This window comes from Pelmatolapia mariae, linkage group LG7, assembly GCF_036321145.2.
Source record: "Pelmatolapia mariae isolate MD_Pm_ZW linkage group LG7, Pm_UMD_F_2, whole genome shotgun sequence".
NCBI lineage: Eukaryota > Metazoa > Chordata > Actinopteri > Cichliformes > Cichlidae > Pelmatolapia > Pelmatolapia mariae.
The window spans coordinates 34,868,116-34,990,384 of NC_086233.1; the positions used below are offsets into that span (position 1 = coordinate 34,868,116).

Below are 122,269 nucleotides of genomic sequence, written 5' to 3' on the forward strand. Positions count from 1 at the left end.
ATCGGGCATTCTAGCATTGCCAAAAAAAACTGTACTTAAGTGCAATTGTCTAAATCTGGGGTACATGTGGGTATTCCCAGATCCGGTCCTTTTTGGACCCCTGATATAGTCATATATGTCATGCATATCTTATTCTTTTCCCTTCCTTTTTGGTACTCTTCCCATGTATGTGTTTTTCTTGTTGTTGTTGTTGTTGTTGTTTTGCACTGTTGTTTTCGAGAACTTAAAAGTAAAAATTTCAAAACAAGACAAAAACCAAATCTCCAATGCCAATATGTTTGAGGCTTTTATTTGAAAGGACTTTCTTAAAGGAAATTTGGTCTGTTTTGCATGTGGCTACAAATCGCTCATAACACTGCAGATGCAGGATCCGGGAGACAAAACATGAACTCAAAAACTCATTGCTGGAAACCCACAGGAGAAACAAAAACATCCAGAGCAGAAGAAAAACAAATTGCAGAGGAGCACACGCCATAGGGGGAGGACACGACAAAGGGCAACTTTTTAAAATATATTTTATATGTTTCTCCAGAAAAGAAAGAAACAACGAAAATGTTCATAAAACAACTTTCTAAATAAAGTGAAAAACAAACAAACAAACAAAAATATATCTTCTATCCTCATTATCTGCGCAGGCGCAACGCTGACGAGTAACTGCACGTAACGTGGACCGTTTACCGTGTCCGGAAGTGCCGTGGCAACACGGGCAGCTCTGGTGTTTGATTTTCTTTATCCTGTCATTGCGGATTTTCTCGGTTATTACAACCACTTCAGACTCATAACTTTTCAGTATCTTTTTCTGACCACGCGTCCACAAGCTTCTGGGTCAAGTAAACTGTACACCGAGGACGTGACGCCACTGGAAACTTTGGGGGGGAAAGTGGCTAGCTAGCCAGCTAATACGCTAACAAGGCTACCAGCTGATTGTAGTTTACACGTCAGACACTGACGGGAGGATGAATAGAACGCAGAAGAAGCCAGTTTATTTTCTCCGGCGGTGAACAGACCGTAGTTTAAGCTGACTCTCCCGCCAGCAGCGATGTAAAGGATGCACAAGTAACAGAAGTAACTCTCGGTGGAGTGGAGCTGGTGGGTTTGGGGAGCTTGAAAATGGAAGAAAAATACAGCAGCAACGTGCTCTCAGGGGGTCAGCTGGGGATGGTCGAAGTGCCCGATTCCAGGTATGTTCTCCTTCCTTCATCAAAAACTCTCAGTTTAAACTGATGTAACTGTTTTCATGTCAAGAATCATTCAAGTCTCATCCATGCGTCTGTAGTCCATACGTTAGCGTTTGTGTAGAATTGATTACTCTGTAAATTGTCCACAGCAGTGGAAAAACCACCCATTATTATTTCCCATTGCTTGTTGTGTCCGATATTTGCAACCAGACACCATATGTAAGAACACTATAACAAAAAGCCGTCAGATTTGCTTATAAACTAATAGTCATTACATTATTATTAAGCATTATACCTGTATATTTTACTTTATTTTATATATATGTATACACACACACACACACACACACACACGTATATACATATTTGGTATACATATTCAGTAATGCATACATTGTTATATTTGTACATATATTTATTCTTATAAATCTCAGATTCCCATTCTTATATTTTGCTTTGTTCGTATGTTATGGTATTTTCGCACACCTCTGTTGCTTGTGAAGCTTGCACACAAGAATTTCACTCGCATGTGCTGTACCAGTCTACCTGCATATGTGATGTGACAATAAAAGTGATTTGATTTGATTTATTAATAAATTAGTATTAATTATGCCCTTAGTCTGAGCTGTATGTTGGTATAAAAACCTTCAGGATTGATTCCAGCCTGCTATGTGTTAGTGGGCATCTAAAAATTATCAGGGGTTGTCTAAGAATCGGTTTATCCAGTCTATTGTGTCAAGGGCTGTGATGCTGAATCCCCAGCAGACCACAGCACAGTACACTCCATTCACCACAACTAACTGAGAAAATCTTCAAACTCTTCCTTAGGAAATGGAGCCCTATTGTTTCCTTCTTCTATACAGCCTCTGTGTTTGACTTCCAGTTCATGTTGTTGTAGATGTGGACACATGGTTACTTGTACTCCTCCACCACATCAACATCCTGTCCCAGGATAGGCACAACTTCAGTTGTTCACCATCTGTCTGGTCTTATTCCCATTCAGAAGCTGATCATTCCTCCTCCTAGATCACTCCACAAAAGCATTCAGCTAGCGCTTAGTACTCCTTCTCCTGCCCATGACTAATGAATCCAATCATTGCATAATCTTCAGAGTGTTTCTGTAGGTGGCATGACCTGTTGTTATGCTGAAAGTCTGAGGTGCAAAAAAGGAACACACACAGACTCTCTTTAAACCCTCAGTGAATTGAAGTTAAATATTTCTGTCCTGGGAGAAGAGGGAAACCTGATGGAAAATGGTAGAAAACAATAGACTAAACTGGAAATATAACACAGAGGTTTTCTATAAGAACGAACAGTTCAGATTTTGTTTCTTGGGGAAGATTATGCCTGTTACTGTATGAAGTTTGCCCATAGCTAGAATCAGTGTAGATGACAGTTGTTTTTGCTCTTATCACACACAGCCTGTACTAATGTGTAGCGTGTTCTTTCCTTGTGCAGGTTAACCAGGTACATTGTTCTACTGGTCATCTCGAAGGTCCTCAAAGCTCTTGGGATCTTTGAGTCATATGATATCCTAAAAGTGGTTCACATAGTTCAGTTCATCTTCATACTGAAATTAGGGTAAGTACTCTTTGTGTTTTTATGTATTATTGTTAGTTAGGGCTGCTCTGTAGTGACAAAAATCTTAATTACAGTTATTCTGGCCAATTTTTGTTGACTTTGCAAACTTCACACACTTGCTCGATAAGAGCGATGAATAGATATTTAATGTCCATCATCTCAGCTGAATGTGTTACCGGCTGCAGTGAGTGTGTTTGAGGTTTTTCAGGTGGAGTTAAAGACAAAATGTGATTATTCACCAAGACCTTTTGCTCATTTTGTATATATAGATGGTGAAAACATGCTGATTCTTTTTTATTGTTTTGATTTTAGGAGTGCAGTGTTTCTGCTTTTTTTCCAAAAACCTTTTTCATCTGGAAAAGTCATCTCAAAAAGACAGGTTTGTTGGACTTTAACTTTTAAATTTGTCCGCTTTAAAACCTCTAATCTTCCTGTTCTTTTTACTGTTGTTCAATAGCTTGAACAACTTATATATGTCGTGCTTAAGATGATTCAAGTCTAGCTTTGCAAAAAGAAAAAAAAAACACCTTATGCATTGTATTCATTTCTGTTGATGAATCTATTTTCTTTGCAGTGGATAAAGTTGTTAAAGCATGCTGTTTTCAGCTGTGTCATATCCCTCCTGGGCTTCTTCGGCCTAACTCTTTGTGGACCTCTTAGGTAAGAAGTAGTTAAGCAGTAGTTAAATAAAACCAAATGCAGCATTAGAGTTGGAGGAGGACAGTTTAAATCCCTCCCTGAGAGTCCCATTGTGTTTCTTTGGACTAAAAATGGTTGTTTGGTGGTCTCCTAAAAGAAACAAGAAAGTCAGGTTAGCTACAGGTGCACAAGGACACAACCTTCAGGGAATAGTTGATCAATTTAAATCAGTTAGGGCTGTGGATTTTTAACTGGGAACTATCCAGCGATACTTCAAAGATCATCCCACAGTCTCCAACCTAAACTGCTGCATATAGTTATGGCAGACATGATTGCTTTGCCTGGCAGAATTTTCACTAGAATAATTTGACACCTGTCTTTATTTCTTTATATTTGCATGTTTCTTCAGTTAGTACAGTAGCATCTCATTTCACACACACGCTGTATTTGTTCAACATCTGGCAGTATGTTCCTCTGGTTTTGCTGTTTAATAGTAATTGAGAGCTTCTGGGGCTCATACGGCATTACAGCCCACCAGGTGCGGGTAAAACCCACAAATACATATTTTAAGACCAGAGAAAGTCACATGCACTGTTCCTGCAGTGAGCTACTTTAAAGTGGTATGTTAATGTAGTAGGCAAGTATTTCACTTTACAGACTTATGTTCTTGCATTATATTCAGCTTGTTACATGGCATTTTATTGGCTTTGTACGCTATCCCTACCTCCTACAAGTGTTTATGAGAATATCTGCAGACTAACAATGCAGGAACTCCAGCAACACTTAAGGTAAATGTGGCTTTCATCAGGGTCATGACCCTAATGAAGGCCACATGCCGAAACATGTTGGTCAGTTAATAGAGCTGTTCCTCTTTACCTGTAAGTGTTGCTGGAGTTCCTGCGTTGTTAGTTTCTTATCCTCTTCATGCACCTTGGAAGTAGGTGAAGTTGTGCCAGAAATTTTAGTATCTGCAGACTCACAGCTGTATTCAGGTATATAATTAAAATTGTGTCTTTCACAGAACGTTGTTGCTGTTTGAGCACAGTGACGTTGTGGTCATTGCTCTTCTTGGGGTCCTCTTCACAAACTCAGGAGGAGGGCCATCAAAGGTAGGAGGCCATAAATTCACATGGCTGAAACTGCTTTTAGTGTCGGTGTGATCGTGGTTATATGACATGAGCGCTTTATCTCTGTAACATGTTTTTTGTTTCATTTCCTGATGTTTGAAAAGTACAGGTAATGTTTGTATTTATTTGTGCGAAGGAAACAAATCTTCATTATAAATATAAACTTAAATTATAAACTGAAACATAACTGACCAATTACAAGCCGCCTCTCTCCTCCATATGCAGTTTAAGAACTGGTATTATAGAGCAGGCAAAGAGGCACAAAATTGGGGAATAATAATAGCTAAAACACTCATTATTTTGAAAAAGGTAACTGATTGAACTCTGTGTGTTAAATGTTTATAATGTGCATTTCTGTTTACTTTGCTGTGACTTTGTGCAGACTAGAGGTGCTGCTTTCTTCATCATCGCTGTGATCTGCCTGCTCCTCTTTGACAACGATGATCTCATGGCAAAGATGGCCGAGCACCGTATCCTTTGAGCCGACACTTTAGTCTATTGTCAGTGTTTGTTAGTTTATGTGTATGTGTTGCGTTGTTACGCCTCTGTCCTTTACTGCATTTGCCTTGATTCCCCCTCATAACCAGCTGAGGGACACCATGACAGTGCTCTCACTCACTTCCTGTATACTGTGATTTCATTTTTAGGGGTAGCAGATCACAAAGTGAGTATTCCCTACCTTCTTGTTTTTTCTTTCTAAATATTGGCTTTCCAATAATTTAATTCAGTTTATATACAACAGAAGAAAGGGAGTCTGTGCTCTTTCTGTCTGATTCAGTTCCTTATTGATATATATATTTATGTTTATCGTAATGTGTACTTGTACTTCCTGTCAGGGTGGTGTTGTGCTGCTGGTGGCATCCCTGTGTCTGAAGGTCGGATTCCACACGGCCTCCAGGAAGTTGTCAGTGGAGATCGGCGGTGCCAAACGTCTCTATGCCCTCGACAACCTGGTTTCTGCCATGGTGCTGCTGCCCTGGGTTATAGTACTTTCTGCGACCACAGAAGTACGTGCACCAGATCACATGATAAAACGTGTTTGTTGTTTAGCTAGCTGTGTTGTAAACCGATGAATCTCATCTTAACCCCAGAGCAAAGTGGAGTCGTGGTCCTCTCTCGTCCTGCCTTTCGGGATGATCATCTTCTCCGTCACGATCCTGGAGTTTTACGTCGAGGCCATCTGCAGCACCAAGATGGAGACGCCGAGGTGCGCCCGTTATGGCGCCTTGGCCCTCTTCTTCAGCGCGTTGCTGCTGGCAAACTTCTGGACTCACCCGCTGACTGACCAGCTGCGCTCCATGAGCAAACCAGCGCACCACGGCAGCACAGAGCACGTGCTCTCTGGTGGAGTGCTGGTTAGCGCCATCTTCTTCATTATGTGTGAGTAACGGCTCTGGGATACCTAGCTAATTTGTTTTACCTGCCTTTTTAATCATATTTTGCATTTAACAGTTAAAGTTAAATGGGGAGAAAGACTTAAAACACCAAAACAAGAATTAATTAAAAATTAAGGGAAACTGCCTACAGAAAACAGACATTTTAGGAAATGCATGATGGGATTTGAAAAAGTGGAGTGAACACCTCTCAGGAAGTGCTACACAAAAATGAAGACCTATTGTGGGAATGTGTTGCATGGCAACATTTAGTAAAATGTAGCAACATCTGAGAAAACGCAGTCACAAAACCAGAAATGCCACATCGACATTTAATAAAACGCAGCTCCGACTTTTCAGAATCCATTACATCCTTTAAAACTCAGGCAGGGACTAACCTGAAATTGATATAGAAACAAAACATTACATCTGTCTTACTCGAGGAATTTTTGTTCTGTCTGTTCAAATACAAAAAAACATTGCGCCTGCCTTTTACTTAAAGTGAAAGGGTTTCTGAAACACCGAGTTCTAATTATTTATTTTTTGGTCAAAACCTGGTCTTTAAACTGGGTTTACACCAAAGTTGTTATAGTTAACTAAACCTAAACAAAAGAAGCAAATGTGAAAACATATTTTAATTAACTAAAATAAATGAATAAAATTAACTGACACAATTTTGTGGACTTGGGAAAACTAACTAAAATTTAAAACATAGCCTTAGTGTATTTTTTTTCTTTTGATAAAGATTTTGTTATCAAAACTTGCCGGATGAGGTCTCAATAAAGTCAATAAACAAGATTGTGAGTCAATAAACAAGATTATGAGTCAACTGTTTTCAAAAAGTTTTTTTATTTTTATTGTAATTACTGCACTGATACATGTCCTTAATACAATAATACTTAAAATAAAGACTAAAACTAACACTGAAATGAATTAAAAACTAGCCAGAAGTAAGCAAACCCGTCCTGGACACTAACTAGAACTGAACTGAAACTGAAAAAATTAATAAAAACTAATTTAAAATGGATAATAATAACAAAAACCCTTGTTTACACCTCTCTCCCTGCCGTCCTCTCTCCCTGCAGCGTCCAATATTCTCTCATCTCCTTCAAAGAAAGGCCAGAAGGGCACCTTGGTGGGTTACTCCCCTGAAGGGACACCTCTCTACAATTTCATGGGTGACGCCCTGCAGCACACATCCCAGTCCCTTCCACGATTCATCAAAGACTCCCTGAAACAGATCCTGGAGGAGTATGACTCCAGACAGATCTTCTACTTCCTGTGTCTCAACCTGGTGCGTAGGAAGTTGCTTCTTTTTGTTCTGATCTTTCACATTTTAGACCGTCTAATTTCAAAGTAAGAGCTCCGTACCCGAACCCCAATAGTAACAGAAAGCAGAACGCCGATTCTTAGAGGTCCAAAAACGGATCAGCATATACAGGAGAAATGAAGGGAAAAACACACGTCTGAGCTTACAGTCTTTTAATATCAGCTGTTTAATAGGATCCGATCTACATCTCACTGACATTTGTGCCTGGAAATGAGGTTTCCTGCTAAAATGAATCTTAGTAATAAAGATCATAGCTGCCATTGAGGATAGAAAATATGTCATAAAGGGTTCAATGACCTGAGGAGCAGTCTAACACTATACAGTTGCGGGCTTCTAAAAGCTAATATTTTACATATTTTACTTTTACAAACCTATTCAAAGAAACACTTATGCCAACATTAATGAAATTCCACATTTCTTAACCTTTAATGATCCTGATTCTTATACTCTTATATTTTGAATGGATAGTCTTTTAATGAGGGATGGGTGTGTATGAATATTTGATTTGTGCCTGTTTCTTAAAAAAATATAAAATAAAACTAAACTAAGTATAACAGGTGGAATAAATGAAATGCACAAGTTAATAAGTAAACAATAAAATCTACACCCCAGTGAGAACAAAGGATTGCCTCTGACTGAACAGAATGTAAAAAAAAAGTAATTTCCAGTTGTCAATTAAATAAAAGAATTAGATAATCACATCTGGAGATCATCTTAAATAATTTAATCTAATACATTAAAGCATTTCAAGCTGTTGAAAGACTCGCCTGCTGTGTTTAGGCGCACACACTCTGCGGGTATTTTGTAAGACTTTTGTTGCTCTGCATTGTTTCAGGCTTTCACCTTTGTGGAACTGTTTTATGGCGTTTGGACCAACAGCCTGGGACTCATCTCTGATGGTTTCCACATGCTGTTCGACTGCTCTGCTTTAGTTCTGGGCCTGTTTGCCGCCCTCATGACCCGCTGGAAAGCCACCAGGATCTTCTCCTACGGGTAAAATCCATCAAGAACTCGTGATCGTAAAATTGAAGAACATCACCTCCAGCTGGATTCTTAATGAACTGAGTGTTTTGTGGTTTTGCAGGTACGGTCGTGTTGAAATTCTTTCTGGATTCATCAACGGCCTGTTCCTGATGGTCATCGCTTTCTTTGTCTTTGTGGAGTCGGTCACCCGTTTGTTGGATCCTCCCAACATAAACACAGACATGCTGACGGTGAGTAAAAGGATTCCACCACACCATTTGAATATCTTTTTTACCTTTGGTCACTAAAATCACGCCTTTTAATATTTCCTGATTGCATCTTGTCAGTTTTGGAGTGATCTTATACTGATTAGTACAGCTGGATATCATAGAGACAATATGAAAGCGTTCGTCTGGTTTGAACTCTGTTCATCCTTCTCTGCAGCCCGTGTCTGTTGGAGGCTTACTCGTCAACCTAGTGGGCATCTGCGCTTTCAGTCACGCCCATTCCCATGGCGGCAAAAGCTGCTCGTCACACGAACACGGGCACTCACATCATGGCCACTCCCACAGTGAGCACAGCCACGGAGGTCATGGGCACTCGCACGGAGGCCACGGGCACTCGCACGGAGGCCACGGGCATGGCGGCCACGGGGGACACGGGCACTCCCATGGCTCTGGAGGCATGAATGCCAACATGAGAGGTGTGTGTTTGAGAACGTGGTCTGTGGTGAGAAACATAAAGCTAGATAAAGTCATGATTTATTGATTTATTTTTCTCCAGGTGTCTTTCTCCATGTCTTGGCCGACACTTTGGGCAGCGTTGGCGTGATCATCTCCACCATCCTCATCCGGCAGTTCGGCTGGTTGATCGCTGACCCCATATGTTCGCTCTTCATTGCCACTCTCATTTTCCTCAGTGTCATCCCTCTGTTGAAGGACGCCTGCGAGGTTCTGCTTCTGCGAACTCCCCCAGAGCACGAGAAGGACCTGAACAATGCGCTGGAAAAGGTGAGGAGATCTAGATGGGGTTGCTTAGCAGACTGTCGTGAAATTTTTTTCTTCGTGCATGAAGGAAGAGAATCTGTATTGAGAACTGCTTATCTGTTTGCAGGAGCAATGAAATTTGGAAAGCTAGTACATAAATAGAGAAAATAATTTACCAGGTTACACTACTTCCTACCTATTTTAACTTTTTAGTTCCTGATTACGGCTTGGACCCTGCCGTGGCTGCGGATTCTGTATATATATATATATATATATATATATATATATATATAACATTTTTTAACATAAGCGACAGGATAGGAACTTTCAAAAAACATTTTCTGATTTTAATTTTCTTCATGTTTCAGATTGAGAAAATTGAAGGAGTTTTATCGTACAGAGACCCTCATTTCTGGAGGCATTCAGCCAACATGATCGCCGGAACCATCCACCTCCAGGTCATGTCTGACGTGGTGGAGCAGAGGATCATTCAGCAGGTTGGCACAAACTCTAGAATTAGAATTAATACTAATGTTTTACTTTACAGCAATGAATCCTATTGTTTGGCGAATGAATACCAAACATTGTCTTGGCTGTTTGTAATGGCACACCTGGTTTATTACTGGGTAGTTACATAATCTATATTAATAAAGCATAAATAAGAAGTACAGTTATATATTTATCCTGTAAAACCTGAACCGTGAAATAATAGCCAGAAAATTCCATTTTAAAGAAACTGTAGTTTTTATTGAACCTTCTGACAAATTAAAAACAAAAAAAAGGCTAAATTAAATGTCAGTTTGCATATAGGAGTTTTAATTTGTATAATTATTCCTACACTAGGCATTTTTGTACAGTTCATTGCTCAAATTCACTGCATGTGTCAGATTGTAAACATCAGGTTATTACAGGGGGAAAAAAATCACACTGTCTCAAATAGTGATGGGATTTCCGGCTCTTTTTAGAGATCCGGCTCTTTCGGCTCGGCTCACTAAAAAGAGCCGGCTATTTCGGCTCCGAACCGACTCTTCAGGTTGTTTTGTTGCTTTAATTAAGTTATTATTAACAATAATATAAAATTATGCACAAAAGGAATTACTAATGTAAAAAAAAAAGTGGTTTTATTTATGTATGTTTATATATATAAATATATGCAGTGGCCCCTAGAGACAAAATGCATACAAACTGCAAAAAGCACGTACAAACTCCAAAACACATTCCTAGCGTTAACTGAACTTCCAAAACAGAGCTACCTAGATCACTTAAATTACACACCAAATCCGGTCGTTGGTACTAGCTGGCTTGTGTAGCCACTAGGTAACAAAAGCTCAACACTGCGCCTAGCATCCTGGAGCACTTCTGTTGTGTTTTGTACGTGCTTCAGGGATTGTACGTGTTTTGAAGTTTGTACGTGCTTTGTCTCTAGGGGCCACCGTAAATATACTTTTATTTATTCACGCCACATAAAATGTAATAAATAAATCATATAATACAAAAACCAACTATTCACATTTCAACTTTTAACTATTTAAATTTTCAGCTTTTTCCTTTTAAAAAAATTTAAAGTGAAACAACACAAAACACTGCAAACCACAACACAATTAAATATAAATTAAAATATGAAAACAAAAACAACATGCATATTCTCTGTCATATGGGCCTGCATGAATAAACTTTCTGAATTCTTTATCATCCGCAACTGAAAATAGTTGTGGATGATTACTATACCTTTCTGATGTGACGTTGTTGTCCCTGGCTCTCTTTCTCTGTCTCTTCCTCCCGCTCCGTTCCTGTGCTACTGCGAGCGTAACTACCGCCCCTCCCCCCTCTGCCCAGCGCAAAGCACAAGGCTCGCGTGCGGAGTGAAGCGGAAAAAGGTGCGAGAGAGAGGGTGAGAGAAAGGGGGGAAAAAAAACAAAAAAACAAAAACCCACGGCTCGCGTCGTTCACGTCAAAGATCCGGCTCTAAGAGCCATTTCGTTCGTGACCGACACATCACTAGTCTCAAAACCTCAAGCATCAAATCTGATAAACTTGGTGTTATAGGGTTAAAACGTTCAGTTTGGACAATATTTAGTAACTAAAAAGTAAAAAAATAAATGTAGTGGAGGAAAAAAGAATCTGTCTTCTTTGCTTCTGGTTTTGATTTCTCCTCCTATACCAGCACTGGTATACTGCAAGAACAAAAGAAAAAAACATCTAAACATTAATTTAAGAATTTATATTCCATTAGAGCATCTAAAGCTTCAAAAAGCATTCATACGGGGGCATTAATACTATATTTTCTCTCACTCACATGCTGCTCTTTTTTTTTGTGTTGTGTTCAGTTAATTTCTTAGAATATCTTTATGCACATTTATTTACTATTAAATATTTAAATGTAAAAAAAAAAAAAAAAGGTTTTACAGGTACATTTAGGCTAGATTGTTGGCGCTGAGGATTTTTATGGTGGACTGTAATTCTGGTTTCAACAGGTGACCGCCATTTTGAAAGAAGCTGGGGTGAACAATTTGTCGGTGCAGGTGGAGAAGGAGGCGTACTTCCAGCACATGTCAGGACTCAGCACCGGGTTTCACGAAGTTCTGGCGATGACGCAGCAGATGGAGTCCATGAAGTACCTGAACGACGGGACGTGCATCATGTAGACCAAAGGAAACGTTAAGAAGTCTGTTTTCATTGATATGTACAGTGTACGTATGTGGTTTAAATAAATCTGAATATATTGGTTTTATTTTGCTGTCGTCTTTATTTACCCAGTGTCACAATTCAGGTTTCTTGTACTAAAGACTCACAGCACACCAGAGAGGCTATGGGATTGGTTTATCATGTCAAACTACAATTCTAACCATATGAATGATGGCAGACACTCTGTCTTCAAGTAAACTGACATTTTAACTTTATTCTAAAAGGAAAAAAATGAAACCCAATCAGACTCTAAAGATAATCTAGGTTTGTTAGTCCGATTGGCTTGAAAGTGATGTAGGCTTTTATATTCATACCCTAGATGCAGCTACTAAAAGTCTGAGACAAATTAGAATTTCCGTGACCTTGAAGTCAAGGTCAGAGGTCAAGCTTTCTAACTATCTTCTGAATCGATAACTCAAGAAGGAAAAATTGATACCGTAGATGTTTGGCTCGATTGGCTTTGAAAAGACTAAAAAACTGGAATTTTGGGAAGGATTCTTGCAAGATTGGGTGAACATTATGTGCACACGTCAGGTTAACATGGAAAAACTGGGCAACATTGTCTCGATCTTATCAAAAACTAAACTACTCTGGAGAGGTATATGAACAAGATAAATCTTCCCTTTGTTTCCATTTTTTTTGTTACAGTTACTGATGCGTAAACATGACGTCTTCTGTTATATTTAATTTACTCGCAGGTTACTCTGACATTTCCAGGCTTAAAGCTGGAGCGATCCAAGATTAGCGAAGAACCAGATCTCTGTTACCATGACATTAGATGGGCGACTTCATACAAGTACAGTATCCATGTTAGGGCGCTTACCTACGCATGCATGTGACCGGTGTGTGTATGAGAATACATCAGCATACCTGGAGTCAGGAATATTCTGGTAGTGCTAATATAATGTCCATATTCCACTGTAGAATCACCAGTCAATCTGGTTAAAACTGGGGGAAATGGTCATGAGAACAGCCACACTTTAATCCAAAAAACATTTCTATGGTCCACTGTTTGGACCACAGGATTTTAGCTGATTTGCTTTCAGACCCTTCATAAGAATATCTGTGGTAACCATTCATCTGTTCCTCTGTCAGTTAAGGTGATTAATGAACAGGTTGTGTAGGAAAAACAAGTGTGGAGCCTCTGATGTAACTTCTTTTTTTCTTTTTTTAAATTAAATTTATGAGGTTGGTTCTTACTGCAGACTTAAGGGTTTAAGTTGAAGGCAGCTAAACTTTTATTTAGCTTGTTGAAAAGAGGCTTCTTCAGTTTAGAGCTAATGGGGAGTCTCCGGTATTTAACCTGTAATGTGGTTGTCACCTTGGAAGAGGTCCGTAGAGTCATTTACCCACCATAAGAATTATTCAGGCGACATGGTTCAAGGTGTGACTGGGGGTTGAATCACTTGAGAAGGAATCTCAATTCCCTCACACTGTTCCTTTATAAATGGCCCTGTATGCTATGCTGTATTCCCACTAGGTGACAGTAAAATACAGTATTTCTTGTATCCAACTCCAGGCATCAACAGAGAGAACCTAAAGCAACTCATGTTAAAGAACGTCCTCGCTTTATTTGAGCAATGAGCATTAATCTAATGCAATACAAATGTGAAGAAAAACACTTTAACATGCTCACTGCTGCTACAGTGCAGAGGAACGCTGACTGTGACATGACTGATATGTGTCGCTCCAAGAAGAGAGAAACTACATGAGAAGTTTCCTTTGTCCACATGTTTAGACTGACATGCAGGAGTCAGGACTCAACAACATTTTGAGTTGTCTGTAATGTGCAAAAAACAGGAAGGGGAGGGGGGGTAAGCATTATACGCTGTTTGCACTCCTTGCACCCTTTACTCGATCTCATTGGAGGTTCCCACAGTGGTGCTGATCCCCATTTCTGCAGGAAAAAAATAAAGAAAGCAGGAAGTTGTGACAAATCTGAAATCCTTTCTTGCATCTTTTCTTTTTTTGTAGGACGTTTCAGTTTGTTTACCTGGGCAAGGTCCACCTTCCAAAATAACATCATCAATGGCAATGTCACTCCTTATTGAAGAACCCCTGATCGCTTCAAACACAATCTGGGACAAAAGGACAAATAAAGTGTTTAGATTAAGAAAGTTCAGGTCAGCAGTGGAACCCCCCCTCCCCCTTCAGTTTTATTTATGCCATGCTAAATGACAACAACAGCTGCCTCAAGGTGCTTCATATTGTAAAGTAAAGACCCAAGAATAATAATACAGAGAGCTATGCATCCATGTTTCAAAATTCAAGAAACTTTCTGTAAGAAAAATGACTTTTTTGTGTCATTAGTGTTATTAATAATTTATTAATGGGTTTTTTTTGTGCATGTATTAATTTGGTGACACATGAATGTATTAGACTTATACTGATCTGCTGTTGAGTCTCTTTTACACTGCTGGAACTGCAGCTAATAAAACAAATAGACTCAGGCGGTTTAAAGCTTCAGTACTACTTTAGTAGTGCGCAGCACTGAGAACACACTCAATAAAATACTTAACTTGAATTAAAATGCTTATTTCACTGCTCTGTGTGCTAAATCACCAGGTTAACAATTTTCTGCAGCACTAATCTCTTGTCTTATTAACAGCAGTAATGAATTTTACTGTTACTATTTTTAATGTTCTTTATAGATTTTTAATCACAATTCCTACTCCACTGAATATTTTCATATCTAACCTATGAGAATGAGTTTTTTTTTTTAAATTTTCAGTTCTATTTATAACTCCTCGTCTCAATGTGTTTATATTGTAAGATAAAGACCTTACAATATTAGAGTGAGACCTGCAACACTGAGTAAGCGCTTGGTGAATGTGGGGAGGAAGAAATCCCTTTTAAGATAAAGGGAAGTCCAACAGAGGCTGGCTCATGAAGGAGCAGTCATCTGCCCCGACTGGGTGGGGGAGTGGTGGGAAGAAAGAAGAGAGAGCAAAGGGGAGCGAGCGAAATTTAAAAGTGTTCCTTTAATTATTGAAACTTTCATTTAGCCAAATAAAAACAGCCGAGATGTTGAAATACCCAGCACAGAGGACAAATGAGATCAAATGTGCTAAAGTTTGTTTGCAGATAAGATCCATTCACCTCGAGAGTCATTCACTCAACGTTGTAATTTCTTGATTTTAGGTTCTCAGTATATTCTGGCACACCCACTTGTGCATGCAGTCTACACAGTGATGAGTCCAGACAGGACCAATTATACTGAACCTGCAGGCTGACAGGGGCAAAGCTGATGCTGAAGGCAGAATAGTTCAAGAGAGGATGTTGAACTGAGTTCATCTTACCGAGACTAAAGCGAGGCCCATATTTCCATGACGCAGTCTCATATAGGCTACTTTGTTTCCTGGGCAATGACTCTATACCACTGGTTGTGTGTGGTTTCAAAATGACAGTCTTCAGAAAGCCGTCGAACTGAAAAGAAGCCTGAAGCTATGTAAAAAAACCAAAACATCTTCATCTGTGCCAAATCTCAAAGAGATCGAGCCGTGGAGGCGAGTTTCATCACAGTGGAGTCAGAAAGACCACACTGGGGTGATTTTCTTTCCCCTGTTATCAAAAGGAAAATACATGTTCTGCTTTTGCCTTTTTAAATTTCTCACAGAAACACTGAGCTGTTATTTTCATGCCTGTCAGATACTGAAAATAATGTTAAAGAATAAAATTAAAGACGCATCATTTCACTTTTACATCAGGAATTAGTTTGTTATGCTGCTTAACAGCTTATGAAACATGTTATTGATTTAAGTGGTATAATGAAGAGGTAAAGTTTTTTTGTTAGCATGTTGAGCCCACTTTGATCTTTCTATCAATGTAAATATGTTTAACTACACATTTACTCCCTGAGATATCTCAATATAAGAAAAAGAAGTGCAGTTTCAACAGCATCAGTTCTTCAGTTTTTCTACATGGTAAATATGTAAAATTACAGAAAAAGTTCTTGTAGCTCATTGCCCAGACTGTCCTGGATTTATTAAGCGGTTACTTTTCTGTCATGTAATTGTTTATCTATTACTTAACTACTTTAGTTAAAATTCTAGAAATGCATAGCCTCCTTCATTTTTTCTAAAGCAGTCTAGTGGGCCACACTGGAGTCTTTGCAGGGCCAATTCTGGCCTCGGGGACTTATGTTTGACATTTGTATTTTTAAAGGTTAAATGAAAGCATTAAAGCATCTCAGTGACATTAAAGTGATCCTCATTTCTCAGCATGGCTTCTTAGAGAAACTGAGATCAGCGCCCCTCCTCTACAGTTCTGTCCTCACGTGTTCCACAAGTGAGTTGTTTGCCAGTCAGCATCCACCATCATCTTCATCTAAACTGTTTAAAATAAATTTTTCTGCATTAAGGAGAAAGTTATTTCCACTCTTGCCTGATGCTGGCTGTGACACTGGTACTCGACTTGGGCCTTCAGCCACGCGATGCTCTGCTCGCCGCTCCTCTGCCACAGCAGCTCTTCCTTTCCATATTTGTTGATGCGAACATTAAGCTGGCCTGTGCCCGACCCATACATGTGGTAGAAAAAGCTAATACAGTGCTGTCCCCTGGTTCCTCTCACAGGGCGGGACAGCAGTCGGGCGTTCTGGCTGGGCAGCACTGGTGACGCCTCCAGGTGGAGGTAGTATCCTACGGAGCACACAGTGTAGGTCAGGGGCTTATAATAACTGAAAGGATCAATTTATACAAAAGGAGAGGCGACTCACCAAGTCCCATCGTGTGGTCCCCTCTGGGTCCGGTGTATGAGGTCGGTGTGGGGCCCCTCCTCCTCTCCCAGTCAGCAGCGTCGCTCTTCTTGTCCTGAGTGTAACCACACAACCCTGCTTCAAAATCACAGCGTCCAGGGAGAAGAGACGACAGCAGGCCTACAAGAGGAAAATCAATATGCAGAATAAGAGAAGAAGCAGGGTTCCTGCTTCTTGTTTTTAGGCTAGTAGGGTTTTTTCTTTGAAAGCAGGGTTATATAATAAAAACCGTCTCTTTCTCTCTCTGTGCTTTTTTTGTAGCTGTTACCTGCCACCAGCTCGCAGTCTCCAAGGCTCATGCTGATGTCATCCAAAGCCACAGAGCCACAGTCCCAGAAACTCCTGCAGGTGCTCACGAAGACCACCTGAACAACACAGGACAAACCGGTGAGCCACGAGGTGTTTACAGATTTAAAGATCGATCCCAACCAAAGACACTTTAACCAAAACCCTTTGTTTGGGTTGGTGCTGGTGTGTGCGCGAGCCTCAGTTAGTCTGTGAGGATAAGAATGAATCATGAGTGAAATACTGAGCCAGTGTGGAGAAATCCTTTGAGCACTTTATGACTTTATTTTCATCACGCAGCACATGTGATGATGATGTCCTACAGCAGCAGTAAATTAAAAAAATCCAATTTCTCCTTTTTATCTTTCCCTCTCTGAAGCATTTTTTTCATTTCTCAGTGTATTTCTTATTTATTTCTCACATTCTTCACTCTGTTGTTCATTTTTCTTTCTTCCCCCGTATTTACTCTGTTCCTTACTCCCATTATTTGTATATTTTTCCATCATAATTAATGGATTCATTCCTTGTTTCTTGTTCCCACTTTTTCTTTTCAGTTCTGTCAGTTGCACATTTTCCCTCCTGCTCCCTCTTGTACTGATGCTTGTGCATTACAATTCTCCCTTCCTTTCATTTCTTTCTTTTCCTTTTTCCCATTTTTCTATTGGTTCTTTCCTTCTCTCCTTCCTGTCTTGTTCACTCCTTTCTAATCTTCAGCCCTCCATTTTTTTCTTTTCCTCCAGCAAAACGGTCAACCAGGGTATACACACACACACATATATGTATATATGTATATATATGTGTGTGTGTGTGTGTGTGTGTGTGTGTGTGTGTGTGTGTGTGTGTGTATATATATATACACATATATATATATACACACACACACACACACACACACACACACACACACACATATCCACCTCCTTGTTTATTCTTTCACACATGTGTGCTTTTTCCCCCACTTCCTCATAGCTGACCTTGGCAGGCTGTGACGTCTGGAAGGTGACATCCGCTGCGATCCAGATTCCCCTCGACCTCTCTGCCTGAGTCCAGATCTTCTCCTGGCTGCCGTTCACGTGCAGCAGATAAACAGCCAGAGCCTGGTCCGTCTGATTGAAACCTGCAGTTGCCAGAGTTATTTCTGGTTGGTGAATCATTCAGATCAGCTCCAGCAGAAGATTCACACATTTCAAATAAATGCCAACATGCAGGGAAAATATATGAATCTGTCGAGTTTCAGGGTGCAGCTCACCCCTCAAAGAGAAGTAAAATGTCAGACAGTACTTCATGTTCCCGGCCAGAGTTGGACCGATGAGGCGGCTAACGTAGCCGGAGCGTGGGCCCAGTCGGGAGTGAGCCAACAGGAAAGATCCTGGAGGGAGAAGACAGCATTTTATTTTCTTGCTAACTCTCTCTTCCTCGGAATCTGCTTGCTGTGATCATTCCCATCACCACTCACACCTGGTAATGATCTGCTGCTAGACTGTTTTTCAGTGGCAAACTGTGCTTTGTTTGCATGCATGGATGCTGTCGCCACGTGAAGGCAAAGAAATGTCTAAAAAGCCGACAGACACGCAGCCACCAAAACGCTGGCCTAAATTTCACAGCTTTGATGTTTGTTCACATCCACCATCTAATGAGAACAATACCAGGCTCTTAATGCTCTGTGGTTCACTTGGTTTACCAGCTACAGTTCTGTGTAAAAGCCTTCATTTCTTTATGAAGGAGCCAGACTTTTTTGTATTTTTAAAAGTGGTCTTGAACGGCTTTCTGGGGGTATTTCAAAGTTTTTCTTTGACCATTGGCTGCTTTTTCACGCATTTTTTAGTCCAATCTTTGTACCTGACAAAAGGAATATTTTGGGGTTTTTTTGTTTAAGCCACTTAACACTGAGATGAACCAGTGCTGTGTCTAAACATAACGAACAACTTTGCCAAAAGTGCCAAAGATATCACACTTCGACAGGCATACAATAATATTTTTCAGACCAAAAGTGGAGAAAAGTAGTAGTAGGAGGAAACTATCTACAGGTGATAAACAGCTAAAAGTCATGTCCTAGGAAATACAAAAAAAATAAATCCACCAAACACCTGTCACGGCACCTAAGAAATTCATCTGGCCTTTCAGTTGATCCACACTGTTCTCTTAAGAAATGAAAAACACACAATGGAGCACTATAGACCATGGATTGGCCTTCCCAGGACCTCAACATTATTGTAGCAATGGGGGATCATCTTTGCAGATAATGAAACAAAAGGCAGCCAACATCCAAAGGAAAACTCGATGCCCTCGATGTCACAAAGCTTGGAGAACTATTATCGAAGACTACTTAAAGAAATTTCAAGAAAACTCAACTAAACAAACGTGCCCTCTTGGGGCCTGTATGAGGCCGCTGTGGGCAAACCCACAGTACTGGCATGAAATGTAGAGCACATCTGGGCCCACTGCGAGTAGGTGTGGATAAACTGTGGAACTAGGCAAGACAAACCCACATTTTTCCACATGTGTGTTCCCATCCAGGGCACATTCCAGTTTTGCTCTTTGGGGCCCCTATGTGGGTTTTCTATGGTCAAGCCAATTATGTGTTGCCCATAGGAAACCTGGGTGATAAGATAGAATAAAAGATGTTTTACAAGTACTGGTCTGCTAGATGTTTTTTTCTAACAAAAAGGATTCTTTGGTGGTGGAAAAAAATCAGGAGTTTCCCTCTGAGGCAGCCTCACAGTTGACCTATTCTGCTTGTATTGTTATTTTCGGACTCTAAAAGCGTTGCATGATTCATGCATAATTACGTGCATAATTACGTGCACATCAGCTTACCCTATTATTTGAAACTTGGGTCATTTTTAACAGTATTGTCACATTTTATATATGACAGGAAATACGGAAAAGTGTAATAAGTCCCCTTGAAACAGTGGAAGTTTTACAAAGTCCACGGTCAGATGTTGTTTTCCCACCTGCTCCTGTGGTGTGGTCTCCATTCCTGAATATGTTGGGCTTCACGGAGACTCTTCTCCACGGTGACTCCTTCGCCTGCTCCTGGGTGTAGAGGCAGAAACCAGACTCAAAATCACAGTTGGCGATAGAGGGATCAAAAGTTGGCTCTGTAGAATAAATGCACAGAAACCGCAGGTTAATGTAGGATAAACACTTTTGTGGCTCCTGTTCAGTCCTTTAAACATTTGTATTCGATTTCATGTTAACATCTGTAGACCCTGTAGGATCAAACCTATATTAATCATGGTTATTTTCATCTTCTTAATCTACATGCAAACTCCCAAATTTTGATATATGAAAGACTTTATGACTTTGCTGCTACTTGGATTTGGTGCTTTAAGATATTAATTAAAATCTGAATATTTTAGAGGTTTAAGATTTACCCAGTTTGACTATTTTACTGGTGACATTAGCGGTGAAAGAATAAGGGGCTTTATTTGCAGCTCACCAGTGTCTGTGGTGCAGAACTGTGAAGAAAAGGAAATATCATCAAGTGCAACACGTCCGCCACGTGGACTGTTAAACGCCACTTCAAAGACCACCTAAAGGGACATAAACAAAGCTGTAGGTCTTTATGTGTTCACACAGTTTCGTTCACATTTACCTGTTAATGCACAGTAGTCATAGTAGTAGTATTAAGTCAAACCCCAAAAACTTTTTAAAACCAAATAAGGAACAAAAACATTTGTCAGACGAATGATGGAAGCACAAGAAGTTAAAGATAACCTGACATAGAGTCACTGCGTTTAACCCTGCCCAGTTTACTACCTACCAGAACATCTGTGTTATAGGTCATCATGCATACCTATGAGACCGCAAGCAGTTTATCAATGAATCTATCAATTAAGACTACCTTAACATAGATTACTCGTATTATTCCCTTTGTAGATACACTGGCGACTATATTACGTACACATGGAAAGAAATTCAAGTTACAGTTTAAAACAGTCACTCATTGATTGTTTTTTTTGTTTTGTTTTTTTTACATTGTCAGAAACTTGCACTTTCAATTAATACTACACGACTAAAGCTACGGAACAATTAAAGATTTTAAAAGTTAAAATCCTGACCATTATATGAATAAAGGAGACGTTCAGTGAAATCCAACTCAATCATCTCTTGCATGTGGCCATAGAGAGAGAGAAATATACATAAAAGATATGTAACATTTGTCAAACAATTGATAGCACAATTAATGTTTTTATATTTCCCCAATGACACTAGAGATATGCTCTCCATTGTATTTTTGTTTGGATGGATGGATGGATGGATGGATAGAAAAAGTGCAATGCAAACCAGAAATGGAGGACTTTCACCTTCAAAGTAAAGTCAGTAAAGTACTAGGGTTTGCTTTGTTTCAAGTTCGATACATTTTGCCACACAGTGAGCATGAGGCTCCATGTGAATGTCCACGTGCCTGCCTTTTTTTGTGACTGCGTATACTTGTCTGCTGAGAATTAACATTTCAATGCGCCAGCTACACATGTGCTCCCGGCAGCGATCTTCAAGGGTCTTCAAAGAAGTATAAGAGCAATGACTGCTCAACCGTTTGGTCTCCAGCTGTCTGCGTTTGCAATGGACCATATCGAGGCCTAAAAGTTGGGCCTCACCACTGCAACCAACACGTTTTAAAATGTGCAACTTTCCCTTTGAAGGCAAAGGTTCTCTGTTTTTTGGTTTGCAAGTTCACAATTTCCCTTCTGCTCAGTGTTTACAGGCAAGTTGTTTTCTTCCATGCAAACTATGGGTGACCGTGGCAATCTGCTAAGGTTCAAAGAGGTTTTTGTTGTATACCTCAATAGCAAACTTTTTTTTAAAAATTCAATCAGTTTTATTTATCTTGTTAAAACCCACAGCAACAGTTGTCTCCAGGCACTTTATACTGTAAGTCACATATATTACGTACATTGTTAGAGAGAGCATCTGGTGATTGTGGGGTCTCTTTTAACAGGAAGAGACTTTTGTTTTGGGGTTAGGGGAAAGACAAGACAGAAATAGGAGCACAGCACATAAGATAAGATAATTTTGAGCTCAAGAAATACATCATTGGAATTTATCTAAAAGTATCCAGCTTTAAAATTAGGCTCACAGCAGCAAAAGTATATCTTTAATTACCATTTAATTTATTTTTGCTTTTATAAGAAAAAAGCTGCCTCCTTTAAAAGTAGCGGTCTTGCTTTGTTCATTAAGTCATCACATAAGACTTCATAAGAGGTCTTGAACTGACCTGTACCGAGTAGGGTGCCTTCATGTCCACCTGCACAGGTATCCACTCTCCAGGAATTTCTGTCCAGTCGTTTTGATTCTCCAACCCTGCCCTCCACAACTCCTGGTACTGACCCAGCTGGTCCCGGGTGAAAACAGAGAAGAGGTTTCCTATCTCACTGCGCTGATACTGAAAACTCAGACAGCCGGACATTGGCACCTGCGTCATTGGAGACACCAGTTTGGCCACTTCTTTGAAGGTCTTGCCGTAGATGGAGTCGACATACATGAAGTGACCTGAAAGGAATTCAGTGGGAGAGTTTTCTGGGTTTATTTAGACCATGTAAGCACTGATTTGGTGATTTCTAGATGTCTAAACACCTACGTCAAAGTCTTTAAAGCTTTAACAACTTTAAAAGTTACGATAATGTGTTGCTTTGACGCTGTCAGTCTGAAAGATAGGACCATTCTGGGTACATTTTGAATTATGTTTATCACTCTTGTCAAGTTAGAGCCAAGCACATAGGACAAGTCATTACAGACCTTTGTAATGTTTGTAAAAGGTGAGCTGAGTCGAACTGGTGACCGTTCTATAGACCATTGAGGAAAGCATAATAGTCTATACCAGGATCAGGGGTATCAAATGTGAAGCTTGGGGCCCAGAATTAACCTTCCCGAGGATCCAGTCTGGATTGACTGAATTGCTTTGCAATTGAAGGCATAGTTCGGCGCCCTGCAATGGACTATGGGTCGGTCCATCTGTTAGGATAGGCTCCAGACCCACCATGACACTGAACTTGTGGGCTTTTCTTGTTTTTCCCTTTATTGGATGAACAAAATGGAAACAGACTGGAAGGATAGACATTAGAGTTATTGTAGAGAACCGGTTCCCAGTAGTTAAATTCCTTGGAGTTGTTAGTTTCCTTGCTTATTGATCCCACTTGTGGGTTCCACTTGAACTTGCACTCAACTGACTTCAGTTCGGAGGAAAATAGTGGCGCGGTCTTTAGAGTGCATATGAACATTACTTTTATTTTAATTGCACAAAAAGACAAGAGTGTAATTGTCTACTCTACTGCTAACACAAGTTTGACTCTTTGCAAGCATCTGCACAGACAAGCTAAGCCAAGAACCCTGAGTGACGTTAAAGCTGACCCCAGCCCAGCAGCCAGACCCTGAACCTCAATGGATAACAAACTGATGAGCAGTCAGGCTGCAGCCTCCATTTCTACCTGTTCATGTTTCTAAAGTAGAATCACTGTGGCGATTGCTTTAAACTCTCTTTGTGCTGGTTTTGATCCTTGCTTCACGTTGTCGGTTTTGTGTTCATTCCTAAATACTAAGGGAAAGATCATATGTGTATTCTCATTAGCCCAGGGTTATGTGTTGGTGTATGGGGCTGTAGCCTCGGGTTTATATTGGTAAATGGTATTCATGAGACAGTGCATTTACTTTTTTCTGGAAGTGATTAAGCAGCGTACTACATTATTATTAAGAACAGTGTTCTGTGTAATATGTGTAATAATTACTACCCAACACATATCACAATGAAGAAGGGAAATACTGACAACATTTGCATGAATGTAATGTCTTTCATATCCTGCTTACTGATGGTGGTTAGTCCCAAAGCAGAGCCAGTGAGAAATCGAATCATAAGTGATATCGATAATGGAATCAGAATCGTTAAATAATTAGTACATCCCATCCCTAGAGGCCATTATAAAGAATGCAGATTTGAAGCACTACCTAAAAACCTAGAAACTACATACCATATTTTAAACTGTCTGACATATAATGATGAAATTTCACTTTTTAAAGTATCCCAGGCAGTTCATTATTTGTATTTGTATGAGTGTACCTGTACTTTGACCCTTTGTAGCCCTCGTTAACTTTGTGGTAGTTAGCTTATGAACTAAAACCAGTTTGACCCTTCACGAGTCATTAATAGTACACCCAGTAATTATATGTACAAATCACTCTTGCTCACCTGACCTGTTGTTGTATGTGTGATCATTTGGCATATCATTGTGGAGAACCTGGACCCCGCCTCCTCCCACATACCAGTTTACATTGGCATTCCACTGGTTATTGTATCCACACAGGTGAGACTCCTCAAAATCACATTCTAGGGGCAGACAAATGAACAACAGACCCGCTGTTATGGGTGCACATGTGAAAGCGTTTTCATGCTGTCGGAGCTTTGTAATGTGTGAGGATCAGGGTGCAGATGGTCTTCATCAAGGCGTACATATGTGGGTGATGTTTTTCTTTCAGTTTAAAGTAAGATGTGTGAGTGACATAAGTGTGAAGTCACCGACCCAGGCAGTATCCGGGGCTGATGTGGATCTCAAAGATGGCCACGCTGCTCCCTTTGCTCGACCCAGGTTTACCTTCGATGACGACCTAATCAACGACACATGCTCAGTAATCCCCCGAAGTGAGGTCTGACATCACAAAGGCATCACATGAGGTTAAAAACAGTTCATTCATGAACTATGCTGACAGCTAGTCTAGTTTTCCTAACTCTGATTTGCTTTAAAGTGGCGTGCAGAAGAGGGAATGACACACAGGATGATGGATAAGATACGTCATGCCTTTTAAGGTGTTAAGATGGTTTTTGGGGAAAACACTGAGACTGTTTTGCAGCAAATGTGCAATAAAGTCAAAACTACAAGCTAAAAGTGGCTAAAAACCTCTAAAGTGAGAACAGCTTGATAATACTTTGTGGGTTTATTGGAGCATGCTCAAAAAGCGTTAATGTCAAGCATCATCATCATGGTTCCTGTGGTGAACTACTATTTTCTTCTCCTGCCTGCTGTGCTGCCCTGTCTCTGTCATCATCTTTACTGCTGGACTTCATCACTTAATCTTAGTTATTTCCTGTTTTACTCTGAGATTTTCTTTTCTCACGTATCTTGTTTTTGTGTCTACGTCCTCTCTTTGTCTTCTCCCGTTTGAGATTGTCTGCCCTGCCCTCATTATTTTAACCTGCTTTTGATAGTTTCTACTTGTTCCCTGATATTCATTAATTTTTCTGTCTAGTACATTCTTTGTTTCCTGAAATCTTTTGTCTTTCCCTCTGTAACCTACACTTGGGTCCTCTCGTCATATCCTGACATAAATGGAATATGTCCATTTGACAAGCAGATCAGTATAGTATGACCCCTATGAGCAAGCACTTTGGCAACAGTGGGAAGGAAAAAACTCAATTTTACAGGAAGAACCAGACCAGACCCAGGCTCAGGGAGGGCCAGCCATCTTCCGTGACTGGTTGGGGGTGAAGGGAGGAAGACAGCAATAATCAGAAATACAAAAACGTACTCATCTGGTGAACTGCCGTGGCAATATAGATTAGTAAAACAATGCATCTTTCACCTTTTCAATTAAAACGTATTTTAATTTTTACTGGTTATTTTCTCAACCTCTAAGACAGAAATATACACTCTATTGCACTTTACATGAAAAATCTAAAAAGTTTTATTCCTGCCTATAATCCTAAAGAGGTTATAAAGGAGTTTGTTTATATCATTCATGGATTCTGCTGTTTTATTACTATGATTACGTTTTTTCTGACTTATGAAGTGATAAAAAGAGATATCAGAAAACAAAATTTAAAAAAGAAATTTAGCTTGGCTTTGTCCAGGTTTCTGTTCTTGATACAATGTGTATTCAAATTAGTGTAGCCTATTACGATGAAGAGTGCCTCAGCTGGATGGTGTCTATTTATACTAGAAGTTTTGGTTTTTTGTCTTATTTATTTATTTTTTGCTTTAATTTATGGAAGCATGAACATTTCTGGCACAGCAAGGTGGCAAGAAATGCCAGAAATAGGGTTACTCCTTCAAAATTAGTTATTAGAAGTCACTGGCAGAAACAAGTCTTCATATTTAAAGGTGGGAAGGACAGTCCTACCAATGCATCTAAATCTCAAAAATAATTGGAATATTTTGGCTGCAGCTTTGAAGTTGAACATTTTAAATTTAAGGTGAAGCATCAAAAACTGCAGTTCCTTGAGCGGCCACTTGAGTCTGATCTAAAAGTGAGGCAGCCTCCACAGATTCCCATGTTAAAACGCCCAACTTTACAGAAAAAATAAGCATATTTTAGATGTAGACTGGTACAATGATATGTTTTTATTTCAATAGCCAGTTTATCTCTTACAACAAGTAGGTTTGCTTTTGTTATTTGGTTATTCGCAGGTATCCGTTTCCCTGCACAACCCCCGTACTGTCCACAGATGCAGCTTGCCATCATTAACTAATAACCCCTCACTCTCTCATCCAGTGCCTCTAAAAAACAATACAACAGGCGCCAAAGCACTTAAACTTAGCCAAGTATGTCCCATCTTTAGCAAACTAACACTACCTCCATCCCTAAGTCAAGCTAGCTTTTGTTTCCAATAACAAAAGTTAATGCTGGGTGAATTTATTTCATTGAGTGGGAGTAAATAGCACAATGCTTCAGCAGTTGGTGTGAAATCTAAACTTCTGGCACATGAATTTTCTTCACCCAGGTCTGGACTGAAATGTGTTTATGCACTGAGGGGCCTGCACATAGCACAGGTCTGGAATAGCCTGATGTAGGTCACAGACCCTGTCAGACTCAGCTCTGCCTCTGCATATAGTGTAAACATGTGCTGTACTATTCCCAGAGTGTTTGGATAATTACAAGCATGTTTCATACTCGCTTCAATTTAGGTCTGCATGCGTCATTTTAACCTGCATGTGTCGTTTCAATGAGAGATTGAGAGGTTTTCTGCACATATGCAGTAGGTTAGAAAATCGGCTGTCCGACTGCTTCTTCAGTCTTTGAAAATAAAAACAGGAAATTGTGAGTAAATATTTAGTATTTTTTAGTTTTACCTTTCTTTGCACTCATTTTCTCTCATTAGTTGGTAATCTGTGAGAAAGTTGAACTGAAGTGCAGTGGGATTTCTTGTAAGATCACACCTTTATTCTTATATTATTGCAAGTTTTGTTTATCAGCCAAGTCCCAGGATGAACATTTTCCATTTTATACCTTTTGTTCTGGCTGTAATCTACCCAACCATTCCCCTTTTAGTACCTAAGAATAGCTTAGCTGTTGTACCTTTTATATTTTAAAAAGAGATATAAACAGCCCTGAGCCTCTGGTGGAACTTCAGCCATGTTTTGGTACATTTTAATCTGATCTCTTTCTTAAACAAAGATTAGATACTATTTGAAAAGTGTTTTACCCTGTAAGGCTCTGTATTGTTCTGCAGGTCGATGCTTGAGACCACCCAGCTGTCGGAGGGCAACCGGCTGCTCCACAGCGGCCTGTCAAAGCTGTTCCCCTCGGTGCGCTGCAGGACCTCCAGGCTTCCTGACTCTGTGATCTGATAGACAAGCCTCAGGCAGCTCCACTCACCATGCTCCAAACGGGGACTCAGCAGCACCCCTATGATCTCTCGCTGAGGGTCGGCACCACTGCCTATGTAGTCCTCCTGATCCTCATTCACGGCTGCTTCCACTGTGACAAAACGGCCTGAACAGATGGATTAGAAATACAGCATTTCATTCATTATAAACAAAGCATGATCAAGAGCATATTTATGGCAGCTGCTGCCTGATCTTTCACCCCCTGCTGCTGTACAAACCTTTAATATTTGTGCCACAAATAAGGTTCTTAAGTTAAGTATATGTAGTCTCCTCATTTCCAGCTCCATATTTTTTATTTTTGGACTCTACCAGAGTAAATTTTGCATGGTTCACAGTGTAAATTATCACTGTTTGTCTGTTAGTGGGCCTTCAGTTTATCCTGTCTGAAACAGACTGTTTTAGCTCCAGCTGCTTTAAGCTAGCTTCTTTCTGATTGGTTCCCCAACAAAAACAACTTTTGAAAACTTGCATAAGAAAAACCTCTTTCTGACATCATACAGAGCCAAGAATGGTAAAAAATGTCTGAAACTGGGTGTTTAGGGCAGTCAGAAGCTGATCTTTTGGCCCAGAGTGGCTAATATTACATAAGCTAACCTTGTTATTGGAAACTTTGGCTGCCTTTGATATCAGCAGCCACCACTCTAATATTACATATGTCAGTAAATAAGGAAAAGCTTGGTGACGTCTTGCTTTAAAGCAAACATTTCAATGTTTGGAATAAGACTTTGAAAACTTTCAGCGCTTTGGAGGTACATTTCTTATTGTTCATTCCTCCATAAAAATGCCATGGAGGTAGATTTTTAGCAGCACACTCAATACCAGCTATAAGTATCTGTCAGCTGTAAAACTAATTGGAAATATAGACCCTTCATGAGAAGGGCCAGGCATAAAAAGATGCACAACAACATGATAATAGATAATAAAATGCAGATGGATCATCAGAAAAGCAGCTTCAAGGTTAAAACATTATGATAGCTCATAATGGGAATTTAACCCAAATGTAGCCACTCTCATGGTGAATGTACATCTCTTTTCCTGGATTTTCCAAGAATCTGACAAAGAAAAGGTCTTGGATCAAAAAGGAACAAGAAATGTGGAAAATTATTACCACTTCTTCCTTTCATGTGTCTCTCTCATGATTGCACAAACAATCAACAACACAACTGCATGACACAAAAAGTCAGCAATTTATAAAGCTGGCCAAATAAGCAGGATGCTGCACTTCTGCAGACTGTTATTATACGTTTAGTCAGTATTCAGACATCTAACACATTTTAGATCTGTCTCCCATTAATTTCTGCATTTTGGCAGTAATTTCAGTTCAATACTTACTAGAGAAAAGTTACTAAAAGGGTGTGCACTGTTAAGAAAACACATGTAGAAAAGGTTGCGCTGTGGACCTAAGTCTGTACAGAAATGTGACTAAAAACCTAAAGTACTGCAAACCCATGTTTCACTGTAATACAAGAGAGACCCTTACAGTCCAGTTTTCGGTTTTCACAGGACTCTATGCAGTCCTTACTGCTTCCATAGGAATTAAGGGGGCACACAGCAGGCAGGTGCTGCTAATCAAATGCACTTAATTAAGCGATCATCAGTAGATCTCAGCAAATTCACTAAGGTCAAACTGTGCAAGGCTCAGAGAAAACCCAAGAGCTATATTTCAGATTCTACAAACCTCACTTAGCATGCTAAATGTTGACAGTACAATGAGAAAAACATCTGATCAAACAAATCTACAACAGAAAGACTGAAAAAAAGGTCAAGGTGTTTCAGTATCCCAGTGAAAGTCTGTGTGCAAAATCAAATTCTTGGAAACCTCAATGAACTGATACAACATTGTACAGAAAGATGGGTCGAAATTCCTCCGCAAAGTGAGAAACTGATGAATTCATACACAAAACAATTACTTTAGGTTATTTCTAATAAAAAGTGGTTTTATAGCCAGATAAATCATGGGGTGCACTTAGTGTTTTCACAGGACTGCACATGCATTAGTAAATCTGGCCTAAAGTCACAAATTTTAATTTCTGGTAGAAATCAAGGTACATACTGTACCTTTTATACCGTTTGTGGCTTACTAATAAGCAAGCTATTTGCTAGCTTGTGAGAGTACAAACTGAAAGGCACTAGCAAATTAACAGAGTTGGGTGTTGTTGTTGCTGGACTGGAAATCATATTAGCTGATCCACACAGTGCAGCCACACTAATTAACTGAGTTAAACATGAACACAGAGGCAGCTAACAGGCTAACTGATCGATGTGCAGGTTTGGACATTCTGACATCTCTGTTTGATAATGGGACTAAAATGAAGGCCGGAATCAACTGATCTATCCAGTTGTCTGGGATTTCATTTTAGATTGATGCCTAGCAAACCAACATGAGCTTGGCTGTACTAAAAGCGGACTTGATGACTGAACTTGATCTGTCAAATTTTTTTTTTTTATTTAGGCACAAGGAGAGGAGAAATAAGCTTTAAATCCCAGCATCAGTTTGTGTTTAAATGCTTGGAATTATAAAATGTGTCTGAGCCAGCTCCAGATAATATGCAAAAATCAATCATTTTCTTTACACTTTCTGTTTAAGGACTGGAACCTGTTAAAAATCAGATGTAGTTTTACTGGACATTTTTATCTGAAAAAAGTTATAGAAAGCCCAGATTTACGGGATGTGACATTTTGCATCAGGATTCATGGCCAAAGTCAAGACACTTTGAGTCAGAGCATCATAAAATCCACCTCAGTAACTCTTTTCTGCTCCAGGGTCCTCTGAGCTCTTCTTAGTGGTCTGTCATTTATTATTTGTCCCTGTGGAATGCCCTGCTGCCCCGGGGCTCCTAAACACACTCACACACGGAGGACTGAGATGATTTCAGTTTGGAAAATTCAATGTTTCTTTTCTTCCCCCAGTAAACTGCAATTGTTTATATTTAAAAACTGAATCAACAGATGTTAAAACCTCAAACTGATGCAATGTCTTGATTAGATCATCCCAATGCCTGATTTGGTTTCAAGCAGAGTAAAAAGGGTACATAAAAACTGCTTTATACATACATTTGACATGACTTCACTGCTCCTGTTCTGGCTGCGCAGAGCAATGAAAGGGATAAAGAGCAGTGGAGGAAAGGAAAAGAAATGAGCAGGAACTAAGCACACTATTACTGCACCAAATACACCGACTTTTCTGGCACGCCAGCGGCATTAGCAACAAAGATGGAAACAGGAAAACACAGAGTATCCCAGACAGAAGCAAAGCAATTTTCGGACAAAGTGGGCTGTGAGCAAACATCGTAGTGGGGAAAAAGTGGTAATTAGAGGTTTTCTTCAGCAGGGTTTAGAGCAGCAGGATAGAGCCGTCATAGAAATTCTGCCTCACCAGTTACATGGCTCAAGATTAGAGATAAAGAGTTTATTTTTTTTTATGACTGATATCATCTAACATCTTATCACCCACCAGATCATAGGTGAGTAAGGGTTAGTCTTAGGGACTGATTTAACCACGAGCTAAATAGACTCATTTTCAGAAACTAGAAAATTTTGCCTCTAAAATGAAGCTTCTTTTATTTTTTTGCAGGATGTTAACCTACTTCTAACCTTAACCATATCCTTGAATAGATGGCAAGAAGTCGTGTGAGTGTGTTCTCAGTCATCCAGGTCATGGTTGCCTTCTCATTCAAAAGGCTTCTTCAGTTCTAAAAACTGATGAGGAGTCCCAGGTATTCATATTTTAGCTCATGTGAGTCTAACCGCTCATTTGATGACAGGTCGGTATCAAGGACTTTCAGGACCACCTCCAAGGTGAAAGCCCCACTAGCAGTTAAATATCTGGGACTCCACATCAGCTGTTAGAACTGAAGAAACCTTCTGAATGACAAGTAAAACATCTTAAAGAACTTAAATAAGAAGTCCAGTTGCCTTCAACTCAAACACTTAATTTATTAACCTCTTACCATCTACACATAGGACCAAAAAGTGGTTTTGATTGTCAGGATCTCCATTTTGAATTAAAAACAGGTGTTATACAGTGTAAGTCACGGCACAGGCTCAAGAGGACTTCTAAAACCTAATATCAGTGAACACAGCTTGTTAGTAAATGCTTGAATCGGAGTTAATGCCACGGTCCTTGGGTTTGAGGTTGTTTTTGGATTGGGAATCCTCAGTCAATATATTTGGGCGTGGGTTTCTGTTCAGGTTCTTCTGTTTGAAGTTTTGATTCTTACTGTTTGTAGGTTGAGTTTTTGATCTCTGTTGTCATGTCCTTTCAATACAGTAATATATTCATAATGTAGTTTGTTGATTGTATTTATCGCTCTAGATAAGTTTTCTTGGACTTTTCAATGCCTTTCTAGATGGTTTACTGTTCCAGTATTAGTTCTACTTTCTTGATTTGTATTTACCTTCAGTTCCTAATTTGAGTTTATTTGTGTGTTGTGTTAGGTTTTCTGGTGTTCCCCCTGAATTAGTGAAACAAGAATGACAGACTAAACAGCTTTTGTTCATTTCCTGTTGTAGTATGACTGTTTTTCTATTTTTCTCTGGCTGTTTGAGTTTTGCTTCCTCTCTGATTGTCTTCATCACATGCAGCTGTGTCTTATCCCCAAATTAGCCCTGAGTGTATAGTCCTGTAACCTTTGTCACAGTGTATTGTGTGGTTAAGTGTATGTGGCATTCTTGTTTCTGTCTATATAGATCTGTCCAGTTTTTCCCCTCACCTTCTCTGTTCTTTGGATTACTGCTCCTGGTGTTTACTGTCATCAGGAGCAGTGTGAAAAATATGTGGATTTTTTTGGCTAGTCTCGCTTTGGCTGTTGCCGTTCCTTCAGCTGGCCGTGAAGAAAATTGTCACAATTACAGGATGCAAAGAGCTGAAGTGACACTGAGTGTTTGAAAACAATGAAAGGTGTCCACTGTCTGTGCTTCTCTGCGGTCCTTTCCTTTCCTGTTCAGGCCAACTTTTCAACCAATCAGCATTTTACCACCACACAGTTCCCTATTCAGCTATGCGCTGGTGGTTTTGGAGGACTGCACACAAACACCTCTGCATAGGCTGTATACCCATAATCCTTCACTCTGCAAAGCCAAAGACACTCAGGCAAACTACTGGCGTATCCTCTTAACCCTCTGACACAAACACATTACCATGAATTCTGCATAATTTATGCTTCTGCGTCGACTCTAAGTAGAGCCTATGCAAGTGGTCGATACCATCACCAGCATTTATACTTGTGCTGGCGGCGGGTGTTTTCTTCCAGTCAATTTGAAAAATGGCGGCAGAAGATGTAGCCAAAAATACATAAGCGGAAACGATGGTATGAACAGGCCAGTCACAATCATGTGACATGTACTTTCATTCTCCAGTTACAAGCATACATCCCACTTCAGTCATGATCAGTGGCGCCCCCTAACCGTAAGTCAAGGCAATCAAAATATTGAGTTTGGGGGATTTTTAAAATATTATTATTGGAGTATTTTTTAAATTACTCTCCCAAATTTGTTTCCTTTCTCCAAAATACAAGGTTAAAGTTATCACCAGTGATCCACATTTATATATACTAAATAAAAGATTATTGGACTTGATCAGTTTCATAGAAACTACTGATGATAATTCTGCCCCCAATCCTTTTTTTAGAGAAAAGCAAAATTGGCTTTTCTGGAAAAATGTGAACAGGATTTAATCTATCAGAACGAGTAATTTCTTTAATCTCGGATTGCCAAGAGCCTGGAAAAAAAATCTGATACGATTCTGATCATATTTGGGTTAATGTGATTACCGGTGATCACTTAGACCTCAAAGGCTTAAAGTGGGCTCCACCTCATGTCACTATTTACATGACGAAACCTTGTCACTGGTTCACCAGGATAAATACAGCTCAAGACTTCTCAGTATTTTGTTCATGGACCACACAGGAGTGTACAATTTTACACATGCTTGTTTAGCAATGGTTAAGAAGTTGTGTAGTTTCTGCCATGGCGACCAAAGCATGCACAAACGTTAACCTTCATTCATCCATCTGTTGGCTTTGATCATTTTGCATGAACAGACGGTGATATCACACAGATACTAAGATAAGGGCGTGTGCAGCATTCATTCATATCAGCTGCAGCGGTACCAACCCGACGAGAATAACTAAATGTGTTATTTCACTGACTCCAGATGTTCAGAGATGCTGCAATCAATGCAGACCAGATGGGCTTCTTTTCACCGTACTGCTTTAGTGGCACAGCCAAAACCAGCACCAAAACTGTCATTAAAACATCTTTAACTCTACACTCATTATAAGCGCCTACGTTAAATTCTTTTTAAACCCTGAAAGTGCAGGGTGCCGTCGTTTTAAGTACCATCTTTTTGCAGGGTCCAGCTCATAAAGTCTGCATCTGACGTGTATCCGCAGGTGTTGGACTCAAAGTTGCAAGAGCCTGGCAACAGCTGGCTGTGGGCTTGGATGGTGACTGAGAGAGAAACGAAGAGGAGGAAGACGTTAGAGAGAGAGGGAATGGTAAGTATGAATCATTGCAACTGGCATTAATAGAAGCATGCCCTCATCCACCAGCGCTGGCCAAAACCGTTAAGATGTACTCACCAGCAAAAGTTAGGAGGTAGAATGGAAGCATTGCTGCTTTCTGTGGAAAACATACAAAGAAAACTCTTGGAGGATGTAGGAAAAGAACAAGGAGCAGTCCTCTTTCATCCACGGTCGGGGAAAATGCAAGATGGCTCTGCAAAGTTTGTTTTTGAAGACTTCTCTCTTGTGTGTCGTCTGAGTGTCTCTCCAGCTCACAGACCGGCAGCACACTGTCTGTGGGGAGAGTGGGGAGGAAAAACAGAGAGGAGGAGGAGGAGAAAGAAGGTGACTGATGGGCTGATGTTAGGCGAGAGAGGGAGCTGGGGGAAGGAGAAAATGAAGAGGCTGGAAGGGGGGGCACCTCACACACCATCAGAAACTGACTTAAAACAGCAACGACTGTGCAGCTCTCCTCTTCTGATCTGTTGGCCTCAGAGCAAAACCAGAGTTAGGGGTTAAATGTCTTGTGCAGCTCAGTTACTCAGTTCACCCCCCACCCTGAGCATTAGGCCCGTGTCTTCCAGTTAAGACATGACCCTAATGAGCGAAACTGTCCTTATCAGAGAAAAACGACAGAGTCGGTACATTTTTAAAATGCTTAAAATCTCCAGAGTTTGCAGTTTCCTTGCAAACAACCTAATTATGGTGTGAACAATATGACTGTGCAGTAAACCTATGTATACTTGGTGTACACTAACCTCCCCTATCAGTGTGCTGTGATAAACTGTCAGACAAAACTGCGCTATGAAAGATTGTCCTGATATGAACTTCAGATGAATTTGTAAAGGGTTGTCTCCTCTCTGTAGGTGTTTTAGTGTTGAGTGATCAGCAGTAACTTGCAGCGGTGTAGAAAAACTACACATTTTTGAGGAGGGCCTGTTGTTACAACCTTTGAATGCATTAAATTATATTATGTCACACACTCCTGGTATCAGTGCTTTTACCAGCTTCATATAGAGAAATCCTTTGAGACAGAAGGGCAACGTTTATTCAAAAAATGTGCACAATTGAATATTTTTGGCCATCGGACTCTCACGAGAAGCGGCATCATTGATCAGTAGGTTCAGATGGAGGTGGAAGATGGTAAATGGACCCAAAGGAAATAATAGAGCTAATTTTACCATGACATGAAAACTCAGGCTGCTATGAAAACGTTACAGCTACATGAATCAGGCTGGAAGGAGAGAAGTGAGAGGCTTTTGTCAGCTAGATGATGAACTTACGGAAAACAAGAAGCACTCCTCCGTCAAGGCAGCTCTCTCTCTCTCTGGGCTGTATTTACATTTAAGGGAACAGTAATGTGTTTCGTATTTATTCATTTTGTTTTCTGTGTTCTTTTTGAGCAAACTTTAAGAAGTTTGCAGTGCAGATTATTACTTTGACTACGCAAACATGATGTAGGAGTAGGTAATGGATAATTTGAGTAACTGCACATGAATAGCTTGAGTTTACAGTTTATTTCTGACTAACTACACATTCTCTTTCTGTAGAGTCAGAATCCTCATATATTGGTATAATTGCCTAAATGTTGCCAATAGCAACAAAGGCAGTAGCATTTTAAACATAGTTTTAAAGAAAAAAGACATTTGATGAAGGTTCGACCTTGTAAGAATTATAGAAGTTTTATAGGTTATAAGAGTTTTTGTTCATTTTTGACCAATAAATCGTTAAGATGACAAATTTTAATGGACTGTTAACATGACCCCACTCTACACCCCCACATAGTTCATTCAAAACTTTTCAAGCTATCGTGTTTACAGACAGAATGACACACACACATATAAACACTACAAAAATGTCTTGGCAGTGAAAAAAAAAACATAATAAAAGAAGATTTGGGGGACATTTACTGTTCACTCAGTGTATCATATATCTTTGATTTCTTGCTTATTAACTAGTAAAGCAATTGGGCACCTCTAACCTGATGGGGATGCAAAACATCTAAAACCAGCCAAGAGTACTCCTGCTCTTGCTGAACCTGTTTGTGTGGTGACACTTTTATCATTTTTTAATAATCATGTGGGTCTTTTTGAGACACAGACTTTATTGTGTTGCTGAAAATCTTTTCCAGATGCTCCAATTTAACTCCAGTGCAGATTTCCTTTTGTAATAAAGTGCATAAGGTAGTCAAAAATATATGGACAATACTTCTTTTTTCATTTGAGCCACTTTTTCTGATCAAGAGAAGAGATTTTTTTTCACACAATGATTCCTTTAATTTAGAAACTATACTTTTAATTTCGGGACATCCCTTTTCAATATTACAGCATTTCCCACATGCACAAAGCCAGGACCCGTAGAAGTTTTCCTCTACACCCTCTGGAGTAAATATCTGCAGCAGAGCTCTAAAATAGTGCACGTTAAAAGACACTGCTGTATAATGACACCTTCAGCTATAACACAAGCATGTTAGGTGGTCAAATACTGTTGGCATAGAGTTCGTATTCGTAGCATAACAGCTAGAATTTAATGAGAAGACATATTTGAGAGCCTGTCTGGAAGCGGTATGATGATGTTTCCTGGGGTCTACAAATGATCTGAACTGTGTTTTACAGACTTGTGGAGCGTCAAAACATTTTTCAATGATCTAAAATATTTGAACAGCTTGTATTAGGAAATCCTGCACTGATCCTGCAGTTCACACTAGTTCATCTAAATACAAAGCAGCCATGTGGAAATGTGAAAAATCCAACCTAAATTCAGGAAAAATGGGTAAAAAATTAAATTGTTGGAGCACTGAATGTCAGCACAGATACTCTGAGTCCAACTGCAGAAGGAAAATGAATTTGAATGGTGGAAAAAAAAATGGAGCATGCTGGGTATGGAAGACCAGACTTTGCTGTACTTTTCAGAGGGAGAGCTCTCCTCCACATTTGTGTTCCATCTGTCAGCCTTGCTTTCTCTGCCTCTGTTTTTTCCCCTCCTCATTTTCTGCAGTTCTGCACTCTTATCTCTTGTGTTCACCAGAATTTTAACAAGAAATCTGAAACAATTATAGACCACATGGGGAGGTGGATATTTGTGAAACCTGTTAATTGCGTGGCAAGAAGGCCTGACTGAAGCCATCAATATTATCTTGCTAGAAAATGCAGAGCTAAAAAAAAAGGGGGAATACAAATACTGATTCTTTGTTTGAGAACACAGAGGGAAGATTGAAAACAGCGTCCAGAGATTTCTGCTTTCCCTCGGCTTCACAGATTATAATTAAAAGTTCGTTTTTTCTGTGTATTTTCTGGTCTGGTCTGTCTCTGTAAACAACAAAGTGAAGCTTCAATAAAGAACTGAAGGGTGCTGTCAGGGTTCTGTCATGTGCGGTGCATGCAAACGTCATTGTTTGCTCGATGATTCAGTTATGAAACGTTCTCCTCAGTGTGTGATTTACTGCCAAAGAGAACACCAAACAATGTAGTCTCTGGACCCCCACCCTTCTTCTGGGAACACCCCAGCCCACCACTTCTGCTCGTGGTGGTTGACCCTACAACAGCTGTTATAACATTTGTTTAAATGAAAAGGTTTGATCTTTGCTGTGTACAAAGTGATGTGTCTGCGAGGGAAAACATGGTCACAAATCTGTTTTGTGCAAAAACAGAAAACTCCACTTTTACTTAGTCTGTTGGGATTTTTTAACAACAGTTTATACAGTTAGGCCCAGACGTTTTCAGACAATACACCGCCGCAGTGGATTTTAAAGCAAGATGTGACTGAAGGGCAGGCTTTCTTTTTTAATCCAAGAAGCAATTTTTAGAAATGTCCCCCAGAAGCTCAAAATTAACTGGAAAAAGGGACGCAAAAATAAGGATTGTTTTTAGCACTTGGATAAAACCATGAACATCACCAAATGCTGTTTTTCCTCCCTTTACAACAGACGGCTTCAGTTGCTACTTATCTTTGTGCCTTTGGATCTTTTTGCATGCGGCTGTGTGTGTAATAACTGAAAAGCTGCTCTGTTGGGTTGCTGCTCATGTAACTGAATTGGCCATTGAGGATTATCGCATCTCTTTACTGTAAGAAGCTCTTAAGGAAGTATGTTTTGGGTCATTATCTGTTATCCATTTGCACGGTGAAGCACCATCTATCAGTTTAGCATTTGGGTGAATCTGAGCAGAGAGTATAGCCCTGTATGCTCCACAGTCCATCCATGTGCTTCTATCACCAGTCACATCATCAATAAGCATTGGTGACCCAGTTCCACTGACAGCATGCATGCGGTGCCATAACATTTTTTAGATGTTTTCTGACTAATTCTAATCTGCCCTCTTTTCTCTGTATCTACATTCATGTAGATGTCTCCTAGTTGTAGACTTTGACAGTGATGCGCCTGCCTCCTCGAGAGTCTTCACAGCTAAATGTCATGAAGCTGTTTTTCTTAACTGTGGAAATAATTCGGTCATTGTGCACTTTAGTTGTCTTCTGCGGTCCCTCAGGCCTTTTGATGTTGCTGAGCTGGATAGTTATTTTGGGTTTTCAGCCTAATGATGGTCTGCTTGCGTCCTCAGTGTTTTTGAATCTTATATTGAGAGTTCCAGCATCCAGTGAAAGGGTTACCAAATATAAGCTCAACACTTGGAATGGACTCATGATTTTATATCTGCTTCAGTTGGTACAGAAATGTGTTTGATTATCACTTGTCAAATTACTTGTAAGTCTCTGAAAACGTGACACTATGTATAAAAATCACTATAATTCCTATACCTGAAAGTCTGCACTTTGATCACATATTGATTTAAAATCAGCTGTGGTGGTGTACAGAGGCAAAACTACAAAAAAAAGCTCTGTAAGTCAAATAATTATGGACCTAACTATAATAATGGTTACTTAGAAGAAATGCTCAATATGATGAAATGCAGAGTACTGTGCAAAGGTCATGAGCCACCCCTCATTTTGCTTGGAAAACTGCAAACAGGTACAGAGATTTACTGAAAATTGTGCAAACATGCATGGTAATAATGGCAAAAACAGAGATTCAATTCTACAATTGTGCAATTCTAAAGAGCTTGAAAGTCAATATTTGGAAGACTTATAACACAGTATTATAATTTTATATGTGTTTTATTTAAACAGCAAAATTATTTAATAATAGGAAAAATTCTTTATATCACTGAGGTTAATGTAACATTTAATTGCAAAGTTGAACAATTTATGTGCATATTGAGAATTTAAACCTCCATCAGATGAACAGTACGAAAACCTGAGGCATGACCCTGCTATATTTCATACACAACTGAGATAACAGCTGATTTTATGGATTACTCTTAAGGATTACGCCCTTCATGGCCTTACCTAACCTTTTAGTATCACATGCAGCAGTGCGTACCTTAAGATCTTTGGGCAGAGGTCTTTTGTGTCTTGCTGCGAACTCTAAAGGGGCCTGGAGGCTCAGGAATGAGCTGCCTGAGTAAATCAGGTCAGCTGAGTCAGTGACTTGAAATGTGCTTTAATAGGAAATCCTTTCCCAAGGTTACTTGAGTCTTAATTTCCTTTAAACCGTTTTTTCTTTCCAAAACACTTTCTAGAGTATTGGCCTTTATGTGCTTTCCCCATTCGGCGTTTGCTTTATTTTGTGACTCCTTGTTGAAAAGCGCTACATAATTAGATTTTTATTGTTATATTACCACTTCCATCCTGCTGAAGGGCTCCACCTGCAGCTGGGCTCAAACAAGCACAGGCCCTGTGGCTTGTAGTTTAAACATGGATCCTAACCATCTTCTGAACATAATGGAAACTGGAGCATGTAAAGTGAGGCCACTGGTTTTCTGCGTGATAAGAGATGACTCCCTAATGAAACATTGATGTGAGTTAATTCCACTAATGGGTTCAGCCTGTGCCGACTGCATGCCATCTAACTACAGAAGGAACATGTACAGTACAGCTGCATTGATGTATGCAGAGAGAGATGCAGAAATTATTGGTGTTTTCTCTGTAAATAGAACAGCAGCGAGCTGGACACAGAACATGAACTATAGGCTACGTGACATTACCCCAGACCCACTCCACTGACCCGATTCTCCATGTTGGCCCTATTATGGAGCTTTTCAGTTCACAGCCGGTATTTCATAAAAAGTGTGCCGGTTGTTTGTGTGGGATCAAAGACGTGTGCCTGCTGAGATGCTAATAACAGATTTGATGCCATGGTTACTATACTCCACTCCATCGCCATCCTTCATCAAGTATTGTTGTCAAGGTAACACGTGCAGTTGCAGAAAGGTGCATGTGACAATGCTCGATCAGTAATGAAGACACAGCCTCTTTATTATCTTGGATCATTGGAAACAGGAGCTTAAGATAGCTTATTCCATCACCTCTTAAAAGTTACTAGATTTTATATCATACATGTCAGCCTACAACACGAAAGGTCTGCAGTTAACATCGTGTGAATTTTCCACAAAAAGCTGGGGAAAAAAAGCAAGTAAGAAGGCCCCGGGGAAGGGTGGCATCAGTAGGAACATCTGACATAAAGTCTTTGCCAAATCAAATCAGAATAATTCCACGGATTGAGGAAGATTGACCCCTAAACGGAGTAGCTGAAAAAAAGAATAAGAATAAGAAATCAATTTTGATTGCAATAACTGATTCTATTAAAGCAGCTCCTACCTATTAAATAACCGCCTTTGACTGGCTATAAAAGATGGATGTAACTGGATCAATACACAAAAATCAGCCCAGGGATTTTTTTTGCCCGCCATGATCTGTGAGAACAGTGCAGACGGTCCAGTTAAATGCGTGCACATATTTGTGCAGTTCCTCAGAGTAATGGTAATGATGAGTAGTACATACAACAAAAAGGGGGAAAGGATAAACAGGTCAAAGTAGCCAATCATTGTACAGGGTGGGCCATTTATATGGATACACCGTAATAACATGGGAATGGTTGGTGATATTAAAGTCCTGTTTGTGGCACATTAGTATATGTGAGGGGGCAAACTCCTCAAGATGGGTGGTGACCATGGTGGCCATTTAGAAGTCGGCCATCTTGGATACAACTTTTGTTTTTTCAATAGGAAGAGGGCCATGTGACACATCAAACTTATTGGTAATGTCACAAGAAAAACAATGGTATGCTTGGTTTCAACGTAACTTTATTCTCTCATTATTATTATTTACAAGTTTCTGACCACTTATAAAATGTGTTCAATGAGCTTGTGTTGGATTGTCAATGCAACCCTCTTCTCCCACTCTTCACACACTGATAGCAACACCGCAGGAGAAATGCCAGCACAGGCATCCAGTATCCGTAGTTTCAGATGTTGCACATCTCGTATCTTCACACCATAGACAATTGCCTTCAGATGACCCCAAAGATAAAAGTCTAAGGGGGTCAGATCGGGAGACCTTGGGGGGCATTCAACTGGCCCACGACGACCAATCCACTTTCCAGGAAACTGTTCATCTAGGAATGCTCGAGATGGTGCACCCATAATGTGGTGGTGCACCATCTTGCTGGAAAAACTCAGGGAACGTGCCAGCTTCAGTGCATAAAGAGGGAAACACATCATCATGTAGCAATTTCAAATATCCAGTGGCCTTGAGGTTACCATTGATGAAGAATGGACCCACTATCGTTGTACCCCATATACCACACCAAACCATCACTTTTGTTGTTCCAACAGTCTTGGAGGGATCCATCCAATGTGGGTTAGTGTCAGACCAATAGCGGTGGTTTTGTTTGTTAACTTCACCATTCACATAAAAGTTTGCCTCATCACTGAACAAAATCTTCTGCGTGAACTGAGGGTCCTGTTCCAATTTTTGTTTTGCCCATTCTGCAAATTTTTGAGATGCTGCAGTAGCTGGAGTTTGTAAGGGTGCCATTTGTGAGTAGCTAATATTCGCCGAAGGGATGTTCGACTAATGCCACTCTCCAATGACATGCGGCGAGTGCTATGCTGTGGGCTCTTGCTGAATGAAGCTAAGACAGCCACTGATGTTTCTTCATTAGTGACAGTTTTCTTGCGTCCACATTTTGGCAAATCCAACACTGAACCAGTTTCACGAAACTTAGCAAGCAGTTTGCTGACTGTAGCATGGGAGATGGGTGGTCTCGTAGGGTGTCTTGCATTGAAATCTGCTGCAATGACCCGGTTACTGCTTTCACCAGATATCAACACAATTTCGATCCGCTCCTCACACAAACCAAGCACACCATTGTTTTTCTTGTGACATTACCAATAAGTTTGATGTGTCACATGGCCCTCTTCCTATTGAAAAAACAAAAGTTGTATCCAAGATGGCCGACTTCTAAATGGTCACCATGGTCACCACCCATCTTGAGGAGTTTGCCCCCTCACATATACTAATGTGCCACAAACAGGACTTTAATATCACCAACTATTCCCATGTTATTACGGTGTATCCATATAAATGGCCCACCCTGTACTTCAGTCACTGGATCTTTCTCTTGCTAATTCCGTCCCTCCATCTATTTTCTTACCACATCAATTACATCTTCTTCCGTCTCTTCTTCACTCTGTTTTTGGTACTGCTGTCCCTAATTATGCCCTTTGCCACGGCTGGTGCTAGCGAGACCATTGACTTGTAACTACTTATTGCTGGCACTATTGTCTCCTGTAGTAACCCAGACAGCTAACATCAGTTGATTTTTACAAATTTTGCTGCATCTGTTTCTAGATTATTTTTATTTTACACTCACAGCTTTTCTGTTCCACTTTTTTCCTTTTATTTTGTCCATCTTTATTAATCATTTCTTTCAAACTAAACTCTGTTTTACATGTTGCATGAGCACACAGGGAAGGTAGAGGAAGAGCTGGCTGCATTAAGAGTTTTGATTGGGCAATCCAGTAATCCATAATTATATCAACAAAGAAAAGATATGTATTATGTTGACCCATCAGCCCACAAGTTTGCTGGTCCACTGGACAAATGCCTGGTGTGGCAGATTCCCAGTCCAGTCCTGGATGTAGCCACCATGACGTAGCTCATTTGGTATTTAAATTGTAAAAGCCTCCTTGTTGTTTAAAAGTCAGACAGATCTGATGAGGCACACTGCTCACTCACAGCCTAGCGATCTGTCAGTCACATGGTGAAACATACCTGGCTTTCTTCTCCTATTTAACTCTAATGGGAACTATTACTTCCTAAACTGATGATGGGTTGTGGCCCAAGACTTGACACTAGCAGTGTAGACTGTGAACATATGTTGAAAGTGTTTATTGAGGCTGTGTATCAGGGGAGCTGAAGGATGATTTTCTTATACACTTGTATACAACTGGATGTCATTTGCAACCAGAAGAGTCGCCCCCTCCTGGCCATTAAAGAAAATGCAGGTTTAAAGCACTTCTGCACTGGCTTCTTTTTCACATCCAAAAGCTAGAGTCATGTTTTACACAATCTGGGAAAACCACACATGTATTAGACAAAGACAGACATGCTCATATATTAATCTTAAGTGTCAGAGACAAAAATGATTACAGCTGTTGAGACTGGAAGTCATTAACCACTTAAAGGGATGCAGTAAGAGAGGAAAGAACACTGGTTCCTGCAGCAATTACACATTTTCCTGGACACGTGTTTAACATACTCAGGGTATATTTCAAATATCTAGATTTACTTGCCCCTACAATGATAATCAGGAGTCAGTGAAACAGTCACATGAAGCTAATCTAGGGTTTCCCCTGCAAGTTCACATGAAAGGGGTGGCACTGGCTGTTTCTAACCAGTCACAATGATTTATAAGTGTATGTCAGCAGACTTTACACAGGAAGATAAAATAATACTACCAGCAACTGTGACTGAAGCAACACACCACTGTGTGAGAGGGAAAGCACTGTAGAGTGATGTAGTATTACAAGTGTGCACTTTAAGTGTTTTAGTCAGTAAGTCTGGAAAAGAGCACCAAAAATTAATTAGGTTAAGCCTTTTTGAAGTCAGCCTCTAGCAATGATGGCACTATTTCCTGGAGAACTGATTGGTCGGTTTATGTCATACCTATTGATCTCAGATTTGGATTATAACCTACTCCAGAGCAGGCTACGTTTGCAGCTATCATGATAGCTAGTTATCATGATAATTTATGTCGGTAAATAGTTAGCCACCTTTGTATACAGAAAATCCAGAGTTAGGGCTGAAGTTACCTGGTTGAGGTGAACTTCTGTGTCGTAGCACAGGACACTGGTGGAGATTATATTTGTACTTGACTACTTGAGTAGTTGACTTGGTCTGATCGCCTAAGATCACAGACAGCATAAAGGATCCGCGTATCTACTGTGACACCACCCACTGGCCTCGAGCTGAGTGGTTTTTTCCATCTTGATGTTTTTTAGCAAAGTGTGGATGTAACTGGGAAAGTACATGATCATTGGCTGACAATTTGTGTTTGGCAAGCTGTTAGCTAATAACCAAAATTTGAATGTTCCCCCTTTCTGACGCTTAGAAAGACAATCATTTACAAGATTAATTTCATGGGGGTTTTTTTCAGTATGGCCTGAAGACAGTCACTGAGCCCATAAGTGTTTACCGAGGTCACAGAGTGAAGGAGCCAAGGGCCGTTTGCTCCCAAACTTCTGTACAACCGGATTTCCTTTTTACAACCAGAGGCGTCGCCCCCTGCTGGCCATTCAAAAGAATGTAGACTCTATGCTCACTTCACTTTTTTAGGCTAAGAACTGTGTAAACAGAGCCTGTAAGTCTATAAGACTTTCTGTACACCTGAAACAAATAGTGGTCCATCTACTGCTCAATAATTGAGCCTTTTTCAGTTGAACAAACAAAATTTGTTGGCAGAGTTTATGCCTTTGCTGAGGATGGGGTTTTTAGTTTTCTTTTTAAGCCGGCGTTTTCAAGTCTAGTTTCTTTATACATCACAATCCAAACAGCAGAAACTGACCAAAGCGCTGTGCAAAACTTTGTGAACACAATAACAAGTCAAATGAAAAGCCTTTTCTCAGTTTGGATTATATGCTAGGTCAAAGTCAATTTAATCTTAATTGAAGGGGGAATCTGCCCCAAAGCTTAGTGGGAGCAACTGGTTGATCCTTCTTTGTCATTTTCACATGTTATGGTAGTAAAAGCACAGGTCTTACAAATAAATATAACAATGGCTTTTTTCTGTTTAAGTAGCCTTGATTGTGTGACAGGGATTTGACATTCATAACACCTGGGTCGTGGTTGAATCGTCTCTTTTCTGACTGAATGACATAAGCTGGACCTATCTACGTGGCAGCAATGATAAGAGCTTGGAAAATATGCTTCTGTGACTGTTTACAAAAACATACAACTGACACAGTTTGAAAATTATTCTCACTTATTCCATTTTATGCTGTAGCAGTCAGCAATACATTAAACCAGCAAGAAAACTAAGGATGTAAAATCTGCCCTTTGTCTATAAAACTGAGGAAAAATGTCAGTGTTTAAAAGTTAGGGTTACACTTTGTCAGCGTTTATAAATATCAATAATTAATTTTACTTCAGACACATCTATTGCAAAAAAAAACAAGGAAGTAAATCATTCTCAAGATAAGGTGTTCAGAAAATATGCAACTGCAACTAAGGACTATTGGTATATAATATTTATATGCATATGAAGAAAACCTTTCACAAACCCCTTTTAAATAATTCATAAAGATTATCAAGTACATGGAGGTGTGTCAGGGTATCTTGTGAAAAATATAATATATATATATATATCACTTGTACTAGAATACCCAATCAGAGTGTTTCAGGGGGCAAGAATAAGGAAAATTTGAATATTTAATCAGGAATAAATGTAGCGTAGAAAACATTGTGCACTATTTACAGGCTAATAGAGCCCTGTACTGTGACACAGATGAAAGCTGGCACTTAAACAAGGCTTTGATTCTTTGTTTTCTACTCAATCTTAGCATTACTCACCCACACATACACATTCGTACGGTGCTTTTATCAATGCCTAAGCTTTTTATCTAACAGTCACACTCACATGGATGCATCACAGGCAACTCAGAGTTCAGCATCTTGCCCAAGATGGAAGAGCCAGGGGTCGATCCACTGACCTTTCGACTGGCACGTGACCTGCTCAGTCACAGCTGGCCTGCGTGGACTGAAGCAGTTGCAAGAGTAGACACACTTGGTCGGTGTTGAGGATGGTCCCGTTATTAAAGGTGGGGTCATCCTGTCATTTATTACAAACTACCTCTGCTGCTTTGGCAGCACTGAAAGCTCTCCTCGCTGCTGCTGTTGAATATCTGTTTGTCAAAGCGGTGAAACACTTATTCAGACTGTTTGCATTAAAAAAAATCATAAATCTCTGTAAGTAATAGCACAAATGTTTTAGCGTTAAAATAAAGTAGCTGAAGTGAAAGCACTCTGCGTGAAGAAGCCTGTATGTATTACGCGACTGAATCATAACTATTGATTGGTTAATGTGTATTTACTTTTAATGCTGCAGTTTAATGCTGCATCGGTTACTTACATAGTGCTGGGTAGTGATGCGTCGTCGTGAACGAAACGGCTCTTAGAGCCGCATCTTTGAAGTGAACGACGCGAGCCGACTCCTTATTGGGAGCCGTGGGTTTTTTCTTCTTTCTCTCACCCTCTCTCTCGCACTTTTTTCCGCTTCACTCCGCACGTGAGCCTTGTGCTTGCGCTGAGCAGAGAGGGGAGGGGCGGTAGTTACACTCGCAGTAGCACAGGAACAGAGCGGGAGGAAAAGAGAGAGAAAAAGAGCCAGGGACAACAAGAGACAACATCGTCACATTAGAAAGGTATAGTAATCATCCACAACTATTTTCAATTGCGGATGATTAAGGATTCAGAACGTTTATTCATGCAGTGAATCCTATGTATGCAATTCCAAGCAGGAAAACACTCTCCCAAAAAATCATCCCAGGCCTATATGAAAGAGAACGTGTATCTTCTTTTTGTTTTGCATATTTTAATTTATATTTTATTGTGTTGTGGTTTGCAGTGTTTTGTGTAGTTTCACTTTAAATTTGTTTCAAAGGAAAAAGTTGAAAATGTAAATAGTTGTTTTTTGTATTTTATAATTTATTTATCACATTTTATGTGGAGTGAATAAATAAGAGTATATTTATGGTGGCCACTAGAGACAAAGCATGTACAAACTCCAAAACACATGCAAATTTGAAAACACGTACAAATTCCGAAGCACATAAAAATTCCGAAGCACGTACAAATTCCAAAACACGTACAAATTCCAAAGCACATGAAACCTCCAAAACATGTACAAACTACAAAACACAACGGAAGTGCTCCAAGATGCTAGGGGCAGTGTTGAGCTTTTGTTACCTAGTGGCTACGCAAGCCAGGAAGTACCAACAACCGGATTTGGTAAATGAACATTTTTTTAAATTATTTGAATATATATGAGTGTTTGTGTATAAATACACAAACAATACACATATGCTTTCAATTGTGTAATTTAAGTGATCTAGGTAGCTCTGGTTTGGAAGTTCAGTTAATGCTAGCAACGTGTTTTGGAGTTTGTACGTGCTTTGTCTCTAGGGGCCACCGTATATATTTATATCTAAACATATATAAATAAAACCACGGTTTTTTTACATTAGTAATTCCTTTTGTGCATAATTTTATATTGTTGTTAATAATAAATTAAGTAAAGCAACAAAACAACCTGAAGAGCCGGTTGGGAGCCGAAAGAGCCGGTTCTCTAAAAAGAGCCGGACTTCCCATCACTACTGCTGGGTACCTTCATTTATTTTAACATCTGCAAAATCGCACATTACCAAAGCTTTAAACGAAATTTCATGGAGTACACAATAGAACATTTGGATCCAAAATATATTAGTGTAGAAGTACAAAGCAGCATAACTTGGAAATGCTTAAATAAAGGACAGTAAATCTATGGGACTATCTATCAATACTGATGAGTACATGTACTAGTTACATGCACAGTGGCTCATAAATCCATAAATTTCCTTTGTTTTCCCTCTCTTTTATTGTTTTATCATTTCTTCCTAGTACATTTGCTAGTTTATTTTTCCTAATATTTTCACTTTTTTAAGGGCTGCAGATATTTTTCTCAAAGTATTTTGTCTCTTTTTCTTATTGATTTCAAAAGTATTTCTTTAAAATCTGTGAGGTTTTGTTTTTCAACACATGAATTTGTGTTTTTTGTGTGAATTTGCCGATTTGTCTTTCATAATTTTTTAAAATTGTTGCCCTAGATTTGCCAGTATTTTTATTTTATTTTATTTTTTTCCTAAAGCTTTGTGAATACTTTTCTTTCTTTCTTTTCCTTCTCGACCTGCCATTTCTTTCTTAAAAAAAATGCTGTTTTCTTGCTGGTAAATTTGCCAGTTTATTATTTTTTAAATAAAATTTCCATTATTTAACATGTGAATTTGCCAAGATTTTTTTCCTTAAATTTGCTATTTTTTCCTATTTTTTCTTATTAATTTGCAATTTCTTTCTAGAAAATTTGCTGTTCTTTTAGGCAAATTTGCCAATTTATTTCTGAAAAAATGTCCATATTGTTGCGCTAAATGTGTCAGTATTTTATTGTATTTTATTTTATTTCGGATTTTAGTCTTCAAAATTCAGATTTTTTTCTATTTCTTTTTTGTTATTATTTTACTTTATTTTTTTATTTTTGTTTATGCACCGTGGAAAATCTGAAAACACTCTATTAAAAAGAAGTTGGCCTTCAAATATATATATGATATATATATGGGTCATTCTTACTATTCGGTGCCATTTGAGTCCTAATGACATAATATGGTATATTTAGTGTAAAACTTGTCTAATGCTTATTTCTAAACCATTTTCTTGTATGTTTAACCCCCCTCTACCATAGAACACGTTGATATATACACAGGATAAATACATTAAAAGTAAATTACTTTTATTTTAGCACAAGTCACTAAAGTACTATGTCCCCAGTCATGCTTGCTCGACTTCAGTTACAAATATAACTTAAAAAAAAAAAAAAAATCTAGATTTTTCATCATTTCTGGATTGGCTTATTTCTAATGTTCCTCATCAAATGTTCTTTTTTATTATTAATGCATGTTTAACACTTAAAATCTTTAAAAAATGTTGTGTCCCTGAATCAACTGTCACGCCTGTTACTCTGATAAGAATTCCATAGAACACATCACCTGATTATTCTTTTAGTCACATGACACTCCCGGATGTAACATATTTTGGAGGGAAAACTTTCAAGAAGAAGACGAGTAAGTACCACTCTTTAATCAACCCTTTTTTCAATGTTTTAGCAAGATTTTGTAATGTGGCAAAGCATAACACGTCCAACCTGTTACGCTTATTAATAGTGGAAACAATTTTTTTTTTGTAATTTTTATAATATGGCTAATAAACATGTTAAAAATGGTTCTTAGTGGTCACCATGTACTAGCTTGTTGTTCATCATACTAGTAGTAATGGCTAAGTTTAGCATAAAATCTCCCCCCTGTTACCGTCACCCCTGTTATTGCTATGCTTTGAAATTTGAAATTTCCTTGCAGATTTTAAAAAGGGACATTGTAGCTTTTAGAAAATGTAAATATTACTATAACTGTGTATTCAAAACAGTTATTAATAGAAAATTGAATGTCCTGTAACAGGGTGGACATTTGGCACGTCATGGGTAAAGACTTTGATTTTAAAAAATATTATAATATAATATCCTTAGCTGGACCAATACATTTTTCTTATAGGTTGAAAATCCCTCTTTTAGATGAAATGTTAAAATAATTCAAAATTTTGTATTTTTTGATGAAGAGTGATCACACTGAAATGGCACCGAATAGTAGGAATGACCCATATGTATACCTCTTTGTGTACCTGCGCAGGTTTCACAGGTGTTTTCTTTCTAACGATGACACCGGAGAGATCAACAGAAGGATAACAGCGACCCCTCCGACAGCCCGTGAGAGTGTGACGGTGCTGCAGAGCTGCAGGCTGCTGTCTGCTGATGGAGGAGGTGGGATGAGGCTGACTGAGCTCACGGCCGTAAAGAGCTGCTTGTGTCTGCACCACCGACATCAGCAGTGTTCATAAAGGCGCTTTGTGCATCGCTAATCCGCTCTGATGTCACGGTGCAGAAGGAGGGGCTGAGCTCTCTCTGTAATCCGAGCAAGTTGTGTCTGGAGGGACAAACCGAGCCGATCCGGGCGAGAACGCGCAGACACAGGGGCGATGTACACTACGGCAGCCGAAGCCGGGCCTCTCCTCCACTGACATGCAGGTAAATGAGTAAATGTCACCTCCCGGAGCTGGTGTGATAGACGAAGAATCGTGGATTTCTGGTGGTTTTAGTGGGAATGTGAACGGGTCGTTTCAGCTGATGGCGGATCTGACACCTGCGGAGGATGAATGCGCGAGAGGGCAGAGAGGGAGGCTTTTAGACAGGTGACAGTTCGCTAAACGGTTTTATCTCCTCTCCACGAGCACGTCAGGAAATGTTTTAGAGATCGGGATGCAGTGAACGACTATAAAATATCCAAAAAAAAGAAAAACAAAACCCCACCAATGACAGTTTAGGAAATGGGAACTATAACATTTCAACGATTCGAAGAAGCGGGCTGTAAGACTGGCTGATCATTTATAATGATAGTAGCAATCACAAAAGCAAAGATGCTTTTGGTATTTTAACATCAAGGCCATGGGAGGGTATTTAAGAAACCGAGCGCGCCTTCAGAATAAAAGCTCATGCCAGCTTTATGGGTTAATCGTCTCCCAGAGGCTACATGTAACACAGTGCACGTAATGTCACGATTGATGCATCCCTGCATGGGCCATATGCTTGCTGAGTGGGTGTCTGTTTCTGTGTGTGTGTGTGTGTGTGTGTGTGTGTGTGTGTGTGTGTGTGTGTGTGTGTGTGGGAGAGGATGAATCATACTTGGATACAGAAAGATGAGGATTGGTGTACTTACGTTTTCATCTGCCCATTGCTTTCTTTTTTAAATTTACTTAAAGCATAATGTGAGAAAAAAATATTAAAATTCTGTATTAAAACCCTAAACTAGCTTAGGGTACTTCGATTTACTGTTATGTAAGGCAGCTAATCATGACAAAAAGATGGAACTGGGTTATGTTGGGCATTTTTTTCTTTGAAATATGCAAATCAAATTTGTTTTTGGTTAGCTGCCAATGAACTAATCATAACTGAACAAAAATAACTAAATTTGCTTTAAGTGTTACTGCAGTATTGAGTGTGCAGGCTTAAAAACCAATACAAGAAAGCCTGTAATTCCTGTAGTGGCCACTTGAGGCCGAGTGAGTCATTTCCCATCGACTCCGATGTTAAAATGCTCAACTTTACACCATTAAAAGCATTTTTTAAAGCCTGGTATGAAAACAGTTTTAGCTTCTATAAATGACGACTCTCCCAGGTGTATTCTGCAGTTAGGGGGGTAGGCCAGTTTGTTTGAAAGCTTCAGTTTTGATTAATGACATTGTTTGTTAACCTTGTACTAATTAGTAGATATGTATCTGTGCATTGCACCCTTACAGTTTATGAATACTAGCTTCGCCTGATAACTACCTAGCTAGCTGATAACCAACAAAACACTTTCGTGTCTTTGTCTTGTCTTCCTTCCCTCGCTCCCAACCAGTCACAGCAGATGGCACCTCCCTGAGCCTGCTTTTGCCAGAGGTTTCTTCCTGTTAAAAGGGAGTTTTCCCCTCCCAGTGTCACTTTCCTACAGAGCCCCACAAGGGACACTGGAGAAACAAAAAATGAAGATGAACTTTTACGAGATCCTGCAAAACTTTTGCAAGATCTCGCAAAACCTTAGTAACTCAGGAGTGAGAACGTGGCCACATACTTCAAATGACCCGGCCTTCGCGGTCTACGTGGGTCAGGTCCTTTTGAGATCCCGAGTTACTTTTGCGATCTCGCAAAAGTAACTCGGGATCTCAAAAGATCATCTTCATTTTTTTTCCTCCAATGTCCCTTGCGGGGTTCCGTACCTTCCCAAATGCCTGCTAATATAATATAATATAATATAATATAAATTGATTTTTGCTTTCTTTTTAGTTTTTTATTACTTAATCAATTACTTATCTTTTCCATTTTGAGTGAATTTTTTTTCACTGTGGGACTAATTAGCTGAGGTTAGCTTTGCTTAGCTTAGCTGTTAAAGGACTAAAAATCCATGATCAGACATAAGATCCACATTGAAATGTGAGTATAGTAGAACAACGCACAGATATTTCTTTTATGTGACGTTCTCCCTGATGGCGTTAAGCAGGTGTTGACGGTCCACCTCAAGTTTGTAAACGTGGCCAGGATTGTCCAAGTTTGTGCCAATAGTTGGATGTGTGAAATGTGATGCTAGTGTTTGTCACAGTTTCCTGATAGTTCATAGACTAAATGTTTAATCATGTAACATAATGACAGCAGCATTGATACTAAAATCAATTATTTGTTGGTTTAATTCTGCCTTTTAGCCCTGATGCATGCATAGAGTGTTAAATAGATTTAATCATTCAGGGCTTTGCTGGTATGTATAGTGTATGTGGCTGATTGTCAGTGAAAGGTCAGCGAGTTAATGGGTTAGTAAATCCCCCACCCGGCAGCTTTCACTTCAGCCTGACAGATGGAGGCGCGGCGCTCGCCTCTCAGCTTTGCATGCCCGGCCTGACTAACAGCAGTGCTGCCAGGGCCATCTGTGACCCAAGTCACCCCTTTCTCCCTGGACTCACCCAGCCGCTGCTATCCAGTTGTAAACTCCAGTCAGAGTGGGACATTAGCCATGCTGGAGGTCCATCCTTGATCTTCCTGCTTCCACTCCTGACAGTTGTGTTCTGTCCTCATGTTTCATCATCACCATTAACCTTTGCCCTCACCATCCAGCATATTCACATATTCACTTTTGTGCCTTTAATTTACTTAACACCTTTACAGAGGTGGTGGTGTTATGAGACAGCTGTAATCCTTGTACCACCTTTTCACAGTTTATTATGACTGCTGCAAAGCCACTGGCATTCATCAAAAGAGATGCAAATGTCATGAAGATGAGAGGGGAAAAAAAATGAGGATGCTTCAGAGGTTTTCCTGCATGTGAAAAATGTTGGCACCCACCAAAGACCTTGGCCTTTCACCAAAGAAAAATCACCAGGAATATGATTAAAAAATATAAATATACATTTTCTGTTTATTAAATAGATAAAAAATAACAGGAATATCCACAGACTTTCATTAAGTATGGTCACATACTCTTTGCTTTAAGCATATGCAGACCAGTCTTTGTTAAATAAGTAGCTGAATGCTCCAGATTCCTGGTTTTCTAAAGCTGTATACAAATCAGTTTTTTCCTCAGTAGGTCTTTTGAAATCGCCTTAACAAAAAAAAAAAAAAAATAGCAGTAAGCATTCTCGACACTGCAAAATCCATTTATACTTTTTTGTTTCTGCCTTGGTTTGTTGTAATACACATTAAGACGTTTACTGAGGTTTTGCTTTCACACAGGAAGGTTCATCCATTCATGAGGGAAGCAAAACAGTTTTCTGACTGTAGCGTCGTCAGCAGATTTATTAGCAGTAACGTGTTAGGTTAGACTGGATAACTGAAATGGGATCAAGAGCTTCCTGTGTCTGTTTTTTAGGAATAAACGAAAAAATTAAGTCAAAGATGTTTGTGGGACACTTAACTAGCGAGCTGTGGGAAAGCTTCCAAAAACACCATGCATAAATAGACTTCCTGGATCCAGATGAAGTTGCGATTCTTTCTTTGGCATCAAGATGATGTCTCCCAGTTTTTCTGTGAAGATGCATTGCAAAATGTCCCATTTTTCTAAATGTCACATTCATAAAGAATCCAACCAAAAAGTTCTGGATCGAGATCTAGATCTGGAAAGACTCCTCAAGTTAACGTCCTTAATTAGCTCCGCAAATGCGTCCAAACCTTTTTGAGCCATCATGCTTACAAGTGAACAGAGAAAGCAGTCGTGTGGTGTCTGCAGCTGTCTGCATTTAGGTTTGCAACCCCACATTAACTATTTCCTCCATAAAGACGACCGCCCCAGTAGCCTTAATGACGTGTTTTGGCACCCCAGTTTATCAGTCAAAGCACAATTTGACAGCCGTTAGAATTTTTGGGTTTTTCCAAGCATAGCCGTAGTAAGCTGTACAGGAAGAGATCACCCTCACTAACTTCTTATGTACACCCAGTTATTTTGTTCTAGAAGCAGGCCCAAAATATCACAGAAACCACTCAGTTCAGAAAAAGAGAAACAAGGGTTACGCCTAGTAGGTGTCCAAGGTGGAGAAGATACACACATACATAGCCAGTTCTGCAGAAGCGGGACTAATTTCCACAATATGAAAACCATCGAGGACATGATGTGTATCTGCAGATCATCTCTAGTACTGCAATAGCCCCTCCTGCTTGGCTCCTCAGTACAGCCGTGTCTCCCTTTTCTCAGATGTTTTTTCCTGACATTTTTGAGTAAATATAGTAAAAAAAATAGTCATTTGGTTCAGATTACTGTCGTAATCTCCTATTTTAAGTTCTTCCTTGCATTGCTAAAGCCACGAGCCTTTATCCTGAGGTTTTTGTGCTTACGTTCAGAATAAATAAGAAAAAGGTTTTGAGGTGTTTATCTGCGTTCTTTAGCAATGAATGCAAAAATGGAAGTCTTGGTTCACATATGCACGGCCAGCATTGGAAGCCCTGAAAAAGTCCATAACCCCCGGAGGCCAAGTCAGCAAACAAGTGCGCCGATGGACTCTCTGATTGACCATTAGCTGCAGAGCTGTAAGAAGAAGCTAAAAAAGTTGTAATGTAACTCTAATGTATTTATAGATTCTTGTAATAACTGAGGACAGATCAGATACGAAATTGAGTAGCACTAATGGGAAATGCTTTTCTGCGCTGACCTTTATAAACTACACTGCAGTGTTTTCTCCACTGTCCAAAACCAGTTTAATATTCTGAAACATGCTGCGAGGTGACGTTCGGGTGTCCTCTCTCAGCTTATTGACCTCAGAAGCCTGCGATACAAGATAAATGAGTGATTCCCCGATAGCCTCGTCACATTAAATACATATCAAAAAGGGGCTTCTCCTTCACAGAGGGCATTTATTATTTAGATCACTCCCTTATCCATTCTTCTCTGTCAGATCTTATCACGTAGCAAGATAGAAGCCCCTCCTTGTCCTCCTGCCCTGCCCTGCCTCCTCCTCTCCCTCTTCCTTCTCGTGTTTTCCACCCTGTGCCATCTGCCAGCTGCTGGCGGACGGACGAGTGAACGGGGTGCAGATTAAATTGCTCTGCATCCCAGAGGATTTGGATTTTGTTTTGGTTTTTTTGCTATTAGCAGTATAGTCCCTGCTTAGTGTGATATGCAATATTGCTGTTTTTTAAAGAGATGTTCGTTAGTCAATGGCATATAAACCTTCAAAACAAAAGACCTGGAAAATGTAAAGTAGCAGTCTACAATAATTTTAACTTAATGCTTTTGTAGTAAATAAAGACAGGTAATTAAGATATTGATTTGTGATGAAGCGCGTCGGCAGCTGGCACAGATCACAGTGGGAAATCAATCTAGATTCACGGTGACTGGCCTCCAGTTACTAGCAGCCTTATTTATTTTGGTACAGACAAGGTGTACCCGTGTCTGAAAAAGAGGTGATTGTTATCTGTGCTTGGCGATCTCGGGAGACGTCATAGTTTTCATCTCAAGCTCATAAATCCTTCTGTAGCTTTTATTCCGGTTTAAACAATCAGACAAATGGGGTGAGTGGGACGTAGGTGTGTAAGTAATAAATAAACAGAGCTGCAGACTTATTTTCACACCTCTGCTACTGCACCATTGGATAAGGCAAAGTATAGCTTTCAAAAAGAGGTGGACATGACTGAGGACACGGGTTCATCCGGCACTGAGAATGAGCCCCAGGCGGCAGAGACCTGCAGTGCAAACTAGAGGTGATCACCAAAGCCACCATTATTTTATTTTAGATGTTAGGCAAACATGTTAATGGCATCTGTGAGTCCTTATATCAACACAATGATTATTATTCTCTCACTTATCCGTTAGCAAAAGTAGTTAAAAAAATTTATTTTAATATAGTTTTTACCCCGTTTGTCTCAGGCTTCAAAGCCTTCATGTTTTATCCTTACCCTTTAATAATTTTCCTGCTTATGTCGTGTCTCCATCTCTCCCAGGTTGTGCCCTGAGCTGGCTTTTCTTGGCAGTAAGAGGAGCATGTTCTGAAAATTGGACTCGAATCATACCCCAGCCATGAGCCACAAGTATCAGGGAGAGGCAACGGGGGAAGGCAGCGAGGAACACAAGGAGGTCTCGGGGCCTCAGAGGAGCAGGCAGCCCAATGGGACCACTGGAGACCCTCCTGTACGCCGGTCCTGGAGACCATGTCAGATGCTCAACCAGGATGGGGAACTGAATCCCCATCATCACCATCACCCTCCTCCTCACCATCACCACCACCACCACCACCCACCTGGAGGTCGTGGACCGCCTCGGCACCGCCGCCGGCCTCCATCAGGACAAGGGCAAGGGCAAAGTCAGCCTCTGAGTCCGGTCTCTGCCCCAGCTGCAGTTAGTCAGGATGCTGACCCACGTCCTGTCCAGCAACCCCGCGCTGCCGTCACTCGCTACCGCCGTCACGGTGACCCTAACCCCAGACTGAGAAGTCACAGACAGCGGCAGCCATTCAGAGAGGTTCAGGACTCCTCACCAGGTGTGGAAGAGAGAGAAGGTCCACGGCAGGTGCAGGTGCAGGAATCATCCACAGCTGATCCTGTAATGGACCAATCACAGGACAGGGAATCTTCTCACCAGACTCCCATTGCTGTTGTTACACCCACCCACCTTGCATCTGGTGCTGCACCCCGTGAAGTACAGCTTGACACTCACAATGCTCCTCCTGATGATGCTGAAGAAGATCTCCAGGAGAGTAAAATGGAGTGTGAGCAGGAATCAGATCTTAAAGAGGATCATCGAAAGCAGGAGAAGGTAGGGGATGAAGATGGAGACCACCGCCCAGGAGAAGGTCACTCTGGCTGCGGGCATGATGAGAAAGCTGAGGAGTATGCTGAGAGGTTGGAGGAGGATGAAGAGAGAGTGATGGACAATCTGGAGGAGGATCCTTCAGCTCAGGGAAGTGAAATCACAGATCTCTGCTCTGACACGGAGAGTGCTGCCTCACTCAGTATGGATGGACCTCTCCACAGCCCGCCTCCACTTCACTCACCTACTCCTCCTTCCTCCCCTGATGTTCCAGCTTTCCCCCAGCTGGACCATTTCGGTGAGGACGCCAGTATGAGCCCTCTACCCGATAATGACCTGCCACCAGAAGAAGAGGAGGATGAGGATTGCTCTGAGTCATGCTCGTTGTCCCACTCCACTTCTTGCTCTGAATCTTATCCAAAAACCTATGCAGACTTTTATACAGAGTCCCACCAAAAGTCTTACTCAGAGCCGGTCTATGAGTCATACTCGGAGTCAAAACCCCATCCCAACTCTTTTCCCGAGCCGCTTAAGACCTCCTACCCTGAGCCAAACAGGGAACCTCGCAGGCAGGCCAGTCAGAGGACCGAGGCTAACAGGGGCCACCAAGAGTCCCGCCAAGAGCCCTTTACCCCCCACAGACAGGAGAATGTACAAAAAGGAGCTCTGCCCTCCCCCATCGAGGGCTCCCATCATGTCCCGAGGCAGGCCAGAGACCGGCGCTCACAGCGCTCCCCTCTGGATCGCTCTGTTGGCTGCCGGCTGCACCACTATGATGGTCAGTCTGATGGCGAGGGAGGCAGTGCCGATCAAAGCCCTGTCACTAAAAACCGCAGGCAGCCACCCAGACAGCCAGAAACCCAAGCCAAGACCCCTCCATCTGGGCTGAGCAGCTCAGGCGAGGCCCAGGATGAGCAGAATGCAGAAGGTGCAAAGGGCTCAGGCGACGCCATTAGCCTAGCGATTAAAGACATCAAAGAGGCGATTGAGGGGGTGAAGACGAAGACGATGCGTTCCCCGTACACACCTGACCAACCTGTGGAGCCGATCTGGGTGATGAGACAGGAGGTCAGCCCCACGGAGGATATGTACCCCCTGCAGACTACAGCTGGCCATGTTAGTATCCCTTCAGTTACTTTATTAATTTCGCAACAGACTGAAGTTTGCAGTTTGATTGACTCAGGGGAGTAGATCAGTTTAGCCTTTTTATTTTCGTGTTCCTGTTGTTTTGTTTTTCCACAGTGAGCAGGTTTCTCTCATTATGGCAGCAGATAAATATAGAAGTCATTAAACAGAAACAGAACAGAAAGCTGAATCTTTTTAGGGATCAGCATTTTAAGCAAAAATACAGGAAGCCATCCAGCCGCACTATCACATGACAGTGCAGAGATATAGAAGACCTGCAGCTTCTTGGTTTTTGCCTCATTTTCTGTGATTTTTCAGGACTTTTTAACATCTCTACCGATTTTTTTATTTATTTTCATGCTTCTTCTGTTTCTACAGTAGCATCTAATTTCATGTTCCACACATATTTTATCAGCTTAATACACATTTGATGCATTTTCTTGTCGTTATATGGTAGTCTTCAAATAGTTTGTGAGCTACATACTACCAGGTGCACATAAAAAAAGCAATAGTTGCAGAAACAATTTTATTTTCTTATTAATTTGATTACTATTTAAATATTTGAGAAACTTGAGCATCAGTAAATATTATCTCACACTGCTATAGAGCCGCCAGTATCCATCATAGTCACCAGAGTTGAAATCATACAATATTTTGTCCAAGTCTCTTTGATTTCTTTAATATTAATCTTATATATACCCCTACCAGAAAGCACATCAAATCCATGATGCACTACTACTCATGTGCCCTCAAATTATTTATGCCAAAATTCTGAATTTAAGTAATGTGATTACATGTAATTTTGTTACATAAATAGATTGTAACAATGTTATTTAATAGAATCTGGTCAAATGAAATACGATTGATTGGTATCCATTCGGTTATTCCAAGGATATTTCCCTCAATGATTAATTATTTGAATAAATAAACTTTTAATTTTGTGTATTTCAGTTGCATTTTACTAAAAACAATTAATCCTTCATGTTCACGTTAGCAAAGAATCGTCTTTTTGAGTGTGCCTCAAAGTGTTAATTATCGCACCTGGTGGTAAGGTGGTATGGCACAGAGTAAAATATTAATTCATGATTTTGGCGCGACTTACATATTTGCCTTAGCTGAGATAGGAGTTTTGTCTAGCCTAGCATGTCAACAGGGGGCAGGGGGCAGAGCAGAATTAGGCTGGTGCTGAACAAAGATGGAGAAACATATAAAGATCATTTTAAAGCAGTGATAGGTATTTGAAAAATATATTTTAAAATATTATTATGTATTACTGCTGTTTATTTCCAGTATTAAAGGGGATCTGTTGAGCTCAGTTCCACCTCTGTATTCTTGGACTCTGCTAGGGCAGCTTTGCATGATTCACAGTGCAAAATAATCCATATTTATCTCATAGGGAGACTTGGTCCAGCCCCTCAGTTCATCTGCTGTCTCAGTCCAGTCATTATAGACAACTTTCTTCTGATTGGCTGCCCCTGATAAACAGAAAGTTTGAATAGTGCGTGGGTGGGGCTTTGTGCCTGAGATCACTATATAAAGCAGGGATTTCAGACTCCTTTTAAATTACATAATTCATGCTACATACAGCAACACTTTGATGTTAAGTGGGCTGGACCAGTGAAACTACATGATTAATGTGTAAAATTATAGTAGTAGTTCTGGTAGTTTGTTGCCCAGACTGTCCTCTAAGTTTTTGTTAATTCTCAGAAAATGTTACAGTTTAAAAGTTTTAAATTTTGCCAGGCCAATATTGGCCCCTGGGCCTTACTTTTGACACCCCTGATATAAGGGATATCTACTCCCACTAAATAGAACATTTGGTACTTACAGTATATAGGACTTTTAAACTCTTATCTGCTGAGCCACAATCGCACTGCACTCATTTTAACAACGTATTCCATAAATAAGAAAAACCATAGTAGACTGTCTTTAGGGCTTGACTGATGTCATCAAGTGATTTTTCTGTGGAGCGCTGCACTGATAAAGTGTTTTTTTATCCTTTCCAGTTAGCTTACATTGCTAGCTCTCATTTGATTTTATGGTACTCGTATTAATGCTTCATCTTGACCCTTGTATCGACAGAATACAGAGAAAGAGTTGCAGTTTCACAGGAGTTTTTCCTGTTTCTCTTTTTCCCCTCCCACAGTCTTCTCCTCACTCACCCTCTGAGTCAGCTTCTGAGTCTCCGAGCTGCTACACCTCAGCTCCAGTTCGGGATCCGGTCAGTCCCCTGAGGGTTGATCACTCTTCTAGAGCACCCAATCCCCAAAGTTATCACACTGGACAGTCCCAGCACAACCATCACCACCACCTGCACCAACAAGGCCACCAGTCACAGCAGAGGGATGCCGCTAGGTCACCGCAGACATACACCCAGCCACAGCCGTACCCACATATGCCGCCTAATCAGCATCAACAGTGTCAACATCAGCAGCAGCAGCTCCCCTCTCAACAGCCACAGACTCAAGCTCAGCCACAGTCTCCTCCTCAGAAGCCGTCTGTGCAGGAGGTGAGAGTTTAACTTCCCAAAACGCAGCTTTTTGTCTTACCCAGTATTACGTTTCTGTAGATAACAACCGACTGATATTTGGGATAAATGTCACATGAGAGTTTTTTAAATGTGGGTCATAATAAGGCTAAGAAAGATCTTTGGGTGTTTGAAAAAGTGTTACAGCCTGTGCAGGTTTGTGGAAAAGGAGGGATAATATTCTGAGAAAAGGTAATATTAAAGTCATAAAAGTTATGAGAAAGGAAACTCAGTAATGCAGATAAAATGCAGATTTACAAGAAATAATCTCAGATTCATGGGGGAAAATTTGCCAGTGTATGAGGTATAAAACTAAATGTATAAAATTGACATAAAGTAAACTTACAGATCTATTAGAAAAAAGTTGCAAATTTATGAGAATAATTTACAAATGTAGGAGAAAAAAAAACATCCCACAAATTTACTTAAAAGAAACTCCAAAATCTAAGAGATTTAAAAAGTCACAAATTTATAAGAAATAAAGTAATTAACTAAAAAAAACTTACACATTTGAGAGAAAAAAAATATTTTAAAAAAACCCTCACAAATCAAATAGATTAAAAAGTCACATATTTAAGACATAAACACACAAATTTGCTATAAGAAAGTTTGCAAATTTACGGATAAAAATTTACCAATAAGGAAAAAAAGGTTAAAAAATCTTCCACCATATTTATAGCATATTGCTCTTATCTCTAGTTCTTTCCAGTAACATTCCTGCAACCCCTTAAAAGAACCTAAAATGCCATCGTAGAAACACGGTAAGACTCTAGGGTGATGATACATTTGCAAAGGCCTGCATCTCTTATAAGGTGTTCACCTGAATGTGAATGAGTCAGTGGAGACCTGCAGTGTGTGAGGAGAAATAATAAATGTTTTTTTAATTTCCTGCACCTTCTCAGATTCGCAGATCTCTTCCACAGTTTCCCACGTTTGTAGACGGTGAGTGATAATCATATTTTTATTCTCAGCTGAACCTCTGTCTCATATTTAGTATTTCTCATATATCAGATATTTATTTGAAAGCATGTTAATGTACATATGCAGCATTTATGTGTGTTTTTCTAACAAGTCCATCTTGTTAAATGCAGTCCCAGGACCGTGTGACCCTGAAGACCTTATTGATGGCATCATCTTTGCAGCGACCTACATGGGCTGCACCCACCTGCTGTCAGAGAGGACTCCCACAAAGAGCGCCCGCATGCAGCAGGCCCAAGAGGCCATGAGCAGAGTCCGGGTAAGAGCACGTTTCATTCTGTGTTCACATCACAGTGAAAGGATATGAACAGGAAAAAAATGTGGCTTTGCCAAAAATCCCTCTGTAACTATTCTTTATGTAACAGACACCTGTTATTAAGGCCACTCTAGGTTAAATAAGACTTATAGAGGGGTTTATATTTAAAATAAAACCAGAAATGTCAAGATGTGAGTGAAAAACTCACAGATGCTGCAGTGGGTAACCACATATTTATTTGGTAATGGACTAACAATCAGGGAACACTTGTGATTTTTGCACACGATCACCAGATCTTTTCCAGCTTCATAGAAATTGGACATGACCCTAAGGTGTCACACTAATCCCACATAGCAAAATTGGTATGGCCCGGATGTGGCCCACACAATGGGCTTACACATGGCCCACATACCGCAAAGAATGACGGCCCTTTGGTGGCCCAGATCAGGTTTGCCGGATGTGGCCCACACATGGGCCAGCACAAGGTCAGTTGCAGACACACTGGTGGTCCTGTCCTGGCCGATGTGAGGACTGACAAACCTGATCTGGGCCACCAAAGGGCTGTCATTCTTTGTGGTTTGTGGGCCATGTGTAAGTTGTGTGCAGCCACAGGCCAGTTATAGACACACTGCTGGCCCTGTGCTGGCCCAGAGCAGTCTCAGCACTGGCCCCAGATGTCAGCCTAATTTGTACCATAATCAAGCCATGTAATAACAACATGTGCCAGAACATGCAAAAAAGTGCAAAAGTAACATGACAAGACTCAGACAGTGAATGGACTGATTCTTATATAATGCTTTGCTACTCTCCTGGATTACTCAAAGTGCTCTATACAACATGCCACATTCACCCAATCACACACTTTCTCTACACTGAGTGCTTCCTAAGTACATTCATACACATTCACACTCTTGAGATGCAGACTGGAGGAGACAGGGATCAAACCACTAACCTTCCGATCAGTAGGTGACCTGCTCTACCTCCTGAGCTACAGCCACTCACTGGCAAAGATGAGTAAACCGTCACTAGATTTTGGATAAAGTGTACACTCACAAACCTGTCAAACCTGCATTTGAAACGTTGGCTACCATAGCAGTATAGTATTGCAACATGGCATTTGGGTCTTCTAACTAAAATAGGAAAATAGGAACATAAATAGTGCCATCATTGCCAGACCTGGCCCACATTTGGTTGACATACACTCTGCCATGACACCAGTCAGTCAGAAGTGCCAGCTTGATGCCGGATCCGGGCCAGACCTGTTTTCTATGGGCCTGGGCCACATAAACCAAACCACAATCGAGCCAGATATGGCATGCCATTGCATAGACAGTACCATCTATGCCAGGCCTGGCCCATATCTGGATGACATGTCTTTACATACCAGAAGTCAGCCAGCAGTGCCGGCTTGATACCAGATCCGGGCCAGACCTGCTTGCTATGTGGGAACCTCACAGACACTCCCAACCTCTAATGTGTTGATTCGTGGCCCTGAACACAACGTGTGTTCGGTCTCATGTACGCAAAATTAAAAAAGCTCAATTTTAAAGGGTGCCGGGGTGAAACAAGAGGGTTGGTAGAGTGATGAGAGACCAGTTCGAGTCCTAAACATCAGCTGGTTTATTTTGAATATGTTATTAATTAAAATGGGTTAATTATGACTAAAAACAGCTCAGTTAGATTTAGAGAAGGATCATGGTTTACCTTTCCTTTAAAGTCATGTTTTCTTGGTTGCCATGGTGACACATCCCAGCTTCGCCTGGACTTCAGAGTGCGTATACCGCAGACACAAAACAGCCTGTTATTGCAGTATATTACTCACGACGTCGCACTGACTGCCATTTCAAAAATGTTTTGTTTCACATTTGATAACTTGGATGAGTCAAGACTTTTTGTGTATCTGGTATCTAACTGGTAACTCTAAATTGCCCGTCGGAATCTTTGTATGTCTCTGTATTTTAGCCCTGTAACAGGTTGGCAACCTGTCCAGTGTGTGCCCTGCCTCTTGCCTTAAGACAGCTGGGATAGGCTCCAGCCTCTATGAGATGAGCAGAGCTTTGTAACATGGTGCTTTAGCCTGCTGGAAGCATCCATCAGACGGGTACCCTGTGATGATGAAGGTACTGACGTGGTTAGGTAGCCTGTGGCTCTAAACTTATCCTCCGGTATCCTCCACAGTTTTATACCACCGTTGCAGGCCTGGAGCACCGATACATTATGCTTAACTCTATTTGAGTTAAGCATTTGCCTTCATATTGACTTGAAGCACTTCACCGATTCTCCTCTGATCTCTGATGTCAACAAGGGATTTCCAGCCAGAGAACTGCCACTCACTGGATATTTTCTCTTTTGTGGACCATTCTCTGTAAACCCTGGAGATGCTCGTGTGGAAAAATTATCCACGCCACGTTCAAAGTCACTTAATCCAACTTTCCTCCCCATTCTGATGCTCAGTTTGACCTTTAGCGGTCCGTCTCGTTGCTGCCATGTGATTAGCTACTTAGACATTTGTGTTAATGGCCAATGTATCTAATAAAGTGGCCACTGAGTGTTTTTAAGTTATGGAGTGTGTGTTATCTTACTTAACAGACATCTGTGCATTCTCCTGTGTTTATCCGGTGACTGATGAACAAAAATGTGTCTTGAGTAAATTAATCCCCACTTAGGGTTAGGGTGATATTTCCTTTGAGGTAAGGTCAACATGTCTTTGGGCGCCAAAATGTTTTACATGCTGGAAAAATAGACATCAAAGATTTCAGATATTAAAGCCACAGTGCCCTGATTCAGAGCTGCATTTTCTAATGCGCCTTGACGCATCATTGGAGATGGAACTGAGCTTTGCTTTGTATTTGGGTCTTTAAAGTCAGAAGCCCTCAGTGGGCAACACAGCAAAAAGTCCCTGTGTGTGTGTGTGTGTGTGTGTGTGTGTGTGTGTGTGTGTGTGTGTGTGTGTGTGTGCAGTGAATCAACCACAGATCACTGCTTCTGATCCAGAGCCGTACAGGCTTCCCCCCTCAGCAGTACTGGATGTTATATAAACTGTGCTATGAGGCTAGGAGACCTCTCTTTATTCTTCAGTCACAGTATATGATGTCAAATAGGGATCACGCAAATGGGGACGTAATAAAAAAGGAGGATGTTAATTTAAATGTGACTTTTTGGTGTTACTGTAAACATGAGAAAAAAAACAGATTAGCCCTTTCTTTCTAATGCAGTCAGTTAAATGGAGGTGGTGTCGGGGAGGGAGGGAGTGAGATGGCTCCCAGTGACAGCGTGGCATTCAAACGTAGAGCTATCTGAGTGTGAGAGATGAGCAGTGAGACGTGAGCTTTGTGAAGAAGTAAGTTGGAGGCAGGAGGAGGAAGCCAGGAGCTGAGCCCGGCTCTGCGCTCCTCTCTGGATGGTTGACTGATAGTTTGGGGACGTCGCCTCTGTTAATGTCTGAGAAACCTACAGAGAGGGAGAAGGTCAGAGACTGTGAGCTGATGATGGGGATGTATGAGTCATTTTATTTGTTAGAATGGGAAAGAAAAAGAGAGACAGGCTTCTGTCTAGTAAGTTGGATGAGCTGACTGTAAGGATGCTAAATCTGATGCTGTGGCTTTTTTAAAACCTGTACAGCTCTCTGTGTAAAACTAATTTTGTTTTCAGTCGTGTGTGTGTGTGTGTGTGTGTGTGTGTGTGTGTGTGTGTGTGTGTGTGTGTGTGTGTGCACCTCTTCCACACACATTTTCAATAAAATTGCATTTCATGCAAAGTGAGTACAGTAAGCGTTGATTCTACGGTGGCTTTATGCATTTAAGCTGCTCCAGTTACTGAAGAAAATGAACAGATCAGATATGAAAACTGATACTAGATCAACTTAATAGGTTCAGTGTCTGTAACATAAATTAACAGGTTTTTTTGTGCTGTACATAATAATCTATAATATAATGTCTGATTAAAGAAGGCTTGAAAAATAAAATATCAAGTCCATAGAGTGTGTACTAAAAAATGGAAATAACCTCACTGACATCACCCATGTGGCGTAGAAACTAAATATCTTGTCAACTATATGGTTGAAGTATTCAACTATGCAAAAAGGAGTCTATTAAATTAGGTATTGCTATATTTATTATTTATCAAAAACATAAAGAAATTTTTCATTTTTTTTAAAACACCTTCTTTCAAAGGGAGCCTTTCAAATTGTATGTTCCTGTTGTTGTTATTATTAATTTTATTTATTTATTTATTTTAATTATAGTAAAAGTTAAGCATAGAATCAAAAATTAAATAGCTCAAGGATAACTTTACTAGTACATGCCCACACCACAGCACTGTTTAGCATCTTTGTGCTGCTGTTGCTGTTCATGATGAAATGAAAATGATCATAAAAATGCTTTCATATGTTGTTATGGCTACATAAATGCTAAAAATGAGTAGATTCAGCCTGTTGCTTGGTAGTTGCCAGGCAGCGTGATCGGGCCATCATGTACCGTGCATCATTAAACATTTGTGGATCAAAATTAGATCCTCTTGTTATGACGATGCTTTTTTTAAGGTGTCATTACAAACATTACAATTTTAGCCTGTTGGTAGGTGGTTACTAGGCAACACAATGGTGTCATAATATCTGATATTGATAGGAACCTTCAAGAAGCCTAAGAAGTGCCCATTTGCAGAGTTAGGTTTTGTACAAGGTGCTGGTAGACAAACAGACCGAGATTGTGTGTGTTATAGTAGAATAATAGAGTTATCAGTAAATAGAGTTTTTAATTCAGAAATATTGGTATATTGGTGTGTGTCGTATTTAATGGAGGGCTGGTTTGCAGCAGACAAAAAGAGGTTAAAGCTGCAGCAGCGCTTGTAGTGTGAAGTTTAACTTTATTACTTAATCAGCATTTCATCAGGGTGAGGATGACTCCTGGTTTTGTAATGACGCTCTTCTTCATGCTGCATGTGTTGCTGGAGCTGTAACCTCTTCAGGCTTTATGTTCTTGTCTATACTCCTTGAAAGTGAAGTTAAGCCAGAAAGCTCTACTCTGCTTCTAGTGACCAAAGCTGACCAAGGATGCTTTATGTGGTGAATGGTAAAAAAAACAAAAACACTTTTTAAAATGTAGTTATTTCACATGAAACATAAGACTCTAGATTTTATTTTCAGTCATCAATTTTTTTGCTGTAACCACAGTGCTAGTGCCAGTTACCTAACCTCTCATCCATTTGTGTCTAACATTTGAACAGTGCAATCACTTGAAATCTCTAGAAATAAACCGCTGTTGTTTCTGTGTGAGGCTGTCGTCCACATGCATGCTTAGTGTCTCCTAATTTAATGTGGGCAGAGGGATTTGTGGAAAATATCCCGTACCAACTGTTGTGACTGTAACTGTGATTTGGCAGCACAGTGGCTCATGCACCAATTCTGGAGCACAAACAAGCCATGATATCAGTCATAATATTCCATTAAAAATGATCAGAAATGGCACAAGAATCGACACATGAGCTGCAGTTTTCAGATTCAGAAACATTTTTCTACTGTGAAATTTTAGTTTATAGATGCAGCTTTGCTAACAACACTTTTCATGGCACTCTCCTGTACAAATATGGTTTCCCATGGCTACAAATAATCAACACGGTGGCAAAATGTGGAGTCCACAAAGTAATGGCTGATGTCAGGGTGGCTATGTTTACTTTCACATCTTTTTCAGAGTTAAATAGATGAATGGTCTGTTTGAGTGTTGAGTGAAGTTCTTCAGAGTTCACCATAGCACTGCAACAGCAGCAACTGGAGGTTGTAAATGATTTTATGTTCTCACTGTGGAGTCATCTCTATGCTCGTCCTGTTAGAACTCAGTGCAGCATTTAACATTGTTAATGACAATATTTTACTACAGAGAGTAGAACACACATTGGTATTAAAGGAAGTGCACTGCAATTGTTTGACTCATATCTGTCTGATTGGTTTCAATTTGTTTAGGTAAGTGGGAAGTCTTCTTCATATACAACAGTTAATAATGGAGTTCCACAGGGTTATGTGCTGGGACCAGTACTTTTTTAGATTATACATGCGTCCCTTTGGTAATATTAAGAGAAAAACATGCATACATTTTCACTGCACCCAGCTTTATTAATAATGAAACCAAATGACACAAATCAGTTAGTTAAACTATAACCATCTCTTAAAAACATAAACACCTGGATGACCTCTAACTTCCCGCTTCTAAATTCAGACAAAGCTGAGGTTATTGTACTTGGCCCTAAAAAACATTCCTTTTTGATAAAGGATATTGTTAGGGCTAGATCAGGTGACCCTGAACCTTCCTTTAGTTATGCTGCTATAGGCCACTTTTTTAGTGGCCTATAGCCTTCTTCTATATTGTATTTAATCATTAGCAATCAATGAACTCTGACTCTCTCTCCCACAGTGTGTCTTTTGTCCTGTCTCCTTTTGTCCTGAACTCACCCCCAGCTGCTCACGGCAGCAGGGCACCCCTCCCTGAGTCTGGTTCTGCTGGAGGTTTCTTCCTGTTAAAACAGTTTTCCCTTCCCACTGAGGCAACTGTTGGTGTAAATTGATGCTATATAATTGAATTGGACGGAAATAAAGGTTACACAAACTGGATAACATATCAGAGCCACCTTTATTTTTGTTTAAGCTAAATCAACTGTAGTCTGAGTCCACATAAACACAATGAGCCTTCTGATTTCACAGACTAAATCCTTTTTAATCATCTCTAAAGGGGATCAGACAGGTTTGGATTTTTTAGTTTTTGTTTTTTTTTAAAGAGCAAATGGTGGACACAGCAGCATTTGGAAACCTCGAGTTGTGATGAGGCATCTGCTGCAAACACATGAGGTCGCTTGTCTTTCTTCAGGGTCGTTTGTGTCACACTGATGCAGAGAACACTTTTGATAATGTTTGCTGCAAACGCCTCTGGCATCCCACTGTTGTCAAATGTGATAGACAGTAACATCACTGTCCTCTCTCACACACACACAAGCACACGCAACATACCCCTTTAAGGTTCTTGTGTCCCTTGATTTGGCATTTGGAATAGAGGCAGTCTACAGTGCATGATCCGGTTAGTTTTTGTGTTTGTCCACCTTTTCCTCAAATCACCGCTGCCTTGATTTGTATTCTGAATTGCTGTTCTTTCTGATCACTGCAGGCAGCTCAGAAACAGGCGAAGAACAGGAAGAAGGTGAGTTTGTTTTTCATTCTGCTTATCTGTGATTGCAATGCATTATGCAAAATTTGTGGCCAAGGATGACGACAGAGGAGAATGGCCATGCACACTCCAATTGTCTCTGTCTTATTCGTTTGTTGAGTGCAGATTAGACCAGACGTGACTGTTTGCTTTTGTCAATCTCATGAGCAGCTGTTAGATTTGGAGGTTCTGGACAATCGTGACGCCCGCTCTACTCACCTCTTTGCTGCTCTCTATCAACCTGTTGCCTCCTCTGTTCACTTCTTTCCTTGTTGTTTCTTCTCGGCTATGCAGAGCCCCGACGACGAGGCTCCATCCACTGCTGAGGTTGATCTATTCATGTCCACACAAAGGATCAAGGTCCTCAATGCTGACACTCAGGTATAAACATAACATTTATTATTTTGTTTTATATCAACACCACAAAATTACAGATTTCCCTTGCAACACTTTCCATACTTCTATTAAAACCTTTAGTGTATTAGCAGATACCACATCATATTCATCATTTAAAGCTCACGTTATCTGTGGTGTACCGCAAGGTTCAATTTTAGGTCCTATGTTTTTTATTTATTTACTTAAACTAGATTTGATTTATTATTCATTTTATTTTTATTATGCAGGGCCTGTATTTACAAGTGACTCATGTATTTGTCGTTACCAGGAGTGTTTAATGGACCTGCCCCTGAGGACAATCTCCTACATAGCTGACATTGGTAACATGGTGGTCCTGATGGCCCGAGGGAAGATGGTCCGGTCCCGCAGCGCACAGGAAAACCTGGACAGCACAGCAGAGCAAACCACCATAACCCAAGATGACAGAAGACTGTACAGAATGATCTGCCACGTCTTCGAGTCTGAGGATGTGAGTTACTGGTTGTTTTTGTCAATGATTAAAACAGTGGTCCTCAAAATCTGATTTTATTTAACTTCAAATTCAACTTGGATCACCTTTTTATTTTTAGGGTGTAGGGTCTTTTTCGCTTTTGATGTAGGGCAGGCCATAAAAGTTATCTAAGTAATCTACTGCAGGATATCTGCCTCTTAAATCTGAAAACATTTTAGATTAAATTTCCCCTAAAACAGCTGTAAAGAGTGTTAAATAGCTGTAAAAGTCTTTAAAATGTCATTTAGTATATCAATGGGTCATCGCAGATGTTCTTTTGCCTTAAATTTGGTCTGTTTCTGCATTGTCTTCTTGCTGTACAATGGTATTTGTCTCTCCATTAGGAGCTCCAATATGAACTTTTATTGAGAACAATTTAATCCTCATCTTATGTGTTTCTGGTGCTTTTGTGTTAAGTTAGCCTAACCATAGCTCTGCAGCTAACCATCATGTAGCAGATCACTATATGTCAACTAACCCTCCAAGTGTCGCTGTTCAATTTACCTTCAGAGTTTTTCTCTTTCTTTTTTAAGAAATCAACTTTAGCCAAAATATGGTATTATAACCCTTAGACATCTACTAGCTAGGTAACCTACTGCTAACTCATAAATCCTCCAGGCTTGGACACCTTGAGGAACTTCCATACTGATTATTTCAGCAGAATTTCATAAACTCTCAGTGGCAGGTCAAATCTGGCTTGCCTTTATGAGCTGAAGGAGCATTTAAGGGAAACCCAGGGTTCAACACCAAACCACTGATCTTCCGATTGGTAGAAAGCCCACTTTACCTCCTGAGCCACAGCTATACTCAGAAATAGAAAGAAACAGAAATCTGATTGGATAAATAACACTAAAATAGCTCTAAAGGGGAGAGTTATTTATAGTTTGCAGTTTAAATCTGCTTCCATTGTTTCTAAAAGCACAACTGATGTCAGCCTTAACCTGAGAAGAAAGAAAATATTTGTATTTCATAAAGGACCGATCCAATATTAATTATGGACAAAATTAAAAACTAAAAAATGGGAGAGCTTAAAAATTCTATACGTTCTTTTAGGATTTGGTTTTAGAATAAAATGTTATTTTTAGGGTGGGGAATGTCTTTAAAGGTACAGCTGTAGTGAAATGTTCTTGTTTCTTATTATCCGTGATTGATCTCTTTCTCTCAGGCTCAGCTCATCGCTCAGTCCATCGGTCAGTCCTTCAGCGTCGCCTACCAGGAGTTCCTCAGGGCCAACGGCATCGACCCCGAGGACCTGAGCCAGAGGGAGTACAGTGACCTGCTCAACACTCAGGACATGTACAACGACGACCTCATCCACTTCTCCAAGTCGGAGAACTGCAGAGACGTAAGTCAGCCAGCAGGTGGCGGCACAGTCGGGAGGTTTTAATCATCATCGACAGGGACACGTCTGCATTCGCAAGATAAAAATATTCCACTCTGCATATGGATGAATCTTTCAGATAAAAATAGCAACACATCTCTTTAATTCAGGTCAGGCTATTAATGTTTTTGCTGCTCATTGTGTTGTTAGTTTGCCTCGCAGTGTTTTTACATGAGCATCTGGTTTAGGAGTTACAGCTGCATGACAGTTGTACTGAGAGATGACATTTTATTAAAAAGAGCAAACTCCTAACCTCAGTATAAAGGTGAATTTGTGATGCTCGACCTGTTCTGACCTTGGAGCCTCCTCCCTGCTCTCGCTGCCTGCTGTCATCTCACATTTTTCAGAGTTGTGTGGTTGGCGGCGAGAAGCCCGAACTGGGAGGACCGTGGTAGATTTGGATTGGTGAAGGTGACTGTCGATATGTGTCCAAAGTGTCTCTGTAAAGTTCTTTTTCTTTGGTGCAATTCACATCTTAGTTTGATATGAAGTCTACAAAAAAGACAGAGGGGACGCCTTTAATCAAAATAAGGAAGTTTTATGCGACTGTATCTGCCCCTCCATGCACATATGTGGAAAGGATAACGGTTGAGAGCAACTGCAAATTTCCCAGCATCAGTGAAAACAGACGTATCTGTTTATGGTGTTGTTGTGAGGCACTTTGGTATACCCTTGGTTTTAAATGTGCTATACAAATAAACTTGTATTGTATTGTATTGTATTGCATCATTAGTTAAGTCAGAAACAGCATGAGGAGTACGAAATGGATGACATGAATTGAAGGTGGGCTGCAAAGTGGCTTGCAGAAGCAGCAGATTAAATGTTACATCCTGTTTGAGATTATCCAATCCAGTGTTCAGGTGGATGTCAGCTGAGCTCACAGACTGAAGCCAGTGCTGAAGTGCCATAAACCTGCATTCATATCTAGTGGCCAGCAGGGGCGGCCGGTTATAGGGAGGTCTATGGGATAATGGCCTTTTGGCTCCCTTAAGTCTTTCTTTAAGCACTTTCTTGAGAATTTTGTGGTCTCAGTTGCACATTCAGGTCTTACTGAACACAACGGGATGTTAATTTTGTAATTTATGGCACACACTAGGGTAAAAATTAGGATAAAGCACGGTATGTTTTACTGTGTGATTGAGAAATTGGTGTGCTCCTTCACTTTTCAGACACACCTCACATTTGGATTTAAAGCACTAAGACGTCCATCTTGAGGCTTCATTAACACATACAGCTATGCACATATATGTTCTATATCTGAGTTTGATGCCACAGCTACTTGCTGCTAAACTGCCTAAAAACACTGTAGTCCAGGCTTCATTATCCATGTCATCTGGCTGTTTGTTTGGCACAATCTCAGACTAACAAAGATCCGCTACCTTATGTGGCTGAGAGCTCTCAGAAGCCTGAGCCCCTCCTCACAGAGTTATAGCAGATATCCGACTCCACTGAGAGCAAATTGGGGGTTTTAGTTTTTTTTAAATTATTTTAGGGGCCAACAGAATCTAAAAGAGCGTTTCACAGAGAGAGTGACAAGATTTGTTCTACTAGAATCCGCAAAATGCAACTTTGAAGCTGTAAATGAGCATTATTTGGTATCTTTAAAGAAACTAAGGTCATATTCATGTTCAGGTTTACATCGAGAAGCAAAAAGGCGAGATCCTCGGTGTGGTGATCGTGGAGTCTGGCTGGGGGTCAATCCTCCCCACAGTGATCATTGCTAGCATGATGCACGCCGGCCCAGCGGAAAAGTCTGGCCGACTCAACATCGGAGATCAGATCATGACCATAAATGGTACAAGCTTGGTGGGTTTACCTCTCAGCACCTGCCAGAGCATCATCAAGGTACGCTGCTACTCTCTCTTTTCAACCTTTCATCTTTTTTTAAACCCCTTACAAGCAGAAGGGGTTCTTAAATGTTTGCTGGATCTGTCTCATATGTCTGCTTGCTGTTTCCCCAGGGTCTCAAGTCTCAGTCCAGGATCAAGATGAACATTGTCAGGTGCCCTCCTGTCACCATGGTGCTCATTCGCAGGCCGGATCTCCGATACCAGCTGGGCTTCAGCGTCCAGAATGGCATAGTGAGTATCTGATGCTACTGAAACTCACTCGCAGCTGCAGGGAACAAATTAAATGAATTGTCCTTCTTGTCAAATTCTTAGATTTGGTATCGGCTGTGTCCCCACTAAGCCAAATCCCTCTGTGTTTCCTTCCTGTGCAGATCTGCAGTCTGATGAGAGGCGGTATTGCTGAGAGAGGTGGCGTCCGCGTCGGTCACCGCATCATCGAGATCAACAGCCAGAGCGTCGTGGCGACTCCTCACGAGAAGATTGTTCAGATCCTGTCCAATGCGATGGGAGAGGTAAATACTCAAAATGGCCACATGTGTTCTTTTATTTACCTCAGCAGCAAAAAACATGTTTGTATCCTAAAATATCTCTAACATGTAAATTCCCTTCTCGATTTATTATTGAAACCGTCTCAAAATCATCCTCAGTTCCATCAGGAAAACAGCTGCAGCTGAAAGACCTGCTTCAGTGAATGCCTTCCCTCCTGCATCAATATTTCACATTAAAAGCCTTTTTATGGCTTTAAAGCTGTAATCCCAGGGTTCTTTGTGCAGCGCAGCACCATTTCACTTTAAATATGGAGCTGAAAATGACAATAAAGCTTCTCCTTTAAAGTCTTGGACTTTACTAGGGCAGCTTTGCATGACTTACAGTTGAAAATAATCCTTCCGTTATATTATATGGGTGTGTCACGCCATGAAAAATCAATCAGTCCATTCCACCTGGTCCTCTCGGCATAAACCGATTTATCTCGCACAATAACTTTAAAGTTTTGCCTCCTCACTATGAATATGAGATCATTCCAGATTTCCTCACCCTGTCCCTAACACTGAGCCCAGACATCCTACGGGTGAGACTTATTTCAGCCCCTTGAATTCTCAACCTTACTCTTTCAGTCATTACCCAGATCTTCATAGGTGGCTATAACTGAGGGTCAAAACCTAGATGGACAGCTCAGCTCTCTGTTCAGCACAACAGTCCAGTACAGTAGGTGCACAACCAAGGTTCTGCCTTCCCATCATTCATGTATAAGACATGAGTGGTGTATTCATGAGCTTTAAGTGTTTGGCGGCCAGGCCTGGAGGAGGTGGTCCCAGAGCCCACTTCCACGAGTGGTTATGCAGTGCCAAGACTTAAGTTTCATTAGGACTTCCTTAGTCTAGCCCCTCCCCAGGGACCAGTTTACCGTAGGAGACCCTATCAGACGCCAAGACCAGAAGTACACTTAAACCCCTCCACCACAATAGGGTAGTTATTCAACAGGGTAGCCTTCTGTAATAAAATATTTTTCAAATGTATCAATTTTATTGCCTTCCAGTGGAGAAAATTCACACTGATTAATCAACTCTGGGCCCTGAAGAAGGTAAATGTTTGCATTCACTGAAACAAAGTACATCCCTGGTTGATACTGGCCTAAACTGTGTCATGTGTCACAGTTTAACACAAACAAATGATGTGACAACATCTTTAAAAAAGAAACTATTGTAATTTTCTACAAAAAGTTATTCTTGCATGGAAAAGGTTCATTTAAGGAGAGTTTAGTTTGCTCATTGCACTTTTTCCTTTCTGCTCCAGATCCACATGAAGACGATGCCTGCAGCCATGTACCGTCTGCTGACAGCACAGGAACAACCTGTCTACATCTGAACACACGTCTCGCTCGACACATCACTCCCGCCTGTCTCGGTTTTAAATCCCTTTTATCCCTCCTCTCCCCTCCCTGTTTGATATCACTTGACTTGCCTTAATCTGTACAGTTGACTGTCATGTAAACATGTACATCTCCAGTGTGACAGCAGAAGGCAGATTATCTCACTAGGCCGAGTGTTAATGTGACGTTTTATGTTTGACCAAAGAGAAATTTGGGATTTTCTTGTGTATATTTAGGTGGAGAACAGAGCCAATATTAGCTTTGGTTTAAATAGCTGTATAATCTCTGAATGTACTCTAATCATGTTGGACCTATAAATTGTCAGGGTGACACAAGTGATAAAGAGCTTAAAGCTGAAGTTGTAAAGGTTGCATGTATAATTCTGCAGAATAAACTAAAGTAAAAGGCAGCAGTCTGTGATGTTTGGTTTATTTTTGTTTGAAAAGTAGTTAAAACTGGACCATTGGTGGAGTCAACCTTTACTCAAGTATAAATTTAGAACAGTTTTTTCACTTGACTGATTGAAATACACCCTTACTTGCTTCCATAGGAATAAAGAGGGCAGGTAGTAGTCACGTGCTGCTAACTGACAAACAGCAAGTGTGACCACCTCTATATTAGCTGTGTTTTAACACAATGTCACAATCTTGCCAGTGGATTCACCCCAAGGTCAGCGAGTGCAGCGCTCACTGCACTGCCAAGAGCTTCCTCTGAGACTCCATGGGCCTCGTTTAGCACATTAAATTTTAGTGTTCATGACAGTTCAATTAGAAAAAGGTTGAACAAGTATGGCTTGTTTAGAAGGGTTGCCAGTAGGAAGAATAGTCGTCTCTCTAAAAGAACATGACAGCACAACTCAGGTTTGAAAAGCTTCATCTGAACAAACTGCAAGCCTTCTGGACCAATGATAAGATCAAAGTGATCCATAATGCACACAGCCAGATTACGAAAGCCAAACATAGCCTCATACAAACTGTCAAGCACGGTGGTGGAGGGGGGATGATTTGGGCTTGTTTTTCAGCCACAGGCCTGGGCACCTTGCAGTCCCCGAGCTGACCTTGAAGTCCTCTCTGTACTAAAGTATCATAGAGCCAAATGTGAGGCCATCTGACATCTGAAGCTTGGCCCACATTGGGTCATGGAACAAGACAATGAGCCCAACACAGCAGCATTTCTAAAACAAAAGCAACCCAAAAGCAAAGGTGGAACATGACACTCTGAATATTACTCTGTGTAAAAAAACAAAACAAAAAAACATTTATTTATTAGATTTTCCCAAGAGACTGTTGTGTAACACTCAGGAGACAAAACAAAACAAGCAAAAAAAAAAATCAAAAAAAAAAACATAAAATAACATTTAAGAGAGACTGATAAACCAACATGATTGTCACCACATTCCCCAAACAGTAGTGCACAAACACTGAACTGAATCAAGTGTATGAATATATATTCAATATTTTCAACAACAAAAAAAAAAAAGCATCAGCAATAAAAAAAAATGTGATTGTCTCTGGTTGCCAGCAGCTAATAAAGAAACATAGCTCCATCACAAGTTGTCTGAACGCCTCGCTCGTGATACACTTTTTAATGAAATCTGTGACATCATTTACACGCTGGTCTAACACAGAAATGCTAAACAGGCAGCTGCACAGCTTTCCCATCTTATCCAAGAGCCCTGCATTCGCCAAAGTCCTAAATTAAAAAAAAAAAAAAAAAAAAAAAAAGAAAGAAAAGGAAAAAAAAAAAAAAAAGGGGGGGAGCAATTTTTTGGTAATTATTACTTCCATGTCATGCAATGATGAGATACAGATGCTGCATTCATGCAATCCATCTGTATCTCCTATTTCTGACTTCGCATCTCTTCAGTGACTGCAATGCTCTTCTAAAGCAAAAGCAAAGAACAAAGGAAAGATGTTTCCAGTTTAAATCTACTCGTGTATTTTGACAGTGTGCAGTAACTGTACTGAAAATACTTTTCAACCTCTGCTTGGTTCAGTTTACAACAGCAGTTAAAACCAAACAAGTGCTTTTTAGGTAGAAGTCTTTATCTCCCGAGCTGAAATCAGAGCTGCAAGGCACTTGAGAATAAGCTGCTTCCCAGACTGCACAGCTCACACAGCGGCGTGCTGCAGATGCAGGCGTCCACTTTGGAATGTGTAGTTCAGCAGGGGAGGTGCGATTAGAGGACAATTAACACCAGAGGAGCGTGCCCGAAGCATGTGGCGCCTCACAAAAATGCACAAAATTGGTGAAAAAGCTGAGGTGCAGTCCACAGAACTGTAACAGTGATTTGGGTGTTTGCTCGCTTCAGTTTCAGCCTCTTGTGTATTCACCATCACAATGTAAAAAACTGCACGGTGTATTAATACCAGGCATTAGTTGTATTTTTACAGTGTTTTTAGCTGGTTTTAATTTTACATTTGTTACATTTTTATTGTGTCCAAAAGGTTTGCACCTGCTCCACGCGCAGCACTGATGATATTCGGCAACTCAGTGGGATCAACAGATATTTCTGTTGTTTCACATTAATTTTGTTCAATTATGAAAACTTGAAAAACGTTTTTATTACGATTTCTTGAAACTATCCCATCCATCACTCGAGGACCGGCAGGTATACCCTGGACTGGTGGCCGGCCAGACAACACAGTCAACCCCTGGAACCGGAGCTTTCCAAGAGAGTCTACACCCACCTGAAGGTCCCAGCCAGGAAGTTCAAAACGGGGACTTTCATATTGTGATACAACAATCTTTCTACAGTCATGGTCAAAAGTTTAGGTAGTAGCAGAAATTTTGTGCTTCTCACACTTTGCCGCTCCAGTATTTATTGAAGTTTGAAGTTGCTGGGCATTGACTCCTGGTCCAAATCCTGAATTCTGCCTGTTTGTCCACTCACTTTTTAAGGATCGACCATACTACAAAAAAACAAACAAAAAACAAACAACAAACAGCTCATACAGCAGCAATTTGGTGACGATTGCTGCTGTATGTATATACCATGTCATGGTGAAAATAACATGGTGCATTTTCACCATGTCACAAGGCAAAAGTGATGTCAACCCATCAAGACTCAAAGGTCAACAGAAACGGATCACCATCCATCAGGATTTGGCCCAGAAGGAGCACATCACATAAATAATCTAAATGAAACAAAATTTGTGCCACTGCCAAACTTTTGGCCTCGACTGTTCTTCATCAAGTTTCACTTCATGTATTCATACTATATTCATACTTTTGTGTCCCACCTGCAGAGGACCTAAGCAGCAGTGCAGGAACCTTAAATTTAGGACACCGAATTGTGCCATTATAGTTAATTTGCATTGCAGTGTTTTACGTTTATGAATTTTTCTTCTGTCCAAAAAGGGAGTATAAAAATGTGACATCTCCAGCTGTTTGAAATGGCTTAAAGTGACGTGTTTACATCTCTTTTATGCTTCTTATCCTTCCAAACATTGGGCGTTTTACTGTGTGATGGTGACACACGGTAGGCACAAACTGAGCCCCGGAATAAGGGCGGGAAAATAAAATATAGATCACAGATACCAACAGAATATATACATTGAAACATCAGCTGTGCACAGTTTCTGTAACGGCGAGTGGCAAAGGTAGACCAGAGATATCTGTGTGTTTGTGTGCGTGGGGGCACCACGCTTTCTGCACAACAAGGGACGTGAAAAGTGTCTGAAACTGACGACACGACAAAAAGTTTGAAGAGTTTTGATCGGTGATGATGTCACTTCCTGCTTTCCCAGCCTTACAGCTCAGTGTCTTTGTATTTCTGGGGGTTGTAATATCCTCTCTTGGTCTGGTCGGCCAGCTGGCGGCGGTAGTTGGCCTCGTCGTCCTCGTGTCCTCTCGACTCAGAGTACGGCGGCCTGGAGGGAGTCTGAGGCTCGGGGATGGAGCTTGAACTGGACACACACAAACACACACCACGGGTCATAAACTTGCATCTTTATAAAAATAGAACATTTTTTATGATGTCAGAGATGAGGCTCTGCTCTCACCCTATTGGCTGAGGACGGCTGAGGTTGGGTTTTGGCAGCTTCACTGGGACAGCGTAGAGATCTGGATGCTTCTGGGCGATTTCCAACTGCATAAAGAGAGGGACAGACCCAGATATGTCAGATCTAATACAAAAAAGTAAAGAACAGAAATAAAATATCCTACTATACCCAGACAGGCTGCGAGTGTATCTTTCTTTACTTGAAGGATTTTTAGTTCTACCTTAAAACAACACTCTTAAACCCTGGTGAACATTAAACCAGGTGTCTCTTCCTCCCATCTGGAGTGCTGCTTTTTTAGAGTAAATAGTAGGAGGACAGACGCTGCAGTCCAAAGTTCAACTACTGTGAGGGGTACTGTAATAATTTTAATACATCTTACTAGTCAGAATCTACCTTGCCTTGATTTACAATATAAAAATTGATGTTGAAACATGCAAACATCAAAGGAAATACAGAGCTTGTACAATACTGATGAGCTTGGAAGTGACTGTTTTCACTGAGAATATTATTGATGAAACTTCAGTGAACAGTAGGCTGATCAACTGAAAGATCAGATGCATCTCTCAGGTCCTGCTTCAGGTCTTTGCTGGATTTTTTTTCCTATTTCTTAACAAAATGTCTTTATATGACAGATGCTGTTTTCTCATTTATTTTTTGGTTCATCCTGACCAATGGCAGGTTTTTAGGAATCATCTTGTTGGTGCAAAAATATTGGATTCCTGTCAAAACTCTTATCTTTGGGATTTTTTGTAAATTCAGACCAAGAAACAGGAACAAAGTGCCTATTGGTACAATTAAAAACTTGTTCTTTGCAAAGATTGCCAAGTTTTACATGGATGGTACAATGGACTGGTTCTTATATAAAGACTTTTTACTCAGGCAATCAAAGCAAGTCGGGGTTCAGTATCTTCTGGAGCAGCCACAGATCGAAACAGCAACATTAGTAGACGTGCTCCATCTCCTGAACCACAGCCACCTCTTATGTCTTAAGTGTAGACACATGATGATTCATAGGTAAGACTTAAGTGGACTAAAAAAAGAAAAGAAAAGTTTCAAAACAGCAAGATGGTGACAGACAAAATGCTCAAGGCTTCAAAATGAGTCCACAAACCAATTTATGTTGGACACAGCCACCTTTATGTACATTTCATGGATCTGACTGAACATCAGAAAATGTTTTTAGACACTGGACTTGGATATGGGAATGTCAGGATTGTTTTAGGACAGACGGGGAAGTAAGAGGAACTTTAAAAGCAGCTTTCTATAAATCCGACAGGATTCAACTGCCAAAAGTCAACTGAAAGCTCCCTGCTGTGTCTGTTCCTGCTCTGAAGTTTACAGCTGTACCATGAAGAAAGACAGCACTACTGACTCGAGCGTTTTCTGCCTCCTGTAGCTCCAGGATCCTCTGAGCTCTTGCCAGATGGTCCATCTTCTCAAACGCTTTAATCTGGAAGAAAATAAAAGTGAAACTTCAATTTTTGATTAAAAACCCCCCAAAACAGCATAGATGCCACACGTCCACTCACATGGTGTAACTCACAAGGAAGTGATTGTCAGATGAAACATTTACAGACAAGAGTGTCTGTAAATACGCAAATACATAATGAGATTTATTAATGGGAACATTTGTGATGTATGACGAGCTGGATTTGAAGGGAGGGTTGGAAACACATGTTGGTAAATTTGTAGTTACCTGGTCACCCATTTTCTATTTCACATTAGATGCAGAGAAAGTAAAAAAAAAAAAAAAAAAAAAAAAAAAAAAAGGAGGAGAAGGGAATAAGTGTGATATAATAACAGAGTGAAATCTTCTAAAACAAGGGAAGAAAGAAACATAAAAAAGTCTGACTTTTTGCCCCAGATAGCTGCCTTGTTGGTATAAGAATAAAATAAAAAATAATTAATTCATTTAAATCAATAAATGAGTCTAACCTTGCCCAGGAAGGATTTGTTGGCAGGGTCCTCCTCTTCCTCGTCTTTCCCCGGACTCTGATCTTCTGACGACTGGTTCACTGGTTGGCGGGCGATAGTGGGCTTCACAGGCTTCACGGGAGGGGGAGGCGGCTTGTTTCCGCCCACTGCGTCGCTGCTGATGGTGCTGCTGGAGTGTGACTCGTAGCTCCGTGTGGAGTCAGTTCGAGTCTGAGCACGAACCTGAAACAAACAAAAAAAGAAAGAACCATTTGTGATCATTTGCTCAACTACAGGATGTGGTTTGTTGTTTTCAGGGAGAGCCACTTCCAAATATAAAGCAGGCAGGAGTTTTGAACATTTTATTGATTGATTTATTTGAACACACGGCTTAGTGTGAGAAAGTTTATTTCAGTCACAGCTGCTTTAGGCAACAAAAGGTGTTTTTTCCCCCCTCATCTTCAGTCCCTTATATTTGCAGGTACATATGTGCATATGTGGAAAGAAACATCAATTAGAGGACGAGTACAGGGTGCAGGTGGGTTGCAAAGCGGCTTGCAGAGGAAGTACCAAATGAAGCAATTTAATTAGATCCTCCTATATTGGATGCACTCTTAACTGATGTATAGAAGGGCAACTTTATTCATCTAGATTAGAGTTTTTGTTATTTATCAAGAAAAAGCTCTGAAAATGGACACAGGCACTAAATGAAGTCCAAAGAAGACAGTTCTACCCTCAGACATTTCCAGCTTGGTTTGAAGCGGATCTGATGGTACTTCGAGTCTTGCCAAGAACTGAAAGGTCTAAAGACTTTTAATTGAGATGCAGCTTGAGAGACCACAAAAAAGTGTAGCGATAATGATGTCTGACGGGAGAAAAACAGGGAGAGGTTCTCACCTTTGGGGGTTCAGGGACGAAAGAAGGGGGAGGGCTTGGCTCTCTGCTCACCTCTCTTCTCATACGTACACGGGGTTCAGGGTGAGGCCTCTACACAAACACACGGCACACAGAGAAGGGTCACAGGGGTTGGAGTAGATATTTTAACAGTGATGATGATGGATTAACAACGTTGGGGAAAAGAAGGGTATCAGAGTGTCTATCGGCAGACACGCCCACCTCGTCGGGCAGTACAGGTTCTGATGATCGACTGATGGCCGACACGGGCTGGGGTTCATCCAGTGTCTCGTCCAGCTCATTGTCAGTGTACGCCCCGCCCTCGTCCGCTGTGTCATCGTAGTCGCTGGTCATCCGGCTGTCCATGCTGAGGTAGTCACTCATTGCCGACAGGTAGGACATGCGGTCGTCTTGGAGATCTAGGTCCTCCTCTGAACCGTCCACCTGAGGAGAGAAAGTAACAGCAAAGGGAAGGGGTGTAAGAAACAGTCAAATTCACACAAAAACACATGGTCTGCAGAAGTTCACTGACACTCACCTTGCCCTCGCACACCCACACAGCTTTATCTTGCTGCTCCCGAATTGAATCTTTCACACTGCCATACCATGCGTCATTGGCCGAGTTCAAGTCGATGGTGTCTAACAGACAAAAAACAAAAACAAACAATTTTTTTTTTAAAAGAAAAAAATATATGAAGAAAAAGATTTCATAATACTTAGTACTGTCAAAGTTAACATGACAATACCATGTCAACGCAAATTCCTTTTAACGCCTCTATTGTTTTTTTGACGCACGATCAATGCATGTGGGCTCTGTGACCTTTGGCCTGGCCTTGTAGATCAGGTTGTCTGGAAGTGGTTTCATCAGTTACATTGTGGATGGTGAGCAGAAATGGAGAAAGAAGAATTTTTGCGTACATCTGGTGTATTTTATGAGCATGCAGTACCTCCGGGGGTTTTCTCAGTAGTAGTTGTCATTTGGATTGTTGCAATAATTATAAACATAAATGTGAATAAAGTATGTATATTTTCCACCCCCATGCCTTAACTATCCTGTTAAGGGTACAGTTACAGTTGATTAAAAAAAATTTGATTAATCACAAGTTAACTACGGACAACCATGCCATAAATCACATAAAACTCACTCGTGAAAAGGTGTGAACAGCTCTTTTTCAGCCTAAGGGCCTGCTCGTACAGTTTGCGTGCGCTGCGGTTGGATCCGGGTATGAGGCGGTTTCTCATGGTCTTCACACCTTGTTTGCTGTCAGGGTTCAGGAAAAGGACGATGGGGTACCACTGAGTGTAATTCAGGGTGTCCACAGCTTTGGGAGTCACATCCAGCAGAGCGTGACGGTCCTGCAGGAGAATAATAAAAAAAGAAAAACATGGTTATATGTTGGATGATGAGTAATAATTGCACAGAAATCTCTGTTTTGTCACTCTCGACAGCTGTTCATCTGAGCCACTTCAAACTCTGCAGGTGAATTTGAACTATGACATTTCTATATCTAGAAATATTTTTTTGTGGTTTGTTGTCTGTTTTAGCAGTTTATTTGGTTACTATGGACTTTGGGATATAAAGGTTGTATTGATGTATAGGAAGTTAAAATTCTGCACAAAACGGCACTAAAGCATGTAAAGAAGCGCTCTATGATGACTTGTTTTATGGTAGGTAATAAAGGGTAATAGCTGGAAAGCAAAATCTCTTTAAAATTAAATTTTGATTAGCTGACCAGAACAGACTAACAACCCTACCCTATTTTAATTCTTAGCCCTCAAACAGGTGGATGAAACTATGAGGTCAAGCAAAACTGCTTTATCTTATATAAAAAAGATCACTTAGTCTAAAATTCAAATGGGTTCCCACAAACATGGCTGCACAAGTTGTTCTTTAACTCTTTCTTGTTAGATGCTCCTCTATTGGCAGATTTTTATGCTTCTGATGCAACAAATCCCTTTGGAGTTTTGATGCAACTCCAAAAGGATCTGTGTATCCACCCAAAATTACCCTGGGGATCTCTGGCTTGTTATCTGAAGCTTTATATCGCTACAATTATGGAGCCACTATTATTCATCTCTGGTTTAATGGTGTTTAGGGGACATAAAAATTAAAAATAGGGGAAATAATAAATTGTAACAAGATAAAATGGGTCTTGCGCACTCCCATAACAGGCACTGCACTAGTGTTCATACAGCGTCATTATCTTCTAATGATTATACCATACCTGTTCAATGATTTGCCGGATAGAGTTCAATCTCACCACCCCCGAGGACTTCTCACTTCCTGCATCCTTGGGCTCAGTTTCTGAAAGAGGAGATAAAAACCACTCACAAACAAGAACAGAGTAAAGAAAGCCTACAGAAACCTTTTTCTGTTAGTGCTAATGTTTATTTACAGGCGGTCGTGATACTTACTAGCAATGACAAACTGATCAGGAAGTTCAGTAGCCAGTTTTTCGTTAACTACGTCAGAAATGGGCCCAAATATCACCACCGGTCTCCTGAAACCAGCTAAATGAAACAAAAAGAATTGATTCAGAAGTCCTGGCACAGCGAGGACCTCTGCAAAATGCCTCAAGTGAAATTGCAGGGTGAAAGGGTTTCCTGGATACCTTCACGTAATACCACTCTCTCATAGGCGGGGAAGCGTGTAACCGGAACGTTGCCCTGGTCGTCTCGACTCTTGCGCAGATCTTTCTTCTTTGCAGCTCTTTGGCCCCTCATCCTCCAGAAGTCTCCTCTGTCATTGCCCGATGCAGCCCGTGCAGCATTCTGGACGTTAGCCATTTGCTCTGCTCTGATATCGAAAACAAGAAAATATATGACTTTGTCTAGTTAGATTGATCACACGATGATATGCAGATTTCTTACCAGCGAAAGAACATGTTGTGCTGTATAGATAACACTATTGTTACATGTGCTATACTACTAACAATGTTTCTATAAATTTTCATTAATCCAATCTTGATCTTTAGATTTGAAAGACGCTACAAGAAAGGCAGTGTCTTCTGCTGAGAAAGATAAAATATCCAGCCAAATCCTTAATACAAAAAAATTAAAAACTTGAAATATATATATTTAAAATAAAAAACAACAAAAAACAGACTTCACTTTCAGACTTCCAACGTCTGAAAGTGAATTTTTCTAATAGCCAGCAGGGGGCAGAAAGGCTGTCTGCACAAAGATGATCATCATTGCATACCTGCTCTTGTTGGGGATGATTCCCTTTTCTAACAGCTGGTTGTTTTTGTCACTACGGATTGCCAGCCAGTTGCCGAGTTTGCCATCATAGAGTGTGTCCGTCACTTTGAAGATCTCCCCCCTGGAGAAAGGAAGGCTCTGCGGGGCCTCCTTCTCATATTCAAAGTGGGTTCTAATGAAGAAGGAGTCGCCTCTGCCAGATGCTAAAACGTCTTTATACACTGGCAAAAATAGAAGAAAACAGAAGCTAAAACCCCCCCACCATTATTTGGCATCCCACATGGCTCAAATTTGGGCCTCTTGTTTTTCCTCATTCATCTATTATCATAAAAATAAATAAATTACAGGAAATAGAAAAGCAAGCAAGCCACTGACTCTTCATACAAGACTACTAAGACTTTTATCATATTCTGTGTGTGTCTATGTGATATACTTTAACACAGGAAGGTTTTGGCATTAGTACTGTTTGTGCAGCTGTTCTTTATCCAGTCCAGTACCTTCAGGCTTGCTCTGCGCAAGAATGGTAACTTCCTCTCCTTTAGGAATCTCCAGGAGGTAGAGAACAGCATCTTCACGCACCATGCCTCTGAAGTCTCTGTTGTTCACCTGAAGCACACAATAGGAAATAAAATGAGAAATCTGGCCTGATATATGTCTCAAAGACGAAGCTTCTGTCTTTTTTCTCCAAGCTAACTTCAGACACAGCACTCTTGTGTGTGCAGGGTTTAAATGTGGAACTAAAACGTGCCGTACCCTCATGATCTGATCTCCTGTCCGGAGACCCTCCTGCTCTGCTGCACTGTCTTCCTGAACACCGGCGATAAAGATGCCGACATCATTTCCTCCCGCCAGCCGCAGACCCACACTGTCACCTTTCTGGAAACGCACCATCACCGTGTTCGGCCTGCATTATGGAAACAACAGTTGACAAAGGGAGAGTCTATTTATGACGGAGACAACCAAGCTGGCTTCTTGTTTTTGAGTAAATTTGAGTTTGAGCAACTCAATTTAAAAAAACAAAAAAAACCCTAACTAATACTGACCCGTATATTTCCAGGTCTTCTGCACTTGGCTTTAGTGGCACTTTAGGGGGAGCGTGAACCTTTGGGGCGACACTGGCAGCTGGTACTGCAGAAACAAAATCATTTGCAGTCACAGTATTCAATTCAACTGTCTGATTTGACTTTTATTTTATTTATTTATTTTTTTACAGTCTTGTATATTCTGGACGGAATCATGTTTACCTGGTGGTGTCTCGGAGCGTGGCTCCTCCCTCTCTGCGTGCAAAGGAGCCTTATCTTCAACGTCTCTGTCGGCACCTCTGAATGGGGTTGGCATGGCACCCATTTTTGCCAGCCTGTTAGGCGGGTCCTCTCTGGTAATATCCCAAATTTTTTGGAAAGTTTAAAAGAAGCATTTTACACATTTAATTCGGTTGATATAATTATGACTCCTTTTCCGGTTTGGTTTAATAACACGGTGGTTTTTCCGATATTTGATGTGACGGACTGCCTGAGCTTCATGAAGCATAAAACCAGCATAATCCTACATTATCCTGATTTGTTTCTGGTGTATTTAATGCATTCGTAATAAATGACTGACCAAAGCAGAGCTCAATGCTTTTGTGGTATCTAGAATTAAGAAAAGCACAAAACAAAGCAACACTTAAAATCATTTTTAGATGTATTATGTGGTTTTTGTTTGTTTGTTTTTAGAGCAGGCAGACAAATCTTTTGTTGTGAGGAAATGTTAATTATAATTCTTTCCTATGAATGAAAATGAGACATGAGGTCACAAGCAGTTGCCAAAACAACACAGACCCAGCTCTTCAAGGCTTAAACTTTGTGTTTGCGCTTTTTGTCACACTCAGAAACATTTGAAATGATCTGTATAAAATTCCAGTTGATTTGGAAAGCTTTGGAATCGTTGCCCAACCCAGTTCAGTTCATCTTCCACAAATCTTTGGAGCAGAGGTGTGTAGTGCAAACTGGCATAACCTGTGGAGCCACAAAATCTTCTAACTCAGTCAGGACCACGAAAGTAAAAGAACTTTATTTCTGCAGGAAGATTTGGGAGTACAGCTCTGTTCTTAGACTTTCCTGTCCTTCCGTATGCATGTGTGTAGTGGAAATCCTGAGATGGGAAAAGCAGCAGTTGCAAGACCAACCAGTCCAAAACAGAGCAGGCATGGATGGCAGATATGACATGAATAAGCATGAAGAGGAGGAGCACGGGTGGATGGGGGTTGCAGCTTTCAGATGCAGCAACGGTAGCAGGCTAAAGCAAGTTAAACAGGATTCTCTACAAGACTGAAAAACAGGATGTTCAGGAAGATATCGGTTGAACCATCAGTTTATGTGGGCTAGCACTGAGATCAGCTGATATCATAGGAATGTGACTGAGTTCAACTTGGTGAACCGAATGAACACTGTGCTCGATTTCATGAAAAATAAAAAGGGTCAAACAATAAAGGAGGGGCTAGGATTCATACTAGGATTGGTGTCGTAGACACCAATATCCTTGGAAAGGTCAAACAGCCAAATAAATAGGTACAGTTTGTGTTGTGTTCCTAATTGTGCATTCCTGGTGATGGCTGCCCCTCCCTGAGCCGATTCTGCCGGAAATCTTTTCCTGTTAAATTTCCTTCCCGTGATCACCCAGTGCTTGTTCATAGAGTATTATCTGATTGTTGTATTCTTTTTCTATTTTTTCCCCCTATATAAATAAAACTGAAATTGCATTTTCTGATTTCACAGGAAAGCAGATTCCCAGACCTCCCTCTCCCAAGCCACCACCTCCAGCACTGACTGGAGGACGCAAAGGAGTTCCCAAGCAAGCAAAGACACAGTCTCAGCATGTCCCGGGTCTGCTCTGGGGTCTCCTCCGCCCTGATAAGACATGCCCAAAACACCTCAGCTACATGCCATCTGGGTCAGAGCATCGTAGTCAGATGTAGTCTCTGAGCCCCTAACCCTGAGGCTGAGGGGAAAAGCTCATTAAAAGCTTTTACAGCTTGAAATATACCAGAATTGGCCTTTAATGACAGTGTACCTGGGCTTGTCTCGAAGTCTCTCATTGGAGGAATGGGAGGAGAGGTCAGAGTGGTGGGCCCGTCTGTCATCCTGTGGAGAATAGGAGCGGTACGACTCGATCTCAGAGATATCTGAAACACACAAGGATGATGAAAAATATCACAACCCCTGTGAAACCACACAAGAGTCAAGCAGCTATGGGGGTGGGGGGTGGGGTCCTCTGTGTTCAGGTAGTAAAGCCTATAAACTTTATCAGAAAGAGTAAAATGCTGCATCTCTCCTTGGTGCTTCTTTGTTTTGTAAATTACATAACATGGCCCTTGCTCGGCTCAAATGGCCTGTGGGTCATGAAAGCGGGGGGGGGGGGGGCAACACAGCTCTCAGACAAATGAAGGTCAGAGCACTGTTCACAGATGAGTAGCCACACCAATTAGATATGCAATACCAGTTTCTGGGGTTACAATGATGACGAGGAGCACTAAAACTCAACAGGATGTTTCAATGTTAGCATTCAGGGTGTGGAAGCTAGACTGCACTTCTATGTTATACTGCAGGGCAGGGAGGAATAAGCACAGTAATACCATTACAAAGTAAAATTACACATGTGCACTTAAGGTGATTTGTACCCGTCAGACCTCAAAATCCTAATTTTTCAGTCAGTCGGTCCCTATTGTCCTCAAACAGAATTACAAAGAAGGGTGCTGGATGGTAGAAACCAGAGGCTGCAGCGGTGCGAACCTTAACATAATGAAATTCTGTCATATCCAGTAGCAGGATTATGATAGGGGATTAGATCACGCCGCTAGAGGCGAATGAGCACTTTCACACACGCACGCGCGCGCGCACACACACACACACACACACACACACACACACACACACGCACTCCCCAAACCAGTCAAACTGGGTCACAAGTCTTCGTGCTATTCCCCCCCCCCTCCTCCCTGCAAACATTTGGTCAGTGAACAATCCACTCACACCACTTATCTCTATCCTTCCCGACCAATAACAGCATGCCATCTGGTCATGTGACAATAAAAACAGGTATAAAGGGGTGAGCAATAAGAGGGTGGAGGGATGGTGATGATGTGCTGAATATGGTTAGCTCATAGTGCTTTGTGGAATATGTGTATGTGAAATAATATTTAAATAAAACTAAAAGTTGATGTAAGTAAAGCCTTTATTTTAAGAATTAAGAACAAATTTGATTGACAGGTACAGAAACATTAATGGCATTAAGGTTTCCACAATTGATTCATTAGAAGTTCATAATGCAATGAGGTTTATATTTCTAGATATATATATAAAATGATGAAGATGATGATGATCATGGAGATGATGATGGCCACTCGCCAGGTGTGCCTTTACACGGCATAGGACCTGCTGCTTTTCAGTTTCGAGTTTCTCTCACCGTCGAGCTCCGAGTCGCTGTCGACCATCGGCGGGATTCGGACCAGGATCTTCTTCCTGTCTCGCTGCACCACCAGCTGCAGCTTCCCGCGGGACTTCTCAATCAGCTTCCCGGCATCGCTGAGAGACAGGTTTTCTGTCACAGTCCCGTTAATCTGACAGAGACAGAGGGGATTAGGAGATGTGCAGACGCTTCTCACTGCACAAATCACACAAACAAAGCATGCAATGTTTTACAGTTTTTAAATATTTGGTACACTTAAAAAGGAATTATGCTTTTCCTAATGTTATATACAAACATCTACTATCACAACTACAAATGTTGATATTACACATGGTCAAAGGTTTAATGAGGTAAGCACATAACTAAGTAGTCTCCGTGAGCCAAAAGCTCACTCACGCTTCAGGTTGCTTTAAACAGTCAGTTTCAGATACTTTTTTTCTGTTCTTGACTCTGTATAATGTCATTGAGATGGGTGATCTTTAAACTGAACCTATTCGGCATATGTCCAGCTCCAGATTTTTGTTAAAGCTTAAAATAATCCTTATTTATCTTACACTGTAAAGATACAACAAGTCAAAAGAGGCAGAGATAGAGGAGACAAAAGCAGCCAAAAAGTAACAAAAACATAACAACAAAAATGGCTAGCTAAAGTAGAACAAAGCAATAAGGTAAAAAAACAAAAAAAAAAAAAATGAAATGAGCTCAATTAAATAGGGTAAAGAAATAAAACTGATATACAACAGTCCACATAAAAGATAAAAAATATGACAGTAAGAAGCTAAAATAAAAAATGTAAATATAAACAAAGAGCAAAAACAAAACACATTTTTTAAAAAACATTAAAACACTATTCAGAAATACTCCATGGAATAAAATAGCTCAAATTCAATAATGGCTTACTAAATGCTAAAGTTAAATAGAAAAGCAGTCCCTAAGTTCATCCTTTTAGCTTCTTCCACCCTCATTTTAAGCCGACTGCCATTCACACAAATACCATTTAAAAACAGCAGGTTGTTGGGGCTTCTGTGCCCAACATGACCACACTTGGGACACCCCCCTCTCACTGATATCATACAGAGCAAACAGTAGGGAAAAAAAAACAAAAAAACAAAAAACAGTTTAAAACTGAGCTTTTAAAGCAGTGTGAATCCTGAGCGTTGGTTCACTGAGATTACCTTTACACACGCTGCCTTCGTTATTTGAAACTTTCAGAAAATCTTGTTTAATATGAGACAAATGTAAAAGTGACCACTCCGCCCTGCCTCTGTGTGGCAGCTGCTTCTCCCAGGTACTGATAGTAATGTGGGCGACTTGTTGACTAAATGTTTAATCGCTGCTGCCCTTTCTAGTACGAAATACTAGTCTGTTAAACGCATGTTTCTTATTTTACACAACGGTAGCTGTCTGCTAAAAGATGTTACACTTCCGCTACCCAATGTTGCAGCTCTGACTCTCTCTCAGTGGAAGACATAAACAAAAGAGATTGAAAGCAAACAGATGACAGCTGTGTTACAGCACGGTTTTGCAGCACTTTAACATAAAAGAAAGAAATTAGAGGCTGGATACGGAATACAACCAAGCAACTGAAGCGGCAGAAACCAAGGTTACAATATACTAGCACTGACCTTGGTCAGAGACCCATCTACCCCTGGCAACCACTGGTCACTAGGGAAATAATTTATTTCTCAGCCTGCTCTTGATTGCTTGCCGAGCTGTAACTTAAGAAAGTGTAATGCAAACCAGAAATGGAGAACACTCATCTTCAAACTAAATTTCGCACCATATCACTGAAACCAACAATTTTTACAGAGTGTCTGTGTTGCCAGCAACCTACTAGTGAACAAGGCAACTGTAAAGTTTCAGTGCAGAGGTATATACAGCTCTTTGCAATCTTACTGAGCAAATACCAGCAAGCTTTAGCAACCAGCTGAGGAATACTCATTTTTCCATAGCGACAGCTGGGCCATGGGGTCACAAACTAGTCATTAGTCTTGCGTGACTGCGATGTAGCCATCGATTTCACATTGACTGCCAACAACTGGTCAGGAAATACTCATTTTCCCTAGCGATCTGTAGTTGCTACGCAGTGTCTTTAACCCTGTGTGACCGGATCGTTTCATCCAAAGCGTGACCCAAGATGCTGAGCGAAAGCCCAGTAAAATATAAATAAGGATTCATTTGAACTGTCAGAGATGGACGGTTAATGAGCAAAAAATGACAAATAAGGAATATACACCACCCTACCTTCAGAATAATGTCCCCTTCCTGCAGGTTTCCATCCTTGCTGGCAAGTCCTGTGCTGGTCATCTCTTTGATGAAGAGCTGGCTGCCCAGACGAAGGCCATATTCTGCAAAAACACAAATCACACACATATTTTATGTATAAATAATCAAACAAATATTTTACCTTATTTTACCCAACTCCACTTTAATTATATCTGACATTCACAGTCTAGATAACCTGGCATGACCGAACAAATGGAAAAATTAATCAGGTCACTTTTCGACCTGATTTATTAATGGTCACTGACCAAAATGCCTCTGGACACATCTGTATAAATGATGCACTGAAATACTAGGCTGATGTTTAAATTAAGAATTTACCTATAAGCACTGTGATCACTTTTCCAATTGTTCATTTTGTTTTATGCATTTCTGTGCCAAGTGAAGAAATTCACCTCAATTTAAAAATAAAGCCAGTAAACAGCGAGCGCCAAACTAATGAATGGTACAAGCCATTTTATCTGCTGATATGCTGTAATCAGCTGGTGGTGATGTATGCTGACATGGCCGTGCCTCCGTTAACTCTCTCCCTCTCTCTCTCTCTATAGAGCTAGAATTGCTTGAGTAAACAATTAAATGTACAATTAGGACATTTCCATTTTGCATCCATTTAATAAAACCTTCAAATAAAGTGCATCCTTTCCTCTGCTTACCATTTATCAAATTTGTTGCCAATTGTTTTTCTTGTGGCAGACGCCACTTGTTTTTGTGCTAAATGTAGGAGGGGGTTTCTTTCCCAAAAAGCTGTCCATGTTTTATTTACTTCTTTATGATATCAATCAAAGATACTTAGAAATGGGTAACAAAACTCTAGTCAGGACCACTTAAACCCTTGTTTTGGGATCACCATGCCCTTCCCTGTGCATATGAAGGAAGCCCCCACTACAGAATAGAGCAGATATAAATGGCAACAGATATGAAATTAAAATAGAAACAGAAAAAGGAAGAGCTGGGGCAGGAGTCAGGTTTCCAACAGGCCTGAATTTTAGTAAAGGTTAGCTTTCCGTGCCACCCACAAAGACTGTAACCCTTTTCATTTAAGGTGAAGAGAACCATTCACATGTTTTGTTTATCTGACAGCCTTTTAGCATCTCACCTTCGTTGGGATGGTTTTTCAGCAGTAGCACATTCACAGGTTTCTCCAGCGGCTCCAGGTCCCGGGCAGGGCGAGGCAGAGGGAGGGGCACGGCAGCAGGTGACGGTGTGCGTTCAAGGCGGTCCCTGCTTGCACTTCGCTTTATCGGCTCGTCATATTTCCGCGGCTCACTTGCGATGCGGTCAAGTCCTCGATCGTAGCTTTGATCACGGCCGCGGCCTCGTCCTGGACTGTCGCGCCTGTAGCGCAGATCGGGGCTCTCGTTGCGGTCCAGGGCTCGGTCGCTTCGGTAGCGTCGGTCGGGGCTGTGGTCCCGGTCGAGGGCTCGATCACTGCGGAAACGCCGATCAGGACTGTAATCTCGGTCTAATGCGCGGTCACTGCGGTACCTTCTGTCTGGGCTGTAGTCACGGTCAAGCGCATGCTCGCTCTTGTAGCGGCGATCTGGGCTGTACTCTCTATCCAAAGTGCGCCCTCTGCTGCCATCTCGCCGGTACTGGCGGTCCGGGCTGAGGTCTCTCTCTGTGCTCCTGCCACGTTCCCGACGGTCATAGTCACGATCACGTGTGTGGTAGCCGGAGTCCATGTAGCCGCCTCGCTCCCTCTCCAGGCTTTGGTCCCGGCCTCCGCCACTCCTAGCGCTGTACACACTACGTCGGTCCTGATCATAGTTGTAGTCATCATTGTAGTCGTTGTTGAAGACTCTGTCATCAGGTGATGGCTGACGATTGAGCACATTGACTGGAACCTTTCTGGGCCTCTTGACTGTCTAAATTTTTCCATAAAAGCACAAACAGATCCATTTAAGAAAAATCCTAATTCCTAATGTGAAGAGTACATTCTTTTTTAAAAGAGAGATTGACGCTTTACTTACAATTTTTGCTACTTTGCCACACTTCCTGAGGGTCTGGACAGCGAACGAGTGGATGGCTCCATCCATGGGGATGGCGTTCACCTGCACTACTCTGTCATTTTCACTAAACAAAAATAAACACACAAGTTAATCCAACTGAACTCAAATACATTTTTATTTATTTTATCAAGCTGTTACATGTGTTTTGTGAGTAGATTTATTTTGGAGTTTGTTTCTTTGGAGTAAAACCATAAAATAACAAATGGTACATACAACAACAATCCATCAGCCGGCCCTCCCTGCAGGACATCAGATACCACGATGGACGTCTCGCCAGTGTCCTCGTTTGGGTTATCCCGCCCTCCTGATACAGCAATGCCAAAGCCCATCTTTGAATCCTGAAAAGAGAGGAAAGATTTGTGAACTCAAAAACGCTCCAGCTACTCTCTATACAACTGGACATTGTGCAAAAATCACAGCGTGCAATCCTAAGCAAGGCTAACAGTAAAACACCTGCAGAAATATCTACACGTGACCATAAACTGTGTTTGTGTAAAGTTGTCATGACACTAGAATTTCAAACTCAGCACAGACATAGTGAATACTTAATACCATTTATTTTCATTACATTGAGAGGGGTAGCGCTGAAGTAGGTTTGGTAGTGCTCTGCTTCTGATGCCTTTGCGCCACAATTAACCTTAAGAGGTTAATATGTTCTCATTTTCGAACATATTACTTTTTAAACACAGATAATTTAACATGAAAACACAGTTTATATTGCACTAACATTACAGAAGGGCAGGACTTTTACTGTCATGCATCAGTTTACTGAAGCACAAAATATACTTGTTTATCCAATGGCCAGAAATAACAGGAAAATACCATTTAAAAAAACAGATTAGGCAACGCTGACTTACTGCCTTAATAAAATGAAGACCAAAGTCAACCCCCACAGGCCTGTTTTAAACCAGGAAAGACCCAATTTAATCCAATTGAGATGCTGTGGTATGATGAAATGAAAATGTTCTATTGGATGCAGGGTCAACAATTTTTCCTGGATGTTGTTTATATCTCATAAGCAGCTGAGGGAAATGTCTGATGGAGTTTGTTTCTGCTAAAGGAGGTTCTATGAATTCCTAAATCCCTGCTCTGTGTGACAGCATGCTCAATAAATACATCAAAAGTATCTATTTGTACATTATTAGTTTAGTTGGATTTTATGTGGCATTATTTGCGATTTAGTTTAAGAATAAAAAAAGAAAAAGAAAAAATCCAGGTAATGAATTCATAAACCTTTTTCCTCCAACGGTACATCATGAGGGCTCGCTTCATTGTCCCTTTGTGTTTTTAAGCTTTTGCGTGCGTGTGTGAGGTCCAATAATCCCAACGGTGTGTTTCAGCTCACACTGCATTATCATGGCTGTATGTGTATTGTACATGGTGATTAAAGGGATTTTGACTGACTGTGATTACAGCTCTGCCTGCTAAGAGCATGTAGGACTATCCAGCGGCTGAGCACCTGTACTTCAATACTATGTAGCTTTCTGAAATACTACACTGATGTTTCATAAGTAACAAGTGTCAGATTTTAAGCCAATTTAACATGTGCGCACTAACAGAAAGTTTAATTTAAATACTCTGTTTTTAAAGGCTGCTTAATTCTTCATGTTTCTGGGTTTCTCAGATTCTACCTGCCACTGCTCCAGCTTGCCCTGATGAGATTAGGTCAGAGATTTGCTGACCCTGTCTCTCTTTATCCCCTCCCTTCCATCTGTACTTCAAATACGAAATAAATAAATAAATGAATAACAACCCCCCCCCCCCAAAAAAAACCCCACTCTCTGGCAGATGGCTGTCAAGACAGAGGAAGGGTAAGAGTAAGAGCAGCAGTGAGGGGGGGAAAAAAAAAAGAAAAAAGAAAATAGAGGGCTGCATCAACAAACTCTATGGCTAAAATATATTTATCTTAAAAAAAAAAGAAGTTAAAATATAAAGTGTAATACAATTATTACATATATAAAAATTATAATGTAATAATTTTAACCCTAACCCTTCAGATCTCACATAAATGTCAACTCTCCTGGCTCGAGGTTGCCTTCATCCTGACATGAAAACGCTCGACATTGTCTGATTTTTCCTCAGGTTTCATGACTCACAGAATTTCTTCTACTCAAAAAACAAAAGCACGTGCAGTTTGTAACATGAAACCAGGAATAATCCCCTGACTGAAACAAGAAGAAAGCCTGTTGCTGATTTGCATCGTTTCCACCAGTGGTTGAAGCAAGAGGGGAGATCTGTGGAGCCTGATTAAAGAGAGACAATCACTTAAGAATACCCCCCAGAAAGTTGTTACCTGCTCTACTTTCATCAACCTGATGGCGAAAAATAATCAGCCCATATCACATTGTAAATATGCCTTAATAATTATAAAATTGGTTTAAGATTTCTTATTTAGTTTGGCATCTGCAGGAGCAGCTGGTGGCTTTTTTTTTTTTTTTTTAAATACTCAGAACATGCTTTATTTTCTGATGCATCAGATCAACCATATTATACCCATCTTTGCCCAAAACCAAGTTAATAAACGGCGTGTGGCCTGTTCTGCCTTTTCTTCTTCTTTCAGCTGCTCCCTCTAGGTGTAGCTCCATCTCCACCTCTAACATCCTCCTGTCACACCAACCCACTGCATGTCCTCCTTCATTATAACCATGAATCTCCTCTGAGGTCTTCCCCTTTTTCCTCTTTGCCATCTTGTAAATCTTGCCTCCGTCTGAGGACGTTTACAGATATTTATTTAAATTGGATATGATAAATGCATATTGATTGCCTGGCAGATGAGCAAAAATAAAGCAATAAATCCAGAATTCAGTTTGGGAATGTTTGATGACATCCCATTCATATGAAACACATGTGAATCCTGCTTTTTCATTATTAAGTGCATGCTACAGAGATGGAAAACAACGCGAGCAACTAAAGATTAACTGCGTGATCAGGATCACCACCACCAATTCCAGTTGCTGAACTGAACCTCTGGACTGTGTTTGTTCTTTTTGGAGCTTTTTAAATGCAATAATCTGACAAATGATATAAACTACTGGGCAGATATTGTACTACACTGTGAATTCAGTTTGCACTTTGTGCTGTATATACATGTCTGTGGATCTAGACTCCAGAAGTCATTTCTTTTTGGAGAAAAGGGTGGACGACTAAGTTACGAGCTGCAACCTACCTGAAAATGGAAATGTGGCTGAATGTTGCATACTGTAATAAAGACTGTTTTAATCCCTTACAAGCAAAGTATGGGCTCTACCTTAGACCAAAAATCAAATAAATATCATATATTTAGACTCGGTGTTCCTTAAATGACGTTAGAAATGCTCTGAATATTTAAAGAGAGAAAATTCAGTTAAATAGTGGAAGGGACCAAAAAGTATAAGCACAAAGCAGAGTGTGACAGCTGGCTGTGGTGGGGTTGGGTGGGGGGCCTCGTGCCTACAGCAAAGGACCTTTTTGCACAAAATCTGCTTTTCTGGCCTAAGTGAGCCACAGCACGCGACAATGAGCTCATCATGATGATTACTTAAGCTCAAATGACTTCCTGCGCTTACACAGTCACACACGTGATTAACATAACAGCAGCCTGAACCCTGGTCACTGGATGATGGTTAAACAAGTTGAACAAATAGACGATTAAAGATGCGATAGCTGGGAAGAATCAAGAAGTGGAACTGAAGTATAGCTTCATTTTTTAATAGTCACTGGATCATATGGTTTAGGATTTCTGGACTAAATTTTTCAATTGATAAATAATTTAACCTGGTATATTTATGTAAATGTATTTCTAATAAACTTAAGTTATTAATGATCAGAACATTGTTGAAAAATAATCTAACTATGACCACATGTTAAACACTGAAATCTATTTCAAAAGGAGCCCATTACGCTAATTTCTGTTTTATACTTTTTTATTCTTGGACTCAGACCCTAAACTCAAGATGTTTTAGCTCCTGCCCCTTTGAGACCAACCTCTTTTTAAATAAACTTTCTTCTAATTGGCTGCCCCTTGGCTCCCACCTCTTGAACAGCTGGTAGGTGGGACTCACTCTCAGTGACATCATACAGAACCAGGGGGGGAAAAAAATATTGGCAAACGCCAATTTGCAAATCCCACATTGCTGCATTGGAGTAATGTAGATGTGTTCAAGACAACCTGCTAAAGTTAAAACCGAGCATCAGAATGGGGATAATAGGTGATTTAAGTGACTTTGAACGTGGCATGGTTGTTGGTGCCAAATGGTCTGGTTTGAGTATTTTAGAAACTGCTTATTTACTGGGATTTTCCTGCAGAGTTAACTCTACGGTTTACAGAGAATGGGCCCACAAAAGGGAAAACATCCAGTGAGCATCAATTCTCTGAGCAAAAATGCCTTATTCATGCCAGAGGAGAATAGTCCGCCACTTGGTACCAGCTGAGCATTGTTTAAACACCATAGCCTGAGTATTATTGCTGAACCTGTCCATCTCTTTATAACCACAGTGTACCCATTATCTGTTGTTACTTTCAGCAGGATAACACCCCATGTCACAAAATCATCTCAGGACACAGATTCCCATGTCTTGACCACCTCTTTAAGGTAGACTATAGACAGTATAAAAGATGAACGTTAGTTTTACTTTTCAGATATAAGTAACTTGGATGTGCTTTACACCTGCAGTCTTTTCAATGGCCACACGAAGCCAACAACTTTGGTTTCAAGTAAGACTTTGTGTTATATGCAAGTCTGTGGAAAACCAGAACTCAGCTCCTTCACTTTGTTTCCTTTCTAAACAATTTCTTGATGTCGTCAGTCTCAAGTAGCACTGAATAAAATATTTAGTTGTAAATTATGGTCATTTTCAAAATCAGCAAGGACAGTTAAAGCAGTCATTAAGAAGCCTTGAGTTGAGCAATTGCCATCGCCATCTTGGTGTTTGACGTGATAATACTTGTTTCTGATTCTTAGAATGAAAACTTACAGACTGGACTTCATATTGTATTCAGTAAGACTGGAAACTATGAGCTGAGCCCCTAAACTCATCAGGAAACTGTTTATTGAGGGCGCAGAGCAAAACAGCCAAGCTGTGTTTTCCCAGGTAGCCTTCTCTACAACCACAGGTCACCAGCAGATCGCCATCTGCTGGCTATTAAAAAGAGTGCAGATTAAAGACACTTATGACTTGGTTGTAAAAGCTAAATCCATCTTCTCTACAATAAGTGGGTTTGAATTATACTCCCTCTTAGCTGCTAAAAGCTCCATGATCCATTACTCTATAAAGTTACTTAACCCTGAGTCACCTCAAAGTATCATAAGCAGAAACATAAACATAACTGTTCTTGATGGTTTAAAACATAACAGCTCTGCTTGAATTTGGTCATTCAGAGTTCAAGGGAATGTCACTGACATCATTTTCCCTTCACTATTGGTTCACTGCAAAATATCAAAGCAATCAATTAAATGCATTTCCTGTGATCCACCGGGGTCAACAGCTCGGGCTTATGGAAAACATGTGCACGCTGTAAATGAGATGAGGTTGGGAGTGTCTTTAGGTGCAGATGGACTCACCCTATGCAGGGTCACGGTGTATTGCTCCCACACGGTCTCCTCCATGACCGGGTTCTGAGGAGAGGAAAGAAAAGATTACCACGGATGGGTTTATTTCACCGGACAGATTAATAATGTATTTTGTGATGTAACAACAAAGCCAGTTCATTAGCCCATGCTGCCTGTTGTTACACAACCACAAGAACAATGACAGCCCTCCACTGGGCTGTTTAGTGCAAGCTGTGAAAAGTAACTTCTGGCTTTTGTTGATTAGAAATGGATTTGGAACACTTGAGCATCAGTTTGCACTCTTTAAATAAAACAAAACAAAAAACTGTATGAAACAGGCTGTATGAGGAAGCCACCAACAGGTTACACTAAGAAATACACCTGCTAAATGCAGTTAATTAGAAGACAGACTCAAACTGACAGAGTGAGGAAAAAACTGAAATAAAGTGAAATTGTTTAAAAGATGTTTCCTTTTTAAATAGATGCTGCCACTTTATTTATATCTGTTAGGAGACTAAAAACTCATTCAGTCCAAAGAAAATCGCAAAGTTTGTCAAAAACATGCCCTTATTTTCAACAATGACAAAGGCGATTTCAAAATATAAAAACACGAATGACACATCAATTTCTTTACACAACAAACATGGAGAGAGAAAACTACTTTATATCCGTTCACGTAAACTACCCGGAATTTTTTCACCCGTTAGTGCTACTTTTCTGCACTTCTGACATCCTCATTTCAAAATAAAACACGACCCAAACCATTAAAGAAACTCTCAGATCATGCTGGCTGGCCAGACATCTGATCAAATTTAAGCTGCAATCAGAATAGCACTCACGAGCCCCTGCAGGATACGTATGGTCTTCACCGCGTGGGCCCATTTCCTGTGCAAGCTGAGGACCGTCTTCATCATTGGTGCTCAGTCTATTTCCTCTCTGTGTCTCTCCCTGCTCACCGCCAGCGGTGCTCTGGCAGACTGATGTGCGCCACAGCCTCCTCCATGGCCACAGCTGCACAACCACCAGCAGCTCTCTCCCTGCATCTGCCCGCCCGCCCGCCTGCCTTTGACGTAAGAGGGATTCTGCTGGCCTACATTCAGCACAAATCCCACCGTCTGCAGAAAGTGTAAACACACAGGCACACCAGCTCCTGTGCAAGCGCGCGGCGATCCCAACAACCTGAGAGTTCACCCACAAACGCGACAGCAGATCACTCGACGTATTCCGGCTTCGCCACACGCTCGCACATCGAGATATATCGGGCACTTCCCAAAGTTTCAGAGCCGATTCTCACTTCACAGAGACAAACCCACAGTGAACGTTCGAGGAGTTCAAATCTGAGTTAGTACAATGGTTAGGATTTTACATCGTGGAAAGTGAAAAATCTCTGTGCTGCTGCCATTTCAGGCTCAGGCTTAGCGAAATGGGGGCATGACTCGAGCTGGCAGCACACCCATCATAACCCACTTTTTTGATCTTCTGGCCAGCACAGGAATACTTTAGGACCAGTGGCAGAAGCAGAGAGACTGCACAGTGGGGGGGAAAGGGAAACAAACTCTTGGAGAGGGAGATTTTTTTGTTTTGTTTTTTTGGATCTGGAAATGACCTTTGAAATGCCCATCTGGAACTTTATCTTAAACCGTTTTTCGCAAGCCAGGCTCGTGTGTGTGGAGAGCAAAGGATTGGAAACATACTGAGCCCAGCCTCAATAAAAAGGGGGAACATTTATATTGGAGAGGGGGGGGGATATCACTTGACATCCATTTGCACCACAAAGGGCAACAAACTGCCATGTGTGAAGAGAGGAGACATATGAATGACTTAGAAATATGAGCGTGCTTCAGGCAAAGCCAAACCAATTTAAGTCAGAGTGTCTTTTTGTACTATGTGATTTGAACGTGATGGGTCCTCGCAGGCAGGCCCGCTGGATAAGTCACAGTCCCTAGTGCAAGCGATTACATAACAAAACACAAACACATTTCCACTAATGAGGAGGGGGAATGAAATACTGGGTTATATACACAGGATGTGACTTGGAAAACAAATTATTTAGAGACACAGCTCATCACTTATCACAAAGAAAATACAAAATAAATGTGTAGCTGAAACACATACCATTTTTACTGTTACCGTAAGACAGTAATGTCTCTTGCAGAATTATTTAAGTATCCATCTATTCTTATATCAATCACGTTTGTCCAAAGAAAAATAACCTGGAACATGTTTAATAGATGGTAGACCTATATTATCATTTTCATTATAACTTCATTTGTTTGGGGTTTTTTTTTTTTGACTAATCTGAATGTTAAATGTAAATTAAGGCACAAAGTGATGCATTTTAATTATAACATTGAATTACATTGCTTTGCCTTCCCTACAGACCAAAACTAACTAACTAACTAAATACAATTATATAAAGTAGGAACATGACATGAAACATGCTACAAGAAAATGTTCAGTTAAGTTAAAGACTTTTCTGCCTATCAACCAAAGTTTTATTTAGGTTTTACAGCTTTGTTTAGAGTACAATCACATCATTTGAGCAACATGCTTCTCTTGTCCCAATTACTTCCCATCTTTCCTTGAAATCAAAGGAACTTTATCAGGAAATGACAAAATGACCCAGCCACTTCCTGTGTTTATGTGCTGCTGATAAGAAAAGGCAGTGCGAGTCTGCCCCCTCCTGGCCGTATACCTGCATTACCTCGTGTGCCAGAATAACAACTCCTGCATAAGTATATTTAATTTAGTGTAGAAAAACAACAACTACATTGAGTTTAAAGGCTTTAGTTTGTAATGCAGGGGGACCACAACACTGCCGTTTCCCGAGAAAGTGGATTTTCAAATAACCACAAGATAAATAAGACCAAAAACGTTAAATCCGCTGTAAAATGTACCAATCGGTCGACTAAACAAAAACTGCGGATTGGGTCAGAAGTCAAAACTAATCTTAAGACAACAGAGATGTGTTTAAAGTTAAAAGTTAGCTAACTAAACCGTTCGTGTAGCTGGTAGCAGTCGCAGTAGCAGTAACAGCAGGTGCAACAGGCTTCAGCAGGGATTCATGGAAACTCCCGACTTTTCCTCAAGGATATTCACACACATACACACACAGAGAGAGAGACACACACAAACACACACAGCACATCCACAGGGCTAAAGTTATCTAATAATGCTACATTACACTACATTTGTATTCATCAGTACTGACTGTAGGCGTACAAAAGGACTTACTGTTAAATACTGAGTAGCGTATCTGCTCAGAGAGAGCAGCCCCCCTCCGTTTACTGGCATCACGCACTTTGAACTGTCCGAGACTGGTACCGAGGATTCAAACCAAACTACGACTAGTTAGGCGTTTCCGGTGGCACATCTGCCACAAGTTGTGAAGAATTTTTAAAAAAATTCGAAGCTTGAAAAAGTAAAAGTCCTGAATGTTTCACTTTAAGTGAACCACTTCACTCACAAAACACACAGACTTCGTGAATCCAGAGTAAAAAATTAGCGCCGACAGCTCCTAGCTTGGTTCAGATTGTACCAAGTAGGACCCCCCGGGAGGGGTGGGGTTAGGTCCAAACTAATTTAGATAAATAAAGACCAACTCGAACAACAGTTTAGAAACTTAACTTTACTGAAACTAATACTGATATTCCAATAATATGTGTAATTACAAACCGCTGATAACACAGCAGATAGAGAAATAAAGGTGGCTTATGACCCTTAAATTGTTGAGATGGACGCGTCCAAAATTCCCATTGATTTTTAGGCAGCCTGCTGTGAGGCTTGCAGCCAGACAGCACAACAACAGCCTTAATTAAACTAAGTGAGGAATATTATAGACATAAACCAAACTGTCGACGCGTCCATTTTAGGATAACTGAAATATTTTATTCCAACTGCTTTCAATGCAACAAAAAACAACGTTTATTCAGGGTGTGTAAATAATAATAACTCTTGTGAGTAAATCCAACACCCCTCCCCCAAAAGACACATATATTTAAGCTCCTAAATATCTACTAACAGGTTTGACAGGAAAAAGTATACAGTTTGTTCATTTAGGCAGAATGCAGCCCTTTGTTGATTATTACCTTACATTGGTGTTTGCTGTCTGTTAAGTCTGTTAATATCAAATTTCCCCTAACTTAATATCTACATCTATACATCTAAATGTGTATTTGTGACATTACAGATTGACTTTACATTACATTCAACCTCTACAACTTCAAAAATGTTTCCCAGAACTTTTCAAACACATCTTTTTTAACTTTCAAAAAAAAACTTTATTCTTTAACGGGACATTTGACATATTTTGTCTTGCCTAGTCTGTTCAACTGAACAAACATTTATATTGAGGTTTTCTAGTCAAATGGACCACTTAAAGGGCTTTTTAATACAAGCTGACATGCCCAAATTCATACAGTAGTACTGTAGAGCACACTCACTCATATACAGACGGATGTGTTGGGAGTTACTTGGGTTTCAGTAGCTTGCACAAGGATCCTTCAACATGTGGACCGGAAGACCTGAGGACTGAACTACTGACCTTCCTGTTAGTGGTCTTCTGATTCCTTCTATTGTTGTAATAGGAAAGGATCTTCCACTACAGTTGTGATCTGTCCTTGCATCTGAAATATACCTTCTTTTTTTTTTAGGTCATGGAATAAAGAGATCAGAATATTTTCCTCTCTCAAATGATGCACGCAGCAAGAAATAGTTGGCTTTGGCTGCATTTCCACCGGTGGAAATTGGCATTGTTTGATTCCACTTATCTACTAACAGGCAAATATATTTTTAACCGATGAGAGCAGCGTCTTCCTGGGTGACAATCAAGAGGCTCATATCTTGGAATGGCCTACATGCCCACCAGATCTCAATCTAATCAAACCACCTTTTCTTAAATAAATATGACAGACATCGCCATGATCAAAAACACAAAATGACGGTGCTCCGCTTCAACAGTGAAGTTACAGAGTCTAGGAGAATCAAATCCAAGGTGCACTGAAGCCATTTTGGTGGCACTTGGATGGCTCAACACCTTAAAATGACTCTTAATGTTGGTTTTCCTTTAATTTGTCACCCATATAATACCATGTGAAAAACTCAAAGCTCCTATTATGAGAAGCTTATACAAAAGGTCAAGATGACCACATGCAGCTGTCCCACAATGACCCCTTGTTTTTTTTCCCCCCTTTCATCTCTGTGTGCACAATTTACTGTGTGTACGAACCCGCCCTCATCTGGTATTTTATCACAGAAGAATCAGATAAGAACACACCAGCTGACTCTGAAAATGTCCAAAATCCTTAATACGACATGAAATGTATCCCTTTAATATCCACCATTTTTACAAATTTCTGCTTCTGAAGAACACAGCACTTTATCCACACTTTTTTTAGGGCAGTGAATTAAATAATGACAATACAATTTCACAGAAATTAAGGTCAACCCAAATAAATCAACACATTCCACTCCAACTAAGAGATGCCAAACTGATCTTAAAATAGGCCATCCAAATGCAAAACAGCTTCACTGCCCTGAATAATTTGTGGGAGCAAGTCATTAAAACAATGAAGCTTCTGGGACGTGACATGTCTCCCTGGTTAATTATCATTCCGGATTCAGGAGGGGTCACAACAGTGTAGTTATATTCAAATAAGGAAAGGGGGAGGAAGCAGCCTGGGAAAGACTGAGTCACTGAACTTAATCTTCAAATCGTTGATGTGTCAGAGCAGAAGCAGTCTCAGTCACAGCTTACAAATCATTTTTGCACAAATAGAGGAAAAAAAAAGACATGCCTGCATTTTTCAGATCAGTGATGGGATTATGCAAGAGTTTCGTAAGACTGAAAAATCATAAAATTTTCAACAGCAGAGTTTCACACAATCACCCGAGTGACGTTAACCACAAAACCCACCAAACCTTGCTTGACAAAAACAAACAGCGAAGAAAAAGGACACTCAGTGCGCTCCATGTGCGCACAGACAAGCCCTAAAATGGAGTAATTAATACTTAGGGATCCTAATTCATCAGTCATGTATTTAAGACAAATACAAAGTTCAACTAAATAAAAGGAAGCATTACACTCAACACAAGGAAATCATTAAAATGCAAGGATTTGACACATTTTCTTAGCTTAGATGAGCTCCAGTTAACAAGCAAAATCACTTCTACAAATGCCATGAATTTAATTAAAACATTACTAAGAAAACAAATTGTAGTTACCTGAATTACATCATTTAGAGTTGCCTTCCACTGAACCAATTCAAGTAAAAGTCATTCTTTCATGCATCTCATCTCAGCTTGACTTGTTTTTGGTAGCTAGTGTTTTCCCTCTACCTCCTCAAAGTTTGCTGGACTCTCACTGATAGCAATGTCACACGGAACTGAAGAAACATCCACGTGATCACACCACAAACACAGGAACAACAGAGGATATCCACGAATTCACTTCTGCTCCTTATCCAGGTCCTGATCACAGAGGCAGCAGCCTGAGCAGAGCTGCAAAGACCTCCCTCTGACATGCCATCACCTCTAGCTCTTCCAGCAATCTGTCAAGGCGTTAACAAGCCACCTGAGAGACACAGGCTCAATTTCATACCTCCTCACTCTGTGATGAGTCACCCTTGTGGCTCCTGGAGGGTCTCTTAATTAAGGTCCAGAGGTGAACACCCAAAGGCAACAGGCTGCATCTACACAAACACTCAGGAAAAGGTTGACAACCTCACCAACTCATTCTACGTCAACAAATATGACAGTCCAGCCCTGTGGCCTTCATAGTATGCCACGGGACGAGGGCTGCTTGATTGCCTTCCATTGCTCTGCACTGGATCTACATGACTTTGGCCTAGCACCATAGACAAACATACCAGGTAAACACATCGTTTTCAGGGATCTCCTAACAAACTGTTAGAGGGAAATACAGCAGGAAGCTGTGGGAGGTCCTCTGATGCTGAAAAAACAACCTCTAACATCATCTTGATGCATTTTATGTCACTATCAAGTAAAAGATCATGTCCACCGCTAATTGAAAAATGCTATTTTACATTTCAGAAATGTTTCAGAAATGATAAAGAGTCTTGGAAAACTTGACGTCTGACCTTGACCTTAAAGGTTGAGGTCACTGAGATTCATACATGTTCGGGATTTTTAAGCAGATGCAACTATGGTATGAATTTGAAAAATCATTTTCTTCTCGAGTTATTGCAGTCACAAACTTGCGTCCATGTTGCCTGACTGACAATACAAAAAAAAGGGAAGAAGAATAATGCATTACAATGTGCTTTTCAATAGCATTTACAGTCAAATCTTTCCTAGTCATACACAAACACGTGGATTTCCACCAAAAGCCATTCACAAGTGCGTGCAGCCCAACACAAGCACTGCACCTTCACAGAGCAAGGTTAGTAAGCATCAGTGCGGACTCAAACCTCAGCTGGCTATTCTCAGAGCTGAGATACAGCAGCAGCTCCAATCTGAACCCCTCCCTACAAAACGAACTCCTCACTCGGTTTCCGCCTCTTGTGTTCGCCTCCTTCTCGCACAGCGCACCACACAGCCTTCACAAGAAAACAAGAGGTGGAAAATTACAAGTGACTGTGGTCATTGTAGAAAGCTCTGCAAACAAATGACTGAATCTTTTAACACCACAAAAATGAACACGAACACAGCAGTATCAGCTTTACTTTGATGCTTTTGTGGGGAATTTAACATGGTTGGAAAATAACTCGTGTCTGATTTATTATCGTCAAAATCTCCATAAAATTAAAGACAATGATTGTACTGTGATTTCTTTTATACTAACATGCAAAATGAGCTTTCAGAGAGAAAGCTCCTTTTTCCACACACACACGCACAAACACACACACACACTCCACCTGGGAAACAAACCATCAAACAACACTGCACATATGCAAATGGCTTAGTCATCAGTGCTGTTGTTCGCTCTTTCCTGTCACTAACATTGAGTAGGTGCAGAGAGAACTGAGGCTGAGATCTCACTGACAGCACACTGCTAGATGTTTAAAGTACAGTAAACTACAGTGTGGTGATTTCAGTTGTGAATGGGAGGGATGTCTGAAGCCTGGGAAGACATCTATATCAAATTTTAACTTCAATGACAAATTTGTCTTGCAGCGGTTATTGATATTAAATTATTTCACTCAAACAGAAATCAGAAAAATGTTAATGATTGAAAGGGTAAAATTTACTAAAGTCTGGGGGGTTCACGTTGATGAACTTATAAATTTTAAGATATAAATTTTAATATTGATGAGTTAATGAAAAAATTACCTAACTACTGTATGTCGGTATTAGCGAACTACTTACACCGATCGCTATTAGAGCCTCACTTAAGTTACTGTTATATGGTGCAATACTTATCCTTCCCATATCAAATAACACACACACACACACACACACACACACACACACACACACACACACACACACACACACACACACACACACACACACACACACACACACACACACACACACACACACACACACACACACACGCACACCAAATAACAGACTTCAAATATTATGGTCCAATCTAGATGCTCCTTCTGATCCCCTTTTTCATGGTTACAAACCTCTAAATTTAAAAGAATATAACATCTTTCACAATGCCTGTGCTATGTATAGAGTAGTATTTACATTTAACAAAAGACTTTGTGAGCTTATCCCATTATATTATCCTTCTCACACATATAATACGAGAAAACAAAAACACCAAGATTTGAAGGGAAAGATTTTAAACTCTGGTTGGCTTTCTACCTGAGATTTACACTTATTTTTATGTGAAACTAGCTAGAGGTATTGGTGTGTTAGTGTATTAATGGATGGTTAGTGTAATAGTGTTAGTTATATGTTAGGATCTTTAAGGTTACCTTAGGATACTTTAGTGACTAGGTTAGTTACAGTACATTGGTAACTCTATACGTATTTGCTGTATATTACCTGATGTTTTGGCCCCTATTTATAAGTTGAGGTTAGCTTTTAGGAAGCACCATTTCACAAATAACCATCTCATATAGACTATCATGTTGGAATGTATATTTTGATTGATTTGTGAATAAACCAAACTGAAACTAAAGCAAAATAAAGCTCAGAACTGTGCACTCAGTTCAATAAGAGACTGGACACTGGGTAGATTTTAGGCTCAAACAGTCGAGTATCTGAACCAGTCCTAGCATAGTCATTTAAAAATGTTAGTTTTAATGTTGTACGCCACGATTGTCACACACGATGGCCGAGTGACGGTCCTCGCCTTTTTTTCTTGGCTTAGCTCACTCAAGACTCTCAAGCTATTGCATTCGATACCAAAAAAGTACCAGGTACAAGGCACAATCCACAAGGTAGTGTTAGTGAAGAAAGGAAAACAAAAAAATATCACATAACTCGAGGCCAAATCAGATACAGCGTGGACGTTTATGTAAAAGACGTACCATCATAATAGCCGAGAAGCTGCGTGAAGACAGGCGGCGAAGATACAAGTACTGGGCTTCTCTGGACCAGCAGAACTTTCTGCTGCACTTGAGGAGGTCAGTGCTGGTCTGGTCAGAGCCAGGCTGATCCCTGAGCACATAAGAGAAACACAATATTACAAACATAACCAGCAGTGTTACCATAATGAAAAGGGATTATTTAAAACTTTCACTGTATAGCACTTTGTCTAAAGGGCAGCAAGAGGAGTAGATTTATTTCTTTAGAGGATGCTTTGACCTTAAAACATAGCGATTTGTTGAACAGTCTGAAATATTTAAATGGGCATGACTCAGAAAATCATGTTGTCCAAGTGAGGTGTCAAGAGATGCTTCGCACCAGGCGGAGAAGTCTATTTTTATACAGCATAAAAATTAACAAGGCTCTCTAAACTTTCCCGAGTTATGTAATTGCTTTACACGTTTCCTAGACATGTTCATTTATAGTCTTTTACACAGTTTGCAGGCAACATTAAATAAGAGACTTTAAAACAAATTATGGAGGAAAAACTCGTCTTGGGCTCGACTCGTAGTTTTGCATGATTTTTAGTTGAAAATAATCAATATTTTTCTAAAATTTGGACGTAATCCACCTTCTCCCTCATTCTCCTTCTCCTGTTAAGCCATCCTTCTTTTGATTGGCTGCCCCTCGTTTGAAGAGCAGGTGGGTGGGGCTTTATGCAGATCCTAATATGGCAAGATTAAAAATTATCTTAAAAAATGTTTAAGGGCAATCAAAAGCTAATCAAAATGATATAATGTAGAGTATATAATATGATGGATACTTTAATAGAATTAGCCACATGTTTCTCATTGGTGCATGACACAGTTAAACCAGACTCACCAGAAGACCAGGCTGACACAGATAACAGACTATTATCAAACTCATCTCAAGTCTCATTTTAAGTGTGGCGAACACCCATCCCCAGCTTCATGGCATTGTGTCAAACACACTGAGATGATCTGAGTGGATAAAGTCAGATATCACATCATCGTACAGAGAGGGAAGAAACCAGATTTCCTCTGCGTGACCAAACCTGAAGCATTACACTTTCAAAAAAAACAACAAAAACAAACAAAACAAAAAAAACCACTTCGTGAATGCAAAAGGAGGGGCTCAGTATTTCCAGGAAGACCTGAAGCGTGCCTGGGGATAAAAACACTGGTGGTGTCTCCACTGACTTCCTACCGAAGTCCCCTCTGCGCAGACTTCATTACTCCATGAGCGACTACATTAAAAGGGCATTTAGATATTTTAGTACCTCACTTCCTACAAGCTCATGGATATTTATCCTGGCATTTATAATTATGTTACTACTAAAAGCAGGATACTCAGAGGGTAATGTAAAACAGAAAGCCAAACCATTTTAATCCCTAGTATGAGCCACGCTCCAAAAACATATCCTATTTGCTATATCCATTCAAAACAACTCAACAGCACGAGCTACAGACCCTCCATTCTTCATAAATGATTTCATTTGGGGAAAAAAGATAGAAAAGAATCAAATGCACCTCTTCAATTTGTTTGTTTTTTCTTTTCAAATTACAGCTCAAAATCAACAGTTTGCATTTACTTGCATTCTGTAATGATCCAAATTTATAATGCATTTTCATGTTGCTTCCACGTGCTCCAAAAACTGATAAAAAAGGAAGCATTTGTTCTGTTGATTGCCCGCCCTCTTCTCTTTTTTGTTTTCCTTTTGGTTTGTCTTCTGTGTGGGACTTTGTGACTCATTCCTGTAAATGACTACTGCTTGCCGGCTTGCTTCCAAGTAATTGCTGCATATTAATATTAAAGATTTCAACCAGTAAAACCTAACATGGCTTTTATTGCGTAGCACACAAAGGAAAACACAAAGGAAACAAAGCAAACTTCAGCAGCACTTGTGACAGACAAATTGAAAGTATTGTCATGATTTTTTTGACAGTGCATCTGAACTTACAGAGCAATATCAAGGTTTTTAATTTTTTCCTACACCATGCGTGAATCGACTTGCTAGATCCAGAAGCGTATCTAGAACTGGATTCATTTGAGATTGGTTTGATCTCTTGTTTTTTTTTTTTTTAAATTTCAATGAGATCTGGATCTTTCCCAAAAGTTCATTATGTCTAAGTTGGACCAAGCCCCACCTATGAAAAAAAAAAAAATGTTGAAATGGCAAATCTGTCCATAATATTTTAGTAATCCTGCTAACAGACAGACAAACAGAGAGATAAACTGAAACAATCACATAATCTGCTGGGTGGAGGTAATTATGACTGAAACATGAATTGCTCAAGAACCTTGGGATCAAGAATATTTCAAGTATACCTCCCTCAGTTGCAGCTACAAAACCGATACTTGAGGGTGACGTAGCTCACAGAAGTAACATTGTTTAGGGCCTGCTTTTATTAAAGCTTGTAAGTATTTTTATTACTCTACTTTTCCACAGATTTGTCATTAATGTGATAAGCATTAGTCTGATTATTTAATCCTGTTATAGTTAGATTATCTTGGATGCAGAAAGTAGTGTCGAGTGTAAGAAGTGAACAAGTGTGTGCACACACACAAAGACCTACATAATTAATATAAATGTTTACAAATATATATATATATATATATATATATATGACAAACTAATGGGGTAATAAAGCAAGTTAGTCACTCTGCATGACAAACTGAAATGTATCAATACAAATGCAGGAGAAAAAGCTACAAAGACAGAGGATGAGGAGGTTTCTACTTTGAAACTTTAATCAACTTTAAACTGTTTGGAGACAGTGGTGACGATTTGGCTGTCATGATACAAACGATAAGAAATTCTTTGAAGTGTAAAAGGCAAGAGGCTGAAAATGCTACTACAATAGTTGTAGCCTGGGCGGGGTTCCACATTAGGGTTGGGCGATAATGTGTAATTGTTACTCCTGACCCCCTTTGTTATGGGTCACTGCTTGAGTCGAGGTGTGTGAGTTTAACTTGAAAGAATAGTGTATTGTAATAATTACTGAGGCTGGTAAATAAAGCAAATACTAAACTGAAGCAATTTGTTGATTGGTACATAAGGAATTATTGAAAATTAAAAAAAAAAATACTACATAACAATGATTTTAAACAAAGTTTTAAAAAGAAAACATTTCCTGCCAAATGCAGGACACAACACACTATGAACATTTGATATTCGATATCTGTGAACAGTTTAAGACAGCGTCGTGCTTTAAAAAAAAAAATTGCTTTCCACATTACATCACTGTGTCTCTCTGTAGTGAGAAGAATGTGTCATGCATTGTTTTTACAATCCACCTGTCCGATTCTTCCCCCTTCCTCGTGGCAGCTAGTGGCCCAGATGGTCACAATGCTGATATATTTGCCTCACAGATTTCTGCCTTTAAGGATTATGGTGAGTAACTGAAACACAGTTTCTGTGCTGTGTGAATGAAATAAAATAACTTTCCCTTCTTTCTTGCTTGGGAAACTACTAACAATAGAATTATCTGTATGACCACCAAACTGTTTTTTCTTCAAATATCTGTTGCTTCCCCCACTGAACTGCAACAGCAGGATATAAAAATCCATCTTCTAGAAGGAAACATCCAATACAAGTACCGGTACGGTACGGTAATCAAACTCACCCTGGGGGTCTCCACAGTTTCCTGCCTGGTGGCAGCAGCTCCCGTTTGTTTAAGGGTACAATCCCCATCGCTGCCTGCATGATCGTGATGAACTTCTTAAACTTCATCTTCTAACTCTCCTTTATGAACATCCCATGGACCTCATCACTAACTGCTGCTACACTCCCTGATCCCAACCTGAAGCAATGAGTGTCTACTCATCTCCTTTGGCATCATCAAACTTGTCTGTTCTTGCGCCTCAGTGCATCACTTTCTCCAGGAGACTGAGCCACAGATTGAGCGTCCAGTGCTGCGCGGTTCCCGCGGCGTGACCACTAAGGGTCCTGTCCTCAACCGCTGACTCCCACAGATGTCCTTTTGGCTTTTCCAAGCGAACGAGGATGAAAGGAAAACAAACGGCCACGTTCCTGCCAGGAGGTGGGCTGGCCGAGAGGGGATAACAACACGTCACTCTTACATAATTCTCGAGCTTCTCTGGACATTACACTAATGAAAATCCAGCTTCTGCCACCACCGCCGCCGCTACCGCTGCTGCTGTGACTGCTGCTGCAGCCGCTGGGATAATTGTGGTACTAAGCCTTGACAGATCATGCATGCTCCCCGCCCCCTTCTTCTATAATCCCCCCATCCAGGCTTAGTTTTCTCACCATTTACACCCAGACAGACCCATCTACTTCGAAAAAAAAAGAAAAAACAAAAAGAAAAAGATCACATGATGACACACCCCTCAATACCAGAGCTAACCTCTAATGGACGAAGATTATTAATGACAAAGCAATGACCAGACAACTTTAAGCTGCAGTCAGTCTGCAGTTCAAGATTTGCACAAGAACAGATGTGATGCCACAGCACGTTTTCACACCCATGTTTCACTGGAGAAGCCAAATGTATCTGGCTTCTTTGTGTGTGTGTGTGTGTCTTCCAAGCCCAAATTCACACCTTCATCTGACCCAGTTGAATTTTTCTTTTGTGATTGGCTGGCTGCACAACAAGTTTCCACAAACCAAAGTGACAGACTTTCACAAGGCGAAAGGTGCAAGACAGGACCCAAGAGTCAGATAATGCCTCGACTTGCAGTCTGCAACTCACTTCTCAAAAATGTGATTTCATCCTCAGTATTCTGAATTTGTGGATGAATAATTATTTAACAATGGTTTTGCAACCATTCAGTCCCATTAGTAAACTTCAATAATCCATCCCCAACTCTTCCCTGCATGCATCCCTCCCCTCCCTCCCACTTTGATATAAACCCTCGGCGCGCACGCGACGGCAGCACGCAGATTAAATGTATCTTGCCATCCCCGAGTCACCAGATGACAGCAGGCTGCCATGTCCTGAGAGGTTTGAAATAAATAAATAAATCTTTGTGGCCTCTTGATGAGCTGCCAGCCAATGCAAACTCTGGACAGAATTTATATTCAAGCTGCTTGGATGTCTGGATTACGGCTCTGGATGGTCGTGCCATGAGAGCTGCTGCAGATTTCACTGAGCAGGAAAAATCCCTCAGCACTCCAAGAGGGGGGAGCAAAAAATGCCAGGAGCGCAGCAGGGGAGACACAGAAATAGCAAGACTATTTTTAAAAACACTGGATAACGGCAACATGCGGGGAGAGGAGGAAAAAAAAAAAATGAGGAAAGGGGGTTTCTTTTGAGTTCACCCTGTATGTCTGTTTTTGTCTGATGAGCCACAGATTAAGAGCATTGGCTGGACCGAGGGCAAAATTTACAGAGCAGAGTGACAGTAGTTTTTATCATAATCCAACACCTTACAGTAATCTCACAGGGAACACTGATCCAATCCACACTGAAGAATGTGCGTGCGTACTTATGACTAACACATGTGCAAACGTGAAAAAACAAAACAAGCAATCACACCTGTGCACACCTGGCACATGGACAATGATGATTGGTTAGAAAGAGAGTTATGTAGCAAACTATTTTTTGGCCAGATACCTACCAGCATAATGGTGCTGAAAATACTGCAGGTAACAGTTTGTGAAATAAAGCCTGTGAAATCAAAGTTTAACAGTTTAAATAAACAAATGATGGATGATTTGAGGAGCTCCGTGCTAACTGTAACCTGATAATAAAAGGTGGAAGTGCCAAAAAGTCCAGTTCCTCTAGCGGCTGTTTAAAGCAAGTCAACCCCCCATAGACTTACATGTTAAAATGTCCAACTTTACAGCCAGGTAAGACAGTTTTTTATGTGTGTGTTTGGTTGTTGTTGTTTTTTTTAAATAACTCACCTGCCTGGATAGGGATCATGTTTAAAGTGATGCTATTGTGATGTTTTGGCAGATGTGCAAAGACACATAGCCAACTGCTGTCTGCAAAGCATCACCTCCACCAAATTGAGCGTCTACACCGCGTTTGCGCTGTTGGTGCCTTTTGGAGCATAATGAAGTTGCAAAAATGAGCAGATATGAATTTTGTGTGAGTGACAACCGTTTAATTTATGGCTAATGACCAAGCCTGCTAGCCTTTGGTTGATCACTCAAAGTGACACCCACACACTCTCGGTCCTTCTGGCTCCAACAAAACAAAATGGCAGCAGCCAAAACACTAATACTGTGACTTTAAAATATGAAGTCCAGAAACCACTAAGTATTTATATACAGCCTGTAAGCTTTGAATTGAAACGTATGAGAATTTTGTCAGTTAGGGTTCGGCATTTGTATAGAAAATGTGGAAAACTATAATCGGATGTATTCATTGTGACCATGATGAAGTGAAGCTGTCTATTTCCTGGTTCACATACGTTCCTGTTCTCAGCTATGACCTGGAGCAAGGGATAATAACCAGAAGACAGAAAGTTTTTTCCTCATAAGGGTGGAGGGGCTCAGAGGAGTGCTGTTCCTCCTCCACATGGAAAGAAGCCAGCTGAGGTGGTTCAGACATCTCACCAGGATGCCTCTGAATGCATTCTGGGAAAGATATTTCAAGCGCGTCTAATTTGGAGGAGCCCTGAAGGCAGACCTAGGGCGGGCTGGAGAGATTATCTCTCAGCTGGCTTTGGAATTCCTCAGTAACCCTCAAGGAAGACTAAGGGGGTAGTGTTAGGGAAAGAAATGTCTGATCATGCTTAGACTGATGCCCACACAAGTCAGACCAGGATGAGAACACAGATGGATGGCATCTTGTTCAAGTTAAAATAATCCCTTGGAACTGTATCCATATCCACAAAGGAAATATATACTGAAATTTATTTCAAAATGTATTTTTCAGCAGTAAAAAAGTTCTTTATCTGTCAAATATTATCAATCTATAACGCATCTGAATTAACCTGAGAATGCACACTGCACCACACACGCAGCTCACGCCCTTTAGTTTTTAAAAAGTGGGAGAGTAAGTCATGGTTCCAGCTAATTCCTTTGTCACTGCATGTTTTTTTACTTTTTAATGAGAATGAGTTCTGTTTTTTTCCCCTCATCTTCCCACAGGGTGAACAAATGCGGCTGGAGCTGCTTGGTCTTCTTAATGCTTTTACATAAGCAGTTTGTTTCTCTGCCCCTTGTCACTTCCTCACATGCTCGAGTAGTGCTGGGGTGCTGCATTACTAAGGCCCGGGCCATTATGCAATGTCCGTATGCAATGCATGTGAGCGCCAGATGGAGGGACACATGCCACTCACAAATCTGGGATGAGAGTGTGTAGACAGAAAGGGAAAGGGGGAAAAAAAAAAATCAGTATGCACATCCCCTCCACAGGTATAATCTGGATCAGCTGCAAGCATGTAGTGACATGAAGACGAATTAAAGAGTCAAAAAGCAACACGAGAGCGAAAAGACAACATTTTTCAGTTTATCTATAAAAAGCTGGGTCTCCCTGCCGGATGTGTTTCCGTTCAATAGCAGTGAGACATGAGGACCGTGATCCAAGAAACTAAATGACACTGTAGACGTCCCATGTAGATTATTTCAACTCTTTTGGGGATGTACCAGCTGTGAAATTCCACTGGTTCAGGTCTTTTATTTTTACAAAGTCTTTCAGGTTTTCAGACATTTAGCCTGAACAAAATTAATGTGACAGAACAGACAGGTTGAAATGTGAGTAAGCACAGTACTGTAAACCACAGATCTACAGATATTAGAGAGAACACCACCCAAAGTAAGGCTTATGCCACAGCTGTCCTAAATTAACAGTATTGGTAATTACCAAAAATATTGTTTATGTTTCTGTAATGGTTAATCCACCGATAAGCACACACTCTAACTGAAATTATATTTTTAACAGCAAAATACAAATATTGTTGTAATTTGCAAATTTACCATTTTACAAAAAAAGCTGAAAAATAATAATAAAACACAGGATCGTTTTTTGATTAAAATGCTAAATTACAGTTATTTACTTGCAATCCTGAACAAGTAATTTTAGTGGTTGAATGTTATACTTGAACACACGTATCAGGAAGTATGTGGACAATTCCAGGTAAACACCACCACATGGAAAATTTGTATTCACTATCATTTAATGGCTACTTCCTTTTAGATACTGAATTGTAAGCACAATAAAAGAACTATGTCTGAAAACATTACGCAATATAAGGCCCACAAACACATAAATGCAAAGATTTCTAGATGATAAAAGTGCAACTCTGCCATTTGTTTTATGGGTGCACATGTTGTATCGCCATTTACACACCGTGCAATTTTAATGTTTTTACTTTTTTAATGTTTTAAAAAAAATTCTCACTAGTCCTGATCTTTATGTTTTATTCTGTTGACATCCTGAACCTCTATGAATAGTTAGCACTTTCATAACAGCTGTGTGGTGATTATTATTATTATTATTATTTTAGTTTTAACGTATATGGTGTGGCTCCTGTGATTTACACGTGTCCCAAACAGGCAGTTTAGGCAAGCGATGCATTATAAGCCTCAGCACTGGTGGTACATTTTGGAACATTTCTGAAGGAATTACCACAATAAAATCACGGCTAACTATAACGTTTAACAAATTAAGTCCTATGGAGTAGCATGTGTACATCTCCGTGTTTTACTTGCACAGTTTATAGAGACGGCCTGTTAACCAAGCTAGGACTCCAAACTCATCCAAATATGATCATGGTTCCACATGGCAGTGGCTAAAAACAGTAACACCGAAACCTCAAATTCCTAGTCTAATGGCACTGGGTGATGTATGGGTATATCCATATTTTATCTACAGTCTATGATTCAACCCCATGTTTAAAATGGTTTATAGCTTCCACCCTTCGTTCTTTGAACCTCAACCGTTATCAGAAATGCATGTCAGTAAATAAAAACTTATCCGAGAGTTTTTTTTCCTCTTGCTTTTTTGTTATAAGTATATCATTTGAGATGACACTGCTTTATATGTATGCAATGAAATGATACTTTTGAATGTTTGTAAACTGTTAAGATATAAGCTAATAATAAGAATAAGAATCATTAAACACGAGGAAACACTCACAGTGCGAGCCCCTGTTCAATTTCACTTACAATTTTATTTATATTGCGCCAAATCACAATAACACTTGCCTAAAGGCGCTTGAGGTGTGCCTCTAGTGCGCTGAAACTAGTAGTAAGCGCATGAATACACACGCAGAGGAAACAGCTACACGCAGGCCCGAATACAGTGTAGGTTATACCTGACGTTTTGACAAGAAGAAACTATCAAATAAATTAAAATATGACACGCTGCTGCCTTCAAGAACCAAGATAAAAAATTGCATTAGTTGCTTAAGCCGTCGGAGCCCACCTTAAATTTACACAGGCACCAGATAAAGATGGGGTAAAATGGCAGTGCGCGCCACAAACACAGTGAAAGCAAATCGATACTCACTGCGAACAATGCCGGGCCTACTTACCAGGTGAAACTTCGTGTGTCCTGTCTTTATGTGACCGCAGGCAGCAGCGTAATCCCAAAAGACGAACTGGACAAAGGAAGGGTGAGGAAGGAGAGGATTTTGACGGAACAAAGTTTTGGCGAGCCTCGAAAAACCCTTCTTCCTGGTTCTCTCAGGTATGTGGGCGTAGCTTAGAAACTGCAGGTGTGCTGTGTGCAGCTCCACTGCAGTTTCACCCATGACCTTTTTGGGCGGTGCCATTCTTCTGAGTCACTCTTCCTGTGTCATAAAAGGGACTTTTATACCGAAACTACACTCACCAGCTACTTTATCAGGCGCTTTATTGCTTCTACTGGGTTGTGATAGCATACCCAGTAGTAATAGCAAGAGTCCAGCGTGGCTTTAATTCTTTATGGCATATATTCCACAAGTTGCAGGAAACAGTCCTCAGAGATTCTGGTCTATTTTGACATGATAACATCACAAAGTTGCTGCACATTTGGTTGCATATCCGTGATGCAAATCTCCCCTTCCACCACATCCCAAAGGTGCTCTATTACATCGAGATCTGGTGACAGTGGAAGCCATTTGAGTACAGGGAACTCACAGACACCAGCGGTTCAACAAAACAGTTTGAGATGATTTGACCTTTGTGAAATGACGTGTTATCCTGCTGCTAGCCATCAGGGGATGTGATCATAAAGGGATAGATATGATCAGCAAAAATAATCGTGTAGGTGATGTGATGTTTATACGATGTTCATCTGGTACTAAGGGGTCCAAAGTATGTTAAGAAAACATCCCCCACATCATTACACCGCCAGCATCCTGAACCACTGGTGCAAGGTGGGATGAATCCATGCTTTCATGTTGTTCACACCAAATTCTGAACCTACCCTTTTCAGTGTTGCAGCAGAAATCGAACCAAAAACATTTCCAGTGTTCTGTTGTACAATTTCAGTGAGCCTGTGCAAACAGTAGCTTCAGTTCCCTGTTCTTAGCTGACATCAACAGTGAGGTTTTGTCCAGAGAGCTGCTGCTCATTGTCTCTTTTTTGGACCATTCTCAGTAAGCCCTAGAGATGGTTGTGTGGGGAAAATCCCAGCAGATCAGCAGTTCCTAAAATACTCAGACCAGCCCATCTGGCACGAAGAACCATGCCACGTTCAAAGCCGTTTGAAATGTAGTTTTTCCCTCATTCTGATGCTCAGTGATAACTTTAGTAAACACAAAATATTCAGTTATTTGAATCTAATCTTGCACTCAGATGTTTGTCTCGTTTTAATTCTCAGTGCTAAATCTGCACTGCAGAAAAGACAACTTTGCTCAGAGCTGATAAGTAGAGCTTCAAGGGCAGCTGCTCAGAGTTCTTTTGAGTGAATCCTTTTTTTTATTTATGGCTATTAAGGCCTGGAACAAGCTTCCTGAAAGCTTGAAAACATGTATAGATTTTCATAGTTTCATAATTTATCTTTTGATGTAATCAATCAATAAATTAATTAATTATACTAATAAATAAGGCTTGTCAACATTAATCAAATGTTACTTCTTTTTCTTTTACCCCATATCATCCTGATCATCCTGAGTTCATGTATTGACAGCAGGGGTGTTGCCACATAGGGAGGATGGGGTGGCACTGCCTCCCTGTGAAATATGATTGGCCTCCCCAGTGTCCACCCAACAGTCCCATTGGACAATAGTGCCACTCATTTTACATGCATTACACCATGAGAGCCTGTGTAAGACCGGTGGTGGAAAGTAAATTAAAAAAAATAAAACAAGAAAATTTTCTTCCTCTTATCTGAAATCAGGTCACAGGGGCAGCAGCCGAAGCAGGGAAGCCCATACCTCCCTCTTGCCACCTCCTCCAGCTTATCCAGGGAAGTATCGTGCCATTCCCAGGCTATCTGATGGATGTAATCTCTCCAGCACATCCGCGGTTTACCCTAGGTCCTCCACCCAGTTAGACATACCCACCCGGAACACCTTTCCCAGTCAGTGACAGCCTTAGCCTCTTTGTGATGTGGAGGAGCGGCGGCTCTACTCTGAGCTCCTCTTGAATGACTGAACTACTCACCCTATCTCCAAGGGAGAGCCCATCCACCCTTCAGAGAAAGCCACTTGTACCTGCAATTTCATTCTTTCACCTTTAAAAGAACTTTAAAAGAAATAGCATAAGCTAGTTGTGGTAATAAAAAAGTAAATCAGTGAAAACACAAGAATGCAACGGCGATATTCTTCATCTAAGAGTTGTGACAGTCTGTGTTGTGGTGAGAGGTTTGGCCTTAAACGTGGCAGTTTTAAGTCTTATAATGGCTGACATCATTTAAATGATTCTGCGTAATGAGCACTTTTACTTTAGCCAGTTCAGGTGTAATGTGACGCTAAAATGTTTGGACTATTGCTTATTGTAATTAGGATTATGAATGTAACTGAAGTAAAGTGTGAATACTGGTTTCACCACTTTATTTATTTAGGGCTGCAAATGAGCCTGAACATTGTGCCTACTATGCCAGTATATTTGTTATTTCATAGTATTTGTCTTGTCAAATACTATAATTGCTTTGTTCTTAGTCCATCCTGTGTTGCCCTACTTAAGTAAAAAGTAAAAGTTTGTTTTTGTTTGCATTTTTTTTAAAATTTCAAACAAGTTGGATTGTCATAATGAAATTGGAATAAATCGGTTGGGTAACTGAAATGAAATGTGTGAAAGTCTTTCTATACTCCTATATTCTTTTATTTCACTGTTATTTCAGCTGCTGTATGTCTGGTAACAGGTTTTGACATTAAAAACAGTATGTATTCACTGTTGCTTCACTTTCTTTGTGGTAGTTTCTATCATAGGCACCAAAATCTGCAAAGCTTGTAATTTCTCCTGGTGAATATGATCAACCTTCTCCTTCTGACTATAATAAAAACGCATTCCCTTCATATGCATTGAGTAAAAGGCAGATTTTAGAAAGGTGTCTTGTAGAGCCAGTCAAAATTTCTCATGTTTCAGACTGTCTGGACAGGGGTGGATAATAAATAAATATACTGTGCAGGCCTACACAGGGGTGCTCAGGTGGTAAAGCAGGTCACCTACTAACCAGAAGGTTGGTGTTTTGATCCCAGTCTGCTCCAGTCTGCATGCCATATATCCTTAAAGGCAAGATACTAACGCCATGTTAGCATACGTGTGAACGTTAGATAGAAAGCACAGCATAGAAAAAGTGTTTGTGTGAATGTGTGTAAATGGGTACTCAGAATAGCAAAGTGCTATATATGAACCAGTCCATTTACCATACAGAGGGAAATGTTAGGAGAAGGAGTGAAAGAAAACTGAGGGAAGTAAGAGGTTATGAATGGTTTATCTGTCAGCAGCTGTTAAAGACAGTGAGACAGTACTATATCTATCACATTTCCCTAGTACAGTTTAACATACTCAAATGCATATACCTTAATTTGTTTATGCTTTATTGGACCCAGAAGCCAGTCTGCTCAAACAGCATTTTAAAACACCACAATGACACTTGTCATTCATTCAATAAGGTGCTGGAAGCATTCCTCAGAGGGTTTCGTCCATATCGACATGATACCATGATTCGTCATGTCCAAGAAACCAGCTAAGGGATGGATTTGACATTCAACTGCAGCTCACTGGGTATTGTCTCTCTTTCTGATAACTCTCTATAAACCCCAGAGATGGTTGTGGTGGGAAATCCCACTAGATCCGCATTTTATGAAATACTCAGACGAGCCTGCCTGGCATTAACTAACATGTGATGTTTAAAGTAACATGAATCTCTTCTCCATTCTGATGCTCACATTGAATTTTAGCAAGTTGTCTTGATCATGTCTACATGCCTAAAATCATGTGTTAGCCAGCAGCCAAACACACATACATCTGTCTACATTTGTCACATTTTAAATGAGGTTTCATATTTGGTGATCAAACACTAAAGAAATGTAACTGCCCTGCTTCAGATGCAGCAAAACAGGCCCTGACCGTGATACTACCACTACTAAGGATCACTTTACCTTTCACCATCTTCCTCCGAGTATGGAGCCACAGTGAGCACTGATGTAAAATCTGTTAGTGAT

The 122,269-nt window shown here is 40.4% G+C and overlaps 4 protein-coding genes across 12 annotated transcripts; 2 read left to right on the forward strand and 2 right to left on the reverse strand.

Moving 5' to 3' along the window:
- The first annotated feature begins 678 nt into the window (after nt 1-678).
- On the forward strand, nt 679-11,908 carry slc30a5 (solute carrier family 30 member 5). Its single transcript, XM_063478891.1, has 16 exons — nt 679-1,181; nt 2,637-2,759; nt 3,072-3,138; nt 3,334-3,419; nt 4,420-4,507; nt 4,908-4,995; nt 5,113-5,189; nt 5,362-5,532; nt 5,617-5,905; nt 6,984-7,192; nt 8,064-8,221; nt 8,313-8,442; nt 8,636-8,894; nt 8,975-9,201; nt 9,546-9,674; nt 11,652-11,908. Exons 1-16 carry the CDS (start codon nt 1,111-1,113, stop codon nt 11,820-11,822), a joined length of 2,343 nt encoding a protein of 780 aa, XP_063334961.1. The 5' UTR covers nt 679-1,110; the 3' UTR covers nt 11,823-11,908.
- Nucleotides 11,909-13,168: 1,260 nt separating this feature from the next.
- Nucleotides 13,169-46,699, reverse strand: LOC134632208 (MAM domain-containing protein 2-like). The gene is made up of 17 exons (XM_063480861.1): nt 46,465-46,699; nt 46,046-46,237; nt 34,080-34,295; nt 33,838-33,948; nt 27,315-27,604; nt 24,418-24,502; nt 24,087-24,224; nt 22,122-22,396; nt 20,343-20,436; nt 19,855-20,001; nt 18,150-18,269; nt 17,875-18,017; nt 16,884-16,980; nt 16,577-16,735; nt 16,246-16,499; nt 13,856-13,940; nt 13,169-13,759 (listed from the first exon to the last, which is right to left on the reverse strand). The coding sequence occupies exons 2-17, from the start codon at nt 46,161-46,163 to the stop codon at nt 13,713-13,715; spliced, it is 2,379 nt and encodes a 792-aa protein (XP_063336931.1). The 5' UTR covers nt 46,164-46,237; nt 46,465-46,699; the 3' UTR covers nt 13,169-13,712.
- A 3,242-nt stretch (nt 46,700-49,941) lies between these two features.
- LOC134631010 (amyloid-beta A4 precursor protein-binding family A member 1-like) lies at nt 49,942-76,139 on the forward strand. The gene is made up of 13 exons (XM_063478902.1): nt 49,942-50,217; nt 56,143-58,063; nt 60,219-60,581; nt 61,502-61,541; nt 61,691-61,836; nt 68,982-69,014; nt 69,315-69,401; nt 69,685-69,885; nt 71,072-71,251; nt 72,920-73,132; nt 73,249-73,368; nt 73,509-73,649; nt 74,932-76,139. Exons 2-13 carry the CDS (start codon nt 56,219-56,221, stop codon nt 75,001-75,003), a joined length of 3,441 nt encoding a protein of 1,146 aa, XP_063334972.1. The 5' UTR covers nt 49,942-50,217; nt 56,143-56,218; the 3' UTR covers nt 75,004-76,139.
- A 109-nt stretch (nt 76,140-76,248) lies between these two features.
- tjp2a (tight junction protein 2a (zona occludens 2)) lies at nt 76,249-112,889 on the reverse strand. 9 transcript variants are annotated; one of them, XM_063478892.1, is made up of 26 exons: nt 112,381-112,889; nt 108,736-108,865; nt 99,299-99,352; nt 93,972-94,096; nt 93,720-93,822; nt 92,846-93,614; nt 91,711-91,814; nt 89,464-89,617; nt 88,072-88,183; nt 86,265-86,395; nt 86,064-86,148; nt 85,774-85,924; nt 85,518-85,626; nt 85,022-85,241; nt 84,432-84,616; nt 84,235-84,330; nt 84,045-84,124; nt 82,965-83,175; nt 82,358-82,458; nt 82,042-82,263; nt 81,823-81,912; nt 80,947-81,168; nt 80,708-80,722; nt 80,384-80,461; nt 79,012-79,097; nt 76,249-78,915 (listed from the first exon to the last, which is right to left on the reverse strand). In XM_063478892.1, exons 1-26 carry the CDS (start codon nt 112,485-112,487, stop codon nt 78,759-78,761), a joined length of 3,897 nt encoding a protein of 1,298 aa, XP_063334962.1. In that variant the 5' UTR covers nt 112,488-112,889; the 3' UTR covers nt 76,249-78,758. The 9 variants fall into 9 exon arrangements, with proteins under 9 accessions (XP_063334962.1, XP_063334964.1, XP_063334965.1 ...); XM_063478894.1 differs by lacking the exon at nt 80,708-80,722; XM_063478895.1 differs by lacking the exon at nt 81,823-81,912 and having other exon boundaries at nt 112,381-112,888.
- Between the last annotated feature and the right edge of the window lie 9,380 nt (nt 112,890-122,269).

Coding starts and splice junctions, on each gene's coding strand:
- tjp2a (XM_063478892.1), bottom strand. CDS start 112,487: ATGAAGTTTAAGAAGTTCATCACGATCATGCAGGCAGCGATGGGGATT. Junction 99,353..108,735: donor GCTTCTCGGCTATTATGATG/GTACGTCTTTTA, acceptor TCCTCTCCTCAG/AACCCGGTCATGGAGGAGAC. Junction 91,815..92,845: donor GAAAAACCATCCCAACGAAG/GTGAGATGCTAA, acceptor GTGTTTTTGCAG/AATATGGCCTTCGTCTGGGC.
- LOC134631010 (XM_063478902.1), top strand. CDS start 56,219: ATGAGCCACAAGTATCAGGGAGAGGCAACGGGGGAAGGCAGCGAGGAA. Junction 61,837..68,981: donor AGGCCATGAGCAGAGTCCGG/GTAAGAGCACGT, acceptor TGATCACTGCAG/GCAGCTCAGAAACAGGCGAA. Junction 73,133..73,248: donor CCTGCCAGAGCATCATCAAG/GTACGCTGCTAC, acceptor CTGTTTCCCCAG/GGTCTCAAGTCTCAGTCCAG.
- LOC134632208 (XM_063480861.1), bottom strand. CDS start 46,163: ATGACCCCACCTTTAATAACGGGACCATCCTCAACACCGACCAAGTGT. Junction 34,296..46,045: donor GGTCACGTGCCAGTCGAAAG/GTCAGTGGATCG, acceptor CTCTCCCCACAG/ACAGTGTGCTGCCGGTCTGT. Junction 24,225..24,417: donor CAGCCCCGGATACTGCCTGG/GTCGGTGACTTC, acceptor GTCTGCCCCTAG/AATGTGATTTTGAGGAGTCT.
- slc30a5 (XM_063478891.1), top strand. CDS start 1,111: ATGGAAGAAAAATACAGCAGCAACGTGCTCTCAGGGGGTCAGCTGGGG. Junction 1,182..2,636: donor GTCGAAGTGCCCGATTCCAG/GTATGTTCTCCT, acceptor TTCCTTGTGCAG/GTTAACCAGGTACATTGTTC. Junction 9,202..9,545: donor TGAACAATGCGCTGGAAAAG/GTGAGGAGATCT, acceptor TTCATGTTTCAG/ATTGAGAAAATTGAAGGAGT.